At 42.8% G+C, this 144179-nt stretch overlaps 2 long non-coding RNA genes across 2 annotated transcripts; one reads left to right on the top strand and one right to left on the bottom strand.

The window, feature by feature from the left end:
• Positions 1–54415: 54415 nt before the first annotated feature.
• Positions 54416–102809, bottom strand: LOC130357827 (uncharacterized). Its single transcript, XR_008889289.1, has 4 exons — positions 102723–102809; positions 56269–56344; positions 55505–55608; positions 54416–54541 (listed from the first exon to the last, which is right to left on the bottom strand). It is a non-coding gene; the product is annotated as an uncharacterized LOC130357827 (long non-coding RNA).
• Positions 102810–103119: 310 nt separating this feature from the next.
• Positions 103120–107728, top strand: LOC130357826 (uncharacterized). Its single transcript, XR_008889288.1, has 3 exons — positions 103120–103216; positions 106254–106409; positions 107608–107728. It is a non-coding gene; the product is annotated as an uncharacterized LOC130357826 (long non-coding RNA).
• Positions 107729–144179: the final 36451 nt, after the last annotated feature.

The following is a 144179-nucleotide window of genomic DNA, read 5'->3' as shown; positions in this document are numbered from 1 at the left end:
CTACACCAGCCTGTTAGTGTAAAAAATAAAAAAATTAAACTGGGGTGATTGCCCCATACTTTTCATTTTCATAAGAAATAAAAGGAGAGAAATTTCTTCCGAGTACAGAAATACCCCATATGTGGACGTAAAATGCTCTATTGATGCACAACAGGGCTCAGGAGTGAGAGAGCGCCATGTACATTTGAGGTCTAAACTGGTGATTTGCACAGAGGTGGCTGATAGTTACAGCAGTTCTGACATGTACGCAAAAAAAAAAAAACACCCACATGTGACCCCATTTTGGAAACTACACCCCTCAATGAACGTAACAAGGGGTATAGTGAGCCTTAACACCCCACAGGTGTTTGATGAATTTTTGTTAAATTTGGACTTGAAAATTAAAAATTAGTTTTTTTTTCTTGAAATGATGGTGTTACCCCAAATTTTTCATTTTCATAAAGGGTAATAGGAAAAAAGCCTCCCAAAATTTGTAGCCCCTTTTCTTCTGAGTAAGGAAATATCCCATATCTGGATGTAAAGTGCTCTGCTGGCACACTACAGGGCTCAGAAGAGAAGGAGCGCCATTGGGCTTTTGGAGAGAGAATTAGGCTGGAATTGAAGGCCATGTGCATTTACAAAGCCCCCATGGTGCCAGAATAGTGGACCCCCCACATGTGACCCCATTTTGGAAACTGCACCCCTCATAGAATGTAACAAGAGGTACAGTGAGCATTTACACCCTACAGGTGTCTTGACAGATTTTTTGAACAGTGGTCCGTAAAAATGAAAAATTAAATTTTTCATTTGCACAGCCCACTGTTCCAAAGATCTGTCCAACGCCAGTGGAGTGTAAAGTGCTCACTGCACCCCTTATTAAATCCTGTAAGGGGTGTAGTTTCCAAAATGGGGTCACGGGGGGCGTGGCTTGGCGCCGACGGTGATGGCCGCACATTGAGAGGGCTCCCGCTCTGTTGGCCATAAAGGAGCTTTAAATCCCCTAAGGTGACCCTGCTTTCAGATGGGGAAGAATTCCCGACGTGCCCGAAACCCCTCTGCACCCGCCCGACTGACTTTATCTACCTCCGGAGGCATACCACGCTACTTTCAGCCGTCCCCGGCCTCAGCTTCTTCTTCCCTCACCGCCATTACGGGACCTGCGCTGGGCCTGCGCTCCCGTTCCGGCGCTCACTCAGTGCTACCCACGAGGGATCTCTCTGCTTACCATCAGCCGAAGACACCAGGGACGCCTGCGCTTCTACTGCCGGTGACTGCAGCTGCCGTGACTGAGCCTGTGACCCCGCTTCAGCCGTCGGGGAGCAGCGCTACTGACCCTGCTCCGGATCTCCTGCCTGCTGCTGCGGCCCCTGTTGTGGGCTCTTCTCCTACGCTGGAACTGTTGCCTGTGGCGGTGAGTGCTGCTGGGGGACCTGTGTTAACGGCGGATTTCCCCCCTATCCCCGCTCTACAGCTGTCCCTGGTGGGCTCCTCTCCCTTGTCGCTGGGTGGACCTGCTGGGGCTCCATCTTGGGCTTCCTTGGTGGGGGGCCGGCCTTCTCCTGCAAGTTCTCTGCCGAGTTCAGCTACTCACTACTGCTCGGCCTCCCACTCCCCTACACAAGTGGGACCTGCCTCTGTTCCCCCAGCCCATTCTCCTATTACCCCTCTGGACCCTCTAGCAGCCTGCTATACCCCCTCACGTTCCCCTAAGCCACAGAGGACCAAGCAAGCTGCCATGCAGACCTCCATGCCAGCTTCTGGGGCACTCCATCTGTCTCCTAAGGGGACCCCCTGCTCTCAACCTGGGCCGGTAGCACCACCGGGGCCGACCCCAGCCCTCCAGTCCTGGGACTTGGCATCTGACTCTGATTTACCCTGCTCGGGCCTGTCTGTGCATTCCTCTGCTCCCCCTGATTTGAGCCAGCTCCTTTCCCAAATTCCTACTAAGGAGGACTTCCGCTCTCTTATTGCTGAGGTTAAGGAAGCCTGCCGAGCGGAGATCTCCTCTATGCGACAAGACCTCCAGCATGTCTCTGACCGAGTGGATGGATTGGAAGATGCTCATGATCACACCAGAGAGTATATTACCCAGCTCCACTCTACCATTGCTTCTCAGAAGGACTTCCTTGGGGATCTCCATGCCCATGTTGAGGATCTGGACAATAGAGGGAGGCGTAACAACATTAGGGTGCGAGGGCTGCCGGAAGCTGCACGTGAGGAGGACCTTTTTGCCACCCTGGAAACCATTTTTAACCTGATACTTGGCGAACCCCCCTCCCATAGGATCAAACTGGACAGAGCTCACAGGGCGCTTCGTCCTAAATCTGCCTCGGGCGCTCCACGAGATGTTATTTGCTGTGTACATGATTTCCAGGTTAAAGAAGCTATAATGGCTAAGGCTAGGTCCCTGAGACATTTTGACTTCAATGGGGCTCCTCTTCAACTTTTTCAGGACTTGTCCTGGTTAACCCTCAGGAAGCGACGACTGCTCCAACCCCTCCTGGAGGTCCTACGCTCTCATCAGGTGCCGTATAGGTGGAATTTTCCATTTGGGCTCCATGCCCGCAGAGATGGACGCTCCGCTGTTTTACGCTCCTTTTCTGACCTTCAAGCCTTCTGCTCCACCTTGGAATTGCCTGTGCCTCAGTTGGAAGATTGGGACCTGATGTCTCCCCCTCCACCTTTGCCTCCTGTGTGGCAACCAGTCCGAGCTCGCCGGTCTGGTTCCCAGCGGAAGTCTTCACCACCCGCCCTGAGGGCCCTGGCTCGGGCTCCCCCCTGAGTTTCTGACTGGGACGTTGTATTTTTTCCTCAATACTTCTTGCTTGGGGGTTCCTGCTGGACTCTGTCAGTCCCCTGATTGACGGAGATTATCCCCTCCGAGCGGCTGCATTTGTTCTAGGATTATTTTATCCCCATCTTTATAGTACAGTTGCATTTTTTGGTCACCTGTGGTTCTTATTCATATGTGTTTTTTCTGCAATGGCCTCAGAGTTGGGCTCCTGCCTTTTTGGTGGTGGTTCTCCAGTTGACTCCTTCCATCTCCCCTCCTGAGGCCATAGTTATGAATCGCTCATGCTTTGGTTCATGGTCCACTTTGATGGTCCTGGCCTCCGCATTGGCTTCCTGGTCAATGGTTTATTTTACTATTATCTGTTGTACTTTATTTGTTTGTTTGGTTCTCTGGTATCTGTTTGGTCTTTCGTCGTTTTGTTTGTCTTTGTGTTTTCTCTTGATTTGGTGTTGTTTTCTGTTGGTCTTCTGTTGTCTTGTTTGTCCCTTTCCCCTTTTTTTCTCCCGCCTTAGATTCCCTTCTCCTGTCCATACAGTTGCTGGTCCCTGCTCTTTTCCGGTCCCCAATGAGGTTTTGATGCTGCCCGGTGTATCCTGCCAGGTTGTCCTTGTGAGTATGCTTCTTTATGGCTGTTTCTTTTTCTTCACTCACCCGCCATGGTCAGGTGTGTCTCCCTGAATGTTAAGGGGCTTAATTCCCCCACTAAGCGACGCCTACTTCAAAGGGAGTTGGTTGGTTTACATGCTGATATAGTTTTCCTTCAGGAGACGCACTTCGACCATTCTGGGTCTTTCCAATTTCTTCAACACCTATTTCCCCAGTCTTACTCAGCTACCACAAGTAGGAAAACAGCGGGGGTGGCTATTCTGGTCTCTCGGTCCTGCTCGCTTCAAGTTTCTTCCTCTCTCTCTGACCCTATGGGACGATACGTAATCTTGGAGGGTACACTGGGAGGGGTCCCCCTTTTGCTCTGTAATGTCTATGCGCCTAACACTTCGCAAATCCCTTTCCTGCGTAGGGTTTTTGCTAAACTCCAGAGGTATCCCCCTTCTGCATGGTTAGTGGGCGGTGACTTCAACCTCATTTTTTCCCCATCCTTGGACCGCCATTCTGTTACTAGTGCTCCCCCTGCGCCTGCACAGCTGCGCCTGGCTTCGTTTTTTCGACGTCTCATACGTAACTCCTCGCTCTACGATTTGTGGCGGATTGGCCATCCGACGGAGCGCTCTTTTAGTTTTTACTCACATCCCCACAAGTTGCATATTCGTATCGATTATTTTTTTGGGAATCTCCCTATGGTGCGCATGCTCTCTGATACTTCTCTAGACCCTATCTCCTGGTCTGACCACTGTCCAGTTCTTCTCTCTTTTTCTTCTACCCCTTCCTCTCTGAGATCCTGTCATTGGAGGATGAACGACTCTCTTCTTAAATCCTTACCTTCCCGTGAATCGATTCAGCAGTGTATTTCCGACTACTTTATCACCAATGATGGCTCTGTATCCTCTCAGGCTATCCTTTGGGAAGCTCACAAATCGGTGATCCGGGGCCATTGCATTGCTCTGGGCGCCGGTCTCAAGCGGAGCGCTCTGAATCGATCTCGGGAACTTCGTATGGAAATTGCTCGACTGGAGGCTCTCTTGTTGTGTTCTCCTTCTGTTTCGACCCTGAGGAGCTTGGTGGCGGCTCGGGCACGCTTAAGCGACTTGGCTCTCCATAAAGTTGAGAGGCAATTGCTTTATGCTAGGCAGCGTTTCTATGAGAGGGGCAACAAGGCCCACACTATGCTGGCGAGACGGTTGCGTGACCGGGCTGCTGCTCAATCCCCCTCAGCTTTGAAGGACCCTGCTGGGGTGCTTCATTACCACCCTGCTGATATCTCTCGTCTATTTGTTGACTATTACACTAATCTTTACTCACTTCCTTCCCAGTTGCCATCCGACCAGGGGGAGAGAACGGCGGCCTTAGATGCCTATCTTTCTCAATGTGGTTTGCCCTCTCTTTCAGGGACAGACCGGGACGCTCTTAATGCTCCTATTACTGGAGAGGAGATCTCTGAGGTCCTTAAATCTCTCCCCTCTGGTCGCTCCCCTGGGCCGGATGGCTTCCCTTACCTGTACTATAAAACATTTTCATCTTTGTTAGTGCCTAAACTTGTCCCCCTTTTCAATTCCTTTCTAGACGGAGAAACGATCCCGCAGTCTTTCTTGCACTCCCTTATCACCCTCATACCCAAGCCTGGTAAGGATCCTCACGATTGTTCGAGTTACCGGCCCATTGCCCTCCTTAACTCTGACCTTAAGCTTTTTTCCAAGGTTTTGGCAGTTAGACTATGCTCCTTCCTCCCGGCCCTTGTTCATAAGGACCAGGTTGGGTTTATCCCTTGTCGCCAGGGAGGAGACAACACTAGGAGGGTAGTGGACCTGATTGATTTGATCAATCGGAGATCTGAACAGGCATTGATTCTTAGTCTTGATGCTGAGAAAGCTTTTGATAGGCTTGGGTGGCCGTTCCTTTTTGCTACCTTACAGAAATTTGGGATTTCGGGGAAGTTTTTGACTGCACTGCGGGGTCTCTACTCCTCCCCTACAGCTTCACTTAAACTTCCTCACTCGCCATCTCCTACTTTTTCTTTGTTTAATGGGACTCGTCAGGGTTGCCCGTTATCCCCGCTGATCTTTGCACTCTGTATTGAGCCTTTGGCTGCCATGATCAGGGGCGATCCGGACATAACTGGTATTTCCTTACATGATAGGGAGTTCAAGGTTTGTTTATTTGCTGATGATGTCCTTCTTACGCTTTCTCGACCTCTACTGTCTCTTCCTTCTCTCTATAGGGTCCTGCATGACTATGGGGTGGTTTCTGGCTACAAGGTAAATCTTTCTAAGTCGGAGGCTCTTCCTCTTAACCTTCCCCCTCATCTTTCTACTCTTTTACGCTCTAACTTTTCTTTTCGGTGGTCTCCCTCTGCTATTAAATACCTTGGGGTCTGGATCTCCTCTCACTATTCCTCACTATACTCTACCAACTATCTCCCCCTATTCAGGGATCTCCGTGCCCTTATGGAAAAATGGCGCTCGCAATATATTTCTTTTTTTGGCCGCATTGCTGCGGTGAAAATGACTGTCCTTCCGAAACTCCTTTACTTTTTTGAAACCCTGCCAGTTCGGGTCCCGCTGTCGGCCTTGCGCTCCCTACAGGTAGCTATTTTTCGGTTCATTTGGGACGGTAAAAGGCATCGGCTACCGATGTCCGTGATGTTGGCTGGGCGGGCGTTTGGGGGTCTGGCGGTCCCGGATGTAGTGAAGTATTACTGGGCTGCCCATTTGCGCCATCTCGCGGCGTGGTCCACCTATCATGCCTACAGCCGCTGGATGGAAATAGAGAAGCTGTGGTTGGCGCCTATCCACCCTAACGCTCTCCTCTGGACTCTTCCTGCCTCTGCTCCTACTCTCTCCCCTCTCCTGGGTCCTATGGCATTTTCTAAATATGTGTGGAATTACTGTTCAGTCAAATTTAAATTACTGTCTCCCTCTTCCCCTCTTCAATCTTTCCTTTATCATCCTAGCTTTCCCCCTGGCCGGACCTCTCTTATGGTAAGGGAATGGGGGTCTAGAGGCCTTTTTTGCTGGGCGGATGTAGTTGATCCTTTGGTGCGTACCCTCTTGCCCTTCTCTCAGTTACAGTCTCGTTGGGATCTCCCCTCGTCTGAGCGTTTTCATTATTCACAGCTACGACATTTTATGTCCTCCATGCTGGGTGCGCTAGTGGTGTCTTCCCCTACGGGGTTTGAACGGCTGTGTCGTGGTGGACCTCAGGCGAGGGGGCTTCTCTCCGATATTTATTCCTTGCTAATCCAACCTCAGGAGGGAGCCCTGGTATCTCATCGCTATATGTCTCGCTGGGAGGAGGCACTTAATACTACTATCACTCTCCCTCAATGGAAGATAATATGGGAGCGGGCCTCTAGGGCATCTATATGTACGGCTTATAAGGAGACTCAATACAAATTACTTATGGGTTGGTACCATACTCCAGAGTTATTGAATAGGCTGAATCCCGATATCCCCCCCCCCAGTGCTGGCGTTGTGGGGTGGGTTTGGGCTCTCTGTTTCATGTTTTCTGGTCCTGCCCTCTTATCACGGGGTACTGGGAGTTAGTGAGTCGTTTGGTATCAGATGTTCTTGGAGTCTTGGTCCCTCCTGACCCTCAGGTCTACCTCTTGCACCTTTCACACTCTGCGCTGCCCAAGAAACTGTTTAAACTGGCTATGCATATGTTCTTGGCAGCTAAGACACTTGTTGCTAAATGCTGGAAGAGGACTCTTCCTCCCTCTGAATCGGACCTACTCTCCCGAATATGTGATATACGCTCTTTAGAATACCTTACTGCCTCTTTGAATAATACTATCCCTGCCTTCCTTTCAGTTTGGGAACCATGGGACCGTTTCTCTGACAGGCAACCTCCCTGAGGCGGTACTGACATCCTCCTTCCCCCTCCCCCCCCCTCTTTCCCCTCCCTCCTTGTTCCCCCCCCCCCCCTTCTGTTTGTTTGTTTTTTGTTGTTTGTCCGAGGTTCTGTTGTCCTTGTCTCCTTTTTGTCTTTGTTTCTGTCCTCTCTCTTTGTCTTCGTGTTGTAGAGTCTTAGTTCTCTCTTTGAGTATTTGGCTATAAACCTATGTTCATTCACTACAGTCTTTATGGGTTATCTGGGATTGGGGCTAGTTGTATTGGACTACAATTGTTCTGAATGCTCTGGTCTCTATCTTAGCTTGTCATTTGCCCTGATGTGATCGCTCTGGGCACTGCCCCAGATTATGCTTTGAATGTGTTATACTAACTTTCTATTTTTATGTGAAAATCTTTAATAAAAATTACAGTTGAAAAAAAAAAAAAAAATGGGGTCACATGTGGGGGGGGGGGATCCACTGTCCTTTCACCATGGGGGCTTTGTAAATGCACATGTCCCCCGACTTCCATTCCAACCAAATTCTCTCTCCAAAAGCCCAATGGCGCTCCTCCTCTTCTAAGCATTGTAGTTCGTCCGCAGAGCACTTTATATGCACATATGGGGAATTTCTATACTCAGAAGAAATGGGGTTACACATTTTGGGGTCTTTTTCTCCTGTTACCCCTTGTGAAAATGAAAAAATGAAAACTTTGAGGTAACACCAGCATTTTTGTGTTAAAGGGTAGCTCCCACCAAGTACTATATATTCTAATATGTCCCTACCTAGTAGTAATCTAGCCCTAACCCCTACCTGGCTTCAATTTTTTTTTTAATCGCTTTAATAGAGCAGATTTAGTGCTTCTAAATCTGCTCTATAAAGCAGGGCAGGAAGCAGCGCTTCCCAGCAGACGTGACGTCACTGATGCCTTGCTGGGCGCTTGCTTCCGCCCACACATCGTCTATGCATGAGTGTTTTATTTATCTAATAGGGTGCCTCCAGCTGTTTCCCAACTACAACTCCCAGCATGCCATGATTGCTATTAGCTGTCAGGCCATGCTGAGATTTGTAGTTGTGAAACAGCTGGAGGCACCCTAGTGGCCGAATTTAAAAGTGATTTTAAACTTGTTTAAAATCCCTTTTCTTAATTAAAGTATATTAGAGATATGTTGTAGTACTTAAGTACTACAACATATCAATTTTTGTACTTCATGACAGTGCCCATTTAAAAATCGAGTTTTTAATTTTCACGTCCCAATTTAATGAAAGTTCGTCAATCACCTGTGGGGTATAAAGACTCAATTTACCCCTTGTTACGTTCCTTGAGGGGTGTAGTTTCCAAAATAGTGTGCCATGTGTTTTTGTTTTTTTTACTGTTCTGGCATCATGGGGGCTTCCTAAATGAGACATGCCCCCCAAAAACCATTTCAGCAAAATTTGCTCTCCAAAATGCCATTGTCGCTCCATCCCTTCTGAGCCCTCTAGTGCACCCACAGAACACTTTACATCCACATACCTTGTTGATGAGGTATTTCCTTACTCGAGAGAAAAATTAAATTACAAGTTTTGGGGGGCCTTTTTACCTTTTACCCTTTGTAAAAATGAAACAAATGGGGCTACAATAACATGTTAGTGAAAAAAATTGAGATTTAGATTTTTCTCCTCCATTTTGCTGCTATTCCTATGAAACACCAAAAGGGTTAAAAAACTTTTTGAATGTCATTTTGAATACTTTGAGGGGTGCAGTTTTCATAATGGGGTCAATTATAGGGGATTTCCAACATAAAGACCCTCATATTCACTTCAAAACTTAACTGGTCCCTGAAAAATTCAGATTTTGAAATTTTCGTGTCAACTTGTTGATGCAAACACAAATTAAACATATTGTATATGTGAATCAATATGTAATTTATATGACATGTAACTTTTCCTTACAAGCAGAGAGCTTCAAAGTTAGAAAAATGCTAAATTTTCAATTTTTTTCCTGAAATTTTCAAATTTTTCACCAAGAAATTGTGCAAGTATTGACAAAAATTTACCACTAACATAAACTAGAATATGTCACGAAAAAACTATCTCTGAATCAAATTTATAAGTAAAAGCATCCCAGAGTTATTAATGCATAAAGTAATAGAGGTCAGATTTTAAAAAATGCTCCCGTCCTTAGGATCATAATGGGCTCCGTCCTCCAGGGGTTAAAGGGGTACTCCTATGAAAACATTTTTTTTTCAATTAGCTGGTGACAGAAAGTTAAACAAAAATGTAAATTGCTTCTATTTAAAAATATTAATCCTTCCAGTACTTATCAGTTGCTGTATACTAAAGAGGAACTTCTTTTCTTTCTGACCACAGTGCTGTCTGCTGACACCTCTGTCCAGAGCAGGAGGAAATCCCCATAGTAAACCTATCCTGCTCTGTATAGTTCCTGACATGGACAGAGATGTCAGCAGAGAGCACTGTGGTCAGACAGAAAAAAAATCAAAAAGAAAAGAACTTCCTCTGTAGTATAAAGCAGCTGATTAAGGAAGGAAGGATTAAGATTTTTAAATAGAAATACACTGCTCAAAAAAATAACTTAAACAACACTTAAACAACACAGTGTAACTCCAAGTCAATCACACTTCTGTGAAATCACACTGTCCACTCAGGAAGCTACACTGATTGTCAATCAATTTCACATGCTGTTGTGCAAATCGAACAGACAACAGGTGGACATTATAGGCATATAGCAAGACACCCCCAATAAAGGAGTGGTTCTGCAGGTGGTGACCACAGACCTCAGTTCCTATGCTTCCTGGCTGATGTTTAGGTCACTTTTGAATGCTGGCGGTGCTTTCACTCTAGTGGTAGCATGAGACAGAGTCTACAACCCACACAAGTGGCTCAGGTAGTGCAGCTCATCCAGGAGGGCACATCAATGCGAGCTGTGGCTGTCAACATAGTGTCCAGAGCATAGTGTCCAGAGCAGAGCGTGGAGGAGGCCGTAGGAGGGCAACAACCCAGCAGCAGGACCGCTACCAGCATGACCGCTACCTCTGCCTTTGTGCAGGGAGGAGCAGGAGGAGCATTGCCAGAGCTCTGAAAAATGACCTACAGCAGGCCACAAATGTGCATGTGTCCACTCAAACGTTCAGAAACAGACTCCATGAGGGTTGTATGAGGGCTCGACGTCCACAGGTGGGGCTTGTGCTTACAGCCCAACACTGTGCAGGACGTTTGGCATTTGCCAGAGAACACCAAGATTGGCAAATTCGCCACTGGCGCCCTGTGCTCTTCACAAATGAAAGCAGGTTCATACTGATCACATGTAACAGACGTGACAGAGTCGGGAGAGGCCGTGGAAAACATTCTGCTGCCTGCAACATACTCCAGCATGACCGGTTTGGCGGTGGGTCAGTAATGGTGTGGGGTGGCATTTCTTTGGGGGGCCGCACAGCCCTCCATGTGCTTGCCAGAGGTAGCCTGACTGCCATTAGATACCGCAAAGAGATCCTCAGACCCCTTGTGAGACCATATGCTGGTGCGGTTGGCCCTGGATTCGTCCTAATGCAAGACAATGCTAGACCTCATGTGGCTGAGTGTGTCAGCAGTTCCTGCAAGAGGAAGGCTTTGATGCTCTGGACTGGCCCACCCGTTCCCCATACCTGAATCCGATTGAGCACATCTGGGACATAATGTCTCGCTCCATCCACCAATGCCACGTTGCACCAAAGACTGTCCAGGAGTTGGCGGATGCTTTAGTCCAGGTCTGAGAGGACATCCCTCAGGACACCATCCACCACCTCATCAGGAGCATGTCCAGGCGTTGTAGGGAGGCCATACACACATGGAGGGCTGTGCGGCCCCCCAAAGAAATGCCACCCCACACCATTACTGACCCACCGGTCATGCTGGAGGATGTTGCAGGAAGCCGAATGTTCATCACGGCGTTTCCAGACTCTGTCACGTCTGTTACATGTGCTCAGTGTGAACCTGCTTTCATCTGTGAAGAGCACAGGGTGCCAGTGGCGAATTTACCAATCTTGGTATTCTCTGGAGGCCACAAATGGGGATTTGGTATATGATGTTATTATAGGTGAAAGCTTGGGATCTAGTGATCACCAGTCAGTGTGGTTTAATATAAGAACAGTGAAGGAGTCACACCACACAAAAACAAAAGTTTTAGATTTTTAGAAAATCAGACTTTTCAAAAATGAGATTAGTCATAAATGAGTCCCTATCAGACTGGAACGGATTACATGGAGTCCAGGAGAAATGGGACTACTTAACCCCTTAAGGACTCAGGGTTTTTCAGTTTTTGCACTTTCGTTTTTTCCTCCTTACCTTTTAAAAATCATGACCCTTTCAATTTTCCACCTAAAAATCAATATTATGGCTTATTTTTTGCGTCGCCAATTCTACTTTGCAGTGACATTAGTCATTTTACCCAAAAATGCACGGTGAAACGGAAAAAAAAATCATTGTGCGACAAAATCGAAGAAAAAACGCCATTTTGTAACTTTTGGGGGCTTCTGTTTCTACGCAGTGCATATTTCGGTAATAATTACACCTTATCATTATTCTGTAGGTCCATACGGTTAAAATGATACCCTACTTATATAGGTTTGATTTTGTCGCACTTCTGGAAAAAATCATAACTACATGCAGGAAAATGTATACGTTTAAAAATGTCATCTTCTGACCACTATAACTTTTCTGACAATCGGTGTCCTGTAAGCTGTTCAAGACACCGCGGCGGTCCCGAACAGCCCGACTGAGCAGCCGGGTCACTTTCACTTTCACTTTAGAAGCGGCGGTCAGCTTTGACCGCCGCTTCTAAAGGGTTAATACCGCACATCACCACAATCGGCGATGTGTGGTATTAGCCGCGGGTCCCGGCCGTTGAGCGCCGGGACCGACGCGATATGATGCGGGAGCCGGCGCAGGACGTAAATATACGTCCTGCGTCGTTAAGGGGTTAAAAGACGCATTACTGAAGGCAACAGAAAATTGCATTAGACTTGTCACTAAAAGCAGAAAAAGGAAGAGACCACTTTTGGCAGAAGTGGCCAAAATCTGAAAAAACTGAAAGCTAGCATTTAGTAATTATAAAACAACCAAGAGCAATGAAGATAGGGAAATCTACAAGACTAGCAGAAAGAGGCCAAGCAAGTTATAAGAACTTCTAAAGCGCAGGCAGAAGAAAAATTAGCTCAGTCTGTGAAAAGGGGATAAGACATTCTTCAGATCTATAAATGTAAAAATGAAATGAAAACAAGGAATAACTAAATTAAAAACAAAGGAAGGAACGTATGTAGAAGAGAATAAAGGGCTAGCCGGCTGCCTTAAAGGGGTACTCCGGTGAAAAACTTTTTTTTAAAAATCAACTGGTGCCAGAAAATTAAACAGATTTGTAAATTACTTCTATTAAAAAATCTTAATCCTTCCTGTACTTATTAGCTGCTGAATACTACAGCGGAAATTATTTTCTTTTTGAAACACAGAGCTCTGTGATGACATCATGAGCACAGTGCTCTCTGCTGACATCTCTGTCCATTTTAGGAACTGTCCAGAACAGCATATGTTTGCTATGGGAATTTCCTTTTACTCCTAACAGTTCCTAAAATGAAGCACTCAAGACGGATCTCTCCAAGGAACAGCACAGGATAGAGCCGTCACATACAACTCCAGGAGAAAAATGTTTATTTCCCGGCATGCAACGCGTTTCGCTGGATAACCAGCTTCATCATGATGCCCGGCGTTGCATGCCGGGAAATAAAAATTTTTCACCTGGAGTTGTGTGCGCCGGCTCTATCCTGTGCTGTTCCTTGGAGGGATCCGTCTTGAGTGCTTCACTTGTGGTGCCAGGAGCGGCTGCCGAGCTTCGCCCGTCAAGGGTTCATTTTATGCTTGCACCATAGTTGTACTTGGTTGCAGTACAACTCTCTCTGGTGAGCATATTTGCTTTACATACTTACTTTAATCGCTACGTTATCACACCAGGAGCGCTTTCCCTTGTTTGTTCATAGTTCCTAAAATGGACAGAGATGTCAGCAGAGAGCACTGTGCTCATGATGTCAGCAGACAGCTCTGTGTTTCAAACGGAAAATTATTTCCACTGTAGTATTCAGCAGCTAATAAGTACAGGAAGGATTAAGAAGTAATTTACAAGTCTGTTTAACTTTCTGGCACCAGTTGATTTAAAAAAAAAAAGTTTTTCACCGGAGTACCCCTTTAATGAATACTTCTGTTCAGTTTTTACAGAAGAAAAAGAAGGAAAAGGACCTCAATTAGGGAGGAAGACTAATGAATCGTTTGATGCATGTGTCTTTACAGAGGAAAAGGTTCTACTTTTGCTGTCTAAAATGAAGACACATAAGTCACAGGGGCCTGATGGGATACACCCACAATTATTAAAAGAGCTTAGGGGTGAGCTATCAAAACCATTAACAAATTTATTTAATCAATCACTGTTAACAGGAGTCGTCCCGGAAGATTGGAAATTAGCAAATGTTGTGCCCATTCACAAGAAAGATAGTTGGGAGGAATCGAGCAACTATAGGCCAGTAAGTCTGACATCAATAGTGGGAAAATTTATAGAAACCCTACTTAAGGATAGGATTGTGGAACATCTAAAATCCCATGGATTTCAAGATGAAAAACAGCATGGGTTAACTTCAGGGAGATCATGTCAAACAAATCTTATTGATTTTTTTGACTGGGTGACTAAAATAACAGATGGTGGAGGGGCAGTAGACATCACATGTCTAGATTTTAGTAAGGCTTTTGCACTGTCCCACATAGAAGACTTATCATTAAATTACAGTCATTGAGCTTATACTCCAATATTGTTGAGTGGATTAGGCAGTGGCTGAGTGACAGACAACAGAGGGTTGTAGTCAATGGAGTATATTCAGAGCAAGGTCTTGTTACCAGTGGGGTTCCTCAGGGATCTGTACTGGGACCAATTTAATTTAATATCTTCATTAGTGATATTGCAAAAGGTCTCAATGGTAAGATATGTCTTTTTGCTGATGACACAAAGATATGTAACAGGGTTGATATTCCTGGAGGGATACGCCAAATGGAAAAGGATTTAGGCAAACTAGAAGAATGGTCAGAACTCTGGCAACTGAAATTTAATGTGGATAAGTGCAAGATAATGCACCTGGAGCGTAAAAACCCTCAGGCAGAATATAGAATATTTGACACAGTCCTGACCTCAGTATCTGAGGAGAGGGATTTAGGAGTAATTATTTCAGAAGACTTAAAGGTAGGAAGACAATGTAATAGAGCAGCAGGAAACCCTAGCAGTATGCTTGGATGTATAGGGAGAGGTATAAGCAGTAGAAAGAGAGAAGTGCTTATGCTGCTGTACAGAACACTGGTGAGACCTCACTTGGAGTATTGTGCGCAGTACTGGAGGCCGTATCTCCAGAAGGATATAGATACTTTAGAGAGAGTTCAGAGAAGAGCTACTAAACTAGTCCATGGATTGCAGTATAAAACTTGCCAGAAAAGATTAAAGGAGTAGTCCAAAAAGAACCTCCAAACCCCAGTCACCGAAGTGACGGGGTAAAAAACCCCTATTGAAAATTCCCTCCCTAACTATAATATATAAAACTTCACTTTTATTTCATTATTATTATAAAAAGGTCCCCTGTAGTGAATAAAATTAGCAGACTATTCCCTCAACTGGTATAGCTTATCCTATCTGGAGTTCACTGTAGTATGTGCTTGACAGTGGCTGCAGACCACTGTCGATTGGGGAAGGTGCTGCAAATAAAATATAATCAATCTGTCTCCCCTACATGTTTCGTGGTATGACCCACGTCCTCAGGGGTTAAGAGACAAATGGCCACGTGTATATGCAAGTGCTTCCTTTTATAATGTCCGCTGGACACTCCCCATACCTTGGAACCAATCATAATAGCGCATAGACTTACCTGTTCCTATGCCACCTATCACTTCACCGTTTATTACAGGTGCCTGGGGTTAAGGGATAACTTCCGGCGCTTCTTGATGACATGTATCAGTCGCCGCACTTACCCGTGTTTTCTTTTTGTTTACCTATTCTGTTACGTAGATCGCGCATGCGCCCTATCTCCGGGCTCGCCGTTCAATGTGCGATCAGCACTATGAAGACTCTAACTGCTCTACTCAAGATACCTTTGAGGCGGAATCTGTAGAATTATCCAGGAGGTTTAGAGCAAGGGGTTATCCTCTGGCCCATGTCAAGAAGGCACACAGGAGAGCGAACAATAGTGATAGGAGACAACTACTAACCTCAAATAGAGTAGCCACAGAACACAAAATCAGATGCATTGGTACATATGATGCATATAGTACTAGGATCTATAATATCTTACGCAGATACTGGCCGATTCTATATTCAGATCCAGATCTAAGAGAAGTAGTAGGGGTTAGACCACAAGTAACCTTTAGGAGAGGATCCAATATTAAGGACATTCTAGTCCGGAGTCATTTACCCTCATTGGAGGAGACCCACAATAGACCTCGGATGGGTGTTACAGGATCTTTTCCATGTGGCCATTGTAGTTTCTGCAAATACTTACCCAAGACTCAAGAGTTCTCTAATCCACTTGATGGACGTCAATACCAGATTAGACAATTCATTAATTGCTCAAGCAAAAACATAATCTATGCAGCTCGCTGTAGTTGTCACAAACTTTATGTTGGTAAGACAACACAAGAATTTAGGAGGAGAATCTCCAAACACCTGAGTACTATACGTACAAACAGTGATACGCCACTTGCTAGACACATGAGGGCAGTTCATGGTCAGAATGTATTCGAGATCGAATTTTGGGGTATCTGTCAGAAACAACTGGGCCCACGTAGAGGAAATATAGATAAAATATTGTTACAAGAAGAATCCAGATGGATCTATAGACTGGGAACACGAAGTCCATATGGCCTTAATGAAGGTTTCTCCTTCGCGGCTTTTTTATGAGTAGAAATGGTACAATTCTAATAAATATCCTTAAAAAAATCTCTTTCATTTAAGTTGGCAATGGTATTAATCTGGGCAAATTTAACCATCATATTTGATATTTTTCCTGATTGATATACAACTAATGTATTTCCCCATCTTTTATTGGTTTTTGGCATAAAACGTGTATATATGGATAGATATAGTACTTACCCTTAAAAAGATAGAAGACAACTAAATAAATTGTTCGTAGTACAAGTGTATAGATTAATAAAGTAATCAATAAACTAACTGCTAATTAATTACAAGGTAGTTAGGATTCAATTATACCACCGCTCCATTGATAGTGGAATACACTTGTTAGATAGACAATAATAGAGACCAGAGTGTACGACTTATGATTATATGTGGTGTCTATTTTAGATCCCTATAAGTCAACTTTATCTGATACCTTAACCCTAATATATAGAAATCCGAGTGATCCATATATGTCACCTTCACTGGGTAGATAACGTCCTATCAGCCAGATTCTAAGTCCGTGCAGATGCGCAGTTGACATTCTGAGTTACGGACCTGGGTTTAAGTCCGCGCGCATGCGCGAGTCTTCATAGTGCTGATCGCACATTGAACGGCGAGCCCGGAGATAGGGCGCATGCGCGATCTACGTAACAGAATAGGTAAACAAAAAGAAAACACGGGTAAGTGCGGCGACTGATACATGTCATCAAGAAGCGCCGGAAGTTATCCCTTAACCCCAGGCACCTGTAATAAACGGTGAAGTGATAGGTGGCATAGGAACAGGTAAGTCTATGCGCTATTATGATTGGTTCCAAGGTATGGGGAGTGTCCAGCGGACATTATAAAAGGAAGCACTTGCATATACACGTGGCCATTTGTCTCTTAACCCCTGAGGACGTGGGTCATACCACGAAACATGTAGGGGAGACAGATTGATTATATTTTATTTGCAGCACCTTCCCCAATCGACAGTGGTCTGCAGCCACTGTCAAGCACATACTACAGTGAACTCCAGATAGGATAAGCTATACCAGTTGAGGGAATAGTCTGCTAATTTTATTCACTACAGGGGACCTTTTTATAATAATAATGAAATAAAAGTGAAGTTTTATATATTATAGTTAGGGAGGGAATTTTCAATAGGGGTTTTTTACCCCGTCACTTCGGTGACTGGGGTTTGGAGGTTCTTTTTGGTTATTTAACCCCGTTCCCCCCCTGGGCACTAAAGTTTTTTTTAAAGGAGTAGTCCGGCGCGCACTTTTCCAATTTTATCCCGTCCGGGCTGCAAAATAAAAGAAAACAAACTTTCTCTTACCTGCCAACGAGCCCCCGGAGCTCCGGTACACTCCGGTACAGGTGTTCGGTCCCCGGGCTGTATTCTTCTTACATCCTGTTAGCCCGACATGTCACACGGAGCTTCAGCCTATCACCGGCCGCAGCGATGTCCCGCCTCGGCTGGTGATAGGCTGAAGCTCCGTGTGACGTGCCGGGCTAACAGGAAGTAAAAAGAATACAGCCCGGGGACCGAACACCTGTACAGGAGTGTACTGGAGCTCCGGGGGCTCGTTGGCAAGTAAGAGAAAGTTTGTTTTCTTTTATTTCGCTGCCCGGACAGGATAAAATGAGAAAAATGCGGGCCGGACTACTCCTTTAAAGGACCTTAACATGTATAGCTTGGAAGAAAGAAGAGACAGAGGGGATATGATAGAGACTTTTAAATACATAAAGGGAATCAACATGGTAAAGGAGGAGAGTGTATTTAAAAGAAGAAAAACTCCCACAAGAGGAAATAGTTTTAATTTAGAGGAGCAAAGGTTTAAAAGTAATATCGGGAAGTATTACTTTACTGAGAGAGTAGTGGATGCATGGAATAGCCTTCCTGCAGAAGTGGTCGCTGCAAATACAGTGAAGGAGTTTACACATGCATGGGATAAGCATAAGGCTATCCTTCATATAAGATAGGGTCAGGGACTATCGATAGGATTCAGATTATTGGGCAGACAAGATGGGCCAAATGTTTCTTATCTGCCGACACATTCTATGTTTCTATACGGGCATGTGGAGGCCACACACACTACTGAGCCTCATTGTGACTTGTTTTAAGGACATTACATCAAAGTTGGATCAGCCTGTAGTGTGGTTTTCCACTTTGATTTTGAGTGTGACTCCATATCCAGACCTCCATGGGTTGATAAATTTGATTTCCATTGATAATTTTTGTGAATTTGTTGTCAGCACATTCAACTATGTAAAGACAAAAGTATTTCATACGATTAGTTCATTCATTCAGATCTAGGATGTGTTATCTTAGTGTTCCCTTTATTTTTTTAAGCAGAGTAATTTATAAATCTGTTTAACTTTCTGGCACCAGTTGATTTAAAAAAAATGTTTTTTTCACCAGAGTACCTCTTTAAAGTGTAGCTGTCATTTTAGGTAGAGAACAAGAGGAAAATCCAGCTCCCAAGGTGCAAGTACAATAAAACTTAACGTTTACTTCATCCAATTAAAAATAAAATTCTGTGGTGGAAGTGAGTGGTGACACGTTTCGAGCATAAGCTCTTAGTCATGGAAGTGATATTACCGTACTGAGGGGTTTAAATACACATTTGCAAGTAACACAAACCTCCTTTCAGATACGCCCACTGGTCTCTGCAGCCGGAACTGACATCAAGTTACTTACTCTCCTTTCCTGTTGAATGACCAAGATCCGTACAAGAATTCCAAAGTTACTTGACGTACAATGTGAATACACATTCAAAAATATATATGTATAAATGTTCACAGGACTTCATATTTCTCTCTTTAATATAAAGCCAAATCATATCCAAAAAGTTTGTTGCACAAAATAAAACTCCTGAAACATACACAGCATGAAAACCTGTGTTTGAATTACTGCACAATGTGAACACGTGCCAAAATGTAAACTCTGAGACAAAACATTCCTTCAGTAATATACGTTTCCATTTGTTTGTTGCAAACTTATGATCAACTTGCTGAGTCTTCTTATGCACCTCACTCAAAGACCTCCGATACTTCATAAAAAAACTGAATAAATTATTAATACAATTCACAACATTGAAAATGTATTTCTTTCATGTATCGAGATAGAAATGTACAAAAAAACTCAGTATACTATACTCCCAATGTATACGGAGAAAAAACTTCATTACGGACAAGGAAGCTGGTATTTATTATCGCCCCGTGTGAACATGGTTCAAAAAATAGATATAATTCAAACGAAAAAAAATTTCAACAGAGAAAAAGCAACCAGAAAAAAAAAATTTGAGAAAAAAAAAAGAATGGAACGCAACAACAGACAAAAAGCTACACAAGAAATCCACAATCCATTTGCAAATTTAGCCAGGAATTAAAAATAGCTTTGAAAAACTTATTCACATGCTGCCACATAGCGCAGGTTTTTATGCTGTGTATGTTTCTGGAGTTTTATTTTGTGTAACAAACTTTTTGGATATGATTTGGCTTTATACTATAGAGAGAAATAGGAAGTCCTGTGAATGTTTATACATATGTATATTTTTTAATGTGCATTCACATTGTATGTCAAGTAACTTTGTTTGGAATTCTTGTACGTATCTTGGTCATTCCACAGGAAAGGAGAGTAAGTACCGTAATCATGTTGCACCTTTATTGGGAACTTGATATCAGTTCCGGCTACAGAGACCAGTGGGCGTATCTGAAAGAAGGTTTGTGTTATTTGCAAATGTGTATTTAAACCCCTCAGTACGGTAATATCACTGCCATGACTAAGAGCTTATGCTCGAAACGCGTCAGAGTTTCACTTCAATTTTAAAGTGACATGTCACCACTCACTTCCACCACGGAATTTTATTTTTAAATGGATGAAGTAAACGTTAAGTTTTATTGTACTTGCACCTTGGGAGCTGTATTTTCCTCTTGTTCTCTGCCTGAATGCTACGGGGATAGGCGGATCCCTGTATCCATGCTTTCATAATATCATCCGTCTGTGTCTGGAGTCTCCAAACGGTGAGCTGATCCCTTCTGTATCTGTTATTTGTCATTTTAGGAAGCTTTTCAGTATAAGCACATGTTCATAAGGAGCAGCACTGTTTGGCCACTATAATGATGCTGTTACGCCTAGCGCTCCGGGTCCCCGCTCCTCCCCGGAGCGCGTACGGCGTCTCTCTCTCCGCAGCGCCCCGGTCGGTCCCGCTGACCGGGAGCGCTGCCCTGTCATGGCCGTTGGGGATGCGATTCGCACAGCGGGACGCGCCCGCTCGCGAATCGCATCCCAGGTCACTTACCCGTTCCCGTCTCCTGCTGTCATGGGCTGGCGCGCGCGGCTCCGCTCTCTAGGGCGCGCGCGCGCCAGCTCCCTGAGATTTAAAGGGCCAGTGCACCAATGATTGGTGCCTGGCCCAATTAGCTTAATTGGCTCCCACCTGTTCCCTGGCTATATCTAGTCTCCTCCCTTGCACTCCCTTGCCGGATCTTGTTGCCCTTGTGCCTAGTGAAAGCGTTTTGTGTGTTTATAGCCAGTGTACCAGAACTCCTGCTATCTCCCCTGACTACGAATCTTGCCGCCTGCCCCCGACCTTCTGCTACGTCCGACTTTGCTTCTGCCTACTCCCTTGTACCTCGCCTATCTTCAGCAGCCAGAGAGGTGAGCCGTTGCTAGTGGATACGACCTGGTCACTACCGCCGCAGCAAGACCATCCCGCTTTGCGGCGGGCTCTGGTGAAAACCTGTAGTGGCTTAGAACCGGTCCACTAGCGCGGTCCTCGCCATCCCTCTCTGGCACAGAGGATCCGCTACCTGCCAGCCGGCATCGTGACAGGAGATCCGGCCATGGATCCCGCTGAGGTTCCCCTGCCAGTTGCCTCTGATATCACCACGGTGGTCGCCCAGCAAGCCCGACAGATCGCCCATCTAACCCACCAGCTGTCGGAAGTGTCCACCATTGTGCACCAACTTCAGTCACAACTTCTTCAGCAATCATCTCCTCCGCCAGCTCCTGCACCTCCTCCGCAGCGAGTGGCCACTCCTAGCCTCCGCCTGTCCTTGCCGGACAAATTTAATGGGGACTCTAAGTTTTGCCGTGGCTTTCTTTCGCAATGTTCATTGCACTTGGAGATGATGTCGGACCAGTTTCCCACTGAAAGGTCTAAGGTGGCTTTCGTAGTCAGCCTTCTGTCTGGAAAAGCCCTGTCATGGGCCACACCGCTCTGGGACCGCAATGACCCCGTCACCGCCTCTGTACACTCCTTCTTCTCGGAAATTCGAAGTGTCTTTGAGGAACCTGCCCGAGCCTCTTCTGCTGAGACTGCCCTGCTGAACCTCGTCCAGGGTAATTCTTCCGTTGGCGAGTACGCCATACAATTCCGTACCCTTGCTTCTGAACTTTCCTGGAATAATGAGGCTCTCTGCGCGACCTTTAAAAAAGGCCTATCCAGCAACATTAAAGATGTTCTGGCCGCACGAGAGACTCCTGCTAACCTGCATGAACTCATTCATCTAGCCACTCGCATTGACATGCGTTTTTCTGAGAGGCATCAAGAGCTCCGCCAGGAAAAAGACTTAGATCTCTGGACACCTCTCCCACAGTCTCCACTGCAATCTGCGCCTAGGCCTCCCGCCGAGGAGGCCATGCAAGTGGATCGGTCTCGCCTGACCCTGGAAGAGAGGAATCGCCGTAAGGAAGAGAATCTTTGTCTGTACTGTGCCAGTACTGAACATTTTTTGGTGGAGTGCCCAATCCGTCCTCCACGTCTGGGAAACGCACGCTCGCACCCAGCTCTCGTGGGTGTGGCGTCTCTTGATGCTAAGTCGACTTCTCCACGTCTCACGGTGCCTGTTCGGATTTCTACGTCAGCCAGCTCTCCCCTCTCAGCCGTGGCCTGCCTGGACTCTGGAGCTTCTGGGAATTTTATTCGGGAGTCCTTAGTGAATAAATTCCGCATTCCGGTGACCCGTCTTGTCAAGCCACTCCACATTTCCGCGGTCAACGGAGCCAGATTGGACTGCACCGTGCGTTATCGCACGGAGCCCCTCCTAATGTGCATCGGACCTCATCACGAGGAAATTGTATTTTTTGTCCTTCCTAATTGCACTTCTGAAGTTCTCCTTGGACTACCCTGGCTTCAACACCATTCCCCAACCCTGGATTGGTCCACTGGGGAGATCAAGAGTTGGGGTCCCTCTTGTTCCAAGGACTGCCTTCAACCGGTCCCCAGTACTCCCTGCCGTGACCCTGTGGTTCCTCCTGTATCCGGTCCCCCTAAGGTCATTAAGGACTCTGCCTGCCACAAGAAATACCTCTCCCCCCCTCCCAGTCCCATCAGGCAAACCTCTGTGTCCCCTCTTGGCCCTCGTCCTGGTGTCACACTGCCCCGTGCCAAGTCTCGCCCTCTGCCCTCCCTCCCCATCCCTACTCCTGCTGTTCCGCCTGCTGTTGAGGAATCCCTCCATCTTTTCCCGGTGTCCTCATCCCAGGGGAGGCAGTTACCAGACAAAGAGAAGGGGAGACCTAAGGGGGGGGGTACTGTTACGCCTAGCGCTCCGGGTCCCCGCTCCTCCCCGGAGCGCGTACGGCGTCTCTCTCTCCGCAGCGCCCCGGTCGGTCCCGCTGACCGGGAGCGCTGCCCTGTCATGGCCGTTGGGGATGCGATTCGCACAGCGGGACGCGCCCGCTCGCGAATCGCATCCCAGGTCACTTACCCGTTCCCGTCTCCTGCTGTCATGGGCTGGCGCGCGCGGCTCCGCTCTCTAGGGCGCGCGCGCGCCAGCTCCCTGAGATTTAAAGGGCCAGTGCACCAATGATTGGTGCCTGGCCCAATTAGCTTAATTGGCTCCCACCTGTTCCCTGGCTATATCTAGTCTCCTCCCTTGCACTCCCTTGCCGGATCTTGTTGCCCTTGTGCCTAGTGAAAGCGTTTTGTGTGTTTATAGCCAGTGTACCAGAACTCCTGCTATCTCCCCTGACTACGAATCTTGCCGCCTGCCCCCGACCTTCTGCTACGTCCGACTTTGCTTCTGCCTACTCCCTTGTACCTCGCCTATCTTCAGCAGCCAGAGAGGTGAGCCGTTGCTAGTGGATACGACCTGGTCACTACCGCCGCAGCAAGACCATCCCGCTTTGCGGCGGGCTCTGGTGAAAACCTGTAGTGGCTTAGAACCGGTCCACTAGCGCGGTCCTCGCCATCCCTCTCTGGCACAGAGGATCCACTACCTGCCAGCCGGCATCGTGACAGATGCGTTGTCTTGAAAGAGAGAGTGAGAGAAATAAAAGGTTATTGAAAGAGTTTTATTGATCCTTCAGTAATTACAAGTCATACAATAAATTACAATCACACAAAGCATGACAGTACAACATATAGCACAGGTTCCCTAAGCTATACATCACACGGCATGCTACACTAACATTCCGCTCAATCCTGAAAGAGAAAAACACCAAATTCAAAACAACCAAAACAATATAATCTGTGATCGTTGGGAGAGATGTGGAGCTATGGGGGCAGGGGAGAGGCATAGGGCGTGGGAGACTATGGGGGTAGGGAGGGCGGATCACAGTGCCAAATTACTGGGCAATAACTTTAGTGGGGACATGGTCATGGATGACCATTAAGGGAGGACTTTCTCTCAGGTCGCTCATGCATGCCTGCGACCTGTACAGAACCCAGTACTGCCCCTGGTGCTCCTTTGTGGAAGAAACATCTTTGCACATCTTTTGGCAGTGCATCTTTGCACAGGGTCTGTTTGACACCCTGGAAGCTGAACTGAGAAACTCTGTGTCCAGGAACTGCTTATCGTACCAATCGGTGCTTTACAGTTTGTTTCCTTGGGTCCACAACGTGGAGGCCATACAGGAGGCCTGGCCCCTTAAGAACTGTTTTAAGGACACTGTATGGCTGGCCAGGAACAGCCTCATCATTAAAAGGGAGAACATGTCCGTCCAGGACTGCCATAGGTTCATCCACAGCCTGCTGAGAGACTATGCCATCTTGGACAGCCCAGGCGTCAATGAAGAGGAGTGAGAGAAATAAAAGGACTACACAACTTCCTGTCAGGAGTGAATCATGCAAAAGTATTCTGAAGCCAGTACAATATGTGAAAACACTATTTTAGCAAGTTATATTTATCTTGCAGAGATAGTACTGTTTAAATACAATTTTCTCGTTGTGGAATACCCTTTAAGAACTGCTGAAATATATTTTAAGTTACCTGTTAGACTAAGTTCAAATGATGGAATTTCCATGCGGAAATCCACACGGACATTCCAGAGCAGCAGAGTCCCAATAATTTCAGGGCTGGAAACATCTGGAAATTCGAATTCCTGTGTCCGTAGAAATAATAGACATGTCTATTCTTTCTGCGGTCTGCATTGACGGAAATGCATTGGCGTCTATGAGACAACGCAATTATTGCCATTGCTCTGCAAATCCAATACAGCCTGCTCTACAAGAACTGTAGTAAGCGTACCATTCATATTGAATTATCTGACTTACATGACTGACTGCTATTTGACAACATTTTGTGGTAAGAAGAGTCTCAGAAAATAGGCTGATCACTGGTAGTCCAGCTACTTACTGGCCCCCTGTAATATACAGAAGAACCGTTATTGAGGAGCTTTATTGATCATTCAGTCATTACAAGTTATACAATAAATTACAATTGCACAAAGCATGACAGTACAATACACAGCAAAGGTTCCCTAAGCTATACACTGTACTACATGCTACAAAAGTTTATTGAAAGAGCTTGGGTGACCATTCAAATCTTATACTTGGAGGTGTATAAACTTGAGATTTAATGCACCTTAATCACTATTATAGGCAGAATTTTGGTGCACCTGTGAGGCCGGTGAGAGGTGGAAATTTGCACCCCGTGCAGACTTGCGTCGGCTCCTCCCCTCAGCTCTCTGAAGATTTGCGAACCTAGAGTTGGGCTGGGGGGGGGGGGGGGCTAGGGCAGAGCGAATGAAGAGCAGGGGGAGAGAGGAGGTAAATGGAAATGCCCCCCCCCCATCTTTCCTCCCCCTGCTCTGCCTTCGGAGGACGCAGATCTGCATAGGAGAAAGAACACAGAGCAGGGGAGAGATGACGTAGACGGCCCCCCTCATCTCCCCGCTCTGCCTGTGTTCACTGAACGGAAGGATGACAAAGTGCACGGGCTGGGGATTTATAAACTGCAGGGGCTGGGGAATAAAAATTAGACTGGGGATGACTTCTATGTGTGGGGGGAGGGGGGGAGTCCTGAATGACACATGCTGGGAGTTGTAGTCCCTGTTATGTGTGTGTATGCTAGTATTTCCCAGCCAGGGAATGCTGGGAGTTGTAGTTTTGCAACACCTGGAGGCACCCTGGTTGGGAAACACTGGTGTATGCCTTGTAGAGGTGTGGTGAACTACAACCCCCAGGAGACTTCTGAGAGACAATAGAGGTGTTGGTGAACTACAACCCCCAAGATACTACAGAGGGAGCTGGTGGTGTTATACCTCAGATTGAAGACTCCTGAATGACACATGCTGGGAATTGTAGTCCCTTTTGTGTGTCTATGCCAGTGTATCCCAACCAGGGCTGATTATATTAGTGTGTTGTATATAACGCAGATTTCCTCGGGCTGCAAGGGGGAGGACGAACTACACGGGCTGGCTTCTGCTTTTTCATGGGGTGTTCATTAGCCCCTTAAAGAGGACATAGAAATGCACGGGGTTTGTACAGGACGTGAACATCACTGTATGAACCCTGTGCATTTCTATGTCAGCATTCATACAGGGAAGCAGAGATGCACGGGGTTCATACAGGGAAGCAGAGATGCACGGGGTTCATACAGGGAAGCAGAGATGCACGGGGTTCATGCAGGGTAACAGAAATGCACAGGGTTCATACAGGGACATAGAAATGAACAGAGTTCATACAGGGAAGCAGAAATGCACAGGGCCCATACAGGGAAGCAGAAATACACAGGGCCCATACAGAGAAGCAGAAATGCACAGGGCCCATACAGGGATGTAGAAATGCACTGGGTTCATACAGGGAAGCAGAAATGCATGGGGGTTCATACAGGGAAGCAGAAATGCATGGGGTTCATACAGGGAAGCATTAAGGCACGGGGTCCATACAGGGAAGCAGAAATGCATGGGGGTTCATACAGGGAAGCAGAAATGCACGGGGTCCATACAGGGAAGCAGAAATGCATGGGGTTCATAAAGGGAAGTAGAAATGCACGGGGTTCATAAAGGGAAGTAGAAATGCACAAGGCTCATAAAGGGAAGCAGAAATGCACGGGGTTCATACAGGGAAGCAGAAATGCACAGGGTTCACATAGAGATGTAGAAATGCACAGGGTCCATACAGGGATATAGAAATGCACGGGGTTCATACAGGGGAGCAGAAATGCATGGGGTTCATACAGGGACGTAGAAATGCACAGGGTTCATACAGGGAAGCAGAAATGCATGGGGGTTTATACAGGGAAGCAGAAATGCACAGGGTTTATACAGGGTAGCAGAAATGCACGGAGTTCATACAGGGAAGCAGAAATGCACAGGGTTCATATAGAGATGTAGAAATGCACGGGGTTCATACAGGGAAGCAGAAATGCATGGGGTTCATACAGGGGAACAGAAATGCACAGGGTTCATACAGGGGAGCAGAAATGCACGGGGTTCATACAGGAACGTAGAAATGCACGGGGTTCATACAGTGATGTTCATGTCCTGTGCAAACCCCATGCATTTCTATAGCCTCTTTAAGGGGCTAATGAACACCCCATGAAAAAGCAGAAACCAGCCAGTGCAGTTTGTCTTCCCCCTTGCAGCCTGAGGAAACCAGTGTTATACACAGCACACTAATATAAATCAGCCCTGGTTGTGATACTCTGGCATAGACACACACAGAAGGGACTACAATTCCCAGCATGTGTCATTCAGGAGTCTTCAGTCTGTGGTAGAACACCAGCAGCTGACTTTGTAGTCTCCTGGTGGTTGTAGTTCACCAACACGTCTATTGTCTCAGTAGTCTCCTGGGGGTTGTAGTTCACAACATCTCTATTGTCTCTTAGAAGTCTCCTGGGGGTTGTAGTTCACCACACCTCTACAGGGCATACACCTGTGTTTCCATCTCCCAGCATTCCCTGGTTGGGAAACCCTAGCATACACACACATAGCAGGGACTACAACTCTCAGCATGTGTCATAATCATACATAGCATGACAGTACAATATACAGCACAGGTTCTCTAAGCTATACACTTTACCACATGCTGCGCTGACATTCCGCTCCATCACTCATTATGGAAGAAACCGTCAAAAAACAATATATAACAATTTGTGATCGGGGAGGGGTGTGGGATCTAAGGGGATAGAGAGGGGACAGATCAGAGGGCTAAACTGCTCAGCAAACATATGGAGAGGTTGGGAAGTAGAGGGGCATTAGTCCTCTTCTTCATCAACGTCAAGGCTGTACAAGATGGGATAGTCTTTAAGCAAGCTGTGGATCAGCCTGCGGCAGTCCTGGCTGGACAGGTTGCCCATGAGGCGGTTCCTCGCCAGCCATATAGCATCCTTAAAAAAAATCATAAGGCGTCAGGCCTCCTGGATGACCTCCACGTCGTAAACCCCAGGAAAAAGTCCATAAAGCACCAAATTGTATGATAGGTTGTTCCTGGGTATCAGGAAAGGGGCACTGCCAAAATACGTGCATAGATGTTTCCTCCACATAGGGGCACCTGGGGCAGTACTGGGTTCTGCTCAGGCCACGGGCTTGTATGAATGTCCTCAGAGGCAGTCCCCCCTGAATTGCCATTCTCGACAAGTCCTTGTGTCCATTGTTTAGCCTTGCAGAGGCCACATTGTCTCAAATACTCTATGCAGTGGCATTAGGGAGCTCTTGGAGGAGCTCCAGCAAGTCCTTTAACAAAAGCTTGTAAACGGTCTTAGGCTTCCATAGATGGGGCTTCAGTCTCTCCAGTCATACTACAATTTTATTGAAAGAGCTTGGGTAACCCATTCAGTAGTCATTACAAATCATACAATAAATTACAATCATACATAGCATGACAGTACAATAATACAGCACAGGTTCCCTACACCATAAACTATACCACATGCTGCACTAACATCCCCCTCCATCACTCGTTATCGAAGAAACAAAGTAAAAAAAACAATACATTATAATCTGTGATCGGGGAGGGGTGTGGGATCAATGGGGGTAGGGATGGGCGGATCACAGGGCAAAACTACTCAGCAAACGTATGGGGAGTCCAGTCCTGCTACAAGAACCTGGCAGCAAATGTTCAAATCTTGTTCATCACCATTAATGGTCTATCTATCAGTAAAAGGCAGCTGTTCTTACTGCTGTCTAATTGATGGAGATCCCAAACAATGGCCATCCTCCCTTTATTACATCAGAATGCCCTAATAATTTTTATAGTAAGCAAATCCTGTTTTGCAGTATAAATGCTCTCTCTATCTCTCTCTTTCTCTCTCTCTCTCTCTCTCTCTCTCTCTCTCTATAGCTATATATATATATATATATATATATATATATATTATAAATTAACATTTTCACATTCATACATACTCAGTGCACTCATTATCTCAATTTCCCTGTTGCATTATTAATTTTCCTTGATATAATTTGAAAGAATCCTTTCTTTTAATAACATAAGTCTAATCTTTTTGTTATTCCTTTTCATGTCAACAACAAAGATGGGATATTTGAGGGTATTTGATGCAATAAAAAGAGGGAACATAGCAGGAAATGTTGCACGATATAGTAAAAGAGACAGTATTTGTTTTATCTACGAATATTTAACATTTTTCTTGCTATTCACATCTGACAGCTCTTTGTGAGCAAAAACAAAGCTCTCGATCTGCAGTTCATGGCTGTGAATAATGAGCATTGTTTCATCCAGGAATACCTTGCCCTTTCGTATGCTGGGATTGCTCTTACACAAAAGAAACTGTCCTTGACAAAGCTGTTATATTGCATATTGTCAGTAGCCTCTTGTTTATTTGGGTTTTTCTTGTGTTTCGAGTCTCTAGTCAGTCTGATTTTTCTCTGGAAGATTATATATACATACACACACACACACACACACACACACACACACACACATATATGTATATATATTTATATATATAATATGTACACTGACTGTAACTGTTGTCAGTGAGAGAAAAAGATGTGGCCTATAGACAGATGGCTCTTGCTATACTTCATTTCCCTCATTTCTCAGTCACAAATACAGCACGACGTCTATCTTTGCAAAACAGAACTGGCAGTTCTACATATGCATCTGCATTTCCATAATTGCTCTGAAGCTTACCTGCCCTTTAGGGTCCATTCTGCTTCTCATTTCACATGCCGATCATATTTTATTTCAATTTTCTTTATCAAATGGTAATTCGATTGGAGGCTCCGCAATTACAAACAGTTCTAAGCACTTTAATTTATGCATAAATGGATTCATTGTTCATAGCTGAAAATAATATTAAGGTAAAAAAAGCTGGATGTTAATAACATTAGTGCAAAAAACAGGCAAGAATGGATAAACTATTCACTATTTAGCTCCATAGGCTGAAATTTACAGGCAAAGATTATAGATTTGTTGTCCGAATAATTCTAAACTGACAGTTTTGCTAATTTCAGTGTATCCTCTCTTAATGGATATTACTGGGAAAATGACTTATATGACTTATATTTCTTCTATGGCTAATGGTATCCTGATTGAAATAGTTGACATTAATACCAAAGCGCAGCCTATATGTGGCTGAATATGTAATCATCATTTAACTCCTCTAACAAATTTATAATGAAAACATGATATATGCACACTTAATGCATACAATTGTATTATATAAATAGTTGTTGAGTTCCCAAATTTTTTTTTTTAAAGCCGAGGTAAGTGCTCTCAAATCACCCAAGTGCAAGTAAAAAGTGCAAGTATTCACACAAAAAAATTATGCACGAGGATGCGGTCTATCACAAGCCCTTCTCCAAAAGGAGAGAGGCCCCCAACAAACCAAACCCTTCGCCTCCGGGCCAAAAGGCACCTGCAAGGTTCCAGGTACAATGTCCCCTTTCGCCAAAGCTACTCAGAGACCGAAAGTGTTCGCGGCAGACAACTAGGCGTTAACCATGTTGTCACCAAGGAACCAGTAAAACCAGTTTGGCATCCTGCCGAAGCAGGGTTGCCACGGGGTATAGCAGGGAGGTGAGGAACCTCATGGCCACACACCTCCCCTAGACTGGCAGGAAGGACATCCAGAAGGGCTACCGCACCCTACCAAATCCTAGTGGACAAAAACTAACACAAAAAGTGGACACAGTGACAAAAAATAAATAAATAACTAAATAAGTGGATGTGCGCATTTCCCAAATATTAAAGGGGTGTGGCAGGATTTTTTTCTTTTTTCTTTAAAGAAAATCTGTCACTACATTCACCCGCACTAACCAGCAGTACAGACACTGATTAAAACGACACCTTTTGTGTCTGGATCCGTTGTTGCTTTCCAGAGATATCTTTATTTTAGTGAATATGCAAATGAGCAGTCTGGGGCATGGGCGGAGCTACGATCCCGGCCTCGGGCACAGTGATGTCAGCACTGTTCAGCGCTTGGCCCGGCTTATTATTCACTTCATTCATTGCTCTGTTTTAGTGCCTACTGCACAACGCAAAACTACAACTCCCAGCATGCCTGGCTGTCAGGGCATGCTGTGAGTTGTAGTTTTGCATTGTGCAGTAGGCTCTAAGACAAAGCAGGGAACAAAGTTAATATTAATAAGCCGGCCTAGCGCTGACGTCACTGTGCCCGAGACCGGGATCGTAGCTCCGCCCATGCCCAAGACTGCTCATTTGCATAGTACTGCTGGTTAGTGCAGGTGAATGTAGTGACAGATTTCCTTAAAGCTTCTGTGCCACTTTGTACCGTTTTCACACATGGGATCCACAACCGATAGTGCTGTAGTGCAAGTCTTTTTATTTTACTGTTGTCTCTGACCTTACCCAGCATTCCATGTGGCTAGAGACAAATGTTATAGGACACGTAGTCTTCAGGAAGTGTGGCTATGCTGCAGTAGGTGGGAGGATAACAGGGTGGAAGGGATTTACTGATGTAATGCACTGAAGACTTGCACTACAGCACTTCCAGGTGTGGTCCCATACATGAAAACGGGTCACAGTAGCACATGGAGGTAATAGAAGCATAATATATAAGTATTATAACTTGGCATCATGGGCTCAAATATTGAAAAAAAAAATTGTCTCCGGCAAGGTTAAACAAATGTTTAAGATGTTTCTCTTCCTTTTCAGATCCACGTGATATTAAAGGGTACCTCTCATCAAAAAAACTTTTTATATATTATAGATTTATGTATGCAGAATAACTTTACAATTGCATGTTATTAAAAAATATGCTTCTTTCTATTTAATTTTCCACTTAAAGAAATGACCACTAGGGGTCTCCCTACCAGTCCTGGCAGCAAGCATTTCAGACTCATGCTGGAGTCCTAAACACTACGAGCTGCCAGTCTGCTTTGTTCACAAAGGAGAACACTCAGAGCTGCCAGCCTGCTTTGTTCACAGCCTGTTTGGCTGTGAACAAAGCAGGCTTGCAGCTCTGAGTGTTTAGGACTCCAGCATGAGTCAGAAATGCTTGCTGACAGGACTGATCGGGAAAAATACAATAGAAAGAAGCATATTTTTCATTAACATGCTATTGGAAAGTTATTCAACATTCATTAATCTAAAATATATCAAAAGTTTATTTGATGAGAGGTACCCTTTAAAATGTAACCAGTTGCTTCATAGCTTCATAGTAAAACATTAGGAACGGTTTTCTCAGGGTTTGTTGACATGTATTTTTCAATATAAATAGTTGAAGGCTGGGATTACAAAAGTTTTGTCTGGTGTTTTTTTGGCCAGACAAAAAAAACACAAAAACTGCCCCTTCATTTTGTACTCCCAATATGTAGTTTTTGTGGCATTTTTCTAAAAAAGTGTGTTGGTATAGGAATTTTTCTGCCAATTTACTCCCTTATGTTTTTTTTCCATTGTCACGTGATTCTTTCATAATGTGACCTAAGGATTTCAACTGAAGAAATGGCAGAAAAAATGGCAGAAAAATGCTAATTTGTCCACATGGGAAGAAAAAACTGCCCTACCCTCAGCATGCAGTGAGCCTTAAAACACATTAAAGGGGTTATCCACAATAAAATGATTTTAGTACGTACCTGGAAGGCAGTAATGGACATGCTTAGGAAGGATCTGCGCTTGTCTTGGGACTAAATGGCTATGTTGTGAGATTACGTAACACTGTGGCTATCTTATTGTGAACTAGTATTTCCTGTTTGACTCTTCTTTTTTTGACTACAAATCCCATAATTCCTCCCTCCCACACATCAGCCACCCCACCCATTGAAACGTAAATGAGCCGCATCCATTCAAAAGACCTTTGGTTTTCAATCAGGGTGCCTACAGCTGTTGCATTAGTTGCAGATTGATCTCTCTCCCACCAAGCTATCCCTCCACCCATTGAAGCAGACAGGATCCCTGTCATCAGCTGACTAGTGAGGTCAGGTCTCGGACGCATTACAACCTGGGAAAAATCTGAGACAACAGTCATTTTGTATGCTGGTAAAAATAAATATTGGGGTGAATATCACATAAGAATTGTGAGAAAACTGTCACACACAGGTACAGACACTATATTATGGACTACACTAACTTTACAACCCCTGTAACATAGTCAAATAAGGGGAGATTTATCATACCTTGTACAAAGTGTCAGTGAATTAGGTGCCCATAGCAACCTATCAGTTTGATTCAAGTATTTTTTTTAAAAGGCATCTGTCAAATAAAAGCTGGAATCTGACTTGTTGCAATGGAAAACAGCTCACAAGGTTGGATAAATATACCCCTCTGTTTTTCCATCTGTGACAAAATGCACATATACATGAAATATATTTATACTTTGAAACTATCTATCTATCTCACTGTTGTCTGCCTGTCTACCCAGCTCTCAGAGCCCTGTTAGTTTAATAAGCTTCAATGCTTCCTTAAATATCAAATGAATGATTTATTGTCTCTGCTGGCATACATACCTCTGTGTGACTTTAAAAATATATGAGGTTGCTTAGTACCTGAAATTAATATATACATTATGTTGATATTTTAGGTATCATTTTTGAGATTATCAGCTTTTAATACCTTCAATAAACTAAGCACTAAAAGTGAAATTGCCGCGTCTAAGGGGTTAATTCCGGGCATCACCCCATTCGGTGATGCCCGGCATTAGACACGTTTTCTGGCAGCTGATAGCCGCCAGGACCACCTGGCTTTGATGCGGGGTCAGCCCGTGACCCTGTGTTATAGCATGGGAGTGGGACCAGGGTGTACAGGTACGCCCTTGGTCCTTAAGATGTTAAAGGCAACTTTCTATAGTCTTCAACATTTGTGTGCTAACACCACAACAAAATAAACTGAATACCAAAAATTATCACTGGTGTATTCAAACATGTTTTTAAATTATTAAATAAAATAAAAATGTAAAAATTTTAAAGTCTTACATCTCAACCAAAAAATACAAAAACAATGAATAACAGAAATAAATATTGTTAAAGGGGTACTCCACCCCTAGACATCTTTTCCCCTATCCAAAGGATAGGGAATAATATGTATGATCGCGGTGGTCCCGCCGCTGGGGACCCCCGCAATATGGCATGGAGCACCCACCTGTATCTGCTTCCGGCAACGCTGGAGGTTCTTGCTCCCGACCACGGGAACAGAAGATCGTGACATCACAACTCCGCCCCCTTGTGACATCACGTCCCGCCCTCTCAATGCAAGTCTATGGGAGGGGGCGTGACAGCCATTATGCCCCCTCCCATAGACTTGCATTGAGGGGGCGGGCCTGATGTCACACAGGGGCAGAGTCGTGAGATCACGATCTTCCGTCCCCCTGGTCGGGAGCCAGAACCTCCAGAGCTTCCGGAAGCAGATACGGTGGGTGCTGCATGCTTTATTGCGGGGGTCCCCAGGGGCGGGACCCCGGCGATCAGACATCTTATCCCCTATCCTTTGGATAGGGGATAAGATGTCTAGGGGTGGAGTACCCCTTTAATGGGAATTTAAAAAAATTCAACTAATTACTGTTAAAATGGGTAATGTTAGCTTACTTTCTTGTTAACTCTATTTTTCCACCATGTCAGCGGTTGTGTTATGCTGAGACTTTTTATATCCTCTTGCTCAAAAATTTTTAATCTTAAAAAAAAAAAAAAAAAAAAGTCTCATAATAAATTAGGCAAATCTTCTTGTGCCTTATGGTTACAACAGGATGTCAAATTCTGACTTCCTGTGCACTACAGGATGACATTATCATCCTGTAGCCATCCTGATGGCCGTTCGAGAGGGCCTTTCCCTGAGAACTTTCATGCATGCCCATACTTTCAAAAAGCAGCTACTGCCTGAAGTGCTCATTCACTGAGGAAACAACTTCGCACCTTTGGCAATATGCCTGGGCCCTATTGGATGCCTTGGAATATGAACTGAGATTGCATCACTCATGCTTTACGGAATATCTCCTTGGGGTTCACATGGTTGGGGCTATCTAGGAAGCCTGGTGCCTAATGAACAATTATAAGGACAGATTGCGGTTTGCCCAGAAATGCCTGATTATAAATTCAGAGAGAATTTCCATCCAGGACTGAGATGGGCTGGTTCACGGGCTACAAACGGGCTAGCCCAGAGACTATTTCATCATGGACAGTCAAGATGTCGAGAAAGAAGAGGACTGATATCCCCCCCCCTTTCCTTCCCTCTGTGTGTCCGAAAGCTAAGTTTAGCCCTATGTTTAGGTGTACAGGTATGCCCTTGTGTCCCGCACCAGTAGTTTGAAGCATGCTCACAAGCTAAGAGCCCTTCATACCCAGTGGGTACCAACTGCTATCAGCAGTCAGGACCCACAGTTAATGACTGGATCAACTCAGTAGGGACTGATTAGGGTTATAGGTTGAACTTAGACTCTTAGTCTTTTTTCAACCTTATGAACTATGTTCATATGTTACTATGACATTGCTGATCAGGCCAGTGTCCAGCATTAACCCTTCAGACGCTGCCATCAAAGTTGATTGTGGCATGTAAAGGTGGGATCTAACATTGCCTGTTAGCTCAGGGAGCTGATCGGGACATCCACGGCAAATTGCAGTTCCCGATCAGCTGAGTGGATGGCGGGAGGGCACTAACCTGCCTCCTCACCGTCCGATCGGTGTTCTGATGCTGCTGCCAGCCATTGCAGGCTAGAGCTGCAGAGCACCGATAACACTGATAAATGATGAGCTGAAGCTTAGCATTGAATAGTGTATGCAAGATTGCTTATTAAAGCTTTCTGTGGGGACTAGAAAAAAAAAGAGTAAAAAAAAAAAGAGTTAGTAAATGTGAATAAGCCCCTTCCCTAATAAAAGTTTGTATCCCCCCCCTTTTCCAATTTTTCAAATAAAATAATGTAATAAAAAATTGTTATAAAATAAGTGATGTCCTTACATATTACAATAGGAGAAAAAACAAACCCTTATTTGGGCCTGTAGGTGCATAATTTAAAGCATTATGGTTTTTAGAAGGGGAGGAGGAAAAAACAAAAGTGCAAAAACAAAAATTGGCCTGATCCTTAAGGCCAAAATGGGCTTGGTCCTTAAGGGGTTAATATCTTATTTTCATTGTCTGCTGCTCGTATATGTCAGAATACTTAAAAAACAGGTATTAAACCATATACCACAGCCTAGCTATATGCTCTTATAGACCAAATGTAGTCTAATTATACTGTATATATTTTATTTGGGGGCAAGAAAAGCACAGTCTACCTTACTTTCCTGTCCCATGTTCATAAGATTATGTTTTGTTTATTAAAGCCTACGGTTATGCCATGGGTATGCTGCAATATACGTTTGAATACCTTTTTATGATGTTCTGATGTATCCCAGTGGAAGACAGAAAATGTGATGTGCATGTGACCTTACTTAGCATTATCTCAACAAGAAACATTATGAGCCCTGAGTCTGCTCCGTTTCTATAGCGGGTCGAGCCCCGTGGATAATAGATCGCAGTGCCGCGTGCTATTAAGCCTTTAGACGTGGCGTCCAAAGTTGATCGCCGCATCTAAAGTGAAAGTAAACTACTCCCGGCTGGCTCAGCCGGATGTTCGGGACCACCGCGGGCAAATCGTGACGTCTCGAACAGCTGGAACACACAAGGAGGGCCCCTACCTGCCTCCTGGTGTCCGATCGCCGAATGACTGCTCAGTGTCTGAGATGCAGGCATGAGCAGTCAAGCAGCAGAATCATTGATCAATGTTATCCTATGGGATAACAATGATCAATGTCAAAGATCAGTGTGTACATTGTTATAGCCCCCTATGGGAGCTATAATGTTGGAAAAAAAAAAGTTAATAAAGATCCTTTAACCCCTTCCCTAACAAAAGTTTGAATCACCCCCCTTTTCCCATTTAAAAAAAAAAACTGTGTAAATAAAAATAATAATAAACATATGTGGTATCGCCGTGTGCAGAAATGCCTGAATTATAATAAAAATATATTGTTAATTAAACCGCAGGGTCAATGGTGTATGCGCAAAAAAAATCCAAAGTCCAAAATAGCGTATTTTTGGTCACTTTTTATATCATGAAAAAATGTATAAAAAGCGATCAAAAAGTTCAATCAATACAAAAATGGTACCGCTAAAAACTTCAGATCACGGCGCAAAAAATTAGCCCTCATACCGCCCCATACGCGGAAAAAAGTTATAGGGGTCAGAAGATGACAATTTTAAAAGTGTTAATTTTCGTGCATGTAGTTATGATTTTTTCCAGAAGTCCGACAAAATCCAACCTATATAAGTAGGGTATCATTTTAATCGTATGGACCTACAGATTAAAGGTAAGGTATCATTTGAACCGAAAAATGCACTGCTTAGAAACTGAAGCCCCCAAAATTTACAAAAAAACATTTTTTCTTCAATTTTGTCGCAAAATGATTATTTTTTCCCATTTCACCATAGATGTTTGGGTAAAATGACTGATGTTGTTGCAAATTAGAATTGGTGGTGCAAAGAATAAACCATCATATGGATTTCTCGGTGCAAATTTGAAAGAATTATGATTTTTTTTTAAGTAAGGAGGAAAAAACGAAAGTGCAAAAATGGAAAAACCCTGAGTCCTTAAAGGGGTATTCCAGGAATTTTTCTTATTTGACTATGCTACAGGGGCTGTAAAGTTAGTATAGTTCATAATATAGTGTCTGTACCTGTATGTGACAGTTTTCTCATAATTCTTATGTGATTTTCACCCCGCTATTTATTTTTTAACAGCATACAAAATGACTGTTATCTCAGATTTTTCCCAGCATGCAATGCGGCCGAGACCTGACTCACTAGTCAGCTGATGACAGGGAGCCTGTCTGCTTCAATGGGTGGAGGGATCAATCTGCAACTAATGCAACAGCTGTAGGCATCCTGATTGAAAAGGTCTTTTGATGGATGCAACTCATTTATGTCTCGGTGGGTGGGGGGGGGGGCTGATGTGTGGGAGGTAGGAAAATGGAATTGTGGGATTTGTAGTCAAAAAAAGAAAAGTCAAACAGGAAATACCAGTTCACAAAAAGCTAGCCACAGTATTATGGTAATCTCACAACATAGCCATTTAGCCCCAAGACAAGCGCAGATCCTTCCTAAGCATGTCCATTACTGCCTGCCAGGTAGATACTAAAATCACCTTATGGTGGATAACCCCTTTAAGGGGTTAAACTACATATATTTTGATATGCCTCAATTTCTCCTGTACCTAATGAAAATTCCTTACCATGTGTTAGATATGAATGTGGCTTGTGAGTTAAAAACATTTGAGTCCTATGTTGTAAACTAAGGACAATTCTCACAACATTTTTAGGAAACTCCTAACACAATTGAGGTCATGTTTTGTGAAACTGTTGGAGCAAGCACAGATTTGAGGGATATCAAAATATTTATATGCAGACTGTAGATATGCACTGTACACATAATGTGTACCAGTACAAATATTACTGAATTTGCAGAAGTAGAGTAAATGCTAGTGTAAAGCTGCTAACAACATCACTATGGTTGGTACATTTTTTGCTTTCAACCTCAAAATCAATACTTTTGTCCTGGAAGAAAGGGGACTCAATGCCCCTGTATTCTTCTTTGACCTGTGAAACAAAAATCATCTAAGCAGTCATCTTTTCTGCAGTCACTCAGTTCAGTTCCCTGAAGAAGCAATAAGCACAGTGAAAATTTATTTTTCCAAGCTGCGATTTTAACATTGTAATCTAAACTGAAGTATATAAATATCCCAAAAAATATTTAAAAGTTATTTTGAAACCAGTAATAGTTTTTCTATCCTTAAATTAATGAAAATGTCCAGATGTCCACTTCCATATGGTCAGCTTGGTCTATGCAGTTTGGTCTGTGCTCGCTTCAGAGCAGTGAGTGTCAGCTACTGTCAGACACTCACTTCTAATGACGGTCAGCGGCTATCCCTCTGCCTGTTATTAACCCTTTACTTACTTAAATTGTAAGTAAAAGTTCCCAGTAGCTCAGTGGAGCTTATCGTACCCAGAGACATGAAAGCAGGGCTACGATGAGCTTAAATGGTGGAGGAGGGTCCCCTTACCTACCTCCGATTGCTGACTTACTGATGCAGCCTGGCTTAACTAGGCTGTACCAGGGGATTGTCTATCACACTGCATAGTGCTATGCGATAGGCACAGCATTTTCAATGAATGTAGTCTAATGATTGCATATAAAAGTCCCCTCTGGGAACAATTGGTCACACAAAAAACAAGCCCCTATATTGGTTTGTTGGTGGAAAAATAAATGAGTTATGCAAAAATGCTAAAATTAAAATTGGCTGTGTCCTCAAGGCCAAAATGGTCTTAATCCTTAAGGCGTACCTGTTTTCACAAAAAAACTACTCAGTACCTAATCCTGACCATGTACATCTCATTTATATGCCTCTAACACCTATATTTATTATAAAAATCCCTCTTTTTATTAGCTCACAGTGTCAGGGAAAGGAGGTGCGTTCCTCCTTGAGGTGGTAGGAGGTGATTGGTGTGTCTGCTCATGCAGCCTTCTCCATAAGTCATCTCTTGTCCATGACTCAAAGACAAGCTGATGCTGCTGCAGGACTGGTTAGTGTTCCAGTAGGAATGGGGACCCCTAATGGTGGGATTTTCAGGAGCCGTTTTCTTTATTAAATATTTAAAATACATATTATTGGTACAAGATACAAAGTTCTTTAATTTTCATCCGTAACAACATATAAAAAAACTTTTGGATCTGACAGTGCCCAATTAAAGGATTCAAATGCTTCTCTTGTTTTTATTTTATTTTTTGTAGTCACTCTCTTCCAGACCCATACCATACATGTACATCATGGAGTGGGTGAAGAAGTATGGCACGGGTAAGAGCGATTAGTCCGCGCCATAACCGACAGAGGCCCACTGTTTTACAGTTTAAATACCACAATAAATAGCGATTGTGGCATTTAAACATTAAATCTCCCTTATCCCTGATGTCTAGTGTGTCCATTGGCCCACTATAAAAACGTTATAGGGGTTAGAACATAACAATGAACAATTTTTTTTTCAAGTATTGTAGTTTTTATCTATAAAACAAGTATATATATTTTTTTTTATCATAAAACAAAACAAAAATGATTGCAGTTTGGTATCATTGGAATATTTCTGACCCAATGAATAAAGTTAGCATGTCAGTTTTACTGCATGATGAACAAATTTCGTTAGTTTTTAATTTTATTCTTCAATTTTTTTTTCCAGAATTCATAATACATCATATGATAAAAAAAAAAGGGTGCCAGGGAAAAGTACAACTTGTCTCACAACAAAATAATCCCTAATACAACTTTGTCAGTGGAAAAAGTGAGAAGAAAGAAAACGTAAGCCAAAAATCTAAATACAGGGGGTTGTAAAAGGGTTAATTATTTCTTTCTACATTTAATTTTTCTTTAAATTATTCTAGTCTGTAATACAGTAGGTGAATAAAATATGATGCTTGTGAGCACTGCTTTTATATTTTACATGCTTTCATCATCTTGAGATGCTTTCATAATTTATTTTTTAGAAATTATGCTTATCTGGGTTAGGCACAATTCACACCATATCTGTGGAGTAATGTGAGTGTATATTTGCCAGTGTATATACTGCACATTGACATGCTTATAGACTTTAATGGTCAAACCTATGGCAACAGGATGTTCAGATAATTCTGCACACTATTCTGTATATTACTTGTATCAAAACCCATATTCAGCACGCGTTTACATTGCAATATTTGATAAAGTTATCTGTTGTAGATAGACAATGTTAGGGAATTAAAATGGATTTTTTTAATAACATATGCTGCTTGTGGTGACAGGCAGGCTGCTGGGCCTGAGATGGGAAGAGGCTGGTAGAGGCAGCAAGAGTAGTGCATATGGAATTGCCAAAATGAAATACAGTCATGGCCATAAATGTTGGCACCCCTGAAATTTTTTAAGAAAATTAAGTATTTCTCACAGAAAAGGATTGCAGTAACACATATTTTGTTATGCACAAGTTTATTCGCTTTGTGTGTATTGGAACTAAACCAAAAAAGGGAGGAAAAAAGCTAATTGGACATAATGTCACACCAAACTCCAAAAATGGGCTGGGTAAAATTATTGGCACCCTTTCAAAATTGCGGAAAAATATCAACAATCTCAAAGTTACAAGTCCATCTCCAGAGATCTAGATTTGCCTTTGTCCACAGTGCACAACATTAACAAGAAGTTTGCAACCAATGGCACTGTAGCTAATCTCCCTGGGCGTGGACAGAAGAGAAAAATTTATGAAAGGTGTCAACTCAGGATAGTCCGGATAGTGGATAAGCAGCCCCAAACAAATTCCAAAAATATTCAAGCTGTCCTGCAGGCTCAGGGAGCATCAGTGTCAGCGCGAACTATCCGTCAACATTTAAATGAAATGAAACGCTATGGCAGGAGACCCAGGAGGAGACACAGAGACATTAAAAAGCAAGACTACATTTTGCCAAAATGAACTTGAGTAAGCCAAAATTCTTCTGGGAAAACGTCTTGTGGACAGATGAGACCAAGATAGAGCTTTTTGGTAAAGCACATTATTCTACTGTTTACCGAAAACGGAATGAGGCCTACAAAGAAAAGAACACAGTACCTACAATGAAATATGGTGGAGGTTCAATGATGTTTTGGGGTTGTTTTGCTGCCTCGAATCTGTGCAAGGCATCATGAAATCTGAGGATTACTAATGGATTTTGGGTCGCACTGTACAGCCCAGTGTCAGAAAGCTGGATTTGCATCTGAGATGACAATGACCCCAAACATATGTCAAAAAGCACCCAAAAATGGATGGCAACAAAGTGCTGGAGAGTTCTGAAGTGGCCAGCAATGAGTCCAGATCTATATCCCATTGAACACCTGTGGAGAGATCTTAAAATTGCTGTTGGGGAAAGGCACCCTTTCAATAAGAGAGACCTGGAGCAGTTTGCAAAGGAAGAGTGGTCCAACATTCCGGCTGAGAGGTGTAAGAAGCTTATTGATGGTTATAGGAAGTGACTGATTTCAGTTATTTTTTCCAAAGGGTGTGTAACCAAATATTAAGTTAAGGGTGCCAATAATTTTGTCCAGCCCATTTTTGGAGTTTGGTGTGACATTATGTGCAATTTGCTTTTTTTCCTCCCTTTTTTGGTCTAGTTCCAATACACACAAAGGGAATAAACATGTGTATAGCAAAACATGTGTTACTGCAATCCTTTTTTGTGAGAAATACTTTCAGGGGTGCCAACATTTATTATGGCCATGACTGTAAGGAGATAAAAAAAAACTGACTTATTGTAAAACTGTTTTTGTTCCCCATAGCAACAAATCCCATTTCAGCTTTCATATTTTAAACAGCTGTGGTATAATTAAAGGAGTAGTATTGTGAAACATTTTCTCATCCTATTGTGCCCGGGCTGCAAAAAAAAAAAAAAACCCAAAACAAACATCTCACCTTCCTCCCCCGGTGTGCCGCTATCAGTCCTCTGGTTCGGTCTCCTCCCTTCTTCTGTGTGCACGGATCGTCAGACTGCAGCGTATCACCGGCTGCAGCGATATCCCGCCTGGGCCAGTGATAGGATGAGCGCAGTGTCATGTTATAAGCCCAGGCCCTGCCTTCCCCCTGCTGCCCAGGCTCCTTACATGACAATGCGCTCAGCCTATTACAGGCCCAGGCAGGACATTGCTGCGGCCGGTGATACCCTGACTGCAGTCTGATGATCCGTACACACGGAAGAAGGAAGGAAACAGAACCAGGTGATCAAAGAGCTTTAGTGGCGCAGCAGGGAAACGAAGGAAGGGGAGTTAATGTTTGTTATGGGGTTTTTGCAGCCCGGACACAATAGTATGAGAACATTTTTCCCTGTGAGGAAAATGACCTGTTGTTTGTCAATATTTTCTGCTAAATCTATTTTTAAGAATTCTTTGCTTTTTTTTCCCACATCCCTGTTGAAATGCATAAATAAATAAATCTTAAACTACCGGTATGTAGCTTTCAAATTTACAAAGTCTTATAATAAGGTGACACTGCCAGAGTAGTGATCACTTTTCAGCAGTATCCTCATCATTGTCCCAGGCCTGACTATAATGAAAGATGACACTAACATAGATAACACAGATGGTATAAATCTGCCAAACAGCACATATGATGCTGTCCCCCTGTTATAAGGAGTCAGAGTGTACTGCCTAGTATTCTGATTAGCAGGGACATGCACACATAGACTAGAAAGGGGGCTTAAGCCCCTGCCCTTTTGATGCCCCTCTGTCAGGTGCCCTTTTTGGTCTATTATGGTTTAAAGAGATGAGCGAAGTTACAGTGATTCGATTTGTCACGAACTTCTCGGCTTGGCAGTTGCTGACTTTAGCCTGCATAAATTAGTTCAGCTTTCTGGTGCTCCGGTGGGCTGGAAAAGGTAGATAAAACGTCCTAGGAGAGAGTCTCCAGCCCACCGGAGCACCTGAAAGCTGAACTCATTTATGCAGACTAAAGTCTGCAACTGCCGAGCCGCGAAGTTCGTGATGAATCAAATTACTGTAACTTTGCTCATCTCTAATGGTTTATTATACTACTATCAGATGGGAGGGGAGGATAGGTGCAGGGGCTGGGATCGCTCAGCTCGTCTTCTTGTCTCCCTGTCCTCTTCTGTTAAGTGAGCTCCTGGTTCCGCTAGGAGGAGACAGAATTACACTAAGCAGCTCAGATGTTTTTTCCTCCTCCCCCGGGCTCCACATCTCAGATTTTTTTTAATCAAACTTCTTTGAGATAAAAGTGCTGGCCCTTTAAAAATAAATAAATAAATCTGAGCAGATCTGCACGCACGCTGGGGATGTCTACTATCTCTGACCTGTAGACACTGCCCGCCTGCTGTAAAGTCATGAGGGAGTGAGGCAGCCGGAAGCCTGAAGATCTCCCTGTAAGTGCCTGGGAGTGTGTGTATATCTATCTATCTGTACACACACACAGACACACCAGTGTTTCCCAATCAGGGTGCCTCCAGCTGTTGCTACACTACAACTCTTAGCATGCCCGGACAGCTGTTGACCTGGGAGTTGTAGTTTTGCAACAGCTGGAGTTGTAGTTTTGCAGCAGCATCGATATATATATATATATATATATATATATATATATATACACAGTGGTCCCTCAACATATGATATTAATTGGTTCCAGGAGAACCATCATATGTTGAAACCATCATATGTCGAGTACATATGTCTATGTAAAAATGGTAATTGGTTCTGGGGCCTCGGAACCATTGAATGTTGAATACATATCTCTATGGGAAACTGCTAATTGGTTCTGGGATGACCATTGTATGTGGAGTGTATGGGGAGTGTTTAACAAACCAGGGTGCCTCCAGCTGTTGCACAACTACAACTCCCAGCATGCATGTACAGCCATTGACTGTCTGGGCATGCTGAGAGTTATAGTTTTGCAACAGCTGGAGGCACACTGATAGGGAAACATTGATTTATGGGGTGTATAGTGTGTATATGTATTGTATGTATTGTACAGTTCTTTAAATACCTTCAGGGGGACAGAATGTCCTCCATTACGATCCTGCCGACTACAGCTCTATAGGAAAGGAAGGGGAGGGCAGCCAGCAGCTCATTGGATGCCTGCAGCAAGATGCTCCAGGCTATTGGCTATGGCTGCACTGGGGAGGGCGGGGCTTACACGGAGCTCACAGTGGAAGCCTGTATGAGTTAGCAGGACAGCATGTGAGTAACAGGAGGCAGAACGGGGCACATTAAACAACTATCTGTCACATGCTGAAGTTATCAGCGCTGTCAGATAGCTGTTTGTACGATGGCCCCGACACACAGCAGCATCATATGTCGATGCTGCCTTCAACATACGATGGGCTCTGAGAGGCCATCATATGTTGAAATGATCATATGTCGGGGCCTTCGTAAGTCAGGGGGTCACTGTATATATATTTTACTATTGCAATGCAGCCATACTTTCGGCTGGTGTTTAGAAGATTGCATTGTGTGAGGGCTTATGTTGTGCGAGATGAGCTGGACTTTTTATTGGTACTATTTTTGCAATTCATGCTACCTTTTATCATTTTTTCCCACCTTTTGGACCAAAATTACCGATTCTTGTGTTTTTTTTTATATTGTTTACTGTGCCGGATAAATAACGTTATTGTTTTATTTTACAAGTCATTAAGAACTGGGTTAAGGTGACAAGGGGAGTGTGGACGGGTGAATGTAACAGAATAATAGAGGATGAGTGTGAAATTGTAAGAGAAGGTGAATTTGATTAAAATGATAGGATGAGTGTGGCAGAGAGAGGAAAGGAGAGTATGGTATAATTGGAGGGTGAGGGAGTGACAAGATTAGGAGGGGATAAGAGGGGTTACCTGACAGAAGGTTCTCTTTTTGTGAACTATACCCATTCTGCAATACATAAAAAAAATAAGCCTCTACTCACCCTCAGCGTTTCCGCGGTGCTTTCGGTATCCTGCTCCGGTCCCCAGTGAGCTCCTTTTCCTGCTTCTTGAGCCCAATATGTCACACTGCAACTCAGTAAATCGCTGGTTTCAACAATGTCCTGCTTTGACGAGTGATTGGCTGAGCCGCAGTGTGACACATTGGGCCCAGGTGACAGGACCCAATGTGTCACACGTCCGCTCAGGAAGAGGATTGCACCAGGGACTGAAACAGGACAGTAGAGGTAGTGTTGAAGGTGAGTAAAGGGTAATTTTTTTATATATTGCAGAATGGGCATTGTTCAGAATAAAATAAATAAATAAATAAACTCCCGCCAAATAACCTCTTTAATGTAAGTGTGGCTGTATGAAGGGCGTGACAGTGTGTTTAGGGGAGTAACAACATGGAAGGGGACAACATATGGAAAGGGTGACAGTGTATGTAGGAGCCCCCTCAGTATGTCTCATAGAGAGGTCGCCAAATTTATTGCTACGCTACTGGAAAAGTGCCCTTTTTTTCACTTGAGCCCCTGCCCACGGAAATGTCTGTGCACGTCCCTCCTGATTAGTGCATTTACATCCACTTTTTAAGCTTTCAAGATTATTGACAGATGTTGTCATTCAGAGTATGCCTGTCCTGTTATCACACCCCTTTTAATGATTTACTAAATATTTAATATTAATGATAACCAAATATTGGTTTTATTTTTGTATTTCCTGGCTGTAAATATGGATATTTCCACTGATATAAGCCAAAAACGATCTCAGAGTATATCATCTATAACTTGGCTGTTTTTAGATGACTGTGGTTTCTTCTCTCCACAGGACCTCCATCACTCAGCAAGAATTGTGACATATTTATTGTTACATCGTTTCTCTGTTCCATTGTTGAGGCAGCAAGTCTTCTAAATCATGAAATCCCTCGGCAATCTTCAGCACAGATAAATGTACAGTTAAGCTCATCCCTTCATACATCACACATTTCCTGCAAGAGCAAATTCAAGGCTTTGAATGAACAGTATGTATTGTTTTTCCAGCAGTTGCAATATCATTTCCATCTCATATGCATCAAATGCATTATACCCCAGAAAGGGAAGAGGGGAAAGTACTGCAATATTTATTATACAAACCAGGATTTATTTTAGCCTTGTTCACTACATGACCAATGCCTACTTTATGATATGCCTCCATTGTTCAGTAAATTATCTTGTATCATTTCAACCAAGGTTATTTTTTAGAATTCCATTTCAGAATTATTTACACATGACATTTATCTTATTAATTTACCTAAATCACTGTTCATCTATGTGTTACCATGTGATTATTTATTGTGGGGTATACCCACATAAAAAAAACAAAAACAAAAAAAAAAACACACTAATTGGGGGTATTTATTATAGGGATTTTTTTGTTTCTGGACAAAACGGCAAATATTCACACAACTCCAGATGTGTGAATATTTATCGTTTTTGCTATGTCCAAGGAATGGGTGTGACTTAGTGAAAAGGGGGCCTAAACCCCCCGTATCACCAGATTTATGACATTTTACGCTGCGTGAACTTCTGTTGAAATCTCTTCTAGCTCAGAGCTAATGGAGATTTCAGCACTGGTGCACAGTCACGATAGATTTATGTCGAGGTGTGCGCCCCTACATAACATCAGCAAGCCTGTGTAATGGTGGGGCTTTTTTAGACTGGTACGTCTTACTAAATACCCCTCCTAAAAATCCCTGCATATTTATCTTAAAATCCCTTGCAAAAATATGGGAAAAAAATACAGATAACACATATGACACAAAACAATGTAAAATAGACACACAATTTGGGGCTGTGTTAGGCTTGGTTCATATATGTCGGCATTCGGCATAGGTGAACTCAGCCTAAATCTCCATGGAACTCATGCCAGATCTGATGACAACTTGTCATCAGTTGTATGGCATCCAGTGTCCATTGTTTTTGAGCAACGGACAAGGGAATGCAGCAAGCTGCGTTCCCCTGTCCGGTGCCCTCCGGCGTGTCCAACCATCCGGCGTCAAAATTGAGATGCTGGGTGATTGTGAACTGTTCCATTCAAATGAATGGGATCAGTTCTAGCATCAGTTTCCCTCCGGTGCACGCCAGAGGGAAACTGTGCCGGACACCACACATATGTGAACCCAGCCTACCATACCTCAAAGAAAAGTACTTTACTTAATGACATTTGTCTTTCTGATTATTTGAAGAATTCATTTTTCAAACACTTATTGTTGAGGAATAAATGATGGAATTAGCTTGTCATTTGCATTTCTAAAACATATCCTGGCAGAAGTCCCAACAAGAGAGTTGCCAACTGAAACAATGGTAAGAATTATAAAACTTCTTCCAAATGGGGATCCAGCATAAATGCGGCATGTGATACTTGTTGCTTCTATTTGGCTGTCTGTACAATGTAGTGAAAGTATAAATAAAATAGTAACATTATAAAAGGAAAACATTCAGGTAGACCAAGGAAGACATCAAAGTGTCAGGATAGAAAACTTAAAGCTAACACCTAAAATGCAGGCTCTGGCTGAGCCACTCAAGGACATATACAGAGTTGTCCCTAAGTCACTCATGTGCTGTCTTGGCTGTATATTTAGGGTTATTGTCTTGTTGGAAGGCAAATCTTTGGCCCAGTCTGGGGTCCAGAGCACTCAAGATCAGGTTTATATTAAGAATATGTCAGTACTTGCTCCATTCAGCTTTCCCTTCAACCCTGACCAGTTTCCCTGTCTCAGCTGCTTAAAAAATGCCACCACAGCATGATGTTGCAAACACCATGCTTCATTGTAGGGATGGTATTTGGCAGGTGATGAGAAGTGCCTGGTTTCTTGTAGACATTCTAAGCGTCATGCTTAGAATTGAGGCCAAAAACTTCAGTCCTGGTTTTATCAGAATTTTGTTTCTCACAATCAGAGTTTTAGGTACGTTTTTTTTCTTGCCTCAAGACCAAATAATGTTAAAGGTTTTCTTAAGAGAAGGCACATCAGTCACAAACAGTCTGGATCTTAATCTGAAGGAAAGTTTATGGTAAGGATTTCGAAATTGTTTAATGACAAGGCTTCATCCCTCAAAGCCTGTCACGAAAGCCTAAAGAAGGACATCAAAGTGCTACATACTATTTTTTTTATAACCTTTAAGTAATTTCATCATTTTTCCTATATTTGATCTAGTAAAACCTATGCCTATAATTAACCCCTTGGGGCCTCAGGGTTTTTCTGTTTTTGCACTTAAATTTTTTCCTCCTCACCTTTAAAAAATCATAACCCTTTCAATTTTGCACCTACAGACCCATATGATGGCTTTTTTTGCACCACTAATTCTATTTTGTAAGGACATCAGTTATTTTACCCAAAAATCTACAGCGAAACAAAAAAAAAGTAATTATGCGACAAAATAAAAATAAAAAACAAAATAAAAAAAACTCAATTTTGTAACTTTTGGGGGCTTATCTTTATATGCAGTGCATCTTTCGTAAAAATGACACCTTATCTTTATTCTGTAGGTCCATATGATTAAAATGATACCCTATATATGTTGGTATGATTTAGTCTTACTTCTGGAAAAAATCATAACTACATGTACGAAAATGAATTTAGTAAAAAAAAATTTTCCCCTTCTGACCCCTATAGCTTTTTTATTTTTCTGCATATGGGGATGTATGAGGGCTAATGTTTTGCACTGGGATCTGAAGTTTTTATTGGTACCATTTTTGTTTTGATCAGACTTTTTGATCGCTTTTTTTTTTTTATGGTATAAAAAGTGACCAAAAATACGCTATTTTGGACTTTGGAATTTTTTGGTGTGTACACCATTGACCGTGCGGTTTAATTAACGATATATTTTTCATAGTTCGGACATTTATGCAAGCGGTGATACCGCATATGTTTATAGTTATTTTTATTTACATGTTTTTTTAATGGGAAAAGGGGGTTGCAAACAACTTTTGATTGCCGCTTCTAAAGGGTTAATACCGGACATCACTACGATCAGTGATGTCCGGTATTAGCCCCGGGTCCCGGCTACCGTTAACCGCCGGGACCGACCCGATATGACACGGGGTCACCCGGTATGGTATGGGGCTGGTGGGGATGGGGATGGGGATGGGTGCTGCATGGAGGATGCAGGTGTACCGGGGCTTTCCGGGGCTGGTTCTGAGGAATCAGCTCGACGGCTGCCCCGATGTGACCTGTTCCCTCCGGGTCTCGCCATGAGGCTGAGAGGGTCTAGAGCCGATGTACTTTTGTGCCTCGGGGAGTGGTGACCCCGAGGTGCCGAAACTCACTGGGAGGATGGACTCACTGAGTTGAAGCACGGGCACCATAATCTCTTCACCTTGTGGCACTCACCTCTTGATTCCCGGCCTTCTGGCTAGGATCAGAGAAATTTTTATAGATCCGTCCGGATGTCAGGGCAGTATATCTGCACACATTCACTTATTTATTTCTTTTTTGTCTCACTGTGTCACTTTTTGCGTGTTGTGTGTTCACAGGATTTGTCAGGATGCGGTAGCCCTTCTGGGTGTCCCTCCTGGCAGTCTAGGGGAGGTGTGTGTGGCCATTAGGTTCCGCACCTCCCTGCAAACACCCCGGGTACTCCTGCTTTGGCAGGGTACCTACCGTTATCGGCTCTGCGGGCAGATACCTTGGCTAACGCCAAGGGGGATGCCGGGAGCATTTGTGGTCCCCTAGTAGCTTCGGCGAAAAGGGACATCGAACCTGGAACCTCGCAGGTACTTTTTGGTCCAGAGGCGAAGGGTAAGGTTTGTTGGGGGGCCTCTCTCCTATCGGAGAAGGGCTTGCGATAGACCGCATCCTTTGTGCACGTTTTGTTAGTGTAACACGTTTGCACTTTTTCTTGCACTTTGGGTGAATCGAGAGCACGTTCCTCAGCTTTAGATTAAAAAAAAATAATTATATCGCGGAGTGGTCGAAGGGCGTACAGGTACACCCAGCATCCCCAAGAGGTTAAAACTATTTACTCCTATTTCTTTGAGGTTTATTTCATGAATTCACAATATTTAGCTTAATTAAATAAACATTGTTATGTGTCATATCTGTCATCTGTGTATAAGAAGTAAAGAGGCTGGGTGAACATCCTCTGAGTGTTGGGATTCCATACTTTTAGCTACAGGTTGTATAAAATGGATGTATGATATGACAAAGTACAGGTTAGATTTCTGAATTGTACTGGGAGATTACTGGAGCTTAAATGTCCTAGTTTAAATCCCATGTGTCCTGCGAAGGGAACATTACAGAATGGAGACACCTAATTTGCATACTATTGCCTTAGGTAAAAGAGGCAGGCAGGCACCAGACATGACACAGGGCATTATTACAGGTAAATTACATTTTATACTGGCAATTAGGCATCATTTGTATAGAACTAATGATATGTGAATTGGAAGCCCTGAATGACAAGTGGCACTATTATTTGTTTGTGACACTGATCAATTTGGTTTACAGTGGTGTTCTGGTGAGAAAGGCACAATTCTATTTTTTATTGCCCGTATGAATATTGTGGGCGATCTGAATAATATTTGATAAACTGTATAAACCACTATACAAATACTAATGCAAATGAATGTTATTTTGTAACCTACTTCTTAATTTGTATCTAAATCCTAATCTTACTCCATGTCTCAGAAACCAAGTGAGGGCGCCAGATAGTGGTCGTGTACAGATAGTGGTCGTGTACTATCAGTCTAAACACTGTTATTCAAGAGGATTTTGCAGCCATTAATAACATTTTAAAGTGTTATCGTACAAATGTATTCAGAGCTTTACTTCAAGCGAACAAGTAAGTTGCTGCCTTTAATAGACATTTGTCCCATGGGATTTTCCCCCATTAGGCTAGATTAAGTGACTCTTCTAAAGCACAATAGCAGATTGTGCCCTGTGGTTTAGCTGCTGGCTGTGGTTGACTGATATCCAACCCCATGAATCCCTGCTGAGCGCACAAGCTGTGTGAACTGCACTAAATGCATTTAATCTGCATAAAATGTATCTGAACTGTGCAGGCCTTTATCGACAGCTTCTTTTTACAGGACGCTCCATTATTACTGTGATCACTCAGCCTGCAACAGAGTTTCCTACAGAAAAGGCCAAACTTTGTGGATTCCAAATAATGATAAACATGAACAGAGTATTGCACTATTCCTTTAGTATTAGCAACGCACAAGTCAAAAAGCTGGATCAGAAATGTGTTCAGCCAATGGTTCAAAGCAGTCAAAATTCATTGGAGTGATACTAGGGTCAGTTTTTACTCATGCCTTATTCCAGGCTATTCTACTTATTTTGCTTTTACAAGATCTAGAAATCATCATAGCCTATTGAGGACCCAGACTCTGGGATAACAATAGACTTTTAATACAACTCAAATGTCGTATTTTAAAGGGGTATTCCAGGAAAAAACATTTATATATATATATATATATATATATATATATATATATATATATATACATCAACTGGCTCAAGAAAGTTAAACAGATTTGTAAATTACCTCTATTAAAAAAAATTGAATCCTTCCAATAATTATCAGCTGCTGAAGTTGAGTCGTTCTTTTCTGTCTGGCAACAGTGCTCTCTGCTGACATCTCTGCTTGTCTCGGGAACTGCACAGTAGAAGAGATTTGCTATGGGAATTTGCTTCTACTCTGGACAGTTCCCGAGACACGTGTTATCAGACAGCACTTAGACAGAAAAGAACAACTCAACTTCAGCAGCTCATAAGTACTGAAAGGATTAATATTTTTTAATAGAAGTAATTTACAAATCTGTTTAACTTTCTGGAGCCAGTTGATATAGCAAAAAAAAGTTTTTTTTTTCCTGGATAACCCCTTTCAAGCAACTAGAGTTTATTTTAACCCCTTAACACCTTTCGCTTTTCCAATTTAGTTTTTTACACCTTTCCTTCTAATAGTCATAACTTTTATTTTTCCATCTACGGAGCCAAATAAGGGCTTGTTTTTTTTTTTGCAGGACCAGTTGCACTTTATACAGGGGCACCTCTTCATACAATATTCATTGTTCTGGGAGGATCATTGTATGTTGAGTCCATAACTTTATGCAAAACTGGTACTTGGTTCTGGAGCCCCAAAACCATTCTATGTTGAGTCCATAACTGTTTGGAAAACTGGTAATCGGTTTCTGTCTGAGAAAGAAAACTATCCAGGGCTGTACAGTGTTATTATGCTTAGACAATGTCAGTACTGAACACAGAGAACATCAGTGTTTCCCAACCAGTGTGCCTCCAGCTGTTGCAAAACTACTCCAGCATGCCCAGGCAGCCTTTGGCATGTACAGTGTCAGAATAGGGTGCAGGAGGAACGCATAAAGGTGCCACTCACTTCCCAATTCAGAACACCTCTCGCTGCCCCATATTGTACATGATGCTCACTGTGCACAGGAGAGGTACAATAAGACCCCTAGTGTGTGAGGGAAGCGGAAGGGAACACTCATTGATGCCTGCCAGGAGATTGTGGAGGATCCCAGCAGCCGGATCTCTGCGGCCGGATCTCCTGCGATCAGACATCTTATACCCTATCCTTAGAATAGGGGATAAGATGTTTATGGGCGGAGAACCCCTTTAAATAATTTTTCCTCCTATTGCTTCAAACCATCAGCTTAAAACCATCAGCTTTCTTGCCAAATCCAGGGGCGAGTTTACAGCTCTGTATTGGGATAAGGTTGCACAGGAGAGAAAAGGAAGAGAAATCCTGTCAAATTTGTCAAAATGCCCTGGGACTGCAGAAAGAGGGGCCCATTGAAAGAAATAAAGTTATGGCAAATCATAAAATCCTAAAGTTATAAAATAAATGTTGCCAACTTAGAGTTTTTATTACTGGTACTGAGGACTGTGTTACCATCAAACTGTCAGAATGTAGAATACTGCTATACAGTGATTCTGACTGCATGTTATGCTCAATTCTTGAGTGATGGTCCCAGAGGACACCCCATCCCGTAGTATCCTATCAAGATAATGATTTCATGAAGATTAAAAGGTAACTTCTTCTAGCAAATTATGTCATAAAGGGGCATAACGTATGCATTTTATTTTTTATTTTAAAGGTGCACAGTGTATTCTATTATTTATTATAGTGTATATAGGTATAGTGTAATTTATTATGCATTACAGTGAGCATAGTATATTGTATATTTTAGTACAGGGGATTAATGTATAGAAATACTTATTTCAGTTATAGTTTATTTATTGTTCTAAATATTTATTACAAGAGGAGCAGTGTAAAAAATATTAATATTATTTTCAGGGGGGCATAGTGAGGCAGTCTTCAGGTGAGCACAATGTGTGGCAGTTTTATTTTCAGGGCAGTACTGCGTGTAGCAGTACTATATTCAGGGACACATTGTAAGGCACCATAAAAACTTGTCTTAGTATAGATGGTGAGGAGCAAAACAGAATGTTCACAAGTATAGAAGATGTCACCTGTGAGTCAGTGTAAATGTTTATTCTGCCTCTCTCTGCTTTCCATAAGTATTGAATTCACTTGCACGGTCTGCAGCGAGATCATGCATAGTACTGTTCTTGTTTGTGAAACAACAGCTCCCAGCATACCCTTACTAGTGTTGGCTGTGATGTCATTGCTGGCTGCACACAGTGTTCATAGCTCTGTAAACATCAGGATATGCGGCTGCTTGAGTAATGGACCATTATACAGGATATGTAACTCTGTGTGCATGGCCCAAGAATATACTGCCCTTAGAGTGACTGTGTTGTTTTTCTACAAAGTATTATAGTACATAAAAATGACTGTTAATCTTATATATTTACTTAGGCACACTCAGGGCCAGATTATCATTGGAGATCCAGAGCTCCTTGTAAAACAGGCCTTGCTACTTCTCAAGATCATGGAGCAAAGCAAGTGCTGGGGAAGGTTTATGCACAGCTGTAGGCCCACAGGAGGGTAGCTAGGGGTACAATGTGCCCCAGATGTATGCAGGACAGATGAAGCGAGGGGGATGTGGGGTGTCCACAGATCTATCTCTTCTGTGGAGAAACTCTTCCTCACGCCGATTTGAGTCACATGACTGCAGGTCCACAAGCCTTACTGCACAGAGGAAAAGGACAGATAAGTAAACTTTATTAGTGATGTTAATACGAGTAATGTATTTGTGTGTAGCATGTCTACTATTCACCTCTAGAGCTGCCTGCAGTCACTAGTCTACTGTTACGTCCTGTCTCAGGCAGGGTTCAAACCTATCCAACACAAAACATATTTTCTGGCATACGTTTGGCACATATGCGAACGTATATCATTTTGTGTGGGACTCAAAAGTGTTATCGACCATGATTTCAAGTCCTACAAAAAAAAATATATATATTATTTATTTAAATAAATAAGTCTGACTGGGTTAGACAGTTGCATACGCAGCCCTTCCTTTCTCCTGGGCCGTTGATGTATACCACAGAAACTTGTGTCAGATAAATGATAACCTTACTTTATACTCCTGAGTTGTACTCACTATTCTGCTCTTAGATTATGTCTTAAAGGGTTACTCCGCTTCCCAGCGTCCAGAACACTGAGTTCCGAATGCTGTGTGCGGGCTTACGGGTTCACGCCCGCCCCCTCGTGACATCACGGCCTGCCCCCTCAATGAAAGTCTATGGGAAGGGGGAGTGACGGCCGTCACGCCTCCTCCCATAGACTTGCATTGAGGGGGCGGGACGTGATGTCACATGACGGGGCGTGACGTCACGAGGGGGAGGACGTGTATACGGAAGCCCGCACACAGCGTTCGGAACTCAATGTTCCGGACGCTGGTAGCGGAGTGACCCTTTAAGTTCTTATTAGATGGCCCGATGGTCTCTAGGAACAAGCGCCATACTTAGATCAGCACTTGTTTACAGAGCCCATTACAGGGCTCAAGAACCAGGTAAAGAGGGCCGCAGGATGATTTTTAGATTGATTAAAACAACTCACTGGGGGAGATTTATCAAAACCTGTGCAGAGGAAGAGTGGTGCAGTTGCCCATAGCAACCAATCAGATTGCTTCTTTCATTTTCCACAGGCCTCTAAAGAGGCCTGTGGAAAATGAAAGAAGCAATCTGATTGGTTGCTATGGGCAACTGCACCACTCTTCCTCTGCACAGGTTTTGATAAATCTCCCCGACTGGCACTATTACGTAGGCAATGTCAGCCTGTTTGGCCAATAATCACCGTATGTATTAGTTCCCTTTTACTCTAGTCACCTCCAGAGCTACACTCATTGTTCTGTTATTACATTGTGTCTTATCCTCCAGTCACCTCTACATCTGCACTTACTATTCTGCTGTAACATCATGTCTTATCCTCTAGTCACATCCTCTTTTCTTTTTCTATATGTTGGGTATAGTCTCATTATCTGCTATTATTCTGGACACCAGATGCTGTAAAAACAAAACCCCAACATTGTATTTTTTCTTTCCCTCCTCCCCCAAACTAAGATTTTTTAATATATTATGTGTACCCTAATGTGACTCATCCAACAAAAAAAATGCCCTCATTCCTCTATATCTACGAGAAAAGTTCAAAAGAAAACTCAGTGGTGCTATGACAGAAAAAATTGCTGCATCCACAAGTTATTTTACATGGAGGTGGGGGCACAGCAAATGAATATGTAAGCTTCAGATGAGGGGTTGTATACATGTGTATGTGTCAATTCACATATGGTCTGCTGCACTATTGACTCCTGCTAAATAGATGTATATACGCGGGAAATGGCTCCCACATAATCAGAAGTTGACTGTGTTCAGCCAATTAAACTAAATAGGACAACTGCCAATATGTGGCGGTAAATGTCAGCATCCATACGTGATAGGTTTGCGATATATGCAAGTGATGTCAGTTTGTGTGAAAGTGGTGTTTGTGTATGCAGTAGGTATCACTCTCTAGCTGCCCCTATTCTGTCTGTAAACACTTCTTTTGTCCTGTATGCTGAATGTAATTCTCAGTATCTGCTCTTTTTCTGTAAATATGGACACTGCACAGTACAACTTCCTTTTGGACTCCCATTCCCATAACGCAGAAAGTGGGCTCCATAGACTTACACTTTCCTGTAATGAGTTGGATTGAACTGCAAGCTGGGAAGATAAACATGCTGCCGTACACTTCTCCTGGCTATATCTAGAGATTGGAAGGGGACTCAATCAAAACTGTTAACATGTCTGTGTGTACATTTTGTTTCACATAGTTTTTTATGACATTCCTTTAATTTGCAAAGTTCACCGGCATGATACATAACATTTCTAGATTCAACCCTGAACACATATACACATGTAAATCAGAAGATAAGCAGAACCAGATTTACTAGCATATACAAGAATAAATTCACACCTGCACTCACCGCAAGGGTACGGCAACTCCGGCCTCACTCGTCCAGTGCCTCCAAACAAAGACCGGGCATCTCAGATGTGGAGCGCTCAAAAAAGGCGACTGCCAGTGGTTTCATGCAATCACTATGCGCTTCATCCAGCCTCGTTTAAAAGAGGTAAACGAGGCCGCTGGCAGTCGCCTTTTCTTAGCGCTCCACATCTGAGATGCCTGGTCTTTGGAGGCACTGGACGAATGAGGCTGGAGTTGCGGTACCCTTGCGGTGAGTGCAGGTGTGAATTTATTCTTGTATATGCTATTCTTTGACTGTTACCTGTTTCACCTAGCACTGCCGATGGGACCGACCTGTGCGAGTATACCTGTTTGATGTATACCTCCAGCGTGTATCCTTTGTAGAATAAGACCCGGTGGTTGTCAGCAGTGCCACTCTTTTCTATCTTTGTAAGAACCAGATTTACTTATAGGCACAGTGGGCCTTTGTCTATTGGAAGGACATCTACTAAAACAATCATTTACATATGAAGACATTCCACATTGAATATTCATATCTAAATTATTCATAATAATATATTGATGATGTATTTATAGTGTCATGGAAGTGTGATGGAAGGCATGGTGAAAATGCTGCAGATAATGCTCTATATGATGAGTGTACTGCCATGTTTGCTTTATTTCGTAGCATTTTAGAGCCACAAACTGTATGAATTGAGGTGTAGTTTACTTGATAGGCTGAGTATGACAATCTGTATGACAACAGATTTTCTTGGTATATAACTGTGACTATGTCCATTTTTTCTGTAGAACTTAGGAATTTTGTTATTTCGTTGTTGGCTCCTTTTACTATGTATGTTGTCTATGTTTTTGCTTGTAGTTCATAACATCTCGAAACACTACAGAGAGCTTATCTCATCATTATTCTTTTTATTTATATTTTGGTAAATAATCATTATTATTTTACCCAGCACAATCCTTCTGTGCAGTCTTTGATCTATCTGATATTCTAGTGTATTTCTAATGGGAATGTTTCTTTCCTTACCAATTATACCTGTAATATAGAGTAGCTATACCATATCCGAGAAAGAATACTGGTGTTGATATTTCCAGTCCACCTCTGAAGCTTTTTCTTCCATATTATTGTCAAAGGTGGTTGGGCACATGTATAATTGAAGCTGTGCCAGCCAAGCCCTCTGCTGTGCTGTCAGCCTTCCTCTGTGGCTTTGGACCAAACAACACAGCATGTGAATGCTGTGTTTGGTCTGGATGAAGACAGTTAGCTGCTTTCTGAATGTGAGAATAGTATCTGATGAAAACACAGTTACAAATGAATTGCTCTTACATCTACAAATAATGATGGCAGCAAAGCAGCATCCTGTGGTGATCTCCCCGGCAATTGAAAAAATTGGAAAATTGTATAGTCTATAAACCATTCTTATACTGTCATCCAAGTAAAACTATTTGTCATTTGTAGGCAGCAATGCATTCTGAAATAATTGTGATCATATTCTCCTATAGTGTGTTTAATGGCGATATATATCTAATATTACCATCTGGTATTGTTGACAGTTGGGGAGCAGAAAAAAAAACTAAGTATAAAATGAGGTGTTTGCCACCTTATGAAAGCAATATTTGTACGTTAATAATAAAAAAATAATTAATGTATATTAAAGGGTTTCTACCATGAATAAATATTACATTTCTCTGTTCGGTCATGCAACAACATAAGTTTTCAATTACAGTCACGTAATAAATACTCCTGTGTTTAGATGTTGCCATAACATTCTTGTTATATTGTCCCCTGTTGTTCTTTTAGTTCTTTTAAAAACTGCAGTATTGGTGGTCACACATGCCACAATAGACATATACCAGTTCAACAATAGTCATATATACTGCAGCTAAGTCCTAAGATATGGCCTCAAATGCTGCTAGTTGAACAAATGAAAATCCTGCCAACCATTTACATATGTACTAGGGAAAAATATATATATATGAAAAGTACAACAAGGACATATAGATTAAGTGTGCTCACTGCCAGTGAGCGTGCATATCAAATGTCAATAAGTGCCCATACCAAATACTACATTCGGTGTGTGCAAACCAAATATACACAAACTCTTCATTCTGCTGCTACTTCCAATGCCAATCCGTGTTTCCTACTCTGTAAGCGCCCCCATTTTGCCCCACAGAATACTAGGGCCTGCTTTAGTAATCCATAGCACAAAGGATGCAATAATGCATCCTTTGTGCTGCACTGTAATACAGTCCACCTTTGTGCTCCCAAACAGTAATAATACCCATTTATTCAACCCATAGTAATAAACTCCCATTGCTCCCCCAAAACAATAATCCCAATTTGTGGCACCACAAAGAAATAGTTACACTCTGTGAGGCCCATAATACCAGATACATGTGCAGCAGTCCTATGTGCTAAACACATACATTAAACAAAATGACTGTAGAACTATGTATCAGGTTGACAGGTTTTTAGGATTTCTATTCATTTAAATCATAGCAAGCAGCCATGACTACAGATCTGCTCCATGCAGTGCAGAAGTATAACTGAATCGCAAGGATGTTTGCTGCCTGCTAATGCAAACCTATAGATGTATACCTATTATATAAGGGAGGCGATAATACCTGCCATCTAAACTGATACTGTATTATTCATTATGGTCTGCTGTTAGAGATGAGTGAACTTTTGAAAAATTCGATTTGGCCGATTTGCCAAATTTTCCGGTAAAGGCCCAGCAGCATCAGTAAACCATATATTGGCTGAATGACACAGCCTGGAGGTGGCTGAAGCATGAGAAGACCATATAGTGAATGACACAGCCTGGAGTTGGCAGCAACATGAGTAGACACTAGGCCTTCACAATCCCTAAGATTAAAAGATTAATTTTTAAATTTAAACTGAAGATTTATGGTAGCTAGTGCAACCATACAATTTTTTAGGCCCAGGCTCAGGCCCAGCAGCATCAGTAAACCATATATTGGCTGAATGACACAGCCTGGAGGTGGCTGAAGCATGAGGAGACCATATAGTGGCTGAATGACACAGCATGGAGTTGGCTGAAGCATGAAGAGACTATATAGTGGCAGAATGGCACAGCCTGGAGGTGGCTGAAGCATGAGGATTCCATATAGTGTCTGAGCGGCACAGCCTGGAGTTGGCAGAAGCATGAGGAGACCATTGAAATTTAAGATTTTTAAATGTAAAATTTCAAAATAGAAATTGAAGATTTTGAAATTGAAATTTTAATTCCCAAGTTTTAGTGCCCTGGGCCCCGGCGTGTGGGTACAAAGGACCAAATTTAACAAGGAGTCACATGTCACATGGCGGCACAATGACAGAGCCTGGAGGTGGCTTCAGTATGAGGAGATCATATAGTGGCTGAATGACTGGCTGGAGATTTTGGCAGCATGGGGAGACCATATATTGTCTGAATGGCACAGCCTGGAGTTGGAAGCAGCATGAGAAGACACTAGGGCTTCACAATCCCTAGGATTGAAAAATGAATTTTGAAATTGAAAAATTTAATATTTATGGTAGCTAATCCTACAATAAAACAATGTAGGCCCAGGCTCAGGACTAGCAGCATCAGTAAACCATATATTGGCTGAATGACACAGCCTGGAGGTGGCTGAATCATGAGGAGACCCTATAGTGGATGAATGGCACAGCCTAGAGGTGGCTGAAGCATGAAGAGACCATATAGTGCCTGAATGGCACAGCCTGGAGGTGGCTGAAGCATAAGGAGACCATATAGTGTCTGAATGGCACAGCCTGGAGGTAGCTGAAGCATGAGGAGGCCATATAGTGTCTGAATGGCACAGCTTGGAGGTGGCTGAAGCATGAGGAGACCATATAGTGTCTAAATGGCTTAGCATGGAGTTTGTGGCAGAATGAAGAGACCATATAGTGGCTGTATGGCACAGTCTGGAGGTGGCTGAAGCATGAGGAGACCATATAGTGGCTGAATGGCACAGTCTGGAGTTGGCTGAAGCATGAGAAAAGACCATATAGTGGCTGAATGGGACAGCCTGGAGGTGGCAGCATCAGGAGCCCTGAAAGTGACCCGGTGACAGAGTGGTGCGGTGGGTGGCAATACCAGTACCTGGTGACAAAGGTGGGTGAAAAAAGGTCTGATGCGGAGGAATGTTTGTAACTGGGGAGCAGCGCTTTAAATCTGTTTGGCACTATCCATATTTGTGAAGTGTTGGTGTGGCACCATGGTCAATCTACTCTGATGCATTAGGCATTGGCTGATGCATGCCTGATTCATCTTCACAAAGGTCAGTCTCTCCCCATTTTCTGTGGACAAACAAGTTCTCCTTGGGGTTACTATGGCCCCTGCCACACTAAACACCCGCTCATATGGCACACTATTGGCCGGACAGGACAGCTTTTCCATGGCAAACTCTGCTAGTTGCGGCCACAAATCAAGTTTGGCTGCCAAGAAGTCCAGCAGATCTTCAAGGTGTGTTAGCATGGGCATGTCAAGGTATGCCCCACCTGCTGGTTCAGGTCCTGCTCCAGGTGTACCTGATGATTTGCTGGTGAAGAAAGCAGCTACTCATCAGCGTCTGTAGACTCAGGCTGCTGCTGATGGAGCTGGTACTGCTCCTGCCACCCCACCTCTCCCCAGCAGCCATGGCAGTGTAAGGTGAGGGCAGGGGGCCCCCCCGATTCAGACCTGCGAGAATGGACGATGGCACCGAAAGGCATTGGACAACTGACTACATAGGATGCCTCTGTAGTAGGTTACTTTGTCCTCTCTCTCAGTAGGTGTAAAAAAGGCCCCTATTTTGAGGCGGTAGCGAGGGTCCAATATGGTGGATATCCAGAAGACATTCTGCTGCCTAATGGTGACAATTCGGCTGTCACTACGCAAGCAAGCATGCATCGTGCCATTTGTGCAAGTGACTTGGAGGGACTCCCTGCCTCCATCTACACTGCATACTGCCACGGTGTGTCTGAGTCCTTTGTCTCGCCTTCCTCATAACCCTCTAGCTCCTCTGGCTGCTCCTGCTCCTCCTCTCCTGTCAGATTACTAGAAAAACCACCCATTTGGTGAATCCTAAACTGTGTTCCACTGTGCCTCTCCCCCTCCTCCAGTTAGCCCCCACAGGGCTCATGTGGCCGTAAGATGTAGGCGCCAAGAAATTAAGCAGTGGAATGACGTTATTCATCCCGTAATCCTGGCGACTTACTAATAATGTGGCTTCCTCAAAGGGCATGAGCAAACGGCAGGTGTCACGTATGAGCTGCCACTGGTTCACATTGAAGTTACCCCTATCCCCTTGAATCATCAAGAAATCAGTGATGGCTTTTCTCTATTTGTACAGACGGTCAAACATATGGAGGGTGGAATTCAGTGTACGAGTGGCGGAAGTGCATGCAAAGTTTCCTTCCCATTGTTAGGATGTCTTGCAAATGGGGGGAACATTTCAGGAACTGTCTCACAACCAGATTGAACACGTGTGCCATGCAGGGCGCATGGCTCAGCCTTCCCAGTCGCAGCGCATGCAAAATGTTCTTGTCAGCCATGGTTCCCATTTCCAGTTTTCATGGAGTAAGCCATGCTCCAATTTCTTTACGCATGACTTTTAGCAGTTCCTCCCCCGTGTGACTTTTAGCAGTTCCTCCCCCATGGCAAACCATGTGAAGAACAGTATGACACCGACTATGCTGAAGGGGCACTGAGACTTGTCTGGGCAGTGGAGGCTGAGGACACGGTGGAGGATGAGGAGGCGGAGTCGCACACTGTCACAGGTTTCCCTTGTGCACGTTTGGTTCCAGAATTTCCACTTCTGCCACCACGCTGACTGACAACCATGCTACCACCTTGCTGGCTCAGCTGCTGTCTCACGGGCAACCTGCAACTCTCTTCTCCTGATGATGATGAAGTCCCTTCTGAACCCGGCTCTCAATTGCGATCGGCTTTATCATCATCAACAAGTGTCTGCATGTCACTGATGTCCTCCTTAGGTTCCTCAACAGTGTCTGCTTTAGGACCCTGAACCCTGGCAACACCGCCTCCCACGTCACTCTCCTCATCACTACTTGCCGCCTAGTGGGGGAAGTGGCAGATGTCTCCTCCACTTCTTGGCTGGGCAGTAGCTGCTGACTGTCCTCTATTAGATCATCCTCACTCAATAGTGGAGCTGAACCCAGAGCATAAGACACTTCTTTAGGGGAGGGAACAGCATTGGACATAGGCAATTGGAGGATATGGACTGCTCCTGGGCCATGCCAACTAAGGGTTGTGTCTGATGAACCTACCGACTGTTGACTGGGGGTATCAGATGTCACTTGTGATGAAGTGGATGACCGTGTTAACAAATCGATGACGGCCAATGGGTTACTGGTCGAGACAGGACCGCTAGCTGATATTGGGAGCTCAGGCCTCTCGCTGCGACTCCTGCTGCCACCCGCCCCTAGTCTACTGTGACCTCTGCTTGATGAATTTAGGCCTCTGCCACTCCTCTGTGCACATCCTGCCACTTCTCTGCCTGACATGCGTAGTACAACACGCTTCACTACATTTAAAACAGTATTTGTCTAGAACAGCAGCAGCTATGTACTTTTGACTGTTCTTTCACAGTATGTAGGCCCTTGACAGGTTGACAGGTACAAAATAGTACCCTACTTGGATGTAGGTATGTGGTATGCACTTATGAGGGCAGAAAAATGCGCTACAGTACACTTAAAAAGTATCTGAGTAAAAAGACCAGCCGGTGATTACTTTTGGCTGTCCTTTCACAGTATGTAGGCCCTTGAGAGGTTAACAGGTACAAAATAGCACACTACAGTGGGGATCAAAAGTTTGGGCACCCCAGGTAAGAATTTGTATTAATGTGCATAAAGAAGCCAAAGAAAAATGGAAAAATCTCCAAAAAAACATCAAATTACAGATTAGACATTCCTATAATATGTCAACAAAAGTTAGATTTTATTTCCATAATTTACACTTTCAAAATAAAAGAAAACAAAAAAATGGCGTCTGCAAAAGTTTGGGCACCCTGCAGAATTTATAGCATGCACTGCCCCCTTTGCAAAGCTAAGAACTGCCAGTGTCATGGATTGTTCTCAATCATCATCTGGGAAGACCAGGTGATGTCAATCTCAAATGTTTTAAATGCCCAGACTCATCTGACCTTGCCCCAACAATCAGCACCATGGGTTATTCTAAGCAGTTGTCTAGAAATCTTAAACTGAAAATAGTTGACGCTCACAAAGCTGGAGAAGGCTATAAGAAGATAGCAAAACGTTTTCAGATGTCAATATCCTCTTTTCGGAATGTAATTAAGAAATGACAGTCATCAGGAACAGTGGAAGCTAAAGCAAGATCTGGAAGACCAATAAAAATATCAGACAGAACAGCTCGCAGGATTGTGAGAAAAACAATTCAAAACCCTCGTTTGACTGCACAATCCCTCCAGAAAGATCTGGTAGACATTGGAGTTGTGTTACACTATTCCACTATACAGAGATACTTGTACAAATATGGTCTTCATGGAAGAGTCATCAGAAGAAAACCTCTTCCACGTCCTCACCACAATCAGCGTTTGAACTTTGCAAATTGAACTTTTTGGCCGGAATTAGCAAAGGTACGTTTGGAGAAGAAGGGGAACAGAATTTAATGAAAAGAACCTCTGTCCATAAAATGGATTCAGTAAAATTTCATTAAATTTTGGATGCTAACTTGATGCCATCTGTGAAAAAGCTGAAGTTAAAGAGAGGATGGCTTCTACAAATGGATAATGATCCTAAACACACCTTGAAATCCACAGGGGATTACACCAAGAGGTGTAAACTGGAGGTTTTGCCATGGCTTTCACAATCTCCAGACCTCAACATAATTGAAAATCTATGGATAGACCTTAAAAGAGCAGTGCGTGACAGACAGCCCAGAAATCTCAAAGAACTGGAAGACTTTTGTAAGGAAGAATGGGCAAAGATACCTCAAACAAGAATTGAAAGACTCTTAACTGGCTACAAAAAGCTGTGATCCTTGCCAAAGGGGGCAGTACAAGATATTAACCCTGCAGGGTGCCCAATCTTTTGCAGACGCCATTTTTTGGTTTTCTGTTATTTTGAAAGTGTAAATGATGGAAATAAAATCTAACTTTTGTTGACATATTATAAGAATGTCTAATCTGTAATTTGATGCCTTTTGGAGATTTTTCCATCTTTCCTTGACTTCTTTATGCACATTAATACAAATTTTTACCTGGGGTGCCCAAACTTTTGATCCCCACTGTAATAGACAGACCCCTATTTTTAATATTCAAGGACTCTATAGTTACAGGGTCTGTTCTCCAGGACTGGCGCATAGAAAATATGGTGCCAATAGTTAAAAAGGGGTCAAAAGTTGACCCTGATAATTATAGACCTATTAGGTTAACCTCCGTTGTATGTAAATTGTTTGAGGGTTTTCTAAGAGATGCTATTTTGGAGTATCTTGATAAAAATAAATGTATGCCTCCATATCAGCATGGCTTTATGAGGGATCGGTCCTGTCAAACTAACCTGATCAGCTTTTATAAGGAGTTGAGCTCCAGACTGGACCAGAGTGAATCGCTGGATGTTGTATATCTGGATTTTCCAAAGCATTTGATACAGTGCCACATAAAAGGTTGGTGCATAAAATGAGAAGGATTGAGCTGGGGGAGAATGTGTGCAAGTGAGTAAGTAACTGGTTCATTGATAGGAAACAGAGGGTGGTTATTTATGGTACTTATTCTGATTGGGTGACTTTTACTAGTGGGGGTACCACAGGGGTCAGTCTTGGGTCCTTTTCTATTTAATATATTTATTAATGACCTTGTAGAGGGGTTGAATAGTAAAGTAGCAATCTTTGCAGATGATACTAAACTCTGTAAAGTGGTTAACACAATAGAGGACAGTGCACTGTTACAAATGGATCTGGATAGGTTGGAGGTTTGGGCTGGGAAGTGGCAGATGAGGTTCAACACTGAGAAATGTAAGGTAATGCACGTGGGGAGAAAAAATCCGGGCTGGGATTATGTATTAAATGGGAGAACACTTGGGAAGACTGTCATTGAAAAGGACTTAGGGGTCTTAGTTAACAGTAAATTTAGCTTTAGTGACCAGTGTCTGGCAGTTGCTGCCAAGGCAAATAAAATCATGGGGTGCATCAATAGGGGCATAGATGCCCACGACAAGGAAATAATTTAACCGCTGTACAAATCACTAGTCAGATCACACATAGAATACTGTGTACAGTTCTAGGCACCAGTGTACAAGAAAGATATAGTGGAGCTGGAGAGAGTTCAAAGACGCTCAACCAGAGTAATACAGGGAATGGGAGGACTACATTACCCAGAAAGATGATCAGAATTGGGGTTATTTAGTTTAGAAAAAAGAAGGCTTAGTGGTGACCTAATAACTATTTATAAATATATCAGGGGACCATAAAGGGACTGATTTGGGATATAGGTTGAACTTGATGGTCTCTGGTCTTTTTTCAACCTTATGAACTATGTTAGTATGTTACTGCAGTCCTCCCATTCCCTGTATTACTCTGGTTGCCCGTCTTTGAACTTTTTCCAGCTCCACTATATCTTTCTTGTACACTGGTGCCCAGTACTGTACACAGTATTCTATGTGTGGTCTGACTAGTGATTTGTACAGCGGTTGAATTATCTCCTTGGGCATCTATGCCCCTGTTGATTTACCCCATGATTTTATTTGCCTTGGCAGCAGCTGCCTGACACTGGTCACTACAGCTATATTAACTGTTAACTTAGACCCCTAAGTCCTTTTCCAAGTCAGTCATCCCAAGTGTTCTCCCATTTAATACATAATCCCAGCCTGGATTTTTACTCCCCATGTGCATTACCTTACATTTATCTGTGTTGAACCTCATCTGCCACTTCCCAGCCCAAACCTCCAACCTATCCAGATCCGTTTGTAATAGTGCACAGTCCTCTATTGTGTTAACCACTTTACAGAGTTTAGTATCATCTGCAAAGATTGCTACTTTACTATTCAACCCCTCTACAAGTTCATTAATGAATATATTAAATAGAATAGGACCCAAGACTGACCCCTGTGGTACCACGAGTAACAGTCACCCAATCAGTATAAGTACCATTAATAACCACCCTCTGTTTCCTGTCACTGAGCCAGTTACTTACTCACTTACACACATTCTCCCTCAGCCCAATCCTTTTCATTTTATACACCAATCTTTTATGTGGCACTTTTATGGAGGACATGAGTGGCACTGTTTCTGAAAGAGAGCAGCTATGTTTTTCTAATCCTGGATAAAGCCATTAAGCAGTACCTACCTTACCAAACCAGGGCCACAGTTCATGAAAATGAAATGCTACAGAGGCAGAAATTGAAAATAGTAAATTAAAAGAGAACCACATCCAATAATGTTTCCTAAAATTTAGTGAGGAAAACAGTTTTAAAACTTTCCCACACAAAACTTTTATTAGGGAAGGGACGTATGCCCATTTATTAACACTTATTTAAACATTTTATTCACAATTTAGCAGTCCCCAGAAGGAACTCATACCTGCTATCTTTCGATTATATATTCTGAACAAGGCTGTGCCATGGAACAGCATTGATCAGTGTTTTTGCTCCTCCATTACTACAGGCTGCTGAGGTTACCTGAACTGTTGGAGTGCGATGCTGAAGGTGGCGCTGTAGTTTATGAGCTGACCTGCAACTGTCCCTGTGTAGCATGAGCGTCTTGCATGTGTTTGCACTGTAGATTGTTGCCCGTTGCTAATTTTTAACACTTTTCGGTGGGAAAGTAAATAATGAATGACCATACAAGGACATGCTGGTCTTGTCACTCACATCATTATATGTATCCTAGGGGGTGCATTCTTTTGAGTTGCGCTGTTCATAATTCTTTGCAGCTCTGCATTATTAACACACATCTGAGGACTGAGGGAAGAGACGGGGTGTACTCCCATGGATGTACATGACTATGTGATTCCAGGTGAGAGCAACACTCTAGCCCCCCCCTTTCCTGGGATGGCCTAAGTGAAGGCCAACGTAGCCATTTACTGATGACAGCGATGTCCCTCTGCAGCTGGTGATTGGCTGAATGGGCTGTCACTTATGTTTTCCAGGAAGGTGGGGGCCAGATCTCACTGAGGATGGATAAGTTGTCAGGGCTCTGTACAAGAGATCGTAGAGGTCCCACTAGACAGACCCCCTGCGATCTGACACTCATACCCTATACTGTGGATAGATTTTAACATTAAAATTTATTTTCACTTGTCAGAAAACAAGTACAACTCTTTGCTGCCTTCTGTGTTGATTCTACAGAATTCTATGGCTTAGCACATTCTTTACACTGCATCAGGGATCATTTAATGAATTCCCCGATGGTACTTGGTGTCAAATGTGAATGAAACAAATCTGCAAACACCAGTTACAAATATTTGTATGTGTTTCTCATTCAGCTTTCTGTAGGGATTTGTCTATCTTTATTGACCAGCCAATGAATAGCCTGTTAATACAGTTCACTTTAAAATATCGGCAGATGGGGTACATGTAGCCAGTGCCCATAACACCCAGTCATTACTTGGAAGCTGCATATCTGTCATAGAAATAATGTCTGTCAGAGAGAGAAAAGATGAAATACACCATTGTCCCATTGTCTCTATAGTGCACAGCAGTATGTCAGGGCAACAAGATCACCACTTCACCTAGCTTCAGGCATTTGTTTCATCCCAGCTTTATGGGACAATGCCCATTAAAATAGCTATTATTTGTGTTTAGTGTGTTGTCTAATGTGGCATTTCTTCAATATTTAACACATTTTTCATATTCTGTATAGCATATAAGGTATTGTGGCCTAATATTTATATTAGAAATCATTGTGTGGTGCCATGATGGATTTTTAGTGCACTTGTGTGTGAGAGAGTGGCTAACAGTTGCTTTAAATGTTTTTATTTGTTTATGCACAGGTTTTATAGAAATGTTGAACAATATATTTTTTTTTTGATCTATCAAAATGGTAACAAAAATACACATCACACAATCAGTTCCTTTGACTGTCTCTGTACTGATACATAACTCTGGTAGTTAAAGGGGTATTCCAGGCAAAAACTATTTTTTATATATCAACTGGCTCCGGAAAGTTAAACAGATTTGTAAATTACTTCTATTAAAAAATCTTAATCCTTCCAATAGTTATTAGCTTCTGAAGTTAAGTTGTTGTTTTCTGTCTAACTGCTCAATGATGACTCACGTCCCGGGAGCTGTGCAGTTCCTATGGGGAAATTTTCCCATCATGCACAGCTCCTGGGACGTGACATCATCATTGAGCAGTTAGACAGAAAACATCAGAAGCTAATAACTATTGGAAGGATTAAGATTTTTTAATAGAAGTAATTTACAAATCTGTTTAACTTTCTGGAGCCAGTTGATATATATAAAAAAGTTTTTGCCTGGAATACCCCTTTAACAAAAATTATTTGTAGCCGCATTTAATCAAACTGAGTGTTTTTTGGGATAAAAAAAAATTCAGTTGTATGCAATAAAGGTGTTTTCTCGGTTAATAGGATTAATGGCCTATGCAAAGCTGTTCGGCACCCACACTACACAGTGAACGGGGTCAGAAATAGTTGGCTCTGTTGACTGTGTAGGGGTGGTGCCAGCTAACTGCAGTAGTCAGGTCTGGCTGCTATGCCATGAATGAAGCCAACTACTTCCTGTCCTGGTCACTGTGTAGTGCGGGTGCGAATAGCTGATTGGTGGCAGTGCAAGGTGTCAGCACGCTGCCAATAAGCGAATGTTAACCCATTCTGTGACTAGGAGACATCAATCATATTAGCCCAAAGAAACCCTTACAATTCTATAACAAATATCATACTGCTTTCTAACCTCGAACATCTGACTCAGCTTAGTCACACATTCTTGTTTTAGATCTGTATTATTCACATTTTTATGCATAAAAAAATGGAGACAGCAATTGCAAATATTTTAATTAACATTTCATTTTTTAGATGTGCATTTTTTTTTTATTTTTTTTAACAGGAAGCATCTTTATTGGCACTGGTATAGGTTTTAGCCCATATATGACAATAAGTTGAATTTAAAATCACAAAATATATATAATTTTTAAAAAAGTTTTTTTTAACAAAGGAACACATTTGAATAAAAAAGCTAAACTTTCTAACAAACTGGGGAACACAAAGGGCGATACAACAATTTTTTTTCTTTTTAAATGTCTATTAAAAATTATTAGCGGAGATTTAGCACAATTTGTGTAGATAAAAAGTTGACTAGTTGCCTATATCAACCAATCAGATCGCTTCTTTCATTTTTCAGAGGCCTTTTTAAAGATGAAAGAAGTGATCTTATTGGTTATTATGGGCAGTTGGTCAACTTTTCCTCTGCACAGGTTTTGATAAATCTCCCTCATTGTGAATGTAAGAGTTGCAGTACTACACACAACCTGTGGACAGGAGTGGTGCTGTTTTTGTAAAAAGGAAACAGCATTTTTCTAATCCTGGAAAAACCCTTTAAGAGCTACTATGGCAGATTCTGTCCAAAAAAACACACAGCAACATTTTTTCTGGTAAACTAATGGACACCATGACAAAATCCTGATGGACAACATGATGAAACCCTTGTTGGAGTTTGTTGGTCACCCTTGGTGTCTGTCATCCGACAAATCTTCTGGCTTTGGCTCAAAAACTGTACTGGCAGTTTTCCAAAAAACGCCAGAAAAAAACCTGTGTGGAAACCTAGCCTAAGGCTAGGTTAAGTGTACTTAAAGGAATGGGAAATATAATGGAAGAACTTATATTTCTCCAGTCTACTGGATCCATTTCTGACTGGCTCAAAAGCTGCAGTGGCAGTTTAAAAAAAAAAAATGCCAGAAAAAGAACCTGTGTGGTCAAAACGCAATATTTTTGTCAGTATTTTACATCAGCATTTGCATCAGCCGAAACTACTATTGAGTCCAAAATGCGTAGTACATATCTTTCCAATGTACTTTTTTTCTGTGTAGGTTGTACTCATAGATTACACTTTCGAGTACTGATGTAAAATACTGATCAAAATAGTTCATTTGGTATCAAATTGAAAAAGGCTTCCTATGTAAACCTATTTTTGTTTTCATAGCAAAATATATGAAAGATGTGATGATTATAAATTGACTGACAGCTTCATTTGGACTGGGATGGTATTAAGCCTTTATATATGAAGGTTGTGATCATTGGCCATTGTAACTCTGGATTTAGCCTAGTTGTACATCTTCCTACAAATAAGAATACACATTAAATGCATAAACCAATATAGAAACCAATACAGTGACCCCCCGACCTACAATGGCCCCGACATACGATCATTTCAACACACGATGGCCTCTCAGCGTCCATCACACGTTGAAGGCAGCATCAACATACAATGATTTTGTATGTCGGGGCCATCGCATAAACGGCTATCCGGCGGCACAGACTGCTTTAGCTTCCACCGGATAGCCATTTACGGTGCCCCGTGTGGTCTGCTGACGATCACTTACCTGTCCTCGGGGCTTCGGCACGTCCTCTTCAGGATCCCCTGCATCGTTGGCGCTCTCCATCATCGTCATCACGTCGCTGCGCACGCCGTCCCGTCATCCAATAGGAGCGGCGTGCGTAGCGACATGATGGCGGTGACGGAGAGCGAGGATGCCGGGGAAGCAGAGGCCTTGCTGGAGCATCGGGGACACCTCGGGGACGCAGCGACAGCGATGGACGGCGACATCACGGGCAGCGGTGACGAGCGGTGACTGTCTGGAGCGGCGGGGACAGGTGAGTACAACTTCCTCTACCAGTGGTCTTCAACCTGCGGACCTCCAGATGTTGCAAAACTACAACTCCCAGCATGTCCGGAAAGCCGTTGGCTGTCCGGGCATGCTGGGTGTTGTAGTTTTGCAACATCTGGAGGTCTGCAGGTTGTAGACCACTGTCCTATACTTTACATTGCACGGATCCCTCAACATACGATGGTTTCAACAAACGATGGTCCATTTGGAACGGATTACCATCGTATGTTGAGTGACCACTGTACATAGTAAATGGCTTTCCTTTGTCTTTGACCAATAAATAAACAGAGGCTTCTTTATATTGTGTTTTTCTGTCTCTTTCCATTTATATTCTTTATTGGTTTATTTAAGAGTAATAAGCATTCAGTAAAGTAGCATTTCATCAAATTCCCTTCCGATTTCTATTTAAATGCAGGCGATACTCAATCCTACACATTTAGCATAACTGGCATATGTTATCATCTACAAAAGGATATTGCATATTCAAAGCTGCTGCTGGTCTGGATTCCCCCGGGAAGGCAGTCTGGACTTTCTTTAGGAAATTACTTTGGTTATTATCACTAGGTCATAAATCTCCACATAAAGAAGTGTTCTAAAAAAGAACAGAAGTTCTTCGAAAATTAGAGGAATACAAGATCTCGTGCACCCCTGTGGAAAATACATACAGGGCCGTTTATAAATAAAAGCAATGTGGGCTTTATGATGTCTGAGATGAATCGCAACACTGTATCATTCCTAACCTGCATGGAACAAAGCAGCCAATATTCTGCTAGTTGACGGGTGAATTTGCATTCAGCTAGGTGACCTTTCCTCACGCCTGCTCGGATCCGTTCTCGGTTTGTAAATAAAATTTGCACTGTAGACCACGTAATATTCCAGAAATTGACTTGAATTTTGCCTATTGCTTTGTACCTTGAGCCACAAGACACAAAGAAGGATTCCCCAATGACTGGAGCTTTTATGCTTATCTTTTAATTTACAGAGATTAGCGTTGCCTCTAATTAAACGGGATTTCGGATGTCGTCCCATGTGCAGAAATAGCCTGCATTAACTCTTCTGATAGGAAATGGTCCCTGGCTAAGAGGCTGGAATGGTATATTTATGGACATACAATTTGGTGGATTTTTTTTTTATGGATTGTATAAAAATAGACCAGTGAATGTTATGTGCAAATGTATAGACCATAGCATGTGATATGTAAATGTATTCGCCATTCTCTGTCAGCCTCCTAGCCAATGACATCTCCCATTAATCTCTATGGCAGTGTTCCCATCTTCAGGCGACAGTCATTCCTCACATTGTGTTATAATTTGCTCTTCTAAGTCAGCTCAACAGTGGAGACTATGGTGTTGTGTGTTCTATTAATGGAAAGAAAGGAACTAAACATTGCATTTCAGCTTGGCATCATTTACTAAACACAATAGGGGGAATTTATCATTTGCAGCTTGTTTTTTTTCTTTCTTCCTTTTTAAGTTGCTTTTTTGCACTTATGTTTTGTGCAATTTTTTTAAAGGGCACAGGTGCACTAAAATTATGTGCGCAAAAACTACTTAAACTGCAAAAATGTTTAATTTGGATCCTTGGATAAAGCGGTCAGCATAAAACATGTCAGGGGTTCTGTGGAGTAATCTGTATTGGGTTCTATGTTTACTTGTTGGTTATACGGGTCTACTACCTCCTTACTTTTTCCACTTTGAATGTATAGATTTCTATCTTTGGGATCATGCTTTCAGTACATATATAATTTTACCCTTCTCTGGTTGTGACTCGTTGTAGCTTTGTTCACCCACAATGACAGCTAGTATACTTGCAGCACGCTCACTATACTGACCATTCCACATTTATCTTTTGTATGCCTTTCATTACCTTTATGAAATTGTTTGGTTTTCATACATTTTTGTTATGATATATTTCAATGAAATTTACATTGTATAGGTTTTATTGCTTGTGTGTAATTAAATAGTTGGTTATATGCAGGGCTCAAGTCCTGTAGGAACGCATGGGAACTGAGTTCCTACACTTTTTTCACAGCAGGAACACTGTTCCCATTAGCAGAAGCCCTGCAGAACCAACCCTTGAGTGGATGAGTTCCCTCTCTTTTTCTTCCAGGACTTTATCCCTGGTTATATGTCTATAAACAGTGCCTGGTTGGAGGTGGAGCACAGAGGAGCCTACACTTGACTCTTAAAAAACAAATGTGCAAATGATAAACTTCACTAAAACATATGCTGAGTTGAACACTATAAACAACGGCACACACAGCACAATTACTACATACGCATGTCCAAAAATCATAATACATTTTTACCACATATTCACCACTTTTTACTCCCAAAATAAGCAAAAACAGCTTGACAGATTTCCCTGTTTTGCAGAGTAGGAGATGACTACAGGTATAGGACAAGCTCTACCCTTCAGCTTGTCAATATCAATATGGCAGATAAGGCGACCAAGAATGCCAAAAATACAACACAGCAGGTAAAGGGGAATATGATTCAACATAGATTAAGTAAATGTTCTATTCTACCAAAATCAGACTTTACCTAGTATGTAGAGCCATCTTAAGTCATTGCTTGGGTTGATATTAGAGGGATCCTCCTCAGGGTCAGACTAAGGTTGGAAAACAGAAGAAAAAAACAAGGTGGCAGCTAATTTCCAACTTCATTAACCCACACACCAGCCACAAGTAGACTTCAGTGTAGAGAGCCTTCCTTAAAGGGGTACTCTGCCCCTAGACATCTTATCCCCTATCCAAAGGATAGGGGATAAGATGTCAGATCGCCAGGGTCCCGCTGCTGGGGACCCCCGGGATCGCTGCTGCGGCACCACGCTATCATTACTGCACAGAGCGAGTTCGCTCTGTGCATAATGACTGGCAATACAGGGGTCGGAGCATCGTTATGTCACAGCTCCGCCCTTCGTGACATCACTGCCCGCCCCCTCAATACAAGTCTATGGGAGGGGGCGTGGCGGTCGTCACACCCCTGCCATAGACTTGCATTAAAGGGGGGGGGGGGGTCGTGATGTCACAAGGGGCGGAGCCATGACGTCACGCTGCTCCTTCCCCTGTATCGCCCGTCATTACGCACAGAGAGAACTCGCTCTGTGCAATAATGATAGCACTGTGTCGCAGAGGCGATCCAAGGGGTCCCCAGCAGCAGGAACCCAGCGATCTGACATCTTATCCCCTATCCTTTGGATAGGGGATAAGATGTCTAGGGGCGGAATACCCCTTTAAGGCCTTCTTTTTCTTGGCTGGATAGGAATAAGAACTGCCATATCCCTTAATAAGTAGTGTATACACTTCCTAAATTGTTGGTGACTACCAGGTCTGTATTGTTGATCTGAGGGAAAAAAAGAAGTGTGTTTTTAAAGGGGTACTCTGGTGAAAAACTATTTTTTCATATCAGCTGTCTCCAGAAAGTTAAACAGATTTGTAAATTACTTCTATTAAAAAAAATCTTAATCCTTCCAGTACTTATCAGCTGCTGTATACTACAGAGGAAGTTCTGTAGTTATTTTCTGTCTGACCACAGTGCTCTCTGCTGACACTTCTGTCTGTGTCAGGAATTGTCCAGAGTTAGAGGAAATCCCCAAAGCAAACCTCTCTGGACTGTTCCTGACATGGACAGAGGTGTCAGCAGAGAGCACTATGGTCAGACAGAAAAGAACTACTTAACTTCCTCTGTAGTATTCAGCAGCTGGTAAGTACTGGAAGGATTAAGAATTTTTAATGGAAGTAATATACAAATCAGTTTAATTTTCTGGCACCAGTTGATTAAAAAAAAAAAAATAAATTGTTAGGAAGAACTAGTATGTGCAGGAAGAATGGGTAGTAGAAGCTCCTTATCAAGTGCCCTCCATAAAGACTGTGTATTCAGATGAAGCTATAAAGAAATCTTTGCAGAAGTTCAATTCCTTCTGTTTCATTGAGCTGTGCAGTCTTTGCCTATATTGAATTATTCAGTAACTTTTCTTCTTGCATATTCTGATGATGTTTTAACATTATTAAATATATAATATCCCCTCTCCAGACCCTTCTCCAGTCCAGTATAATCCAATTGCCCTTCTTTTCTTGTCTCCACACAAATACATTTTAGTAATGTATTATTCTTTAGCTGTCCTAGCTTGCCCTTAAACAATGCATGAAAAATAAAATGTATGATTTTTAAAATGTTTTCACCCATGTGACTGATATTACTGGCATATAAACATACAGTGCAGTTATTAATAAATAATATGTCTTATTTATTGGGAGTCGGGATTATCAAGTATTTTCATATACAGTAAAGTGACATTTAAAAATGTCAATAATGTGTTGAAAAATAACTATTCAAATAAAATATGAATATGAATGCAACTTTAATGCATAGGGACCATTTGGTAATCTCATTATTTTTTAAATATTTAGTATGTTTAAAAAAAAAACAAAAAAACACAACAACTTTGTGTTAAAAAGAAGAGACTTATAGGCCACAAAAAAACCTTTAAATGGATGTTGAAAACGTGCTTGTATGTTTTTTTCTTCTTTTCTTACAGTTATGATGCTGCCTGACAATGCTTTGTATTTAAATTTCATATAAAACATATATGCCTTTTTTTTTTTGCTATTCTGTCTTATATTTATTATTTGTTGTACCTTTCTCTTCACATCAAACCACAACATATTGGGTCACAGTTATAAAAAGTGATTTAGACTAAATTTAATATTACTGTGAATAAAAAAAAAAATCATTTACCACATGAAACACCTTACATTTTAGGCATTTGTAAATATAAACATTAAAAAGCAACAAAAAGCACCGTCTGGACTCCATTCTCTAGTTTCCTCATTACAATTATGAGATATGCATTAGTTGACAATTTCTAACTAGCCGCACTGCGGGATCTAACGTGTTATAATATAATCACCACCACGTTAAATTAGCCGATCTGTGAGCAGTCTATAATGTGGTGATTAGATGGTAAAAGCCTCCCCCATTGAGTGCCTAATTTGCTCCAGATCCACAGGTTTGTAGGCAATGGATGGTTAATAAAATCACTGCTTACACTGGATCACGGACTGTGATTGACTACAAATTAGAGAAAATTATGGATATTAGGAATGTTTTGTTTTCCTTTGTTTTTTTGTTTTGTTGTTGTTTTCAAATTTAAAGACATTATCAGATCCTGCTTTCTTTAGTTATATTTTTGACAACACTAATTTGATCCTGACACAGACCAACCACACAGAAATGTTATTAAAGCGGTATTCCAGCTTAGTTAAATGAAAAAAAAAATTCTCATTCTGATGATATAAAGGACGTTATTGTCTAGTAAGCACCTCCAAGAGTCGTCTTGTGCATTGGACTCATAGGATCTTCCTTACTTCAATACATGCTGTTGAAAATAATAAATAATAATATTCTGCTGGGGCAGGGGAACATTGAAAAAGAACAACACTCACCTAGCCCCAGTCCCCCCCCCCCCCCACTGTTCTTTCACAATCTTCACTGTTCTTCCTGCTTCCCAGATGAGCACTTGAAGCAGAACCTGCTTGCTTAGTCAATCACTGGCCAAGATGGGACACTGGTGCAATGGAAAAGGCTGGAATAACCCTTCAAGGAATACAAATCCAAGGGGCAGGTATTGGAAGGGATAAAAAATAAAAAATCTTCATTCATCTATCTGGTCGCACCAAGTTCAGCACCATCACTGATTAATAGTCCCGAGTGTAAGTGCCCCGGTGACATCACCATACATTGTGTACAGATGCAAGTGCATATGACCATTGAGGCCTCCAGAGCACAGCTGAGCTGGACTGGGAGTGACTAAAGAAGCGAGCATAAGTTGTTTCTTTTTCATTTTCACTCTCAAACCCTGCCTGCCAATTTTTGTTAAATCCAGAAAGCCCCTTTAGGTAGGCAAACCTTTAAAGTGTGAACATTGGCACTGCAAATAGTCTTGTGCTGACTACAGTGCAAAATCTTAGGGCCCATGCACACCACCTACATTCAACTTGGAATTAATTCTGCCTGCAGCAGCCTCCAGTTTATCTCAGTTCATACATCAGAAGTTCTGTAGCAGAAGTGAAAAAAATGAATATGTTCACTCTTTTGGCCCAGAAAAGCCTATTAGTCAATGGGACCTTGATTTCCAATGCTTATTTCCATGGTACAATTTCATGTGAAATAAGTGCCGACTGGGTGGCTTGGATTCTGGAAGGAAGTTCCTTGCGAATCTTGTGTGCGTGGGCCCTAAGGAATGCTCCCAGGGACCCCCACAATGAAGTGTAGCTGAATGCACAGTTTACATTCCTCAGAGTAGTCAACAATTGGCAGCAGAACATTCCAACAATGTTAGTACCATAGAGCAGTCATACAAAACTATTGGTCAGATCCAGACAATCAACTTAGAATGACTACTTCAGAGGGTGTAACTGAGGCATTGTCATTTGTCCAGAACAGAGGTCAACAAGAGGATTGTGGTTAACAAATGTAAGGGACAAGATGAGAGGCACAGTCCAAAAGAGGAAATCTAGATTGATACACAGCTAAGGCATAATAGGTATAAGCAGACTAGAAGCAGTTGTAGAAACACATTAGTCAGCATTAAATAGAATTAACTTATGCCAGCTGGAGGCACAGGTCAGTCTGCTCATAGCAGAGCCATATGGAAGCACACATAGGGGGAGATTTATCAAAGGATTTAGACTGGTTTTTCTTGTCTAAATTTGTCGCACAGAAAGTCGCAGTCTAAATCTGTGCGACTTTTCTGCGACTTTTGCTCTAGAGGATTTTTAGAACATGATGCATGCAAGTCTATTTTAGACTGAAATGCATTGAAAAATGCATTGGTGCTGAATTTATCAAAAGTGACTTTTCAGCGACAAGTCGCATAGGCTGAAAGTACGCCGAAATGTCAGACCATGTTGAAGCAGGTTTAAATATAGACTAAAGCATAGAACATGCAGTCTGTGCACAGAATTTATCAAGAGCTGTGCGCCATTTGATAAATTAGGTGCACAATAGACCAGACTAACCCTCTGTAGTTTGGTCTATATTGATGCGGGACATAGACAACTTTGATAAATATCCCCCATAGTCCCTGGGGCTCTATTTTACTCTTAGTGGTCTTACATCATGGTATAGACATATTGCTACCAGGGTGAAATTCCTCTGTAATATGGAATCAAAATGAGCATACTCCGGATGGATTTTGATATCAAACAGAAATATACAGTGGGGATCAAAAGTTTGGGCACCCCAGGTAAAAAAATTTATTAATGTGCATAAAGAAGCCAAGGAAAGATGGAAAAATCTCGAAAAGGCATCAAATTACAGATTAGACATTCTTATATGTCAACAAAAGTTAGATCATTTACACTTTCAAAATTATAGAAAACAAAAAATGGCGACTGCGAAAGTTTGGGCACCCTGCAGAGTTAATATCTTGTACTGCCCCCTTTGGCAAGTATCACAGCTTGCATATGCTTTTTGTAGCCTGCCAAGAGTCTTTAACCCCTTAAGGACATAGGGTGTATCCATACGCCCCCGTTTCCAAGTCCTTAAGGACCAAGGGCGTATGGATACGCCCTGAGCATTTCCGGCCCCCACCGCTAGCCGGAGGGGAGCCGGGGCCGGATGCCTGCTGAAATCGTTCAGCAGGCATCCCGGCATATAGCCCAGGGGGGCGACAATTCAGTCCAGCGATCTGCGGCGATTCCGGGTCAATCGGGTCTCCAGTGACCCGGTGACCCGGGATTACTGGCTGTTCGGGGCCGTCTCTGATGGCCCCGAACAGCCAGAGCCTGCAGGGGTGAGGTGGCACTGGTGCCACCTCACGATCGCCCTGATTCGTCGGCCGGATTACCGGCCGACCAATCAGGGCGCCTGCTGCGGGTGTCACTCCCGCACCCGCTCCGCCCCTCTTCCGGAGGACGTGAGCGGGTGTGGGAAGACGACCCCCGGTGCTGGGGACCCCGATCCCCGGTGTCCCTGTTGGGATCGGGGCCCCAGGAGCGACGGCGGCGGCGAGGGACAGTCCTGCAGTGTGGATCGTTGGAGGTGAGTGACAGCCTCCTGCTGTTGCTTAGCAACAGCTCCCAGCATGCAACAAGGGCATGCTGGGAGCTGTAGTTATGCAACAGCAGGAGGCAGACCACCACAACTCCCAGCATGCCCTTATGGGCATGCTGGGACTTGTAGTTTTGCAACAGCTGGAGTCACATTCTTTCTATGGAAAAGTGTACCTTCAGCTGTTGTGTAACTACAACTCCCAGCTTGCACAATCAGCTAAAGTGCATGCTGGGAGTTGTAGTGGTGCATCTGGTGGTTGCATAACTACAACTCCCAGCATGCCCGTTGGCTGTCGGTGACTGCTGAGAGTTGTAGTTTTGCAACAGCTGAAGGCACACTGAGTTAAGTAGTAAACCAGTGTGTCTCCAGCTGTTGCATAACTACAATCCCCAGCCAATGTAGTATGCCTCCGGCTGTTGCATAACTACAAGACCCAGCATGCCCTTCCGCTGTCCGTACATGCTGGGGGTTGTAGCTTTTGCAACAGCTGAAGGCACACTGGTTGCAAAACACTGAGTTTGTTACCAAACTCGGTGTTTCACAACCTGTGTGTCTCCAGCTGTTGCAAAACTACAACTCCCAGCATGCACTGATAGACCGTACATGCTGGGAGTTGTAGTTTTGCAACAGCTGGATGTTTCCCCCCCCAATGTGAATGTACAGGGTACACTCACATGGGCGGAGGATTACAGTAAGTATCCCGCTGCAAGTTTGAGGTGCGGCAAATTTTCTGCCGCTGCTCAAACTGTCAGCGAGAAACTACTGTGGACCCCCCGCCCGTGTGACTGTACCCTAAAAACACTACACTACATTAACACAAAATAAAAAGTAAAAAACACTACATATACACATACCCCTACACAGCCCCCCTCCCCAATAAAAATGAAAAACGTCTGGTACGTCACTGTTTCCAAAACGGAGCCTCCAGCGGTTGCAAAACTACAACTCCCAGCATGCACTGATAGACCGTCCATGCTGGGAGTTGTAGTTTTGCAACAGCTGGATGTCCCCCCCCCCAATGTGAACGTACCGGGTACACTCACATGGGCGGAGGATTACAGTAAGTATCCGGCTGCAAGTTTGAGCTGCGGCAAATTTTCTGCTGCAGCTCAAACTGCCAACGAGAAACTACTGTGAACAAAATAAAATAAAAAGTAAAAAACACTACATATACACATACCCCTACACAGCCCCCCTCCCCTCCCCAATAAAAATGATAAACGTCTGGTACGCCACGGTTTCCAGAACGGAGCCTCCAGCTGTTGCAAAACAACTACTCCCAGTATTGCCAGATAGCCACTGACTGTCTAGGCATGCTGGGAGTTTTACAACAGCTGGAGGCACCCTGTTTGGGAATCACTGGCGTAGAATACCCCTATGTCCACCCCTATGCAATCCCTAATTTAGGCCTCAAATGCGCATGGCGCTCTCACTTTGGAGCCCTGTCGTATTTCAAGGCAACAGTTTAGGGCCACATATGGGGTATCGCCGTACTCGGGAGAAATTGGGCTTCAAATTTTGGGGGATATTTTCTGCTATTACCCTTTTTAAAAATGTAAAATTTTGGGGAAAACAAGCATTTTAGGTAAAAAATAATAATTTTTTTTTACATATACAAAAGTCATGAAACACCTGTGGGGTATAAAGGTTCACTTAACCCCTTGTTACGTTCCCTGAGGGGTCTAGTTTCCAAAATGGTATGCCATGTGTTTTTTTTTTGCTGTCCTGGCACCATAGGGGCTTCCTAAATGCGGCATGCCCCCAGAGCAAAATTTGCTTTCAAAAAGCCAAATGTGACTCCTTCTCTTCTGAGACCTGTAGTGCGCCAGCAGAGCACTTTTCACCCCCATATGGGGTGTTTTCTGAATCGGGAGAAATTGGGCTTCAAATTTTGGGGGGTGTTTTCTGCTATTACCCTTTTTTAAAAATGTAAAAATTTTGGGAAACCAAGCATTTTAGGTAAAAAAAAAAAAAATTTCACATATGCAAAAGTCGTGAAACACCTGTAGGGTATTAAGGTTCACATTACCCCTTGTTACGTTCCCCGAGGGGTCTACTTTCCAAAATGGTATGCCATATGTTTTTTTTTTTGCTGTTCTGGCACCATAGGGGCTTCCTAAATGCGGCATGCCCCCAGAGCAAAATTTGCTTTCAAAAAGCCAAATGTGACTCCTTCTCTTCTGAGACCTGTAGTGCGCCAGCAGAGAACTTTTCACCCCCATATGGGGTGTTTTCTGAATCGGGAGAAATTGGGTTTCAAATTTTGGGGGAATTTTCTGCTATTACACTTTTTAAAAATGTAAAATTTTTGGGAAACCAAGCATTTTAGGTAAAAAAAATATTATTTTTTTTACATATGCAAAAGTCGTGAAACACCTGTGGGGTATTAAGGTTCACTTTACCCCTTGTTACGTTCCCTGAGGGGTCTAGTTTCCAAAATGGTATGCCATGTGTATTTTTTTGCTGTCCTGGCACCATAGGGGCTTCCTAAAGGTGACATGCGCCCCAAAAACCATTTGTCGCTCCTTCCCTTCTGAGCCCTCTACTGCGCCCGCCGAACAATTAACATAGACATATGAGGTATGTCCTTACTCGAGAGAAATTGGGCTACAAATAAAAGTAAACATTTTCTCCTTTTTACCCCTTGCAAAAATTCTAAAATTGGGGCTACAAGAACATGCGAGTGTAAAAAATGAAGATTTTGAATTTTCTCCTTCACTTTGCTGCTATTCCTGTGAAACACCTAAAGGGTTAAAACGCTTACTGAATGTCATTTTGAATACTTTGGGGGGTGTAGTTTTTATAATGGGGTCTTTTATGGGGTATTTCTAATATGAAGACCCTTCAAATCCACTTCAAACCTGAACTGGTCCATGAAAAATAGCGAGTTTGAAAATTTTGTGAAAAATTTCAAAATTGCTGCTGAACTTTGAAGCCCTCTGGTGTCTTCCAAAAGTAAAAACTCATACATTTTATGATGCAAACATAAAGTAGACATATTGTATATGTGAACCCAAAAAAAAATTATTTTGAATATCCATTTTCCTTACAAGCAGAGAGCTTCAAAGTTAGAAAAATGCTAAATTTTCATTTTTTTCATCAAATTTGGGGATTTTTCACCAAGAAAGGATGCAAGTTACCATAAAATTTTACCACTAAGTTAAAGTAAAATATGTCACGAAAAAACAATCTCGGAATCAGAATGATAACTAAAAGCATTCCAGAGTTATAAATGTTTAAAGTGACAGTGGTCAGAATTGCAAAAAACGCTCCGGTCCTTAAGGTGAAAAAGGGCTCGGTCCTTAAGGGGTTAAATTCTTGTTTGAGGTATCTTTGCCCATTCTTCAAGTTCTTTGAGATTTCTGGGCTGTCTGTCACGCACTGCTCTTTTAAGGTCTATCCATAGATTTTCAATTATATTGAGGTCAGGAGATTGTGAAGGCCATGGCAAAACCTTGCCCAAGTCTTCAAGTTCTTTGAGATTTCTGGGCTGTCTGTCACGCACTGCTCTTTTAAGGTCTATCCATAGATTTTCAATTATATTGAGGTCAGGAGATTGTGAAGGCCATGGCAAAACCTTGAGTTTACGCCTCTTGATGTAATCCCCCGTGGATTTTGGGGTGTGTTTAGGATTATTATCCATTTGTAGAAACCATCCTCTCTTTAACTTCAGCTTTTTCACAGATGGCATCAAGTTAGCATCCAAAATTTGCTGAAATTTTATTGAATCCATTTTTCCTTCTACTCATGAGTTCCCTGTGGCACTAGCTGCAATACAACCCCAAAGCATGATTGATCCACCCCCATGCTTAACAGTTGGACAGAGGCTCTTTTCATTAAATTCTGTTCCCCTTCTTCTCCAAACTTACCGGCCAAAAAGTAAAATTTTAACCTCATTGGTCCCCAGAACTTGTTTCCAAAATGCATTAGGCTTGTCTATATGTTCATTTGCAAAGTTCAAATGCAGATTTTTGTGGTGAGGACATAGAAGAGGTTTTCTTCTTATGATTCTTCCATGAAGACCAGATCTTTCTGGAGGGATTGTGCAGTCAAACGTGGGTTTTGAATTGTTTTTCTCACAATCCTGCGAGCTGTTCTGTCTGATATTTTTCTTGGTCTTCCAGATCTTGCTTTAACTTCCACTGTTCCTGATGACTGCCATTTCTTAATTGCACTCCGAACAGAGGAAATCTGAAAACATTTTGCTATCTTCTTATAGCCTTCTCCAGCTTTGTGAGCGTCAACTATTTTCAGTTTCAGATTTCTAGACAACTGCTTAGAAGAACCCATGGTGCTGATTGTTGGGGCAAGGTCAGATGAGTCTGGGCATATAAAACCTTTGAGAGTGTCATCACCTGGTCTTCCCAGATGATGATATAGAACAATCCATGACGCTGGCAGGTCTCAGCTTTGCAAAGGGGGCAGTGCATGCTATAAATACTGCAGGGTGCCCAAAGTTTTGCAGACGCCATTTTTTTGTTTTCTGTTATTTTGAAAGTGTAAATGATGTTTACACATTATAAGAATGTCTAATCTGTAATTTGATGCTGTTTGGAGATTTTTCCATCTTTTCTTGGCCTCTTTATGCACATTAACCCCTTAAGGACGGACCCATTTTTTACCTTAACCCATACAGGACCCAGGGCGTATGGATACGCCCTGTGTACCTGGGTCTTAAGGACCCAGGGTGTACCTGTACGCCCGTGGGAATTTCGGTCCCTGCCGCGTGCCGGGCAGGGACCGGACCAGGGTGACTGCTGATATTGATCAGCAGGCACCCCGCGCAAATGCCCAGGGGGGTCATGAGACCCCCCCATGTCGGCGATAGGCGCAAATCGCAAGTGAATTCACACTTGCGATTTGCGCCGATTCCGGGTCATACGGGTCTATGGTGACCCGGTGACCCGGAATATAAGGGGGATCGCGGTTGTCTAAGACACCCACGATCCCTCTAAAGGGATAGTAGTGAGGTGGCAGGGGTGACACCCCTCCTATCCCTGCTATTGGTGATCTAGACGCGACCACCAATAGCAGATCGGGGGCGGGGGGGGGGGGTTAACTTTTGTTTTCCCCGTTCTGCCCACCCACAATAGGCGGGGCAGGACGGGGAAACGACGGAGGACCGGCGCCGAAGATCCACTTACCCGTCGGTGGAGGCTGTGGGACGGGATCGGCGGCGGTGATCGGCGCGGGCGGTGATGTCGTGTGGCAGAAGAGGACGGCTCCCTGGATCCGACGGAAGCCGGTAAGTTGCAGACAGCTGTTTGGGCATGCTGGTACTTGCAGTTTTGCAACAGCTGGAGGTCTACAGTTTAGAGACCACTGCACAGTGATCTCTATACTGCCCTCTAGATCTTGCAAAACTACAACTTCTAGCATGCCCACACAGCAGTTTGCTGTCTGTGCATGCTAGGATTTGTAGTTTTGCAACATCTGGAGGTCCACAGTTTGGAGATCACTGTGCACTGGTCTCTAACTGTAGCCCCCCAGATGTCGCAAAACTGCAAATCCCAGCATGCCCAAACAGCTGTCTCGGCATGCTGGGAGTTGTAGTTGCGTACCTCCAGCTATTGCATAACTACATCTCCCAGCATCAGTACATGCTGGGAGTTGTAGTTTTGCAACAGCTGGAGGCACACTGGTTGGAAAATACTGAGTTAGGTAACAGAACCTAACTGAAGGTTTTCCAACCAGTGTGCCTCCAGCAGTGGCAAAACTACAACTCCCAGCATGCACGGTCTATCAGTACATGCTGAGAGTTGTAGTTTTAACCCTTTAAGGACCCAGACATTTTACACCTCAGGACCCGGCCATTTTTTGCAATTCTGACCACTGTCACTTTAAACATTAATAACTCTGGAATGCTTTTAGTTATCATTCTGATTCCGAGATTGTTTTTTCGTGACATATTCTACTTTAACATAGTGGTAAAATTTTGTGGTATCTTGCATCCTTTCTTGGTGAAAAATCCCAACATTTTATGAAAAATTTGAAAATTTTGCATTTTTTTAACTTTGAAGCTCTCTGCTTGTAAGGAAAATGGATATTCCAAATAATTTTTTTTTTATTCACATATACAATATGTCTATTTTATGTTTGCATCATAAAATTTACGTGTTTTTACTTTTGGAAGTCACCAGAGGGCTTCAAAGTTCAGCAGCAATTTTCCAATTTTTCACAAAATTTCCAAACTCACAATTTTTCATGGACCAGTTCAGGTTTGAAGTGGATTTGAAGGGTCTTCATATTAGAAATACCCCACAAATGACCCCATTATAAAAACTGCACCACCCAGAGTATTCAAAATGACATTCAGTCCGCGTTTTAACCCTTTAGGTGTTTCACAGGAATAACAGCAAAGTGAAGGAGAAAATTCACAATCTCCATTTTTTACACTCGCATGTTCTTGTAGACCCAATTTTTGAATTTTTACAAGGGGAAAAAGGAGAAAATGTATACTTATATTTGTAGCCCAATTTCTCTCGAGTAAGCACATACCTCATATGTCTATGTAAAGTGTTCGGTGGGCGCAGTAGAGGGCTCAGAAGCGAAGGAGCGACAAGGGGATTTTGGAGAGTACGTTTTTTTGAAATGGTTTTTGGGAGGCATGTTGCATTTAGGAAGCCCCTATGGTGCCAGAACAGCAAAAATCCCCCACATGGCATACCATTTTGGAAACTAGACCCCTTGAGGTACGTAACAAGGAATAAAGTGAGCCTTAATACCCCACAGGGGTTTCACGACTTTTGCATATGTAAAAAAATAAAAATAAAATTTCACTAAAATGTGTGATTCCCCCCAAATTTCACATTTTTGCAAGGGTTAATAGCAGAAAATACCCCCCAAACATTGTAACCCCATCTCTTCTGAGTATGAAGGTACCCCATAAGTTGACCTGAGGTGTACTATGGGTGAACTACAATGCTCAGAAGAGAAGGAGTCATATTTGGCTTTTTGAGAGCAAATTTTGCTCGGGGGCATGTCGCATTTAGGAAGCCCCTATGGTGCCAGGACAGCAAAAAAAAAACACATGGCATACCATTTTGGAAACTAGACCCCTTGTGGAACGTAACAAGAAATAAAGTGAGCCTTAATACCCCACAGGGGTTTCACGACTTTTGCATACGTAAAAAAAAAATTAAAAAAAATCACTAAAATGTGTGTTTCCCCCCAAATTTCACATTTTTGCAAGGGTTAATAGCAGAAAATACCCCCCAAAATTTGTAACCACATCTCTTCTGAGTATGAAGGTACCCCATAAGTTGACCTGAGGTGTACTATGGGTGAACTACAATGCTCAGAAGAGAAGGAGTCATATTTGGCTTTTTGAGAGCAAATTTTGCTCGGGGGGCATGTCGCATTTAGGAAGCCCATATGGTGCCAGGACAGCAAAATAACCCCCACATGGCATACCATTTTGGAAACTAGACCCCTTGAGGAACGTAACAAGGCATAAAATGAGCATTTACCCCCCACTGGTGTCTGTCATATCTTTGGAACAGTGGGCTGTACAACATTTTTAATTTGCACAGCCCACTGTTCCAAAGATCTGTCAGACACCTGTGGGGGGTAAATTCTCACTGCACCCCTCATTACATTCCGTGAGGGGTGTAGTTTCCGAAATGGGGTCACATGTGGGGTTTTTTTTTTTTTGCGTTTGTCAAAACCGCTGTAACAATCAGCCACCCCTGTGCAAATCACCTCAAATGTACATGGTGCACTCTCCCTTCTGGGCCTTGTTGTGCGCCCCCAGAACACTTTACGCCCACATATGGGGTATCTCCGTACTCGGGAGAAATTGTGTTACAAATTTTGTGGCGCTTTTTTCCCCTTTACCTCTTGTCAAAATGAAAAGTATAGGGCAACACCAGCATGTTAGTGTAAAAAGTTTATTTTTTTACACTAACATGCTGGTGTAGACCCCAACTTCACCTTTTCATAAGGGGTGAAAGGAGAAAAAGACCCCCAAGATTTGTTAGTCAATTTCTCCCGAGTACGGCGATACCCCATATGTGGCCCTACTCTGTTGCCTTGAAATACCACAGGGCTCCAAAGTGAGAGCGCCATGCGCATTTGAGGCCTGAATTAGGGATTTGCATAGGGGTGGACATAGGGGTATTCTACGCCAGCGATTCCCAAACAGGGTGCCTCCAGCTGTTGCAAAACTCCCAGCATGCCTGGACAGTCAACGGCTGTCTGGCAATACTGGGAGTTGTTGTTTTGCAACAGCTGGAGGCTCCATTTTGGAAACCGTGGCGTACCAGGCGTTTTTCATTTTTATTGGGGAGGGGAGGGGGGCTGTGTAGGGGTATGTGTATATGTAGTGTTTTTTACTTTTTATTTTATTTTGTGTTAGTGTAGTGGTGTGTAGTGTTTTTAGGGTACAGTCACACGGGCGGGGGATTACAGCGAGTTTGAGCTGCCGCGCAAAATTTGCTGCATCGCAAACTTGCAGCCTGATACTCACTGTAAGCCCCCTGCCCATGTGAGTGTACCCTGTACATTCACAGGGGGGGGGGCCTCCAGCTGTTGCAAAACTACTACTCCCAGCATGCCTGAGAATGTTTGGGAGTTGTGGTTTTGCAACAGCTGGAGGCACACGGGTTGGGAAACACTGAGTTAGGAAACAATGTTTCCCAACCAGTGTGCCTCCAGCTGTTGCAAAACCACAACTCCCAAACATTCTCAGGCATGCTGGGAGTAGTAGTTCGGCAACATCTTTAGAGCCAGATGTTGCCGAACTACAACTCCCAGCATGCTTGGAGTTGTAGTTTTGCAACATCTGGGGGACTACAGTTTGCAGACCACTAATACAGTGGTTCCCAATCTGTGCCCTTCCAGATGTTGCAAAACTACAACTCCCAGTATGCCAAAACTGTCCAGGCATGCTGGGAGTTGTAGTTCTGCAACATCTGAAGGGCCAGATGTTACAGCACTACAACTCCCAGCATGCCTGGACAGTAAGGGCATGCTGAGGATGTGTAGTTTTGCAACATCTGGAAGGGCACAGTGGTCTCCAAACTGTGGACCTCCAGATGTTGCAAAACTGCAACTCCCAGCATGCCCAGACGCCAAGGGCTGTCTGGGCATGCTGGGAGTTGTAGTTTACAGGGTCCTATTACAGCAATGCATGTCGCTTTACGGCGACGTGCATTGCTGTAAAGGGCCCGACCGCGGCTGAAGATCGACTCACCTGTCGCCGCTGCCGCCGTCTTCATCGTCTGGATCCGGGTCTTCAGGGACAAGGTAAGTACCGGGGCCGGTCCCCAGCACTCCCCCGTCCCCCGCCGCGTCCTCCGGTCTTCCTCCCGTCCTCTCCGGACTTTCAGGGGCCGGGCAGGACGGGAGGAAGTAACCGCCCCCCCTCCTGCGATTGGTCGGTTAACTAACCGACAGATCGCAGGGGATCGGAGGAGGTGGCCGGCTTGCCACCTCGCTCCGATACTCCAGCATGGTCCTGGCTGTCTGTGACAGCCGGGATCATGTGAAATTACCGGGCGGTCGGGTCCCAGAGACCCGATCAGCCCGGTATCGCCGCAGATCGCAAGGGCGATTTCCCTTGCGATTTGCGGCGATCGCCGACATGGGAGGCCTACATGGCCCCCCTCGGCGTTTGCCCTGGATGCCTGCTGAAGGATTTCAGCAGGCATCCAGTTCCGATCTCTGCCCGGCGAGCGGCAGAGACCGGAAAACGCCATGACGTATGCATACGTCATGGGTCCTTAAGACCCAGGGTGTGAAGACGTATGCATACGTCATGGGTCCTGAACAGGTTAAACAGGCGATGTTTGTCCCTCCCCCCCATGTGAACGTACAGGGTGCATTCACACAGGCAGGTTTACAGTAAGTTTCCTGCTTCAAGTATGAGTTGCAGCAATTTTTTTGCCGCAGCACAAATTTCTAGCGGGAAGCTCACTGTAAACCTCCGCCAGTGCGAATGTACCCTAAAAACACTACACTACACTAACACAAAATAAAGAGGAAAACAATACATATACACCACCTTACACTGTCCCCCCAATAAAAATGAAAAACTTATTGTACAGCAGTGTTTCCAAAACGGAGCCTCCAGCTGTTGCAAAACAACAACTCCCAGCATTTCCGGACAGCCACTGACTGTCCCGGCATGCTGGGAGTTTAGCAACAGCTGGAGGCACCCTGTTTGGGACTCACTGGTGTAGAATACCTCTATGTCCACCCCTATGCAACCCCTAATTTAGTCCTCAAATGCGCATGGCGCTCTCTCACTTCGGAGCCCTGTCGTATTTCAAGGAAACAGTTTAGGGCCACATATGGGGTATCTCCGTACTCGGGAGAAATTGCACTACAAATTTTGGGGGGCTTTTTCTCCTTTTACCCCTTATGAAAAGGAAAAGTAGGGGGCTACACCAGCCTGTTAGTGTAAAAAAATAAAAAAAATTACACTGACATGCTGGTGTTGCCCCATACTTTTTATTTTCACAAGTGTTAAAAGGAAAAAAAGACCCCCAAAATTTGTAACGCAATTTCTCCTGAGTACGGAAATACCCCATATGTGGGTGTAAAATGCTCTGCGGGTGCACAACATGGCTCAGGAGTGAGAGCGCACCATGTACATTTGAAGCCTAAATTGGTAATTTGAACAGGGGTGGCTGATTTTACAGTGGTTCTGCCATAAACGCAAAAAAAGAAATAACCACATGTGACCCCATTTTGGAAACTTCCCCCCCTCACGGAATGTAACAAGGGGAATAGTGAGCCTGAACACCCCACAGCTATTTAATGAAAATTCTTCAAAGTTGGATGGAAAAATGAAAAAAAAAATTCACTAAAATGCTGGTGTTACCCTAAATTTTTCATTTTCACACGGAAAAATAGGAAAAAATCCCCCAAAAATTTGTAACCCCATTTCTTCTGAGTAAGAACATACCCCATATGCGGATGTAAAGTGCTCTGCTGGCGCACTACAATGCTCAGAAGAGAAGGAGCACCATTTGGATTTTTAAGAGAAAATTTGTCCGGAATTGAAGGCCATATGTGTTTACAAAGCCCCCATAGTGCCAGAACAATGTACCCCCCCACATGTGACCCCATTTTGGAAACTACACCCCTCACGTAATGTAATAAGGGGTACAATGAATATTTATGCCCCACAGGTGTCTGACAGATTTTTGGAACAGTGGTCCGTGAAAATGAAAAATTTAATTTTTCATTTGCACAGCCCACTGTTCCAAAGATCTGTCAAACGCCAGTGGGGTGTAAACACTCACTGCACCCCTTATTAAATTCTGTGAGGGGTGTAGTTTCCAAAATGGGGTCACTTGTGGGGGGTTCCACTGTTCTGGCACCACGGGGGGCTTTGTAAATGCACATGGCCCCCGACTTCTAATCCAACCAAATTCTGTCTCCAAAAGATCAATGGCGCTCCTCCTCTTCTGAGCATTGTAGTGCACCAGCATTGTTGCGTTCCTTGAGGGGTGTAGTTTCCAAAATATTATGCCATGTGTTTTATTTTTTTTTTTTTGCTGTCCTGGCACCATAGGGGCTTCCTAAATGCGACATGCCCTCCAAAAACCATTTCAGCAAAATTCGCTTTTCAAAAGCCAAATGTGACTCCTTCTCTTCTGAGCATTGTAGTGCGCCAGCAGAGCACATGAAGTCCACACATGGGGTATTTCCATACTCAGAAGAGTTGGGGTTACAAATTTTGGGGGGCATTTTGTCCTATTATCCCTAGCATTAAACTAAAAAAATCATTTACACATCCAACTTTAACAAAAAGTTGTGAAACACCTATGGGGTGTTAAGGCTCACTGTACCCCTTGTTGCGTTCCTTGAGGTGTGTAGTTACCAAAATAGTATGCCATGTGTTTGTTTTTTTGCTGTTCTGGCACCATAGGGGCTTCCTAAATGCGACATGCCCCACAAAAACCATTTCAGAAAAACTCACTCTCCAATATCAAAATCCCACTGTCGCTCCTTCCCTTCTGAGCCCTCTACTGCGCCCACCGAACACTTGACATACACATATGAGGTATTTCCTTACTCGAGAGAAATTGGGTTACACATTTTAGGAAGATTTCTCTCCTTTTACATGCGAGTGTAAAAAATGAAGATTTTGAATTTTCTCCTTCAATCTGCTGCTATTCCTGTGAAACACCAAAAGGGTTAGCAAACATTTTGAATGTCATTTTGAATACTTTGAGGGGTGCAGTTTTTATAATGGGGTCATCCACTTCAAAACAGAACTGGTCCCTGAAAATTTTCGATTTTGAAAATTTTGTGAACATTTTGAAAATTGCTGCTATACTTTGAAGGCCTCTGATGTCTTCCAAAAGTAAAAACATGTCAACTTTATGATGCAATCATAAAGTAGAAATGTTGTATATGTGAATCAATATATAATTTATTTGGAATATTCATTTTCCTTGTATGCAGAGAGCTTCAAAGTAAAAAAATGCAAAATTTTCAATTTTTTCATAAAATTTTGGAATTTTTCACCAAGAAACGATGCAAGTATCGACAAAATTTTACCACTAACATAGAGTAGAATATGTCACGAAAAAACATTCTCGGAATCAGAATGAAAGGTAAAAACATCCCAGAGTTATTAATGCTTAAAGTGAAAGTGGTCAGATGTTCAAAAAATGGCCGGGTCCTACAGTGAAAATTGGCTGGGTCCTTAAGGGATTAATGACCAGGCTCTTTAAAAAAAAACAAAAAACTTTGACATGTGTCCCTTTAAATGGTAATAACTTTAGAATGCTTTTTCTGAGTGGAGCGATTCTGATATCCTTTTTTCATGACATATTGTACTTTATATACGGTAGGTGGTGCTTTTTTGTTGACACATGCAGAAATTTTTGTGAAAAACTCCAAAATATTGTGAAAAACTGGAAAATTTCTGCCATTTTTTATTTTTAATTTTTTTATGGTGTACGCTGTGCAGTTAAAGTGATGTTATATTTATTCTGTGGGTCAGTACGATTACGGCGATACCCATTTTATATAGCTTTCTATGTTCTTTTTCCTTTTCTGAGCAAAATTCTTTTTCTGCCATTCATTTTCCAACAGCCGTAACTTTTTTATTTTTCCTCTGATGCCATTGAGTATGGGCTTATTTTTTGCGGGATGAGCTGTACTTTTCATTTGTATAATTTTTGCGATACATGCTACCTTTTGATCTTTTAAATTCTGCTATTTGAACCAAAATTGGCAAATTTTGCGCTTTTTTGTGTTTTTTTTTTACGGGGTTCAGCGTACAGGATAATTTACATTATAGTTTTATAGTACACGTCATTACAGTCGTGGCAATACCTATTATGTATATGATTTGTGTTTTTGATCTTTTTTTGGTGATAATACAGGGCTTTTATTGGGAAAGGGGCATTTTAAAAACAATTTTACACTTCATACTTTTATTGAAGAACTTTTTATTTTATTTTTTACACTTTTTACAGGTTATACTATGCTGCAATACATTTGTACCGCAGCACAGTATGACCTGATGAGCTGCACAAAGTACAGCCTGTGCGATCCAGCCTGTGGCTGGATCTCACAGGCTTCCGTAGCAGGCAGACAGGAGGTCATGATCTGACCTCCTGCTGCCATAGCAACCAATGATCGTATCACGGCACCGCCGCTGGTGAACAGGGGAGAGCGCTACCCCTGTCAACACCATAGATGCCGTGATCAGGATTGATCACAGTATCTATAGGGTTAATGCTCCCGGGATCGGCACAATTGAGGCCCCGGCAGCTGCGGCAGGACTCTGGCTGTGATTGACAGCCGGGTCCCGCTGCCAATCTCCTGCGCTGCCCACGGCAGTGCAGGAGATCGCTAGGACCTATGCATACGTCCCATTGTGCGAACGTGTCGGATGCTGGGACATATGCATACGTCCCATAGCGGGAAGGGGTTAATACAAATATATACATTTGTAAAACCTTCTGTATGCAATCTAAGGCATTCAGAACTAGAGGTGAGCCCATTAATGTCAGTGGGTGCTGTAATACAACCAGGGCCTAAATAGTAAACAGAATGGATCTCGCAAATGAAAGGGCAGATAATTATCAGTTAATGATTGTTTATCATCCATATTATGTTTATTGTTCTTAAAAGGATCAATTCCATTTAATGGAAAAAGGTACGTAACTAGAGTTTCATGGACAGTTTTTGGACTTAGGACCCTCAGCATTGCTAGGGACCTAGGATATCCCCTTTCCCCCAGTAAAATATGTGTATAAATTAACATAGCTATAAAAAAAATTCTATGTGTAATAATATACCTCTAAATAATACAATAATAAAATAACCAAACAATAACGCTCTATAAGGAGCACATATTATCATAGTACATATTACTATGAACAGTATTACCAATAATAAAAAAAAAAAAAAAAATACCGAAAAATACTATTCCACATATTACGACCACATAATGACTTAATAATACCACTCTACTGCTATTAAATAAAAGATACTATAACGAGACGGATTTTACACCCATACTGTGACCATATAGTTAGGGTCAACACTGAGGGAGAGGGATTGCCCAAAGCCTTTATCCTGATTTTTGGCCTGGTGAAACAGATAAAAGCAACCAGTTTTGTGCAAGTGGTCTGCAGAGAAGTCATTGCAGTAAAGTTACATCAGTCAACATGAGATCATATCTGTGATTATAGTACAGTTTCTCTGTTCCTCTTTCCATCTTTTCTATCCGCCCTGGGCTGCCATGAACTTCCCCCCTCCAGCCACGAGGCTCCTGTCTTTCTCTGCACACTCTTCACCTTTTCAACTTGTGATAAAAAAAATTAAAAAAAATCTTGGAATAACCCACATTTAAAAAGTAATTTTTATAGTATAAAACATTTTGTTTATTTTTCAAATGGACTGAAATAATCCATAAGACACTGATTCTTCTTGATGTAAAATAGTTATTAGTTTTCCAGCCCTCTTAAATAAATTGTCACACAAAAACAGGCCTCATCCCCCCACAAGTAAGAACCCTAGACTGAACAACACACTTTTTTGGTCTTTGGTTCATTCAAAAACTATAGACATTATCCTAATTATGTTCTTCATGCCTGAGCCAGAAAACCCATTCAAGGGCAGCTGTTGCAATTCTTCAATATGATCATTATGGGTGTAATTAGCCTGGCATAATAATTTACATGAAATTATCCAGATTTCCCAGATGCATGAGAAATGTACGTTGTGAATAAAGGTTATGGCGAGAAGAGTGGACCTGACTAAACATATGTCAGTGGAATTGTTGAGACTGCTTAGATAGGAGTCCTTTGTTAACTTAGACTTTGCCTACAATTGTTCATGACTATGGTTATTAATGGTGGAAATACATATATCCTATTCATAGTTTAATAATGAACCAGGAGCATTTACAGAGGCTGACAAAATTACTAGTCTCAACCCCTTGTCCACATCTGATGCACATGTACAGTGGATATGTGAAGTGCAACAATGCTGGCTGGTCACTATGCTGCAGAACTTGGCTTCACCAATAGCGGCCATCTTTACTGGGTCCCAACAATGGCTCTTATTACTCAGATATCCCGAGGACTAACAATAACTAAGATTTAACAAACAAGCTAAAAAAAGACAAAGAACACAGGACCAAATCATAAGACAAATTGGATACACAATTGAACAGTCCTGGACAAACATTTTATTGATAGATCCATATAAAAGGTTATAAAATGCAACCTCCACCCGCCAAATGGCACTGCATCGGGGGGGACAGATGTAAAAATCTCACTCACCATGTGCTCACAGTATGAGAATGGTAGGAGGCATAGGGCCCTAATGCAGCTTCCTGTCAATTATATAGGCCTGGGAAGAGGGGGAGGGGCAGAGTGCAGACCAAGCAGATAAAAAAAAAGAAAAGAGAGGAGATAGAAAACACAATGTGAATTCAACATGAGAACAAACAGACATGGTCACACATCCACAACATGCACCTTGATCTAATGCTTCTCAGCAACATTTATTAGGTTGCATTCACATCTCGTTTTGTACATACGGATGCCGGATCTGGCTGGGGGAGGGGAAAACCGGGCGCTCCCGTACCCCAGCCAGATCAGCCTGTAAGTTCATTTACTTTAATGAGCCGCCCGTAGCTGACCGGAGTCAAACGGTGACTCCAGTAGGCTCTGTTTTGACCTGTATGCGGTTTCCTGACCGGACCTCAAACCGTAGTATACTACGGTTTTAGCTCCGGTCCAAAACCGCATACGGGTCAAAACTGAGCCGACCGGAGTCACCGTTTGACTCGGGTCAGCTCATTAAAGTCAATGGAGTTACAGGCTGATCCGGCTGGGGTACGGGAGCGCCCGGTTTTCCCCTCCCCCAGCCGGATCCGGCACCCGTATGTACAAAATGAGATGTGAATGCAACCTTAAACTGGCAGGTTAGTGTACTTTATGATCATGAAGTGCAAGTCCACCAGCCACGTCACGGCCACCTGTAAGAAGTTGGACCCTAGCATCCCTAGCATGAGATTGTGCAGCACTGAGTGGCGACCACCACCGCCCCCAACACCAGTGCCCACAGGGGGAACGACCCAACTGGTAGAGCAGCCAGTATAGACAATATATGCTACAAATGATATGTGTATTGCATGACACTTCCTGTTGTACTGTTATTTCCTTGCCACAAGGTAATGTTTTGTTTGTTTATTATATAGTACAGACCATCAAACACATAATGGACAAATATATGGCACTTTAATGCAGTTGTCATTACATTTATATTGATTTCACCAGCAGGATTATCCATCCAAGGTTATTTTGTGTTTTATCTGACTGAGATCATTCTATGAATCCTCGATCGATGTTCACTGTAATTCATTTTTATACAGTTATGTCTTTGTTTATTTCACTACAGCTTGAAACCAGGATTGCAGGAAATTGGCAGATTAGAGAGAATCTATTTCATTAAAAGCTCCATTCTGAATGCCCTTCTTCCAGACCTTCCAAGAGGCATATTGCTTCTGTTATAAATCATGAAGGCAAGTATTATGAAATGACTAGCAGAGGAATTATCCGTGTCTTGTATTGCTACAAAGCTGTGCACTTCCAACTTCAGAAAGAAATGTCACAAAAAAGAATCTAACACAAGTCTATGGACTATATACTACAGAGAAGATAAGCAGCTAGGCAATATATGGATATATCTCAGCACATCTGCCACCAAAGTGCTAATTTCTGCGTGTTTGGCCCAATCATTTTAGAATTATATCTAATTATATTTTGGAATATCATAATAAAATACACCTAAATGCATTTTCTTAATCCCGGACTTTATATTTAGACATCTTTGCAAATACAGTGGTCCCTTCGTCCAAGACATCTTATCCCCCACCCCTATCTATACCCCCAGTGCTGGCCCAAGACATTGTGCTGCCTGGGTCCAAGAATGAAATGCTGCCCCCCTTCCCCCCCCCCCCCCCCCCCAAAAAAAAAGCACAAACACACGTGCATGTATATATATTTATATAGTTAACATATGTATGACAGTTTTTTTTACACATAATAGTGCATACCTAAATACCTAAATAGCAAGTCATGCAAGTACCAATTGATACCACTAAACAAGGAGCAAATATTTCCTTACATTATTGTAACCTGACCAGATCGGGCATACTGATACCAACAATACCAATAATACCGGTAAACCGAGATAAATATTACCAATAATATACCTATATAAGGGACACATAATACCACCAGACAAGGACTAGTGACTGGATAATTTCACTATACTGTTATTAAATAAAATCCACTATACACAGACCAAGATTCCCCCAACTACCTCACCCCACCCCCCACAATACAGTGACCATATAGTGGTATATACAGGATATGTTTACCATATAAGTGATTATATACAGGACCATATATTGGTAAATACCAGCTGTACACAGGTTCTGTATACCATATAAGTGATTATACACAAGACCATTTAGAGGTATATACCTGTTATATACAGATCTGTATACCATATATGTGATTACAATTTAATTTAGGAACTCACAATTACATCTTTTCTGATCAGCGGTGTCCTCTTTCCTTTTCTTCTCCATCCTGCTCAAACCGCCATGATGTCTTCTTCCAGTTAAAACTTCATCTCTTCAGCATCTCCGGGACAAACATGTTAGACTCTGCATTTTTCCAGTGCTCTATATTGCTGATCCCCCCTTTGTCATTTAAATTCCCAATCCCCCCCTTCTGTACCATTTCAATTCCCACACCCCTGTGCCATTTTAATTACCCCCCTCTGATCCCCCTGTGTTGTGTAATTTTAATTACCTCCCCTCTGATCCCCTGTGCTGTGCCATTTTAATTACCCCCTATACCCCTGTGCCATTTTAATAACCTCCCCCTCTCCTCAGCTATTTCATTAACTTCTCCCCTCCCTGTGCCGTTTCATTGCCCCCCTCCTCTCATCCCCTGTGCTATTTCATTATCCCCCCCTTCCCCCAGTGCCAATTCATTAACCCCCCTCTATGCCAATTCATTAACCCCCACCTCCCCCCTGTGCCAATTCATTAACCCCCCACCTCCCCCTGTGCCAATTCATTAACCCCCACCTCCCCCCGTGCCAATTTATTAACCCTCCCTCTGCTGCAGGCAGGCAGCTCTTCTTCTTCTTTGCGCCGGTGAGGTGCGCTCACTAATTTTAAGAGGCCGCAGCGCTGCGTGTTCAGCAGCCGCTGCGGCCCAGCCATTTCGAATGGTGAGCGGCGGGGGTGGGGACCCGATGCAGGACTGGCCATACCATGGATCCCGTGGGACCCATTTTTGGGGGAAATAAAAAAAATCTTACGCAGCAAAGTGCCACCCTTGAAAAGTGCCGCCTGGGACCAATGGTTCCACCTGGTCCCATGGTAGGGCCTGCCCTGTAAACCCCCCTCCCCAATCTCTGGCACCACAGTAATCCGCTGCAAAGAGCAAACTCCACTCCATGCCGGATTACAAGCGACCACACCATAGACATGAATGGAGGGGGTGTGACATCGCGACCGTGGCCGCTCGAAACCAGTGTTCTGAACACAAATGATCATAAAGCCAGGGTGCCAGGCTGGAGATAGGAGATAAGATGTCTAGGGGTGGAGTACCCCATTAACTTACAATAGCCTCAGGTTATAATACTTTCAACATATATGTATTTTCTGGACCATGGTAACTTGAAACCATACTTCACATTCAATGCTAAGGACAGTCCAGATCTGCATTATGTGTCAATGGCTGGAAGAAACGAGCAATCAGAATAAACATTAATCGGTAAAACGCCTGTATTACTGAAGTGCATGCACTGGCTGACTGACTTTCTTGTAGCGTCCCCTACAGTGCGCTACATTTCTAATTTGGTAGAAATGTTGAGCTGTAAAGATCCTAAATTTGTCCCAGTCGCAAACAGCTATTTTTGTGGCTTTAGCTTTTGTTTCAGCCAAAATAAACAAAAACAAAACTACCAAAACTATGGCCCAAGTATATTGGGAAAGAATGTAAAAAATGGCTTAACATACATCTGCAGTTTCTGCTGTTTCTTTGTGCTGTAACATCAGGACTAAAACAAACGGTGTGCGAATGTAGTCTTAGAGGGTCTGACCAATATCTGGCTGTATAAACTTTTCTAGTGACCTGAATAAAAGTAGACTGTTGTATGTGGCTCTCCCTGTTGAAATCAGTCCCTGTTAAAAAAGTACCAAGCACTGCTGTGGCTACCAGTCCTCCGATGATAAGGATATTTATGGCACCTGTTGGTCACATTCCATCAGCAAACTTGAATTCATGAGCCCTCTAAGATATCTAAGATAGGAATATGCCCTTAACCCCTTAAGGACCAAGCCCATTTTCACCTTAAGGACCAGGCCAATTTTATTTTTCGTTTTTTCCTCCTCGACTTCTAAAATCCATAACTCTTCTATATTTCCATCTACAGACCCATATAAGGGCTTGTTTTTTGCGGGACCAATTGTACTTTGTAATGAAAACTCTCCTTTTACCATAAAAGGTACAGCGAACCCATGTACGGCAAACCCCAAAAATTTTTTTAGACATGAAATTTTAATGAAAACCACAATTTTGCACATTTTGGAGGGCTTTGTTTTTCACACTGTATAATTTACAGTAAAAATGACATGTATTCTTTATTCTGTGGGTCAATACGATTAAAATGATACCTATTTTTCCATATATAGGGCGGTATGAGGGCTCATTTTTTGCGCCGTCATCTGTACTTTTTATTGATACCAAATTTGCATATATAAAACTTTTATGTAATTTTTATTAAAAAAATTTGAATAAAATGTGACAAGAAAGCAGCATTTTCGGACTTTTAAAAAAATGTTTACGTTTACGCCGTTCACCATATGGGATCATTAACATTATATTTTGATAATTTGGACATTTAGGCACGCGGCAATTCCAAATATATATATATATATATATATATATATATATAAAGTACAAATAGATGCAGCACACCACAGCTTGAAAATCACGGTGCAAAATTTATTCCATAGTGTATTCCAATAGACAACGTTTCACCAGCCTCACGCTGGCTTTTTCAAGTTGAAAAAGCCAGCGTGAGGCTGGTGAAACGTTGTCTATTGGAATACACTATGGAATAAATTTTGCACCGTGATTTTCAAGCTGTGGTGTGCTGCATCTATTTGTACTTTGTGGATTAAGGAACCGGCGACCGAGGCTCCAAGTATGCTTGCACCCTGTCCAAAACGACCTATCTTTCTTGATGTGCTGTTCATATTTGGACTTTATATATATATATATATATATATATATATATATATATGTGTATACATATATATAGACAAAGAATAAGTCAGCCAGCACTTTAGTTGATACCAAACTATTTTATGGACCTGGCCTACAGGTGCACGCTACTAGGCTAGATATACAGCAACAGAAGAATGCAGCAGCACACTGCCAGCACAAGGATATAGGTGCAACATGAATATGCAGTTAAAACATGGAGAGCTATACAGCTATGGTGTAATAGATGCAAATGTGAAACTATGAAATAGTGAGGCGCTTAGCTCGCAAATTTGTCTCCGCCGGCGGTCAAATAGCTTGGACCGTCCCACCGCGATAAGGTGGCATCATTGGGACGGACCTTACACTGTGAATATGCCTCTGTGTGAACAGTTCAGTAAGCATGGCAGGATCTGGAACATCCAAGACACCTTATATACACACCTGATAGAGGTGGGTGGGGTGCAAGGCCAACATGGAGGTAGCCACTCCCCCGTATGTGCAATACAGACAAAGAATAAGTCAGACAGCACTTTAGTTGATACCAAACTATTATATGGACCTGGCCTACAGGTGCACGCTACTAGGCTAGATATACAGCAACAGAAGAATGCAGCAGCCCACTGCCAGCACAAGGATATAGGTGAAACATGAAAATGCAGTTAAAACATGGAGAGCTATACAGCTATGGTGTAATAGATGCAAATGTGAAACTATGAAATAGTGAGCTCACAAATTTGTCTCCGCCGGCGGTCAAATAGCTTATATATATAATAAAATGTTATGCTTTTTGGGGGTAAAATGGGAAAATTTACAATTTTCATTTTTACTGGGGGAGGGGATTTTTCACTTTTTTTTTACTTTTTTTTTTTTTTTACATTTTCCAACTTTTTTTTTTACACTTTTAATGTCCCCACAGATGACTATCTATAGCAATCAGTTGATTGCTAATACTGTTCAGCAGTATGCATAGGACATAGCACTAATCAGTGTTATCGGCTATCTCCTGCTCTGGTCTGCTTGATCTCAGACCAGAGCAGGAGATGCCGGGAGACGGACGGAGGCAGGTGAGGGGACCTCCGTCTGCCATTACAGATAATCGGATCGCCGCAGCAGCGCTGCAGGCGATCCGATCACCTATTTTATAATGCGCATTGCTGCTGATGCCGTGATCTGTACAGTGATCTGGCAAAGTACCGCCAAACCAGGACGTACATTTACGTCCATTGTAGTTAAGGGGTTATAGGGGTACTCCTGTAGAAACATTTTTTTTTCATATCAACTGGCTCCAGAAAGTTAAACAGATTTGTAAATTACTTCTATAAAAAAAAATCATAATCCTTTCAGTATTAGTCAGCTGCTGTATACTACAGAGGAAGTTGTATAGTTATTATCTGTCTGACCACTGAGCTCTCTGCTGACACCTCTGTCCATGTCAGGAACTGTCCAGAGTTGGATCAAATCCCCATAGCAAACCTCTCCTACCCTGGACAGTTCCTCACATGGACAGAGGTGTCAGCAGGGAGCACTGTGGTCAGACAGAAAAGTAGTATACAGCAGCTGATAAGTACTGGAAGGATTAAGATCTTTTTTTTTTATATAAGTAATTTACAAATCTGTTTAACTCTCTGGCACCAGTTGATTTGAAAAACATTGTTTTCCATTGGAATACCCCTTTAAAGCAAATCTGTCACATGTAAAATACATAGGAAACCAATAGTACTGTAACATACTCCTCAATAAAAGGACACAGATATTAACTGGAAGCTTTTATTTTGATGAAAAATGATGCAATGTCTCAGCCGGTGAAAGGCCTGTTACATCACACTGCTACTCAGGAGGGCGGAAGAGCAATTTCATCGGTATCAGTGGAGGGGCAGAGATAAGTCAGAGTTTATGATGTTAGTTGCGGCAGCTTGGGCATAATGTCTCTTTTAATGTCTATATTTTATTACTGAATTTTTTTGCACCCGTATAGTGCTATATATTCACTGTGTCCATTGGAGAAATTATACACGAGACATTATACTGCTGCACTGCTTATTTTTGTGACACTATTTTGTATACAGTATATATTTAGAACATAAAATCCTAATACTGTAAAATCATTATATAAATGTGTGCTTCGCTCTGGGTGGTCGTATCATTTATATCTGCCAACATTTTAATTCTGCACAGTATTCCAGCAGTGAGAATGGGAGGTTTGTGAATACTGCACCGTTAATAGACATCTTTGTGTAGCATTCCAAATGCAAAGTGAGTTTCAAAATATAGCACATATGTTCAGTAACAGATTGCTCATAACAGTAACGTTTTTACTGCCCTATATTCTATTTTATTCCCTTATTTGTCATTTTAATCATATATTTACGGTTAAATGAACATTTTGTTAATTTTTGTTGCATCAGTTGAGAACAAAAGAAAGAAATCCTGAGGACTGTGGCTTTAAAGGAAAACTGTCACATGTTTTGTCCCGCACTATCCACAGGTACCTGTGGGTAGTGCAGGAGACGCTGATCAATTTGAGCCCTACCTTGCCCGGATCCGCTGCTCCGTTTGCCCGTTACAGGTCTTTTTCTGTGTATTAAAATTAGCACTTAACTGGCAAAGGCGGGGTTACTGCCTTCAACTGCCACTGTGTTGTAACCGCCGCCCTGCCCGCAGCACCGCCCGGCTAATGAATATTCATATATTGCCTTACTATGTTGTCTCATATCGGCCGAGTCTCAAACTGCCTACACCCTTACTTCAGCGCTGCTCCGGACGAATGAAGCAGCGCTGAAGACCGCTTCCGGGTGTAGTGAGAAATCCCGCACATGCGCAGTAGCGTCCGGGACTCGGCCGATATGAGACAACATAGTAAGGCAATATATGAATATTCATTAGCCAAGCGGTGCTGCGGGAAGGGAGGCGGTTACAACACAGTGGCAGTTGAAGGCAGTAACCCCGCCTTTGCCAGTTAAGTGCTAATTTTAATACACAGAAAAAGACCTGTAACGGGCAAACGGCGCAGCGGATCCGGGCAAGGTAGGACTCAAATTGTTCAGCGTCTCCCGCACTATCCACAGGTCCCTGTGGATAGTGCGGGACAAAACATGTGACAGTTTTCCTTTAAATATGAATTAATGTAATATTTCTTGATCTGAAAACCAGAAAAAAAACTTTCCACATATATAAAGATCCATGGCTTTTATTTATGAGTTTGGAGCTCTTGATCCAAAAGGGAAGTTTCATCATATGGAAAATGTTACTATTATCATTGCAAAAGGAATCAAACTATTTCTCCATGCCTATAATGCAATGTATTGTCCGTGTGAATATGGATGAAAGGGATTTCTCCAGGACTTCCTCCTTAACCCCTTAAGGACAAAGTCCATTTTGGCCTTAAGGACCAGGCCAATTTTATTTTAGCATTTTCGTTTTTTCCTCCTCGCCTTCTAAAAATCATAACTCTTTTATATTTTTATCCACAGACCCATATGAGGGCTTGTTTTTTGTGTGAGCAATTTTACTTTGTAATCACTTATTTTATCATAACATGTACGGCGCAATCAAAATAATATTATTTATGTGGGGAAATTGAAAAGAAAAAAACAGGTTTTGTTTTCACGCTGTACACTTTACGGTAAAAATGACATTTCTCTTTATTCTGTGGGTCAATAAAATTAAAATGATACCCATGTTATGCTCTTTTATAATTGTATCGCTTTAAAAAATCTCAAACTATTTTAACATTTAACATTTTTTGCCCCATGATCTGAGGTTTTTTATCGAGGCCACATTTGCTTATATTTTACTTTTTAATCACTTTTTATTAAAAAAAATTTGGAATACAATGTAACTAAAAAGCAGCAAATTTTTTTTTACGTATATGCCGTTAACCATATGGGATAATTAACATATTTTGATAGTTCAGACATTTACGCACGCCACAATACCAAATTTGTTTATTTATTTTTACACTTTTTGGGGGTAAAATGGGAAATAGGGACGATTTATTGCAATCATTTGATTGCTAATATTGTTCAGTGCAATGCATAGGGCAGAGCACAGATCAGTGTTATCTATGATCTTCTGCTCTGGTCTGCGCAAATCTCAAACAAGAGCAGACGACTACAGATGATCAGATCCCTGCAGCAACGCAGCGGTAAGTGTCGCACTGCTGCAGATGCCGTGATCTGTATTGATCACGGCATCTGAGGGGTTAATCGCCATTACCGGCTGGTCCCTGACTGCTGACAGCAGCCGGGACTTGCCGTGCATGATGCGGGCACCGGTCCAGTACTCACGGTCATGTTTATGACGTAAATATACGCCATGGTGCGTTAAGTACCACCGCATCATGACATACATTTACGTCTGATGTCGTTAAGGGGATTAAAGTGATACTCCGGTGGAATTTTTTATTTTTATTTTTTAATCAACTAGTGCCAGAAAGTTAAACAGATTTGTAAATTACTTCTATATAAATCTTAATCCTACAAATCTTAATCCTTCCAGTACTTATCAGCTGCTGTATGCTCCACAGGAAGTTCTTTTCTTTTTGAATTTCTTTTCTGTCTGAACACAGTGGTCTCTGCTGACACCTCTGTCCATGTCAGGGACTGTCCAGAGTACAATCAAATCCCCAAATCCCAACTGCTCTGTACAGTTCCTTACATGGACAGAGGTGTCAGCAGAGAGCACTTTGCTCAGACAGAAAAGAAATTGAAAAAAGAAAAGAACTTCCTGTGGAGCATACATCAACTGATAAGTACTGGAAGAATTAAGATTTTTGTATAGAAGTAATTTAAAAATCTGTTAGATAGAGAGGTTGGAACATGGGCATTCCCTTTCAACTCTCAGACACCTGACAATTTTCTTAGGATATTAGCTTAAACCATTGTAGTGACACACTGCAGTACATGGCAATTATCAATTAATAATTTTTTTATTTAAAACATCTGCCGTAAAACTGCATGGCAGCACGGATACCGGACTCAGCCACCTAGTGGCAATTCCATGTTGCCATATCTTTAGTTGGTAGCTACAACTAGAGGAACAGCATCTTCATTTATTAGAAATTCAATGGACTCTGACATTGTATTATGAAAAAGTGTCACAGCAGCATATTGTCCTATTGTTATCCAGCCAGCATTCTAGGCCAAGTTTTAGATAATGTACTGCTAGACCTAGAGAGTCATCTGTATCCATTTCTGTCTAATATAACTGCAGAACTCAATCTTAAGAGATTGGGTGTAGCAGATAAAAATGGTTCCAGTAACATTCCTTCTTACTATAATGCCGTACATGGTGCATCTGGTGTTATGTCTACACCACCAAAACCTGACATTTCTCTAAAGGACTTTGGCAAATAAAATTAAGTGGATGATACATACCTTTAGTGACTCCCTAAACTGTGGGTAAAGACCTAGTTTGGTGCCAAAATGTGAACACACATCTAAAAAATGTATGCTCTAAAGGTGATCAAATATTGTTGAGTGGGAGAATACAGAACACCATTATTTCACAGAGCACCAAGTCTGCGAAGTGCGGCTATTTCGCTGCAGCAACTAACACTGTGCCATTTATCTGTGCAGCCATGTCTGGTACTCCAGGTCAAAGTCGTATAGCTGCAGTACCACATATACCCCAAAAAAGTAAGGGAGGTGCTGTGTAGGGTACTACAGTTAAGGGGTCAGTTAATGTCATGATCCCTTCTTTCAGTGGATAAGTAGTAAGGTTAGACCAGTGTTATGGGGAACACTGTGTCACTGTAACTATTATGGAGGTGTAATGTCTGGTTAGCAATGTTATGGGGGCTTTTTAGGCTGCATGAGTTCTAGTGAAAGTAATTTAAAGCAATCCATGTAAATTAACTCTTTGATGCTCTGGAATGCTTGAGTTAAGCACCATCTCCTTGCCCCTTAAAAGGGTATTCCAGGAATTCTTTTTATTTGACTATGCTACAGGGGCTGTAAAGTTAGTATAGTTGTACCTGTGTGTGATGGTTTTCTCACAATTCTTATGTGATTTTCACTCCAATATTTATTTTTAATAACATACAAAATGACTGTTGTCTCAGATTTTTCCCAGGTTGCAATGCAGCCGAGACCTGACTCACTAGTCAGCTGATGGCAGGGAGCCTGTCTGCTTCAATGGGTGGAATGATCGCTTTGTGGGAGAGAGATCCATCTACAACTAATTCAACAGCTGTAGGCACCATGATTGAAAACCACAGGTCTTTTGAATGGATGAAGCTCATTTATGTTTCAATGGGTGGGGTGGCTGATGTGTAGGAGGGAGGAAAATGGAATTATGGGATTTGTAGTCAAAAAAAGAAAACTGAAACAGGAAATATCAGTTCACAAAATGCTAGACACAGTGTTATGGTAATCTCACAACATAGCCATTTAGCCCCAAGACAAGCGCAGATCCTTCCTAAGCATGTCCTTTACTGTCTGCCAGGAACGTACTAAAATAATATTATGGTGGATAACCCCTTTAACACCTACACTAGATGAAACACAGTGCATTGGTTTTACCCAGAACATTTTAAACGGGCACTCTCATTAAAACAAATTTTTGCTATTGCACTCCTTATGGTAAATAAAAATTTAAAAAAATGAAGTTTCCTATGTTTTATTTGTGTTTAAAAAAGCTCATCAACACGTAATATCAATCAGACTGCTGAATTAATCACACTCTCATGTGTCTATCTGAAGGCTCCACCACTCCAGAATAAGCAACAGTCCACATAATAAATTAGATACACACCATGAGATTGCATTTTCTGCTTGCTTTTATCCAAAATATTTGTCATACATGCCATCCAGCATTTTTTTACAGTATACAAAAAATAAATCACCCAGTGTGAAAGTCCGCATAACTCAGATATTATGGCATTATTGGAACATATTCACCTGGTCAGAGGACTGTACCGGTGGAATAAATCCGGGTAGCTCACAAGCCTGTGAACTCCACAAGTCGGGTAACCTGACTTATGGAGTTCACAGGCTTGTGAGCTACCCGGATTTATTCCACCGGTACAGGCAACATAGAATGGCTGGAAAAGAAGAGTCCTCTGACGAGGTGAATATGTTCAAATAATGCCATAATATCTGAGTTACGCGGACTTTGACACTGGGTGATTTACTTTTTGTATCCTGTGAAAAATGCTGGATGGCATGTATGAAAAATATTTTGGATAAGAGCAAGCAGAAAACACAGTATCTAATTTATTATGTGAGTAGAAAAATCGGTTGTACTGTACGGTAGCTTTCGTTTGCAATACGTGGGTCGCACTATTCAAACTGTGCGATCAAGGATGTGCAAACACAGATCCACTATTAAAAACAACTTTTTATTACATAGTGTATACCGTCATTTTTCTAGTGTACATAATAATGACATTAATGATTTACATCTTATCATTTTAGAAAATATCCCGGAAACAACTCCGAACCGTTATCAAAAACTAATTCACCTTGGATCCTATTGGATTTTTAAGCTTGCCACATTGACCCACCAGGGGCTTAATGAATCAATAGAGAATGTTCGGGGATTATTTACAGTATTGTATATATATATATATATATATATATATATATATATATATATATACACACACACACACATTTGTCATGTTTTTGCTGCATGTATTGTATATATATATATATATATATATATATATATATATATATATTTTAATTTTTATATATTTTTTTGTATAATGATTTTTTATGTATATTTTATAAAAATACATGTATGCTTTGTAATAATTTTGTAATCATTTTATATTTTATTTTTGTAATTTCATATATTGGTGTTAATTCTCGTGTTAACTGCACATTGTGATTTGCCACGGGATTCGCATTTTATGACTTCCCGTGGCAACTCTCAATGTGGGTAACTTTAGACACACAGGGGATTAATTTCTCCTTTTGTCTTGTGTCTGGTTCCTGCCTTGTTAAAGAAGGGGTTAATTCATACCTTTATAAACATGCTGTTGTACCTCCTTTGTCATGCCTGAGGAAGCTGTGCAAGTGCAGTGAAACGCGTTGCATCTTGGTCAATAAAATCCTCTTTTATACTTCATACCTTGTCGTGGTCGGTCAGCGCCGTTTGAGCCGGATCCCTCCTCAAAGCCATCCCTGTCCATTGCATAATTTATTATGTGAACTGTTTAAAAAAGCTGACACTAGGTGTTTTCCTACTTGTCCAGAGCACATTTCCCCCACGTCTCTTGCACAAACTTTGGACTCCTTCTAGTCTGGCATAAGTCCAAAATCAGGAAATGCAGTCTGGTGTGCTGAGGGGGTGTGTGCAGCCTTAGCCAATGATAGCTCATCTCACACACTGAACTGGTCTGGGCTGTGTGTAGCAGAGTGAGGGAGGAATTTCTCCCCTGCATGGCTTCAGATGATGTCACGCCTGCTGGGTAACCCCCCTTCCCAGTCTGTGAATCTGATTGAGACTGGGCAGAAAATACAGAACAATATCAAGGTAAAAAACAAAAAAAATATAAAAATAAAGGCAGGGGGCTGCTTTGTAGTTTATGGGTGTTGCAAAATACTTGGCTGTTTTTTTTTTCCAAAATATGCAAAATTTAGGAAACATTTAGTGGGCTAGGTTTTATAAGACTAATGTGGTATGAGATGATAAATTCCTTAAATCTAACTATTTATTTTGTTAAATAAAACTGTGACCCTCCTATTACTGCTGCTTTATGCCAAAAAATGTCTTTGTTATGATGACCAGATGCTTGTTTGGACTATGCTCTTTTTCATTACTAGACACGAATTATGCTTGGACCAGCTCCTTTCCACTCTTTTTTGTAGAGAGTAAATAAGAAAGGGACATGGAGTCAGCTTGAGCTAGCTGGGGCTCCCTCTCCATAAGTAAGTGCAGTGCCTGTCTCTGAGGCAGTGATAACCTTGTTAAGCCAATAGAATTACATTACATGTTCACAATGTATTTTTATAAACCGCCTCGGGAAAACGATTCTGTGCCTGATCGGCCTGAAAAGCAGGTGTGGCTGTTCATTGAATTAAATGTATAGAATTTGTTCCAGAAACGTATTCTTACTTAATGTCATGATTAGTAGTTATTGCTAGTAACAACCTTATATATTTCCATTCACGAAATCCATCCTTTACCATCGAGAAATGTATCATAAAAAACAACTCTCCCTGCTGATTTATTTTTATTTTTTATGTAACTATAAAGTTTATTCAAGTTTTACTTATTCGAGCTGGTTACGATAGCAGTCACAGTAAGATTTCCTGTACCTCATATCTTAGCATTGTTGTGCAGACCGGAAAAGTGTAAGCAGAGGAGACTCCTTTCCATTCTATGGAAGTTAGAGAAATAGCTGGGCAAGCCTAACTAGGGATGATACAGAGTTCCTAAAGATAGCTACATAACTAGAATGAAACTAACACCACAACACCCCTGAGGAATTTGCTTGGCGAAGGAACACGCAGGGCTTTGGCGTGATCCTGCCCTTAATTTACCAACCAGTGTGGATGTCCATCTCTGTCTCTTCCATTTCCATAGGGATATCTTTATATTACATTTATTGTGGATATTGATGTGAGGCAGGTTTCTTTTAGACATCCTTACCTAACATTTTAGAGGATAGTAAGTGTGATATTGGACGGGGTCACTTACCTGTGAGAGGGGGTTCATGGCCTCTCTCCAGGGTTGTGCTGTGCTCTGTGTGAGCAATTTAAATTGGTTTTAGTATGTCCCTTGTGATGTGTTTATAACATGTATTTTGCATATGTTTGTTGAAATTAATAAAGTATCTGTATTTATGCATTAACTATATTGTGGTGTGCGCATTTCTCAGTGATTATCTATTTCTTAGAGGTTGTAGAATGAAACTAATGCACTAGTACAATAAAAGCAATCTACCATAGTGCTGTTGTCATGTAACGTAAATGGGTAGTCCAGGGACTATCTTATATGGGTAGTCCACTACACTTAACTCCTATCCTGTGGATAAATGTCTGATCCCGGGGGGTCCGACGACCACTGGGGCCTCACTCTTGCAGACGTTTGTGAATGACAGCCTGTTCAGCCAGTGTGTGAAGATCACAAGGAGATTGCGGAGGTTCTCAGCTGTCGGACCCCCTGCGATGAGACCTTTAGATAGGGAATAAGTGTAGTTCCCTGGACTACATCTTTAATGGTCATTTCTAAGGTTAATTTCTGCCATTGAAGCCTATAAAGACTGCTTCTATGGCAACACATCTACTTAAATATACCAGACGTATGATTTTCTTTGTACTGTCAATTCCTATTCCCATACATGTATCCCATATACATTTGATTTGCAAATGATACCATGTAAAATCCATGGTTTTCCCCTGCTGTGCTGACTTCCTCTACAAACTGTAATGTGGACTGTAATGTTGTACGTGTGAGCTCAATATATTCTCGCTATACACAGAAATCCCTTCTAATCAATACCACTTGGCTCTTACATGCATTTAACAATTCTGTAGGTCACGAATCTCTAAATATCCAGTACTGTGATATTCTCACTTTCTTAAGTACCCATATGTAACACATTGCGCACGTAACTATATGTATACCATAGACCTTCATTAGTGGATTTTACTTTGCAGTGTGATGCTGAACATTGCTACAAAAAACATATCCATTTTGATTTTGGTTTTATAGAGTGTGCAGCATCCTGTTGACCAGTCAAGGGTTTTCTAGAGGAAATAACAGACTTCTCTAAAACACCAAATAAAGGGGATATTTATTAAACTTTCCATCAGAACGCACCTCATTAACTTCTAATCAGCTTCGGGCTTACAAACTCCCTCAACAATCTTCTTTCCAAAAAACGGAGCCATGAAACCAACTGATTTTCAACCAGTCTTATACGGCGGTTACAGGCCTCTGAAGTCCTCAGGTGCAAAGCCTGGCAAAGCACGCTCAGTAATTTACTATATGAGCATTTTGGCAAACGTGCTCCTGTTTCCATGGAAATGGTTAGAAGACTGCCATGCAGCTTGGTTCTCAAATTCAGACGCTTTCGATGAATATACAGAATGTGCTCCTCTTTTTGTTGTCGTGACATTCATTTATTACAACTGAGTAATTTAGCCTTGTCACAAGCATTTCAAATCAAATACAGCATGCCCTATACTAAATGTCAGGAGGGGCCGTGGATGAGGACCCACATGATGCACTCTCATGGATGATTCATGTACCATGCAGGGACATTTTGCCTTCATGTCAGTTGGAAAGATGGAAGGGTTAAATGTGGCAGCCTAATTTAACTAATTACCTAGGAGAAATGATAATGGCTTCTTAAATTAGCTGCAGAGAACTCCAGAGACTTATTACATATTCACAGCTAATCTCCCTTTTCTAAGAGTTTTACATTATTAGCATTTTATCTTTTTATATACTGTAGTATAGCTGTCTATACTATGTGACAATTTTCAGGATACTTGGCTACTGTATATTTTCTATGTTGTTTTGCTGTAACGTTTTGCCATGTAATATGTGGAGGCATAAACCTATATAACCTTGTTGGTCATCCCATTCCTAAATAGTGAGTGCTAAAGGGAACCTATCATCATTTTTCATGCTGCATGAACCACAAGTCATGAGGCTGTCTCTGGTGGTTCTCCTGCCCCGTCAGCCTTAATTGATAGATCACAACTAGAGATGAGCGAACTTACAGTAAATTTGATTCGTCACGAACTTCTCGGCTCGGCAGTTGATGACTTATCCTGCATAAATTAGTTCAGCTATCAGGTGCTCCGGTGGGCTGGAAAAGGTGGATACAGTCCTAGGAGACTCGTTCCTAGTATCCACCTTTTCCAGCCCACTGGAGCACCTGAAGGCTGAACTAATTTACGCAGAATAAGTCATCAACTGCCGAGCCGAGAAGTTCGTGACAAATCGAATTTACTGTAAGTTCGCTCATCTCTAATCCCAACCTATACATAAGCAAGGAGAGATCTATCAATTAAGGCCAGTGGGGTGGGGAGAAGCTACAAGGACCGTACCATTGACTTGGAGTTGATAACAACTCCCCTAAAGGACAACTCCCCAAAATCCCATTGTTCCTGGACTGCAAAAAGTAAAGTAATAAACTTTAACTCCCCTGCTGCACAGATATCACTGTTTTGTCTTCTAGGCCCAGTCTTCTTTCACATCCTGGAGCCTGATGCCTGCCATTAGCTTATCATCAGCCACAGCGATGTCTGGTCTCAGTTGGTGATACGCTGAGCAAAGTGTCATGTAACAGGCCCGGGCAGCAGGGGAAATGCAGGGCCCAGGCTTTGTTTAATGCATTCGGTACATTTACACTTCAAATAACTTGATAGACAGTTCCTTATTTCAAATATTCTATTATAACAAATTCCGTTTCACAGGACCGAGCTTTGAAGGAAAACATGGTTTTATATGTTTGCAAACAGTCATAAGCTAAGATACAGGTATGATTTACTTTATCTCCCAGCTATCTGCCCACATCTGCAGCTCTGATCAAGATATAGGGCTGAAAGATTCTCTTTAAGAAGGATCTGTGATTAACTATTTTTTGATTTTTTTTCTTGATATGCCCTCCTGTTCCTGAGATATGTTGGTTTGTAGTTTTTCTGACAATTTAGAGAATTAGATGGGCGTGAATTTCATTTTAAAAATGGGAGTGATTATTAAAGGATTGGTGGGATTATTCATTCAGGGGGTTTGAATGTTTTACAAAATATTCTAAACATTTCGATTTATTCATTACGGAGGGCCACACATCAAAATACATGCACTTTCACACCTTGGCAATACTCTTGGGCATACAAATAATCAAGATTCACCGCTGGCAGCTACCCTTTGCAATTGCCAACCAATGAGTCCAGAGACACTTTGAGCCTTAATATACAAGGTTTAGGCCACACAGGCTGCTCACAGTAGCAGAAGCAACGTGTGACCTGGCCAGGGGTCAAGTTCTGGGAAAAAAGTGAGGAAACTCACCCAAGATTTCCACTTTAGGGCCAGTCCTGCAGGACTCCCTGTAATGGAAATGGTGTTCCTGCTGTGGAAAAAGTGCAGGAACTCTGTTCCTATGCTTTCCTGCAGGACTTGAGCCCTGGGCCTGGCACTGCAATGTTAAAAATGGCTTGTGGGACACTTTGGAGAAATGGCCGTCCAAGGATTCCATGACCTAATCAATGTTATAACCTGATGTTATTGTACCTGGAATGAAAATAGAAATTACTGTACATATTCTCACCTCACACCATGATCATGGAAGTAGGACTGGTGTGACATTCCCTGTTTCATGACATTGTCCATGTGGTCTTCAGAACAGTCTCTGGATATCATTGAGACAAAAGCAGATCCCCGGAAGAGGATATCCAAGCATTCCAGTCTCCATTGCTGCCTTGCTCTCCTCCATGATGTTGTGGTATGTGGTCAATGGAACACCTGTATATGGATTTCTGGCTCGTACTCATATTTCGCCAAAGTGTTTTCTGATGGTTTGTGTAGACATTTTTTTGAACCTCAGACTTGGTATGTGACTTCCAATTTCACTTTTGGTACAGAATGGGTCACTAAACTCCATTTTTCTAATCTGATCTAATCTGTATATGCACCTCTTGTGCACCTCTTTCATTGAGCAATAGTGTTGAGCGGCATAGGCCATATTCGAATTTGTGAATATTCGGGAATATATGGACGAATATTCGTCATATATTCGTAATATTCTCGTTTTATTTTCGCACATGCGAAAATTCACGTATACGAAAATTAACATATGCGAAAATTAGCACTATTGAGCAAGATTGGTGCTCAACTGCAGAACCTTTACAAGGCTTATGGGCCGCACAAAAGATTTAAACAGCCAATGAATGTGCGTTTGCTCATTGTTCGGTTGATCACAGCACATATAGTTGAAAGCGGTGCTCACTTGCTTGGGATCAGAGACAAGTGTCCTGGTTCCTTATTGGTGAACTAGCCGGGGTCAGACCTGGGGCTATGGGGGTCACACCCAGGGCTACAGCCCCCTTAGCACCAATATTTATCTATGGAGATGACATGGCTGCATGCTTGATATACCAACAGATTTGCAATGGGTGTGGCTGAAACTCCTAAACTCAATAACTGCCATACGGCTTAAAGGGGTACTCCGGTGGAAACCTTTTTTTTTTTTTTTAAATCAACTGGTGCCAGAAAGTTAAACAGATTTGTAAATTACTTCTATTAAAAAATATTAATCCTTCTAGTACTTATTAGCTGCTGAATACTACTGAGTACATTCTTTTCTTTTTGGAACACAGAGCTCTCTGCTGACATCATGACTACAGTGCTCTCTGCTGACATCTGCTGTCCAATTTAAGAACTGTCCAGAGTAGAAGGAAATCCCCATAGCAAACATATGCTGCTCTGGACAGTTCCTAAAATGGACAGAGATGTCAGCAGAGAGCACTGTGCTCATGATGTCAGCAGACAGCTCTGTGTTCCAAAAACAAAAGAATTTCCTCTGTAGTATTCAGCAGCTAATAAGTACTGGAAGGATTAAGATTTTTAAATAGAAGTCATTTACGAATCTGTTTAACTTTCTGGCACCAGTTGATTTAAAAAAAAAAGTTTTCCATCGGAGTACCCCTTTAATGATAACATAATAAACAATAAGACAATAGAATGTATATAATAACAGATGCTATATGGCTGTTAAATATATATGCTTGTGTTGAGATATTTGCATTTTATAATAAGATATCTATCAACAAATATTTATACAATAAGACAATGAGAACATTTATAATATGACAAAATGGTTGTCAAGTCAACTTCCTGATGAATGTAGGTTTACGGAAAAGCAGTGCACACTACAAATCTTGTGACCAAAAACATCTTATTCATGTGCATTTCTTGGATAAAGTGCTGTAGGCATTCAGACACACAAAGTCACTTATGATCAACAGACAAGGTAATGTATTGACATGAATTTTGTGGCATAAATAAACTCATTGGGCGAGATTTATCAAAACCTGTCCAGAGGAAAAGTTGCCCAGCTGCCCATAGCAACGAATCAGATTGCTTCTTTCATTTTGCAGAGGCCTTGTTCAAAATGAAAGAATCAATCTGATTGGTTGCTATGGGCAGCTGGGCAACTTTTCCTCTGGACAGGTTTTGATAAATCTCCCCCATGGTGTATCTGAGGGAGACTAGTTGGCTCTGCAGGTGACAAGATGTCATGTAATTTTGCCACATTTATTCAATCATGGCACAGAAATTGGAGCATCTTCTCCCTCTTTGGGCCCCATATTCTCCCTTTTTTGGTCCCACCTTCTCCCTCTTTAGGTCCCACCTTCTCCCTCTTTGGGCCGCCTCCTCTCCTCACAGTGATTAGGTTACTGCAGGAAAAGGGAAAGGCCTCTGAGCAACATAAGTATTACCGATCCACAGTACCAGCGGCGTCTGGCCGCTTACACCTGTCTACAGTACTGGTTCACAGAGAACGGGAGGAGGCGGTCTCTGCGGAGCTTAGGAACATCTACCATACACTGGAGAAGCATGAAGAGGACTTACGAGCTTAGCCTAGTCCATACAGGGCAGATGTCAGCTGCTATCTGCTGACCCTCCCTGGCAGTGAGTCATATCCAAGTTACCTCTAATCCCATTCATTTAACCCCCTAAATGCCACAGTTGCAGGATGCCAATCAGTTGTCATGACTGCTGAAGCCTTCTGTAGGACTTATGTTAAACTGTGCCATAGACAGGGTGTAATGAGAAATCAGACAAAGACAAATCTCCGCAGCTGGAGAGTACAACAGCAGAGCCCAGACAGTTGAATCATACCATGATATTTGTGGTATGGCGGGGTGTGAAGTAGAGGGCAGATGTTGTTACCCTAGGGGCAGATGGTATTAACCCCTTGTGTTTGTGACACCAGGGTGTGGTTTAGCCTTAACCACCCGAAGGTATACCACTGGATCCTGGGCTAGGCACGGGGCAGTGAAGACACCGGCGCCAAGTTATGGACAACGGTAGCTTTACTGAGGGTAGACAGTTGTTACAGTCTATGCAGTACAGCCGGGCCCCAGGAGGTGACCAGTGACACAGATACCTCGCAGGCTTGCTGGAACTTGTAGTTGGACGGAGAATTTAGTGCAGGCCCCGCTGGGTAGACAGATGACTTGACTTGACTGACTTGTGACTGACAGGACGGTGACTTTATCTTACTTGCACTTGACTTGTGACTGCAGGACTTGACTTAAGGCCTCCACTACTCTGGACACATACACTAGGCGCGACTTTACTGGACCTCAGCAGGAAGCAAGAGAAAAAAGCTAGCTCCACCCATCTTTTAATATGCAACATATATACAAATGCGGAAACAACTTCAGGGGGCCCTGAAGGACACTGAAGGACACTGCCTGACAGGGCAGGAAAGGTACGGGGCAACACCATCCCGTACTGGGCCACCACACATTGGTCTGGCAGCAGGATGTTTAAAACAGTGGAGCCCAGACAGTTAAGTCATATTGTACTGGAACAGGATGTTTACAACTCCCGGCAATTTCCACAGCCCACTAACAACGTGATCAGGAGGTGTACTGAAAGTCCTTTGCAAGTCTATCAGATAGGGATAGTGGATAAGTGGTGGTGTGGGGGCGGTAGGTTGACCCTAGAACTGCCTGTAATCTTCAGTATGGAGGTATTTTTGGTGCTCCCTTAAAGGGGTACTCCCGTGGTAAACTTTTTTTTTTAAATAAACTGGTGCAAGAAAGTTAAACAGATTTGTAAATCACTTCTATTAAAAAATCTTAATCCTTCCAGTACTTTTTAGGGGCTGTATACTAAAGAGAAATCCAAAAAAGAAATGCATTTCCTCTGATGTCATGACCACAGTGCTCTCTGCTGACCTCTGCAGTCCATTTTAGGAACTGTCCAGAGCAGCATATGTTTGCTTTGGGGATTTTCTCCTACTCTGGACAGTTCTTAAAATGGACAGCAGAGGTCAGCAGAGAGCACTGTGGTCTTGACATCAAAGGAAATGCATTTCTTTTTTGGATTTCTGTTTATTATACAGCCCCTAAAAAGACTGGAAAGATTCATATTTTTTAATAGAAGTAATTTACCAATCAGTTTAACTTTCTGGAACCAGTTGATAAAAAAATTTTTTTTCCATGGGAGTACCCCTTTAAAAATATATAGAGCATGTGCTGCGGATGTCTGAGAGCTAGGATCCCATGCTGGAAGTTTGTGGGGGGATCCAGTGGTTGGACTCCTTGGGATCAGACACTTATTCCCTTTACTTTAAAACAAAAACAGCTGACTTGTTGTGCTATCAGTTAAGTATATTTTACACTATGCACACATTATTATGTTTCTTTTAGCTTGCCAGGAAAAAAAATATTGTCATTTATTTTGGGGAGGTTTGACCAAAAATGTTAGATAGTTCCTGCACATCACATTTAAGTGTGGCTTGCTAGTGCAGTTTAATTATATGCTTTATCCAGGGTAATGAAAAGCAGAGCTAAATATAAGAGAGGCTCACATGAGAGGAAAATCGGGACGGCAATACTGCTACTTATAAAACTAAAACAGCTCTTACACTAAGGGTGGTGGAGAGCGCAGGACTACAGGATAACATAGGGGTGCACAATTATTAAAAAAACCTGTAAAAATCTGAAAAAAGAAATAGAAAAAAAGATTAATTGGCGCTCACCTGTGACTTTATCTAGTTTAGCGAGTGGTTTTAAATGAAACGAATAAAGTAACGTTTTTGTAATAGGTGAGCACCAATGATTCTTTTTTGATGAGGAAGAAAAAACAAAAACGCAAAAATTGGCAGCGTCCTCAAGGCCAAAATGGACTGTGTCCTTAAGGGGTTAAAAACTATGACCGTTGGTTGCTGCTTTAAGATACGTGCTGTGCAGGCCCTTAATAAAATAAACCTCTGCACACCCCATTAATAAATTAATACCCTGCACACCCCCTTAATAAAATAAAACCCAGCACACCCCCTTAATAAAATAAAACCCTGCACCCCTTAATAAAATAAAACCCTGCAACCCCTTAATAAAATAAAACTCATGTTCATCCCCTTAATAAAACCCATTAACCCCCTTTAATAAAACACCTTAACCCCCCTTCATAGAACCCCTTAACCCCCCCTTAACAAAATAAAACCCTGCACCTCCTTAAAAAAAAACACTTTCCATCTCCACCAAATAGAAACAAATCCAAATCCCCATCAATAAAATTAACAAATCGTGCCCCCCCCCTTAATTACAGCCCCCTCCCTTCCCCCCTCTAATTACACCCCCTCCCTCCCCCCCCTTAATTATACCCCCACCATCCCTCCCTCCCATTAATTCTGATCAGCGGAATCCTTTTTCCTTTTCTTCTCCATCCGGATAAGACCGCCATGTGGATCTCTTAACATCTGCAGGACAAACATGTCAGATTCTGCATTTTTCCAGTGCCCTCCTCTACAAAATCTTTCTATCTATAGGCCCACAAACTGTAATAATGCCCTCCTTGGTGTCCTGCACAGTAAAAGAACAGGTAGGTAGGTAGCCAGGTAAATAGGTAACTTGGTAGGTAGATCAGGAAGCCAGATATGTAGGTAGGTGACAAGCCAGGTAGATACATGACTAGCTAGGTAGTTAGGCAGCCATGTATGAGGGCCAGGTATGTACATAGTTAGGTAGATGGGTATTTGGGTAGTTAGATAGCCTGGTATGTAGGTAAGTAGTTAGGCATCCAGGTATAAAGTTGGGTCGCCCCCCTTCCCCGTAGGAATAGGCAGCAGAGTTAATCCCCCTTCCCTGCAGGTATAGGCAACAGTGTTACCCCCCCTTCCCTGTAGTTATAGGCAGCAGAGTTAACCCCCCTTCCCCAAAGGTATAGGCAGCAGAGTTAGCCCCCCACCCTTCCCCATATGTATAGGCAGTAGACTTAACCCCCCTTCCCCATAGGTATAGGCAGCATAGCTAAACCTCCTTCCCAATAGGTATAGGAACAGAGTTAACCCCTCTTTCTCCTTAGGTATAAGCAACAGAGTCCCCCCCCCCCCATTTGTCAGTAGGTATAGGCAGAGTTAAACCCCCCCATTCCCCATAGGTATAGGCAGAGTTAAACCCCTTTTCCCCATAGGTATAGGCAGAGTTACTCCCCCTTTCCCGATAGGTATAGGCAGAGTTACCCCCCTGTTCCCCATAAGTATAGGCAGAGTTACCCCTCCCCCTGTTCCCCATTGGTATAGGCAGAATTACCCCCCCCCTCTTCCCCATAGGTATAGACAGTTACATCCTCCCTTTCCGCATAGGTATAGGCAGAGTTACCCCCCCCCCTTTCCCCATAGGTATAGGCAGAGTCACCCCCCTTTTCCCCATAGGTGTAGGAAGAGTTACCCCCTCCCCTTCCCCTTTCCCCATAAGTATAGGCAGAGTTACCCACCCCCCTACTTGCCCATAGGTATAGGCAGAGTTTACCACCCCCTCCCCCATCCCCCATAAGTATAGGCAGAGTTCCCCCCTCCCCCTTTCCCCATAAGTATAGGCAAAGTTGCCTACCCCCTCTTCCCCATAGGTATAGGCAGAGTTAAAAAATACAGCAGGGGCCCTCGTCTTCTCCCCTATACAGTACAGGCACCGATGAGTGACGTCATCAGCACCTGTACTGTGTGCTGCGTGGGGGCGGAGGTCATGTCTCCTCTGTGTAAGCTGCAGATGCGGCTCAGAAAGAGGAGAAGCCTTCTTGGAGAAGGCAGCACTGTCCGCTGGGGATCTGGGACAAGTGTCCCGGATCCTCAGTAGTGGCGGCCGCGGGCCCTTAACCTGGACGGGCCCTCGGACGACGTCTGATCGGACCAGCTGGTTAGTCCGCCCCTGGATGGGGGGGGGGGGTGACTCCGTCATGGCAGCCCCCTTGTGAGGCGCACCCCCCATGATGTCGGCAAATGGCAGGTAAAAACACCTTCGGCTCAGTGGCGTACCAAGAGGCGGGCAGGGGGAGCGGCCCGCCCCTTGGTACGCCACTGAGCCGAAGGTCTTTTTACCTGCCATTTGCCGACATCATGGGGTCTTCTTCTCTGGTCTGCTATCAAGCAGACCAGAGAAGTGGATCACAGACAACACTTCTCTGTATCTGCAAGCTAATGATTGCAATATATAATCCCCTGCTGGTACTATGAAAGTGTAAGAAAAAAAGTAAAAAAGTTTTAATAAAAGTGAATAAGCCCCTCCCCCAATAAAAAATAAAATTCCCCTCTTTTCCTATTTAAAAAAAATGTAAACATATATATATATATATATATATATATATATATATATATATATATATAATCATAAAAAAAGAATGTTACAGATAACAAAACAAGAATGGTACAGATAAAAAGTACAGATCACGATGCAAAAAATGAGCCTTCATACATCCCCGTATATGGAAACTAAAAAAGTTACAGGGGTAAGAAGAGGACAATTTTAAATATACTGATTTTGTTCAATAAAGTGTGACTTCTTATAAAAGTTGTACAATATTAGAAAAACTATATCAATTGGGTATCGTTTTAATCGCATAGAGCTGCAATATAGTGTGTGGCAGGGTTTAATTCAGGGGCATGCTGTGTAACAGTATTATTTTCAGGGGCTCAGTGTGTGACAGGGTTATATTTGGGGGCTGGCTCTGGCAGGGTTATATTTAGAGCGAACAATGTGCAACAGGGTTATATTTAAGGTGCAGTGTCTGACAAAGCTTTAAAGGGGTTCTCCGGGGCTTAAACATCTTATCCCCTATTCAAAGGATAGGGGATAAGATGCCTGATTGCGGGAGTCCCTCAGCTGGGGACGCCCGTGATCATGCACGTGGCACCCCGTTTGTAATCAGTGCCCGGAGCGGCGTTCGCTCCGGGACTGATTACCGGCGACCGCAGGGCCGGCGGCGTGTGATGTCACGCCTCCGCCCCCGTGTGACGTCACGCTCCGCCCCTCAATACAAGCTGACGGGAGGGGGCGTGGTAGCTATCAAGCCCCCTCCCGTAGGCTTGCATTGAGGGGCGGAGCGTGACGTCACACGCTGCCCGCCCTGCGGTCGACCATAATCAGACCCGGAGCGAACACGCTCCGGGTCTGATTACAAACGGGGTGCCGCGTGCATGATCCCGGGGGTCCCCAGCTGCGGCAGCTTTGGATAGGGGATAAGATGTTTAAGCACCGGAGTACCCCATTAAGGATTATTGTCTTCACATAGAGCCAATGATGTCAAGGTGTCACATTGCACATCACAGAGGGGCTTGCAACTACTTATGGGGGCACCTGCAACTACTTATGGGGGGCACTGAAGGCCTACAACTACTTATGGGAGCACAGAGGGACCTGCAACTACTTATGGGGGCCCAGAGGGGCCTGCAACTACTTATGGGGGCACAGAGGGACCTGCAATTACTTATGGGGCACAGAGGGGCCTGCAACTACTTATGGCATCACAGAGGCGCCTTCAACTACTTATGGGGGCACTGAAGGCCTACCACTACTTATGGGAGCACAGAGGGACCTGCAACTACTTATGGGGGCCCAGAGGGGCCTGCAACTACTTATGGGGGCAGAAAAGGACCTTCAACTACTTATGGGGACACAGAGGGACCTGCAACTACTTATGTGGGCACAGAGGGACCTGAAACTACTTATGTGGGCACAGAGGGACCTGCAATTACTTATGGGAGCACAGAAAGGCATTCAACAACTTATGGGGTCACAGAGGAGCCTGCAACTACTTATAGGGGCACAGTTGGGCCTGCAACTACTTATGGCATCACAGAGGGGCTTGCAACTACTTATGGGGGTACCTGCAACTACTTATGGGGGGCACTGAAGGCCTACAACTACTTATGGGAGCACAGAGGGACCTGCAACTACTTATGGGGGCCCAGAGGGGCCTGCAACTACTTATGGGGGCACAGAGGGACCTGCAATTACTTATGGGGCACAGAGGGGCCTGCAACTACTTATGGCATCACAGAGGCGCCTTCAACTACTTATGGGGGCACTGAAGGCCTACCACTACTTATGGGAGCACAGAGGGACCTGCAACTACTTATGGGGGCCCAGAGGGGCCTGCAACTACTTATGGGGGCAGAAAAGGACCTTCAACTACTTATGGGGACACAGAGGGACCTGCAACTACTTATGTGGGCACAGAGGGACCTGCAATTACTTATGGGGCACAGAGGGGCCTTCAACTACTTATGGGGTCACAGAGGGGCCTTCAACTACTTATGGGGTAACAGAGGGGCCTGCAACTACTTATGGGGGCACAGAGGGGCCTGCAACTACTTACGGCATCACAGAGGGGCCTGCAACTACTTATGGGGGCACTGGGGGACCTGCAACTACTTATGGGGGCACTGAAGGCCTACAACTACTTATGGGAGCACAGAGGGACCTTCAAGTACTTATGGGGGCACAGAGGGGCCTGCAACTACTTATGGGGGCACAGAAACCCTGCAACTACTTATGGGGACACAGAGAGACCTGCAACTACTTATGTGGGCACAGAGGGACCTACAACTACTTATGTGGGCACAGAGGGACCTGCAACTACTTATGGGAGCACAGAGGGGCGTTCAACTACTTATGGGGTCACAGAGGAGCCTGCAACTTCTTATGGGGGCACAGAGGGGCTTGCAACTACTTATGGGGGCACCTGCAGCTACTTATGGGGGGCACTGAAGGCCTACAACTATTTATGGGAGCACAGAGGGACCTGCAACTACTTATGGGGGCCCAGATGGGCCTGCAACTACTTATGGGGGAACAGAGGGACCTGCAATTACTTATGGGGCACAGAGGGGCCTTCATCTACTTATGGGGTCACAGAGGGGCCTTCAACTACTTATGGGGTCACAGAGGGGCCTGCAACTACTTATGGGGGCACAGAGGGGCCTGCAACTACTTATGGGGGCACAGAGGGGCCTGCAACTACTTATGGCATCACAGAACGGCCTGCAACTACTTATGGGAGCACAGAGGGACCTGCAATTACTTATGGGAGCAAAGAGGGGCCTTCAACTACTTATGGGGTCGCAGAGGGGCCTGCAACTGCTTATGGGGGCACAGAGGGGCCTGCAACTACTTATGGCATCACAGAGGGGCCTGCAACTACTTATGGGGGCACTGGGGGACCTGCAACTACTTATGGTTGGCACTGAAGGCCTACAACTACTTATGGGAGCACAGAGGGACCTGCAACTACTTATGTGGGCACAGAGGGACCTGCAACTACTTATGTGGGCACAGAGGGACCTGCAATTACTTATGGGGCACAGAGGGGCTTTCAACTACTTATGGGGTCACAGAGGGGCCTTCAACTACTTATGGGGTCACAGAGGGGCCTGCAACTACTTATGGGGGGCACAGAGGGGCCTATGAATACATACGGGGCACAGAGAGTTCCTATAACTATATACAGGGCAGAGAGAGACGGCCTACAGCTATATATGTGGGCACAGAGGGCCTACAACTATATATGTGGGCACAGAGGGCCTACAGCTATATATGTGGGCACAGAGGGCCTACAGCTATATATGTAGGCACTATTATTGTGGGACAATGCACATAAGGAGTTTGTATAGAGGTGAGCATTGTGCTGGAGAAAGGAGCCTAAAATATTTGTCTGGCAGGTTCTGTGGAGACGAGTCATGGCCGGAAGAAGTCATCATATGATGGTCTTGGCAGAATAGAGAAGAAAAGTGAACTCCTCCGATCAGAGAAGATGCCCCCTGTGATTGACTCAGAGAAGACGTCCCCAGTGAGTCTATAATATAATGCGGTATTCTCCTGATTGTGTCCCATCAGCGCTGAAGTCACTTTACATTCTGTACATTCTGCAGTTATGTTTAGTAAAACAAATTCTCCCAGCATTCCCTTACCACTGCTTACATCATACTAGAAGCTTTAGTGCTTTTCCCTAACTTGGCAATTGGTATATTTGATTATTATAGTTGAAATAATTTTCAGCAATGCTTTACACCTCGAGTGTCCGTAACGCTAAGTATAAAAGAGCAAAAGGTGAGAGACTATCCGATGGCGCCTTCCTGAATGATTCAAAATTACCGTGAGTTTAAACAAGGCAATTTTATTGAAAATAGTGCAACATAAAAGTTTTGAATCCGGACCGGATTCTTCGTCAGGCAGAATGATTCACAGAGAAAATGCGCCAAGATTTAAATGTCCAAGTCCCACAACTACCGCCGGGTCATAGGGCAAAAAAATGGGAGGAGTAACATTACCTCACATTACACAATCTATATACAAAATTCCATATACATCCAAACGTTAATAACAATAATAAGGTAAAAAACAAAGACTGCGCAACAATTAAAATGAACAAATTACGCTCCTATATCTTCACTCTGAAGTCGCGGCACTAGCCGCTATTTGCGGGATCTACTGCCTATAGTTAGACAGTCATTCTCTAGAGCGGACCGATTGAGGAGATGGCGCACAGATTATACACTCCACCGCTTGTTGCAGCGCTGGAGCCGCTGGAAAAAAAGGCCCACTGTGACTTAGAGCTAATACAGAAACAGTTCAGAAGCGGTGCTGCCTATAATCGATAAAAGAAAAAATGGAGGTGTGTAACTGACACATAAGAGTTCCCATCGGGAAAGTCCCATTGCAGAATCAATACCAAATTGTATAGTGACTGCCGGCAATAAAAATTGTAAATGAAAAAGGTGTAAAATTTAAAATCTAATATAAGAGGGTATATTATTAACTGCCTCTTGTACAGTTAAAGGGGTATATTAGTAACTGCCTCTACAAAATGGTTATATATATCAAAATGACATATATAAAAAATATATATATATAAAACAATACACTACATAATGAACCCTCATTGCATATAAATATAGGGGTAGAATAAATATTGAAAAAAACCCCGTTCTCATAAAAAACCAATTCTATACAAGAATCCTATATGGAATTAATTAATTTCATAATACAATGTATCTAAAGACATAAAATATCTGCCTGATATAAAAAATACTAAAAGAAATCACATACAAGTATAGGAAGCTAGAGATATAGGTAAAAATAGTCATAAATGAGATTTATATTTATATGTGAGATTTATATTATCGTCTCTGTAATCTCATTAAGACCACGTGGGGAAATGGTGCCTAGCTTGAAGATCCAGTATACTTCACGTTTTTTTAGGAGTTCAAACCGATTGGAATTGTGTGCGCCAATGTAATCGATGGGAGTAACTTGAATGGGAGCTGCCTCATTGGGGTGTTGTAACTTGTTTAAACTCACGGCAATTTTGAATCATTCAGGAAGGCGCCATCGGATAGTCTCTCACCTTTTGCTCTTTTATACTTTCTATACCGGACTGAGAAGTTACGGGAATCGGATACCGAGGCTGCCACCTGTCACCGAGTCTATATGCCATCTCAGGTGTTGTACTCTTAGTACAACACCACACGGTAAGGTGCAATTTATCCATACACCTTTCTTGTTCATCCCGCAGTATTACACCAGGAGCGCACCTCTTTTCTTTTTATAATTGTTCTACGTAACGCTAAGTAGGGTACCTGTCAAAAATTTTAACCCCCCTTACGCTGCTGTCCCCTGAGCCCCACCTCAGCATAGAACAAAATACAGGTATACATCACCTAATACACCTGTGCTATGGCTGTAATAGCTTGAAGTAACATCAGCTGACAGCCAATAAGACTAACCTCTCCCTCTGACACCTAAGCGTGGAGCAAAATTTTGTATGGTCATGCAACATTGAGTGGCCCTGCACCTTGGCCCTTCCTTTTTGTGGCTCCGCCCTCAGTCACACCCATGGCCCGTGCCCTGGATCTTTTGGAGACCTAGCAACACCCCTGGTATCACATATACATTGTCCAAAATATCATGGGCTTAGATATACTGGCTAACGAACATAGTATTAGTATATAGTATTTTTTGCAAATCTGACCTGTGTCACTTTATGCATTAATAACTCTGAGATGCTTTTACTTATCATTCTTATTCTGAGAAACTATACCCCTCAAGGAATGTAGCAAGGGGTAGGTACAGTGAGCCTTAAGACCCCACAGGTGTTTGATGAATTTTCATTAAAGTTGGACGCGAAAATCAAATATTAGATTTTTTTCACAAAAATGTTGATGTTACCCCATATTTTTTATTTTCACAAGGGTAATAGGAGAAAAAGCCCGCCAAAATTTGTAACAGCATTTCTCCTAAGTAGGGAAATACCCCATTTGTGGGTGTAAACTGCTCTGCGGGTGCACAACAAGGCTCATAAGAGAAGTAGGGCCATTTGGCTTTTGGAGAGAAAATTTGTGTGTTTACAAAGCCCCCCGTGGTGCCAGAACAGTGGACCCCCCCACATGTGACCCCATTTTGGATACTACATCCCTCGAGGAATGTAACAAGGGGTGCAGTGAGCATTTACACCCCATTGGCGTTTAACAGATTTTTGGTACAGTGGGCTGTGCAAATGAAAAAAAAATTTTTTCATTTTCATGGACCACTGTTCCAAAAATCTGTCAGACAGGTATGGGGTGTAACTGCACCCCTTATTAGATTCCTTGAGGGATGTAGTTTCCAAAATGGGGTCATATTTGGGTGCTTTTTTTTTTTGCACTTATGTTAGAACCGCTGAAGCTATCAGCCACTCCTGTGCAAATCACCAATTTAGGCATCAAATGGGGGCTTTTGCTCCTTTTACCCCTTATGAAAAAGAAAAAAAAAAGTGCAAAAAAAATTTCATTGTGGGGACGCCCGCATTGCCGATCACTGCTGCTGCTTGCTAACTGCCACACTGATTGCTGCCACTGCCTGCCACCCTGACTGCTGCTACCCTGATCATTGCCACTGCCCACCACTGCTGTACCCCCCCCCCCTCCGCTCTGCCCGAACTACCATGGTAGTGTCTCAGACAGCACTGATCAAAAGAAGGGTTTGCAGTGTGCGAGCTGAGAAGAATGCAGGGAGGGTCAGCGTAGGAGGTAGGGTCAAGGCACTTGTTAGGAAAGGTAATAAATTAAATGTTTTGGAGGATGAGGCGTTTAAGTTAAAGATAACTCTCCCCCAGGTGACACGGGAATAGCAGAGAGGATTATGCCTGAACTGCCAATCCAATTTAAATGTCCCGTGCCAGGGCCCCATTGACTTCATCGAGGTCTGCTGTATATTTTCCACAGCTGGGATTCCACTGCCCGCCCCCATTCAAACCTGCAGCTGGAAATACGCTGCTATCTTACAATAAAATCGTCCTGCGTGAAGGAGGCCTTAGACTGTGGATGAAGCACAGAAGTGTAATGTACAGTATCTGTGGTGTCCCAGTACAGGTACATTGTGTCAAGGTATTGTAGGCCTTGTCAGATTGAGACCTCCAGTGTCCTGGGGGCTCCCCTGCAGGGACTCAATCATTTCTAATGTGTATTTGCACTGTTATAACTTAATAAACAGTTATTAGGTATCTGTAGCTTTAAGTATGTTACCTAGCAACCTCATGCCTAGTCAGGGTATGTGAGAGTGGAGGACAGAGGGCTAGACTAAACTTTTGTGTAAGGTATTATGTTATTATTTGTATGCAACTTTATTGTTAATCCCAAAGGAGAGACAGACAACTCTATGATCCACAGCTGCCTGGCCAATGGGCTTTAGTTTAGCCTTCCCTCATAAGGGGTGGCATTTCCTGTGTAGTTCAGTTCAGGAGTCAGCAGTTCTGGAGAGTTCAGGGGTCAGTAGTTCTGGAGAGTCCAGGGGTCAGTAGTTCTGGAGAGTTCAGTGGTGTTCTGGAGGTCGTGTGTTCAGAAGTGGCGTGCAGGAGTTCAGGAGAGAAGTTGAGTTCAGAGTGAAGAATCATCAACTCATTTCAGAGTACAGAGTGGAGAAATATCAAGCCTTTACTTCAGCCTTGATCAGAGAATTCCTAAAGGACAATTCATTATCTTCCGGCGAAAAGCCACAAATCTACCGACACTTCAGTAAGTGACTTTAATCTCAAGCCTAATATAGTGCAGAGCTAAAACTCCTAGTCCGGCCATAAGAGCCAAGCATATATGCAATATCAAGTCCAGGCACTGCAAGCTGTGTGGTCCTCTAGAGACTGTCTGTTAACCCTTTGGGAGACTTTGGTTGAGCGCTGTGGAGATTGTTCCACCTATCTTCAAGTTAGTAAAGCCTCCGTTAAACTGTAACCTAGTGTGGAGTCAATTCTTTCCTTGCTAGCCTGTGGGGAGACGGAGTTCCCCGGACCTGTAGTACCCCGAGAGATACCAAGACTACAGTGGTGTCACGTGACATTAAGGGTTAATACCCCCAAGAACCAAGTAGCTAACCTCAGCGTAGCGGTGGCTGCGGACCTCACCCGTGGCCACCACATATCTTTACCATATGTTGTTACTGTGCTTCTTGTGAAATATTTATTATACAGAGATGGTGCCTTGACTTGGTATCCAGTGTTTGTGATTTGAGAAATGTTTGTAAATGAAGCTATTTTCACCCTAAACAAAAACAAAAAATAACAGCAGTGCCCTTTCCATTATGCATAGCAGTGTTCCTCCCTCATATACCACACTTCCAAAGCTCCTGTGACATGTCCTCACCTGGCAGTATAAGGCTATGTTCACACATTGGAAATTCTGTATAAAGATGAAGAATTCCGGGCAAATCATGGGGACAGGGAATTCTGCTTGTTTCTGCATATATGCAGAATTTCTGTGGAATTCTGCATGAATTTCATACTCAAAGCACGGAAAAAAGTGCTTTCATTTATTTAAAAAATATTGTGCGGATTCTGCTCGACTTCCATGCAAATTCCGTATGAAATTTGCACGATATCCACATTTAGCGGAGAAAAGAAAGTTCCACTGAGTTTACTAAATTTAAGACGGGACCTTTGTTTATATGGAATGCGGAATTTCCGCAGCGGAAATTCTGCAGTGTGAATGGGACTGCGGAATCCCATTGAAGTTAATAAGCTATAAACACATGCAGAATTTCCATGTGGAAATTCTGATGTGTGAACACAACCTTACAGTTCAGAATAATGTTTGGACCTCTTGTTTCGGGACATGCTGGATTTTGGTAAATCTAGTGCTGTTTATTTAGATTAACAGTGATACAGAAGACGATAAACATGTTGTACAATATAACACATACGAGAGAGGTCCCATGCATGCAGGCTTTTAATCCATATTTCCTGACCTACATGTATATTTGCTGCTATGTCTTTTGCTGCACTACATGTGAGCAGTCTAGTTTTCTAGTACATGAATGCAGGAGAAGCAATATCTCTTTCTCTATCCAGCAGCATGACCCTCTTTTTTTTTCTAGAAATGTGTGTAATGTTCCTTTAAAGGAAATGTCACCAGTGTCACCCATCCTAACTAACTGGTACAGGCTAAAAGTACACATGATGCTGATTCCAAGGCTGTTTACCTTTTTCCCTATGTGACCCTTTTACAAAGTTATGCCCTAAAATGTGAATGTGTATATGAAGTGCTTTGGTGCACTTGGGGCGTTCCCAGCCTCTTGGTGCACTTGTAAGCCTACCTGGCTCAGCACTGTTCAACGCTCCCTTAAAAATATTCATGGCTTTGCTTACAAGCACGTAGCGAACACGTACAATGTGGCCTCTTGCCTAGTTGGACAGTACCACCACCGCACATGTGCCGCGTCCTAGAGTAATGTGAAAATGGCCTATGCATAAATATGCTTGCGGGTGCAGGAGATCTCACAGCAAGTTATTTCAGGTACTTCCAAAATAAGTACAAAGAAAACCTGGCGTATCTGCACCAAAATGTATGTGACACCTTTCATTTCCAGATGCTGGGTTTCTATGATTACACAGTTATGATGTTTTGCTTTAACCCCTCAAAGTGCATGTGTCAACTTTGTACAAGGTACGGAAGTGCAGACCCCACCAGTTAGGGCATAGTGAGATAGAAAACACTGTACCATTGTTTACTGAGGACGCAGTTTCTATATCACCATTGGTTTCTAATTCAGCTAACAGTGGAACCGCAGCCGCATGCCTTCTCCACGACCTGACCCAGAGGAGGAATAATGTTGTTTGTCTGTCCTTACATGTATGCACAGATAAATGGGAATACTTTTATCATACCAGACTCGATCTAAAATCGATCTCTGATAGGCAGCGCCGCTGCAGAACACCTTTTTCCTCCTTCAGCTACTCCAGAGGAGGAATGTCTCTCGAACCGTTTGGCCTAATTAGAAAACAGCGGCCGTATAAGTTTACAAACTGCAGCCACAGTAAATAAGGATACAGTCTTTCCTATCTCCTTATGTCCAAACTGAAGGGGTCTGTAGCTTTGCACCTCATATGGAAATGACAGACACACTGTCCAGAGCAGGAGAGATTTGCTTTGTGGATTTGCTTGTACTCTGGACAGTTCCTGACAGGGACAGAGGTGTCAGCAGAAAGCACTGTGGTCAGACAGAAAAGAACAATTCAACCTCCTCTGGAGCAGAAGCTAATAAGTACTGGAAGGATTAAGATTTTTAAATAGAAGTAATTTACAAATCTGTTCAACTTTCTGGCACCAGTTGATTTGAAAAAAATTCTTTCTCACCGGAGTACCCCTTTAAGGATGCAGTGATTTTTCATCTTTGCAGTTTTTTCTCCTCCTCACTTTTTAATAGCCATAACTTTTTTGATTTTCCACCTACAGGGCTTTACGTCACAGTAGTTTATGTCTTCATACCTAGGTAGGATTCCATAGTGATAGTATCACAGTATTGTAGGAGTTTATTCCTAAGCATAATAGTAAAGAAGTCACTACAGATTGTATATCCTAAGCCGGATCCCTTTGATATAAAATCCCACTAGTGTTTCCATTGTGATAAGGGTTCTATGATGTTCCATTGTGGTGATGCCATAATGGCGGCTTTCTTTATTCTCAGGCACAGATCCATTGTAGTAACGGCACAATACTGCTTGTCTTTATTTCTAGGCGTCTTTTATGGTGGTAATTTCACTATAGTGTTCATCTTTATTTCTAAGCACAGCCTTTAGGGTTAAGAAGATTTTTTTTCATTGGCACATTCCAAAAGCCATAACTTATTTTTTATTTTTGCCTTAAAATAGCTGTATTGGGGCTGTTTTTAACAGAACACATTGTAGTTTTTATTGGCAATGTTGTAATGTACATTTATTGAGTAGCTTTTTTTCTTTTCATTTTTTTTTGCAGCAGAAATAAAGCAGTTCCACCACGGTTATTTATAAAAAAAATTACATAGTTATTTACATACTGTGCATTACAAATAACAGATTAACTTTATTTTACAGTTTAGTGCAAATACGTTGATACAATTTTAATTTTTTCTCATGTATTTTGTGTTTTTGCTCAGTAAAAGCACCTTTTATAGAAAAGATAAGTCTATGTAGCTGCATTAGGACAAATGTTTTGCAGAATATGTTGTATTTTTTTGTTGGCAAAATTTTGAGGTACATATAAGTTATTATGTAATCTTTAGAAATATGTTGGTGCGGAATACAAAGAGACAGCTCTTATTACTTCTAGGACTCACTGAACAACAGTTTCTGCCTGTTGTGGATTAAACTGTGATGTCCCAGTACGGGATGATGTGGCCTCATACTGTCCTACTGCCCTATCAGGCAGAGTCCCTGCATGTCTCCAGGGCTCCCCTGCAGCATACCCCCATTATGTATAATGCTTAGACCGTTGCTTTAATGTTTGCACCACATGATTGTTACCCAGAGGGCTCCAGTGACCAGGTGACCCCCCCAAGTGACCTATGGGCTCCTTGCACAGCCCCCCCTATATAACCAGGGGAGGGGCTGCAAACTCTCTCTTCTGCTGTATGCTGAGGTCCAGTGCAGTTTTCTCAGTGTGTGTGTCCAGAGCATTGGAGGCCTCAAAGTTAAAGTCCTGCAGCCACAAGTTGGTCATGAGTAAGTCAAGTCATCTTATTGTCAGTCACCATCTCTGTCAAGTCAAGTCCATCTGTAGTCACCGTGGCCTGCACTAAAGTCAGTCTAACTACTGCAAGTCCCAGCAATCCTGCGAGGTCCCCCTGTGTCACTGTCACCTCCCTGGGATATTTGGTTGCAAAGACTATATCACCTGTCTTGCCTCAATAAAGCTGTCGTTATTGCCTTCGGGTGGTTAAGGCTAAACCATGCCCTGGCATGATGACAAGAAGGGGTTAATAACATCTACCCCTTGTGTTATAACATCTACCCTGCCCCTCACACCCTGACGCCACAACTTTTTGGCATCACAAACAGGATACGGGTGTGTGCCATATACCACAAGTCTTCCACAAGACTGTCTGTATTAGTCGCATGCCGTTGCGACAGAAAAGTATAGGGGACTGTTGTCATTCTAATGTGCTTTCACCATGGCACTTGTAAAATAGAGGGTGAGGTGAAGAGAACTTTGCTGCCTGCTGTTTGGAAATCTGTGAAAGTTATAACCACAATGTGCAAAATTAGAGCTGAAGCCATGTTACGCTGTTCCACTGTGCCGGTACCTGAAAGGGTTAAGATGGCGCTGGAGAAGCGTGTGAAAATGTTCTGTGCTGGTCAGCGTCCCTGGGCGTGGAAGTCATGTTGCTGTGTCCATGCCAAAGTGGAACTATGAAGATCCGCCTCTTGTTGCCAGGGGACCGGAAATCAGCACTGCACTGATGACATCCTTCTTGCCGGCAGTCATTTTACTGAAGCCTGTTATAAAGAGACCACGCGGTCAATTCTCCTCAGTTTGCCGGAAGTCTCGGAGAGCAGTAAGATGGTGGAGCAGGCAAGTGCATGATCATTTTAGTGTTAAAAATAAAAAATTTCATTTTCTCGTCCAAGTTCAACGCAAACCCGTCAAACACCTGTGAGGTGTTAAGGCTAACTGCACCCCTTGTTACGTTCCATGAGGGGTGTAGTTTCCCAAATAGTGTGCCATGTGTTGGTTTGTTTGCTGTTCTGGCACCCTGGGGACTTGCTAATTGCAACATGCCCCCAAACACCATTTCAGCAAAATTCTCTTTCAAAAAGCCAAATTTTGCTCTTTTTCTTCTGAGCATTGTAGTGTGCAGAGCACTTTATGTCCACATATTGGGTATTTCTATACACAGAAGAAATGGGGTTTTACATTTTGTGGGGCATTTTCTCCTATTCCCCCTTGTGAAAAAGAAAAAGTTGGGGTAACATTAGCATTTTAATGTCAAAAATCAAATTTTCCATTTTCACGTTCAACTTCAATGCAAAGTCGTCAAACACCTGTGAGGTTTTAAGGCTCACTGTAGCCCTTGTTACATTGCTTGAGGGGTGTCGTTTCCCAAATAGTTTTGCCATGTGGAGTTTTTTTTTCCTGCTCTGGCACCATAGGGGCTTCCTAAATGCGACATGGCTCCCAAAAACTATGACAGCAAAATTCGCTCTCCAAAATCTCACAGTTGCTCTTTACCTCTTGAGCCATGTTGTGAGCCGGAGAGCACTTTATGTCAACATATCAGGTATTTTCATAATCGAGAGAAATGGGGGCTACAGATTTTGGGGAGCTTTTTCTCATTATACCACTTTTAAAAATGTTAGCGTAAAACATGTTAGTGTAAAAAAATGCAGATTTAGATTTTTCTCCTCCACTTTGCTGTTATTCTTGTAAAACACCTAAAGGGTTAACAAACTTTCTGAATGTCATTTTGAATACGTTGAGGTGTGCAGTTTCTATAATGGGGTAATTTATGGGGTATTTCTCACAGAAAGGCCCCACAAAACCCCTTCAAACTTAACTGGACAATAAAAAAATTCAGATTTTGAATTTTCTGTGAAAATTTCGAAAATGTATGCTATACTTAGAAGCCCTCTAATGTCTTCAAAAAGTAAAAACATGTCAACTTTATGATGCCAACATAGTAGACATATTGTATTTGTGAATCAATATATAATTTATTTATAATTTCCATTTTCCTTACAAGCAGAGAGTTTCAAAGTTAGAAAAATGCAAAATTTACTATATTTTCATGACATTTGGGGATTTTTCACCAAGAAAGGATGCAAATAGCAACAAATATTTACCACTATGTTAAAGTAGACTATGTCACGAAAAAATAATCTCGGAATCAGAATAAAAGGTAAAAGCATCCCAGAGTTATTAATGCGTAAAAAGTGACAGTGGTCAGAATTGCAAAAAAGCTACAGCTTAGCTCAGGTGTGCTGTGTGTCGTGTGCTCTAAAGAGAGGCTCAAATCTAATCTCTCAACTGGTCATCCTGCAAGGATTACTCGCAAGGAGGAAATCCATGCCTTTGCAGAAAAGGCTTCAGTTTATTGACAGGACCCTAGCTACCAGACTCAATCTTCTATCTTACAAGTCAGTATAAACATATTTGTTGTAAGCACCACAAGTCTCAGCAAGGCAACAGGGCTCCCAAGGGGTTACACTGCACTCTCTCACCTAAAGCCAGCTGTATGTGTAATATCATCTGCACCAGCTCAGTAAAAACAGCTATCCATAACCTGACATTGGTGTGTTCATTAACTCCCCTTGACTGGCCCAGGAGAAGTTGTCCCAAACCTCGGACCATGTGTAGGATAACGGTGCCCTGGCGTCACAAAATGATCAGGTATTTCCACCAACAACACCCCGTGTCTTGATTCTATATAGATTTTTAACTACTAATGTGCAGCTCCTGGCCGATGGAGCTCCTCTCACCTGCTATTGCTAGCTGCTGCACTTTTCTTTTCTGGTCTTCTTTCTGTCATAGTTATCAGTACCATGCCTATGATTTGTATTTTTAAGTAAAATATTTCAACAAATGTCCCTTATGGCCCATTTTGACCTTAAGGACCAGGCCAATTTTATTTTTGCATTTTCGTTTTTTCCTCCTCGTCTTCTAAAAAATCGTAACTCTTTTATATTTTCATCCACAGACTAGTATGAGGGCTTGTTTTTTGCACAACCAGTTGTCCTGCGTAATGACATCACTAATTTTACCATAAAATGTATGGCGCAACCCAAAAAAATACTATTTGTGTGGGGAAATTAAAAAGAAAACCACAATTTAGCTAATTTTGGAAGGTTTCATTTTTACGCCGTAGAATTTTCAGTAAAAATTACATGTGTTCTTTATTCTTTGGGTCAATACGATTAAAATGATACCCATGATTATATACTTATTATTATAATTTTTTTAATAAAATGTGACAAAAAAGCAGCAATTTTGCGCTTTTTTTTACATTCACGCCGTTTACCGTATGGGATCAGTGACATTATATTTTAATAGTTCGGACATTTAGGAACGCGGTGATACCAAATATGTGTATTATTATTATTTTTTTTACACTTTATGGGGGTATAATGGGAAAAAAATTTATTGGGGGAGGGGAGGGGATTTTTCTAATTTTTTAAACTTAATTTTTTTTACTTTTATTTTTACACTTTAATAGTCCCCATAGTTGACTATCTATAGCAATCCTTTGATTGCTAATACTGTTCAGTGCTATGCATAGGGCATAGCACTGATCAGTGTTATCGTGATCTTCTGCTCTGGTCTGCTCGATCTCAAACCAGAGCAGAAGACCCCGGGAGATGGCCGGAGCAAGGTGAGGGGACCTCCGGCCGCCATGCTGGATGATCAAATCCCTGCGGCAACGCTGTGGGCAATCCGATCATCCATTTAAAGTACCGCACTGCCACAGATGCTGTGATCTGTATTGATCACGGCATCTGAGGGGTTAATGGCAGACATCCGCACGATCGTGGATGTCCGCCACTACCGGTGGGTCCCTGGCTTCTGATAGCAGCCGGGACCTGCCGCGCATGACGCAAGCGTAAATGTACGCTATGGTGCGTTAAGTACCATGACACCATGACGTACATTTATGTTCATTGTCGTTAAGGGGTTAAAGATAAATAAAGAAGTAAAGACAAAAGGTAATAAATGTAAATAAGCCCCTCCCCCAATAAAGAATAAATGACTTTCTTTTTACATTTTATACATAAAACAATGTAAAGCAATCAAATAAATAAACATATCTGTTAATGCTATGTGCGGAAATGTCCGAACTATTAAAATATAATGTTAACCCCTTAAGGACCAAGCCCATTTTGGCCTTAAGGACCAGAGCGATTTTTGAACATCTGACCACTGTCACTTTAAACATTAATAACTCTGGAATGCTTTTAGTTATCATTCTGATTCCGAGATTGTTTTTTCGTGACATATTCTACTTTAACATAGTGGTAAAAATTTTGTGGTAACTTGCATCCTTTCTTGGTGAAAAATCCCAAAATGTCAAGAAAAAATTGAAAATTTAGCATTTTTCAAACTTTGAAGCTCTCTGCTTGTAAGGAAAATGGATATTCCAATTTTTTTTTATTATTCACATATACAATATGTCTACTTTATGTTTGCATCATAAAATTGATGAGTTGTTACTTTTGGAAGACATCAGAGGGCTTCAAAGTTCAGCAGCAATTTTCCAATTTTTCACAAAATTTTCAAATTTGCTATTTTTCAGGGACCAGTTCAGTTTTGAAGTGGATTTGAAGGGTCTTCATATTAGAAATACCGCACAAATGACCCCATTATAAAAACTGCACCCCCCCCCCCAAAGTATTCAAAATGACATTCAGTCGGTGTTTTAACGGAAATAGCAGCAAAGTGAAGGAGAAAATTCAAAATCTTCATTTTTTACACTTGAATGTTCTTGAAGACCCAATTTTTTAATTTTAGCAAGGGTGAAAAGGAGAAAGTTTTTACTTGTATTTGTAGCCCAATTTCTCTTGAGTAAGCACATACCTCATATGTCTATGTAAAGTGTTCGGCGGGCACAGTAGAGGGCTCAGAAGGGAAGGAGCGACAAGGGGATTTTGGAGAGAACATTTTTCTGAAATGGTTTTTGGGGGGCATGCCGCATTTAGGAAGCCCCTAGGGTGTCAAAACAGCAAAAAGAAAAATAACACATAGCATACCATTTTGGAAACTAGACCCCTCAGGGAATGTAACATGGGATAAAGTGAGCCTTAATACCTCACAGGTGTTTCATGACTTTTGCAAATGTAAAAAAAAAAAAAAAAAATTTATATGGGGGTGAAAATTGCTCTACTGGCGCACTACAGGTCTCAGAAGAGGAGTAGTCACATTTGGCTTTTTGGAAGCAAATTTTGCTCTGGGGGCATGCCGCATTTAGGAAGCCCCTATGGTGCCAGGACAGCAAAAAAAAAAACCACATGGCATACCATTTTGGAAACTAGACCCCTTGGGGAACGTAACAAGGGGTAAAGTGAACCTTTATACCCCACAGGGGTTTCACGACTTTTGCATATGTTAAAAAAAAAAAATCCTAAAATGCTTGGTTTCCCAAACATTTTACATTTTTAAAAAAGGGTAATAGCAGAAAATACCCCCCAAAATTTGAAGTCCAATTTCTCCCGATTCAGAAAACACCCCATATGGGGGTGAAAAGTGCTCTGCTGGCGCACTACAGGTCTCAGAAGAGAAGGAGTCACATTTGGCTTTTTGGAAGCAAATTTGGCTCTGGGGGCATGCTGCATTTAGGAAGCCCCTATGGTGCCAGGACAGCATAAAAACCCCACTTGGCATTACATTTTGGAAACTAGACCCCTTGGGGAACGTAACAAGGGGTAAAGTGAACCTTAATATACCAAAGGGGTTTCACGACTTTTGCATATGTAAAAAAATATATATATTTTTTTTACCTAAAATGCTTGGTTTCCCAAAAATTTTTAATTTTTACAAAGGGTTAAGGCAGAAAATATCCCCCAAAATTTGAAGCCCAATTTCTCCCGATTCAGAAAACACCCCATATGGGGGTGAAAAGTGCTCTGCTGGCGCACTACAGGTCTCAGAAGAGAAGGAGTCACATTTTGGCTTTTTGGAAGCAAATTTTGCTCTGGGGGCATGCCGCATTTAGGAAGCCCCTATGGTGCCAGGACAGCAAAAAAAAAAAAAAAAACACATGGCATTACATTTTGGAAACTAGACCCCTCGGGGAACGTAACAGTGTTACAGTGAGTACTTACACCTCACAGGTTTTTTGAACAGTGGGCCATAAAAGTGAAAAATTTGATTTTTTTTGCACTATATTGATAGTGTTACCCCAAATGTTTCATTTTCACATTGGGTAATAGGGTAAAAGGCCCCCAAAATTTGTAGAACAATTTTGTCTGAGAAAAAAAATACCCCATATGTGGATGTAAATTGCTCTGTGGACGCACTGCAATGCTCAGAATAGAAGGAGCGAAAATGTTGTTGAAATTGAAGTCGGGGGTCATGTGCATTTATAAAGCCCCCAACAGCAAAAAAAAACAACCCACATATGACACCATTTTAGAAACTACACCCCTCAATGAACGTAACAAGGGGTACAGTGTAAAATAATACCTCACAGGTTTTTTGAAAAGTGGGCCATAAATTGAAAAATTAGATTTTTTTTACACTAAAATGCTGGGGTTACCCAATTTTTATCATTTTCACAAGGGGTAATATGAGGAATTGGGTTACAAATTTTGGAGGGCTTTTTCCCCTGACTATGAAAATACATCCACATATGGGTTAACATGCTGGGCGGGCGCACAACAAGGCTCAGAAGTCATAGAGGTCAGTTTGTATTTGTGGCCTATGGCATATCAGTAGCTGACGGTTACATACATTCCGAGGAAAATACAAAAATGAAACACCCACATGTGACACCATTACAGAAAGTACCCACCCTGAGGACATTTTGAACGCACGGGTGTTTCCTAAAAATTATTTTCCAGGAATGGACGAAGGGTAGCTTTTGAAAATTGCAATTTTCAACCTATGCTCTGCTTCATTTTTCTGGGAACAACTAACATGTGACTCCGAATTGTCGCCTGGAAATACGACAGAGCTCAGCGAGAACTCTTCGCATTTGAGGCGGATGTTTGTTACGGACCTAACAGTTACATACATTCAGAGGAAAATACAAGAAAGGAACACCCACATGTGAGAATACTATAAACAGTACACCCCCCTAGGGAAGGTGTATAGGGTGAAGTGGAGATTTGGAACAGACGGGTGTTCCCTTCATTTATTTTCCAGGAATGGATGAAGTGTACTATGGGGGAAAGAAAATTGCAATTTTAGAACTGATATGTCAATTATTTTCCCAGAATGATGACCCAGAGTACAGCCAAAAGTAAAAATGATGCCCGCCCCAAACCCTATACTCTGAATCATCATTCTGGGAAGGGGATGTGTGGGGCCGTCCCTATTCTGTTACCTCAAATGCGCAACCCGCTCAGGTGGGGAGCGAGCGTTGCGCATTTGAGGCAACTGCAAACCTCCAATGCTGTTGACTCTGTGTCCCATGACCCATTTTTTAGGGGGAAGGGAAAAAAAAGATATTAGGGGTATTGGGAAAAAGGTTTTGTTTTTTTTTTTTTTGTTTTTTGGGGGGGGGGGGGGGGGGGGTTGGAATAAAATTTGGAAGACATTGTACCCTGGACTGGTACATTGGAGTCGAATTTTGCGGAATGAAAATTAGGGCAAAGGATGGAAAATTTAGTACTCCATGGAAGTGTGATACTCCCTGAAGCAGCCTATGCAGAGGCCCGGATTATCTGGGCAGGTGTCGCATTGAGTGGTGGTGTCCTTCCGAATCCCCCTCTTGCGACACACTCTGCATTTCTTCTGTGATCATCCCTTCTTTCCAGTGTGGGGGATCACACCTGGAAAGTGTTGGCTGGGGACGATCCGGGGACCTGAAGTTCCAGAGGTGCTCTGACCCGCTCTTTGGTGGTCACCATAGATGAGGGCCTTTAGAACTTCCTCTTGGAACTCCAGGCATGTCCCTGTGTTGCCAGCGTACTTGTACAGTACAAAAGAGTTGTACATGGCAACCTGTACCATGTAGACCGCAACTTTTTTGTACCATACCTTTGTTTTCCGCATAGCATTATATGGCTTGAGGACTTGATCAGAAAGATCAACTCCCCCCATATACCGATTGTAGTCCAGAATACAATCGGGCTTGAGGACCGGTCCCACGGTAACTCGCACAGGGGTGCTGCCATTCCCATGAATTGTGGTGAGCATAAGGACATCCCTCTTGTCCTTATACAGGACCAACAACAGGTTCTCATGGGAAAAGGCACGGGACTCACCCCGGGGGATAGGAGTCTGCAGGGGATAGGAAGGAAGGCCTCTTTGATTGTTCCGGACTGTCCCACAAGCGACCGTGGATCTGGCGACGAGGGATGTGAAGAGAGGGATACTAGTATAAAAGTTATCCACGTAAAGGTGGTATCCTTTATCTAGCAATGGGTGCAAAAGGCCCCAAACGATTTTCCCGCTAACACCCAGAGTGGGGGAACAATCTGGGGGTTCAATGCGGGAATCTCATCCCTCATAAACCATATACTTGCAAGTGTAGCCGGAGGTACTCTCGCAAAGTTTATACATCTTCACGCCATACTGCGCCCGCTTGGTAGGGATGTATTGCCGGAAGCTGAGTCTCCCCTTAAAGCTGATGAGAGACTCATCAATAGCGACCTCCCTTCCAGGGACATAGGCCTCCCAAAATCTGGCCCCGAAGTGATTGATGACCGGTCTGATTTTATACAGGCGGTCATACGCGGGATCAGTTCGGGGGGGGGGGGGGGGGACATGCCGCATTATCAACATAATGCAAACATTTCCGAATGACCTCGAACCGGGAACGTGCCATGGCCAAACTGTAGAGGGGTATCTGGTAAAAGACGTCCCCACTCCATTATTGCCTGACACTGGGTTTTTTAACTAGACCCATATGCAGCGCAAGGCCCCAAAAGGTCCTCATTTCGGCTGCATCGACTGGAGTCCAGCCACCGGGTCTAGCTAAAAATGAGCCCGGGTTAGCGGCAACGAACTGTTGGGCATACAGATTCGTCTGTGTAACCATTAGATTAACAAAGTCGTCACTGAAAAAATGACTGAAAAAGTCCTTTTCAGTGAACCTGGCGATGTTAATCTTGATTCCTGAGTCACCAACAAACTCAGAAATCACGGGCTCGTGGTCCGCTGGCTCAGCCCAGACAAGTTCTCCGGTACGAGGTACCAGTGACCTTGGCAGGGGGGCTTCACTAGTATGAGCTCCAGGGGGACTCATACTAGCATGGGGCACAGGATCAAGGACAGAGGAGGTTTGCGGCGCCGCACGGTGGCGTCTCCGCCGCCTTGGAGGCTCATCATCAGAACTAGATGATGAGGAGGACGATGAAATATGGAAGGTGGGGTCTTCATCGTCCTCTGAGCCACTCTCGGTGTCGGAGGCAGTTATGGCATATGCCTCCTCCGCCGAAAATGTTCTGCGGGCCATTTCCCTACTCTAATGGGGATGGGGGTGTGTGTGTGTGGGGGGGGGGGAAACTTTATTGGTGTATGTGCTGTGTGTGGTGTGGTGCGAGACTACCTCCCTAACCCTCCCTAACCTAACCTAACTAAATCACTGACAGCGGTGAGGCACGCCGCACACACACAGGTAAGGTCCGGCCACACAGTACACGCCTGTGTATGGGTGCAAAAAAGCGCTAGAAAACGCGAAAAAAAGCACCGGCACAAAAAAAAAAACGATCAGCAGCGAGTGGGCTTTAAAAAACAGTGGCCTTTTATAACTAAGAGGGTCCGCACACACGCTTAGGGGAAAAAAAAAAGATCTGCGCCAAAAAAAAGGGTTGGCGGCAGACCGCAGCGACCCAGCAGGGCCAGGGTCACGCAGCTAAAGGTGCTACGGACCCACGGACACCCACTGAGGTACGCCGGAAAAAAAACTAAAACTTTTTTTAAAAACCCTAACCTGTCCCTACCTAAATCTAAAGCTATCCCTGGGGATTTCTGTGCCAAGGGGCCACAGAAAGGGGGCAAGGGGCACTTTTTTTTTACAGTGAGGGGATGGTGGGCAGCACGGGGCTCTGTCCTGCTCGCCAGTTCTCTGTGAAATGGCGGGCAGAACGGAACAACATGCTCCTCGCCCCCACCATCCCCTCCCATTACACTGTGATTGGTGTGGCCACTTTGGCCACCCAATCACAACTGTACTGAGGGGGGTGGCCACAATGCCAGCCCCCAGTACAGCATGGATGGTGATTGGTGGTATATATTACACCACCAGTCACCATCTATATCCGGGTCACAGGGTCACACGTGACCCTGATAACGCGGAACCGCTGCAGAACGCCGACGATCCTGCAGCGATCGCCGGCATAGGAGGTCCTCTGACCTCCTCCGGCACACTGCCGGGATGTCTGCTGATTGAAATCAGCAGACATGCGGCTCCGATCCCCGCCCGGCGAGCGGCGGGGAATGGAATCGCAGCACATCGCTCGTCTGAATTGATGTGCTGCGATTGCCGACATGGGGGGTCATGATGAGCCCCCTGGGCGATATGCCGAGATGCCTGCTGAACGATTTCAGCAGGCATCCAGCTCCGGTCCCCAACCGGCTAGCGGTGGGGACCGTATTTCCCACGGGCATATGGATATGCCCTGTGTCCTTAAGGACTCGGAATGCAGGGTGTATCCATACGCCCTGTGTCCTGATCCCGTATGGTGAACGGTGTAAACGTAAACAAAAATACAAAAGTCCAAAATTGATGATTTTTTGGTCACATCACATCCAAAAAAAGCTATAAAAAGTCACATATAAGCCTAAGGGTACGTTCACACTGCGGAACTGTAGCTGAATCTCCGCTCGCGGAATTCAGCAAGCGGAGATTCAGCCTGGCAGCCGGCGGTGGCGGCGGCACCGCGCGGACTTCCGCGCAAAGAATGAACATGTTCTTTGTTTGAACAGAACAATTTTCGCAGTGTGAAACACAAATTTCGCAGTGTGAACAGGTCTCGTGGAAGACCCATTCACACAGATGCTAACGTTCACTGTGCGGAATTCCATGGGTATTCCGCAGTGTGAACATACCCTAAGGAGCTCGCATACAGCTCCATATAAAGAAAAATAGCAAAGTTATAGGGGTCAGAAACTTTTTTTTAGCAAAATAAGTTTGAGGTTTTTTTTTAAAGCAGAACAATAATAGAAAATCATGTCAACATGGGTGTTGTTTAAATTTTATAAACTCACAGAAATAAAGAAAACTTGCCAGTTTTACCATAAAGTGCATTGTGTAAAAAATTTGGTAAATTTTTTATTTTTTTTGAAGCCCACATTTTATGGTAAAATGAAAGGTGTCATTACAAAGTACAATTAGCTGTGCAAAAAACAAGCCCCAATATGAAGATGGAAAAAAAACGTATGCCTCTTGGAAGGCGAGAGGAAAAAAAACAAAAATGCAAAAGTTGTCTGTGTCCTTAAAGTCAAAATGGGCTGTGTCCTTATGGATTAGGGTATATGGTTGCCAGAAACAGCATTTTTGGGGGGAGAAACGTACTAACAATTATCACAACAGAATTCTTATACTAAAAACAATCATTTTTCATGTATCATCACATTGGAATTCTGTTTAGTTATGGAGAGAAACATCACAAAGGAGAAAAAATAAAAAGACAAACACTAATCTGACAATATCACAATGGAATTCAGCTTGGAGACAATACAAATGTTATACCGTAAAAAAAGGGTTCTGAAAGGGTTTATGAAAGTATTATGACATGATCACAATGGCATTCCTGTAGCTTGGAATTCAGACTCTGCAACATTCAGGCCCTGCTTGTTAGTGTGGCTCTACTGCTTCTCCAGAGAAGAACTGCTCTTAGGGTCTATTCACATGGGCGGAATTCCGCCTGAAATGAAAGCCCAATACACTTTTATGGGATTCCCCACTCCAACTGACACTTTGGAAATACTGCTATTCCGCAAACGGGATTTCCGAAGTGTCAACAGGAGTGCGGAATCCCATAGAAGTGTAATGGGCTTCTATTTCAGGCAGAATTCTGCCGGCCCTACGGTTGTGCACATTAAAAATAGATATCACTTAATACCCCTAGTTGGTACACACACATTAATACTCAGTGATATATCCTAATGATGAATATACTATAAAACAGAAAGAGG

Source organism: Hyla sarda, chromosome 2 (genome assembly GCF_029499605.1).
Source record: "Hyla sarda isolate aHylSar1 chromosome 2, aHylSar1.hap1, whole genome shotgun sequence".
Lineage (NCBI taxonomy): Eukaryota > Metazoa > Chordata > Amphibia > Anura > Hylidae > Hyla > Hyla sarda.
The sequence above is the reverse complement of the archived record's forward strand: the minus strand, read 5'-3'. Positions and strand labels throughout refer to the sequence as shown.